This window comes from Salminus brasiliensis, chromosome 19 (genome assembly GCF_030463535.1).
Source record: "Salminus brasiliensis chromosome 19, fSalBra1.hap2, whole genome shotgun sequence".
NCBI lineage: Eukaryota > Metazoa > Chordata > Actinopteri > Characiformes > Bryconidae > Salminus > Salminus brasiliensis.
The window spans coordinates 11,668,427-11,796,896 of NC_132896.1; the positions used below are offsets into that span (position 1 = coordinate 11,668,427).

The following is a 128,470-nucleotide window of genomic DNA, read 5'->3' on the forward strand; positions in this document are numbered from 1 at the left end:
ATTTGTATCCAGTGCTTTGGAATACAGTAGTGATCTACTAAATCTAATAAATGTTGCAGCTGCAGTGTGTTTATGTCCCATGGCAAGTATGCATATGCGTGTGTGTTGATGTGCTGTGCGTGCATAGTTCCTCCTGTTCGAGAACACTGTGGCGGGTGTGGGTGAGGGGATGTGGGTATGACTGCTTCTTTCATAGTGAACATGCAGAATGGCGGTGTACTGTTCAGCCCTCTCAAATAAGGCCCAACGGGGCCAATATACAGAACGCTGTGTTAGTGTTCTGTTATGAGGCTGATTCCACAAAGGCTAGATGCAAATGGACTGATAAGGTGGAGATACGTGACCATGCAGGTCTCCCTGTAGCCGCGCTGCAGAAGCTGTGACGCTCTGCTTCTGTCTGCCTTCTAACCACAAGTAAACAAAAGGCCATGTCCAACAGGCCTACTGCTGATCAGGCAAATGTTTATACAACCACATTCTGTTCATAGGCCTCCCTAAACCTATAGTGGGCTGCTTATCGACCTGAAAACTGAGCTTCAGATTGGTCCTGTAGTTAGTCTTTAACATTTTCTGTGAAGGTGCTGACCACACTGCACCACACTCGTAAGAGATGCTTTAACTGATGGAACTAAAATTGGTTCTTGGCATCTGAAGCACCTTTATTTTAGTACCTGCACCGTAGCCTTCTCATAGGTCACTCACTGAACAACCTGCCTTATTATACCAATCAAAATAAACATGTTAATAAGTTAATCTATTTAAATGATCATGGCTTCGAGCCTGTTCAGGTACCATTTGGCATTGCTTCTGAATCTGGTCACTTGCCGTCCACTCAGTAGTTATAAAACATCAGTTAATTCCAACAATGTAGTTGTGGCCCACACTGATAATCCTGCATCTAGGCCTGCCAGCCAACCTGCCTTACTCACATACATATATATCTGTAAAACAGTCACTGTCCCCTCACTGGCCAACCTGCTCACCTCACCTCAAAAAAACTGGTCACTCACTGGTCAGACTGATATGATCGATTTACAAAATCCAGGGACAATGAGCAACTACAGGCAAAATGTAGCTGTTTGCTAACTGGACAGTCTTTGTGGCAGTGATCAGTGCTCTTTTTACAGCTATGGTAATGTATGCGTCCTCAATATCAACATGTTAATGAGCTAATGGGTAGTAATTAAGAGCTCGGAGCCTGTTTGGGTGGCAAATGGACCAAAAATATATAATTAACTAATACTAAAGCAGATGTACGGTAAAATACAGCAAAAGTAACAAATAAACAATGGACTTTAATTCTTCTTTCTTTATTTTTTTTGTTTTTAAATGTGCTCTTTCTCAAAGCCAATCAAAGTACTCAAAATTAATGAGCTAATGCATATATTATTGGTCAATGCTCAGAGTGTGTTTGGGTGCCAGAATGGTCCAACAAACCAAAAAGGAGCAGTCTTTTCTATATAAATCTTTGGAATAATTCTATTAATCTGACTTGCTGAGCTTCATTTGAAGCCATCATTCAATAATTATTATTAATTTCTGTTTGAATGTGCTGTAATATCATGATCAAGAAAGAATAAGCTTATTTTGAGTGATAGAAATGTTTGCCATTATGCTCAATTTAACCCTGTCAAAATCTACATTTTATATACATAATTTAATCAACTTAGCGAGTGTGTACCAATGCTTCGTAACTTGCTTTATGCTTTAATTTCTAAAACCTGTGAATTTCATCAGCCTTGTTTTCTAGTTTCCTCACTTTTTCTATTCAGTACACGGTTGTACACAAGAGGCCTTGTGGACTGTGAAGGTCCCAGCAGGCAGCCTGGTCTCTAAACAGAAACTTCAAAACACAAAAAGCAATTAGCTACTCAGAAAACTGTTAGTTAGCAGCATTTGGTGTTGATACTTATCAATAGAGGAAAACTGGCAAGGAAAGCACAGACGCTCAGAACAGTTTGACTGCATGCTGTCTCCAGCCCATGTGTCTGTAGCGCGCGCTGCTTGACAGGAAGCAGTGTTTCATTCTCCAGCATCTGCGCTCGCCAATTTGCATGTGTGCCTTTGAAACGCAAGCACTGATGTTCAGTACACTGTGTCTCTGCTACACCATAGGGAGGGAAGTAGCTCACCACTATCATCAAAATAAACCCACGTGGCGTAATCGAGACCTGTTTGGAGTTATTTTGAAGGGTACAAATCTTAGGCAATTTCACATGCAGCTACAGTCGTGATTGCAAAAGCATGTTATTACTTTATGATACAATAAGACATTTAAAGAGCCCCCATAAAAATTCCATGTAAAATCTGTGGGTGAAAAGTTACCTATGCTTTGTTGCTTTGTTACATATGCTTTGTCAAGCCTGCAGAACAGATTGTGGAACTGATTTAATTTCAGTTGGCTCAGTTTGCATCCACTCCACCAATGTATGATGTTGACCTCAGTCACATTCTGCTAATTCATTGTTTCTTCCTAAGCCAATCAAACCTAAGGTATCAAATTGCTCTTGTTAGACTAACTGTTGGATGATCACCACCCCACCTCATCCCCTCATCCTCAACTCTTCCCAAAAGTATCGGAGTACCATCATTTCAGAGAACACAGTAGAGCTGGAGGGCTTTATACCCCTCTGCCAATAGATTAATGCTGATCTACTCCAGAGAGTTCTATTCTATTGGCCAGATGTCTCTACATGGACTAGACAAGCTAAGTGTGTGCGTTTGCACATCTGTGTTAGCAATAGATGCAACTTAAAGGAGCTGAATGCAAGGATAACCACAAACATTTGTTGACATTTGTTCCTTTTTTATGCATTTTCTACATTTTGTGCAAAAATATTTTACACATTTTATAACTGACTTCATAGAATTTGTGGAAATACTACCGTACACATTACTTAAAAAAAGGGCAAAGAGAGTTCATACATTGGACAGAAACCCAGTGACACGTTCCTTTCATAACAGTGACTGTTGTGGTCACATTGAACGGTCACAGCAAAACATCATCTGCTCTGTACATTTCTGAGGAAGTACAATCACATGAGCACTAACGGATTCCTGGTGTGGGATTTAATGAGTGTGGCCAAGTCTAACTGAAGCCTTGAAGGTCTTATAAGATGGAAGGTGTACAAGAGAGGGTATTTTAGGACTAGACATGCAGATGGTTTTCCTAAAGAGCAGGCAAAATCATTTCAATGAGAGCAGTAGCCTTCCCATCAAAGGTAGCTTGGATGGAGAAGAAATTCCCTTTATGGTTATGGGCCAGATTGATTCCTTCATCCTTGTTCTTGAGTCAATAACCTGTCTGCTCTGAACTCTGCAGAAATGAGGAGTGTTTTCATCACATGACACAATATCTCAATCGGTGACTACCTGCAGTGGCTACATGTTTTTAGAAAATGCCATGACTCTGAGCCAGTCTTGCCTACTACACCTGTCATGGCTTAAAGGTCTGGTAAAAAATCAGTATGTTGCTCTGAAGCATGTTTATTTATGATTGTGAGGCTATCTTAAAGCTGCAACCAATCCCAGTCTATATTTCAAGCTTTTTGAAAGGTGGGAAAATGCAAGGACATAGAGAAAGACACTTAGGCAGTAATGTCCATCAGTGAGCACTGAAGACACTAAAGACACTGAATCAAATTTTGCATACTGCAACCATGCCTGGTCACATCAGAGCTCATCAGCACACAACCCGGGTGTTAATGTTCTCAGACAGTTTGGGTTTAATTCCGAGCCCAAACAAACATGACCATGACTGCGTTCTGCCCCACACAACACAGTCTGTTTACGAGACTACAAATGTCCGAGCTTTGGCGGGCAGCCTCGATCCAAGGCCTTTGATATCAAAGACAACACAGACACACCACATAACACACACATTAGGAAACGTTAGCAAAGCACCTCAATGCAATGCAAACTTCACCTGAAGGAATTATGGGATTAGGATTTTGGGCCTGGTCCACAATCTGCTGCTGTAGATCATGCTGAAGGGAGGCTATGAATAGTCACAACAACATGCAAATATGTAGGGCCTTATCAAAGCACTGCTGACTATTTATCCAGCAAACCCTCAAGGAATGTTCCTAAATAAGAACTAGGCCTCTTGTTTATGTCCAGCCGCTTTTCATGTATCCACAGAACCCCCACTATGAGACTTATATAACCCAGATCTAAAAGCGTCCCATGACTGATCTCATGATGGCTACTATATTTTGTTTGCGCTTGGAAATCCCTTCAAAAATCTTTGCTCTTTAGGTCACTTGGTGCAGGGCTGTCAGCTGCAGTTACATTCAAAAAGAAATGCTGGCTAGCAGTCACAACATCCCTGTGCAAAAAAAAAAAGAAAGTCCAAAAACAAACACCTGGTCCTTGAAGGACTTTTCAACAGGGCAATTTTCACAGTTTGTACTGTTGACTTTAATGAGTGGAACATACTTTGAAATGCAAGCCAAGATAACGTGTTTTCATATCCTGTAATTATACACTAAAAATACATGCATAGCCAGCTACATGTGGGGATACTATAACCCACCAGACAGCTCCAGTGTTTACTATGTGTTTTTGACTTGAGCTGGGACCCAGACACGTCCTCAAGTCACCTCCAGCCTAGTGTGCCAAACTGCAGTCAAGACGTTGGTGTCTGCATTGTTTTGTGTGAACAGACGAGTGTTCTGCAATGAGATCTTGAGATCCCTTTTTTTTCAGTACAGAACAACATGGCCACAAACATAATGTCAAGGGATCAGAACAGGACAAAAAACTGTGTACTTTGTAAAAAGCCTTGCCCATATTGGGACAAACCCTAGAGTGGGAAATGTGCAGGAAAAAAAGTAGATTTTCTGCTTCAAGTAGAAAAAAAAAATTGCACTGTCAAAAATGTATGGTACACCTGATAAAGAGCTCTGTGACGCTTTTAAAGTCTGTTATCTAGGCCCACGTCAATATTTTTGTTACGGTTCTTTGGCAGGGAACATACAACACCTTATGTTCTCGATATGACTGGTCTGTTCAGGTGACAGGCCATGATAGCAGTGCATAACAGTGCAGAACCGTGTGCGTGCAACAAAACGCACAATCACCGTGAACTGCCTCCAACTGAGGTGCGCAGCCTGAAAAGCTTATGCATTAGGAGTCATGCATGCTTGGACAGTGGTGGCACAACCGTATAGGTTCAATTTCCTAAAGCCTCCAGGTGTTTTTCAGCCCCAGAATGTAGAAGTGTGCTATGGTTCAGCAGTGCTATATGCTCTGCTGTCACTTGAGAGGCTATCTTAAAGCTGCAACCAATCCCAGTCTATATTTCAAGCTTCTTGAAAGGTGGGAAAATGCAAGGACATAGAGAAAGACACTTAGGCAGTAATGTCCATCAGTGAGCACTGAAGACACTAAAGACACTGAATCAAATTTTGCGTACTGCAACCATGCCTGGTCACATCAGAGCTCATCAGCACACAACCCGGGTGTTAATGTTCTCAGACAGTTTGGGTTTAATTCCGAGCCTAAACAAACATGACCATGACTGCGTTCTGCCCCACACAACACCGTCTGTTTACGAGACTACAAATGTCCGAGCTTTGGCGGGCAGCCTCGATCCAAGGCCTTTGATATCAAAGACAACACAGACACACCACATAACACACACATTAGGAAACACTAGCAAAGCACCTTAATGCAATGCAAACTTCACCTAAAGGAATTATGGGATTAGGATTTTGGGCCTGGTCCACAATCTGCTGCTATGCTATCTGCTAACATGTTCTCGATATGACTGGTCTGTTCAGGTGACAGGCCATGATAGCAGTGCATAACAGTGCAGAACCGTGTGCGTGCAACAAAACGCACAATCACCGTGAACTGCCTCCAACTGAGGTGCGCAGCCTGAAAAGCTTATGCATTAGGAGTCATGCATGCTTGGACAGTGGTGGCACAACCGTATAGGTTCAATTTCCTAAAGCCTCCAGGTGTTTTTCAGCCCCAGAATGTAGAAGTGTGCTATGGTTCAGCAGTGCTATATGCTCTGCTGTAAGCCTTATAGAGCAAATAGGTTTGAAAGAGCATGGAAATGTCATTTCTACGATGGTACACATATTTCCCAGGAGCCACCCAGTCACCTACTTTTCCTGCTGAATTTTCCATGATAGCTATGAGGCCAGAGTTAGCAGCAGACTGGTTTTTTTCCACTGCCCTCCAAATTTGCCGACAGGCGTATCCCCCATTACAAATATTGCATTACTGCCCATTTTGCTCATCCTTATTAAGGATCTGAATGTGTGAAGCTTTGTGCTTTATGAGCTGCTCATAATTAAACGGTGTCTCCATTTTTATCACTTAAAGCAGGTAGTTGTTGTGAAAGCTGGTAATATATTGTGTAGTTCTACCTTTTATGATGAGTGGACCAATAGAAATGATCCAAAAGGGCTTGGAACAGGATCTTTTTACTGTGACTTCCATTGAAAGTTAAAAACAATGGTTGCTTCATTTCAGATTCATTGAGGTGGTGTACAAAGGCAGAAACTGCACAAACTGTCCAACTACTAATAGGCTTGACTTTATGTACCAGTATAAGGTAGTGGCAGTAGCCAAAAATAATTCACTAAATAAAGAGGAAATCAGAAGAGGAACCAGTTATTCTCTGGGCAAAAGAACGCAGTGGATCCCTGATACAAGTACAAGTACTTAATTGCACTGACTTTGCAAAGTCAGTGCTAGTCAAAGATCTAGTCAGGTCGAATGTAAGAAAAAGAAACAGGATAGAAGATCATGCAGGTTTTGGGGCCTTCGAAGCCACAAATCACAACAGCTTCAAGTTGAAGAGAGATATTACTAATGCACTGGAAATAAGTAAGAAATAAGTAAGAAATCAATAAACAGAGTCGTGTATGTATCATTTAATATGTTTTAATGTTAGCATTTCATTCCAGAACCAAAGAATAGAACCTAACTCCGCTCACTGCACAGCCTGCAGAACCTTCTCCAGCTCCTTACACTGACTAACTAATTAAATTCTGTTTCCCGCTCATGTTTTTTTCACTTGTTTTCTTTTGCTCAAGGCATTTAAGTTACTTCTCGTTATTAATTTCCAGCAATGACGTTCAGCGGAGTAAAACGGTTAGGTGAATGATCATAGTACGTCATATACTCTGGCATGAATACAGCCTAAATCAAATGGGATGGCCAGAAGAACAGACAGGCCATTCAGCTCAATTACCAACAAATGTGTGAGAGTGGCTAAATGAAAGTTCCCACTCTCTATATCTATACCCCCAGAACCCCCCAGAACTTCAACTTCAAGAACATCTATAAACTAAAGACTTTTATAAAGGGATACCATATATGACAAAAGAAAATGGCTCCTGTAAGAATATATCAATGGACAGTTCTCTAGAGTAGGTATAAAGAACCTCAAAGCGTAGAGGTTCTTTCCTAGAACCTTATATCCAAGCCAAGGATAATTAAGGCTTCTGTTCCTGACCCTAACTACCCTATCTGCTTACATAATGCTGTTATCGCTTCCTGATCGGCAGAAGCTCCTGTCTTCTGTTTGTTGTCATTTCAGCTTTACCTGTAAGTGACCCAGCCAGTCAAGAGAGAGTGAGAAAGTTCAGCTCCCTTATTATCATGTTTGTGGCGTGGCTGTATGCTCCAGTCACTATTCCACCAGTACAGATGCAAATCTCAACAGGAGTGGCACGCAAACTCGTCTGGGCAACCTGCCAGGATTAAGGTCAAACACACAGGCCCAGAGCAGTTCAGGCAGGGTGAGTTCTTCAAAAGGTGAATCACTAAAATGTGCAATACTTAATAACACAACAACACTTTGGGCTCTGGCAAGTGTAGCTGAACGTGCAATTATGACAAACAGTGAGATTAATCCTACGTTGAAAATCCCTCATCAAACAGCCTGAAGTCAAATATTGCTCAACGTTTGCTACAGGTTAAGTAATTAATAGTGTTAAAAGAGCTGTAATACATGTGCTAGTCTATTGTTTTCAAGAAATGGTACATAGAGTATCATAGATCATAGACATGTTTTTCCGCAGTGCAGTTAATAGTGCCCTAGAATAGGAAACCTGTATAGGTGAATAATGAGAGTTTAGTATTTGGAGGTGGCATTCTGTAACCCTCAGACACTGCTGTGTCCTCCTTTGACAGGAAATCTCGCTTAACTAAAACTGAGCTGTAAAACAGACCAATCCCAAAACCCCAAAACTGTTAAATAACATGATCAGTATTATTACAGCCTCCAAAATGTACATTCAGCCAGCCCACTAGCAAAAGTAAAACTTCTAGGCCTAGTCAAAGCTGATGACATGTTAAAACTCACTGGTCACTGGCCACAAATAGTGTTTTTGTTCCTTGCACTTAGTTTTCTGAGGCAATCTTTCCCACAATTGTGCGTCAGTGACTCTAGAGAGCAGCACATCACTGCCAGACTCTGCTGAGATATAGAAAAGCAGGTTGCAGTGCGGACCAGGCTTTTTTTTAGGCCTGATCCTGGGAAGGGGGACTCAAAAGGAGGGCACCAGGAAGCAAACCAGTGAGCAGGTATCCATGCTAGGCTAAAAGCTAATTCTTGCATGATTGGCTTTACACCATGCCAAGAGGATAGCAGTAATTACAATCTTCTTGTTACAGTGCTAACAGCAAAGCTAAGCTATACTATGCTATGTGATGCTATGCTTTGTGAGCAGTTGCGGTGCCCTACTGTAAACCATCCAATCTGCTTGTTACATTCTAAGGCCAGAATGAGATTAAAGGTTCTTCAACTTCATTCTTGGAGAGCCAGTGTCCAATGTCTAGTTTAATAGCATGGCTGCAACGCACCCTGATTCCACTAATCTGTGAATTTGCCAGGTGTGTTAGGTGTTTTCAAGCTAGTTAGACAAACCTCACGACTAGTTCTGGACTCTGCACTACACTTACATGTTCATACAGGATGCTGGGGTCAAGCGAGGATGTGTGGTCAGAGCCGCAGTACTGGTGAGTGACCCATAGATGGCTCAGTTGGCAAGCTTTGTCGTCATAGGCAGGCCCTTTTCCTGAAGACTCATTGACATGCAGGCCTGCTCTCTGGAGCCCTATTTGCATGTTTGGAGAATCACCATCTCGAAAATGTACTGCTTGTATTTAATTTAACACAAGACAACACAACCAATTGAGTGCGGATGGCAAACATTTTTAATAACGCAGAGCCTGAGAAGCTGCCAGTGACTCAGAGAAAAACTCAGCCACATATTCACACTCAATATCAATGCAGAACAGATGATGCTTAACAGTCCTTCAAGTGCTCTTGAGAGTCAGGAGCAGTCAATCTTGTAATCTTGTTATATTCCCAGATTGCATTCTCCTCTCAATGGATTGATTTCATACTCCAGACCAATTGCACAGCGATTAAGCAAAGCCGTACAACAGAACTGCTGCACACATTGGCCAGAGCTATATATCTCTATTCCTAAGTCATTTTATCAGATAAACGTGCCATATTTGTTCACATTGTAAGTATACAGCTATTGACCATGTGTTGCATTGCACAGTTGGGTCACTAGTTGATAACTGTATGTGATAAAATTGCCAGTTTGAATTGAGCTGACGCTCTTATCCAGAGCGACATACAAGGTTACTGGTATTACAGAGGTGGGCCAATGTAGTGTTAAGAGTCTTGCCCAATGACTCTTATTGGTGTAGGGCCAGCATGGTCACCCAGACCGGGAATCGAACCCCAGTGTCCCACAGGGTGTGAAAACTTGTCGGTAGTAGTGTTATCTGTTGCGCCACACCAACGGTGTATAGTATAGGTAAGAGGTAAGTGCTTATTAACAAATTATGGTTTATCAGGAGTAAATACAAATAAGACCAAAATGACACGAAGATACATGGAGATTCTGATTGATTGATTCAAATAAGTAGAAACACTGATGTTATCTGCAGAAAAAGTTTGAAGAAAAATGAGAACATGATAAAGAAAGTAAAATATGGAGATAAGTGTAGGTATTTCTAATGTATTGCTGGTGAGTTTTCTAGAAAAATGGTTTAGTCTGCTTTGATACGTCCTAATAAAATCCTGTAAAACATATTTGTTTTGAGTCAGTTGGTTGGTTTTAGAAAACAACCCACACCCAGTGGTTGGGTACAAACAGTATCATAGCTTCCATCAGAGTGATGTGGTTACCTTCCACCCAGTGAGTTAGCAGATAGCTTTCTTGATATTGCTGACACTTACAATCACACCAGTCAAAGAGCAAAGCCAATCTCACTTCTTCTGTGGAAGTAGATGCTTTGGGTCTTTATTTTTGAATATATTTTTTATAATAAAATAAAATCAGCAATAAAAATATGACTATGTACATGCTAATTCACTCTACCGTGATAGTGATACAACCTATTGAGTCATTGGCCCTATTTATGAAGTCTAATGATGCCAGCACCTACAACATGTTTAAAACTGGGCAGAAATGTATTCTAACAGGAAATGCTGTCACCCAGTAGTTTCACGTACATTTCAACAGTTGCAATCAGAGATAGGGGAAGCTGTGGTTAAGAACAGTGACTTCAATGCTTTCAGCTACTTCGGTCACGTATTGGGTGGGATGGGAAAGCCTTAGAACAACAGTCATGTGATGTACTTCTGCAATTTGCTGAGTATAAAAGCGAGTGAGTTATTATTAAACCAACTAGTCGCAGCTGAAGCAGCTCGTGATGCTAGCTCGTTCGGTTGTTCTTGATACTGCAGTCGACATTTTTGGTTTCTTTACTGATGGCACTCACAATTACATGTTTAAAATGTACATGGTTAAAAGGACTACACTCTTTGTTCTTCTAGACGTTTGGATTATGTCTAAGCTAAGAACTGTGTTTTGAACTGTATGTAAAAAGAGAGAGATCTTCCAGACAGAGATCTTCCAGTATACAATATGCCATCACCACTGTCTTATTGAAGAGAAGCGATGACAGCTGGGAGTAGTCATAAGCATTTTGTATGCATAAGGAGGTTAACGCTAGAATCATTTAGGTTTTCAAAAACCATTCTGGAGTTTGCTTCAACTTGGTGGTTCTTGAGATGACAAGTCCAGTCATTTGAATACCAAAGAAAATGACACGTCTCACTGAATTTACATTTTATTTTGGAACAGACTGTTCCTTGAACTCACAGAGCAAAACAAGTGTTGACTTCCGACAGTAATTTCAGAGCACTCGGGCTAAGCCAGAGTCAAAAAGCAGAGCAATAAACTTTTAACTGTTTGACATTCAAGACAGCAGCTTCAACAAACAGAAATGCTGAACATTCCTCCATTCTTTACAATATAAAGATGGGTTGGTTTAATGCTCAGCAACATTCATGTTCTTCATGTCTGGAATACTTTTAACCACATGTAAAAGAATGAGGCCCAAGGCATCCTGTGGAGGACAAAGGGATTTGTGAGCTATTTTAGTGTCTTCACACAACACAGAGATGCCATGCTGTGTTTACTAATTAGTGCCAGTGACCAGGGGTCAAAAACCAGAGCAAATCAGAGAAGCTTCCAGGTGTATAGGCGGTCCTGTAGTTCCTCGGCAGATAAATGCTTTAAATTTAGCCTGTTCTTCAAAAGGGATCCATTTAAGTAAACATTTGTAAAAGCAGAGATGCGTAGCAGTATATTAATGACAGAATTGGGGGCAGATATTCAGCATCAGAAATGCACTCTCCTTACCCACATTATGGACCGTCTGTGGTCATTCATAACTTGTCAGACACTATTCTTCTGAATTTTACAGGTATCTAATCACAGGTTCTCATGTCTTATGCCAGGTGCTGCTATATATGTGTGTCAGGCCCAACACATGTAAGCTTTCAAGGTTCATACCTGCATTGTGAGAACAGTTTCTATGTGTCACACACCATTAAAAAGGCCAAAACAGTGGCTAATAATCATGGCATAAATGACTTTTCTCTTGTTTTGTAAATTTCTCCACATCCTCCTCCAGCAGGAGTGTAGCACGACATGCCTGTTGAGACACAACAACTCATTGTGCTTTGGTTTCACCTCGACTTCACCTGGGCGGCAATGCCCGCAGGAGTGGGGGAAGGGCATACTTTCAGAAAAGAAACTGATGCATCATTTGCCTTGTTTGCCACCTGTCTGTACACTTATGTAACAGGCAGCACTAAGCTATGTCAAAAGCATTAATTACAAACTTTTATTGCCGAAGAATAGCCCTGTAGTTACTGAGTAATATTACTTATTACACAGCCTTGAAGTGTTAATGGATTAACTGTAGCCTTCTTTTTTGGCTTTAATCTATTGTAAGATGTGTTTTCAGTTCTGAAAGTTCATACATAAATTATAAGTTATATTCATTTTTGTAACTCCACAAGACGTTAGCAGCAGATCCTTTAAGTTCGGTAAATTGTGAGGAGGGGCCTCCATGGATCACATCAATAAGTCTTAGAAGCCCATAACCCTGTTGCCGGTTCACTGTTTTTACTTCCTTGGAACACTTTTGGTAAGTACTGCCCACTGCATACTGGGTACAGTGGCTCAGATCCTTATGCTTGCCCATTTTTCCAGCTTTTAACACATCACTTCCTGTTTACTTACTGCCTAATATGGACTGTATATCCCACCTCTTGACAGGTGTCTTTGTAATGATAATCAATGTTGTTTTGATTATACTGTGATGAATGGACCAGTAGAAATGCTCCAAAATGATGATCTCTTTACATTGACGTCCATTGAAGCTAGCAATTCTTCTTTCCTCCTCCTGTAAATTTTTGGAGATACGCATATTTTGCAGCAATCATACAAATACTATATCTATCTACAGTACATGTTGTGTATAGTGAAGCATGTTAAATGAAGTAGGTCACCCACAGCAAAACCAGCTTACGTAAAACCTCTAATTATATATTCGGGTTCCTTGCATGCTTCATTCATGTGTGCAGTCCCATGCTTCTCTACACGTGAGAGCAAGTACAGTCTGGCCATTGCTTGCTACTTTCTCCAGTTAAGCGCTTGTTTTGTAAATGTTCTCATCGGGGGTGACTTGAGACCCCGCGCGGCCCTCCATCACAAAGCATTGTGAATGGTTGACCAGTTTGTTCCAGACATGCTGGACTTGCTGTCTGGCCACCAGACTTAATCCTATTGGTTGGAGTCAATTAAGGCCCAGGCCTAGCTCCCTCCGTGGCACTGTTGTAAATTTGGCTGGAGGGACACACTCAGCTTGGCGGGGGAGCGGCACATCAGAGCGGTGCGTGTGAGTGATCCGGAGAGAGAGGAGGTGACCCCACCTCACAGGTGCACATGCAGAGAGGCTTTCCCCTGCTTGCGTTTCCTGGCCATGCCCTGCGTTTGCTGTCCGGAGGGGCAGGAAAGGCCACGCCATCGCCAACAAGAGGGTGCCGTCAGCAGATGAGGTTTGTGGTCAGCAGCACGGAAAAGCTCCTTCCTGCCCCCTTCTCCTGTCTGCCGTGCCAGCGTGATGTCGCTAATCTTGTCAGCGGTGCTCACTGCTCTGGGATTAATGTGTCCTGCTAGTCTGGCCGCCTCACATGCAGGGGCACCTGCTTTGGGTACAGTGGGCAGTGCAAACACTGCAGGCCAGCACATGTGCCCAGTCTGTTTAGCACTGCTTCAGAGAGGCATAGCATTGCTCATTGACTAGCTTGGTCGCTTTTACACCAGCTGTAAATAAAAAAAATCAGGTAAATAAATAAATAAAACAACTTCTGGAAGTAATAGAATGACGTGAGTGACTCCTCGTGTGCCATTTCTTATTTTTAGTATCACACGTTTCTAGCCATATGGACCTACGCTGGACTGGTTTAAGCCTGGCCAATTCAAAGCTTAGTAGTGAATGAAGTTCACAGTCATTAAGCAGGTAGTAAGTAGGCCAATACAGTGTGACCATCTGTAAGGGTTGTGCCCCGTTCCAGGAAGTGGAAGGGCTGGGTGTCAGCTAGGGCTTCCTTTTCAAAAGTACACCGCCTTTTTTTTTTTCCAGATTTCTCTGTAGCTTCCCATCTGTGTTATATAACAACTTGGCTATAAGTGAATTTAGAGTAAATACACATACATTATCATATTCTAATGAATATGCTGATATCATGTGAAACACTGCATTACTCTTTACTGAGGTACACTGTATGGACAAAACGTCTGGAGGAGTTAGTGAGGTCAGAGTGTTGGATGACCACCTCACCTCAGTCCCAATTCCATAACTCATGCCAAAAGTGCTGGATGGAGCACCATCATTCCAGAGAACACTGTTCCACTGCTCCACAGCTCAATGCCAGGGGACTTCGTTATACCCCTCTAGTCCACACCAGGCATTAGGTATGGTGCCAGTATCAGCTCCTAAAATATCTAAGGGCAGTACTCCTCTACAGGTACTAGACAAGTTGCACATCTGTGTTTGCAACTTAAGGTGTCCACAAACATTTGGACATATATTGCATGTTTACTGTCGCTGCAGTTCATACTTGCACACAAGGGCTTCAGGCAATTGTATCATAAATGGACGTCAATTGAAAGTAAAGGAGGTATTTCCCTTCTTCTGTAAAGTTGCCATTTTGACAATACAAGGGTTTTGCAAGGTTTGCATAAAATAATGAGCTTTGATTGACAAACAAACCTGTAGGCACAGCCTAAGCACCAATGGTTTAATAAACTGCGGCCTTGGCTAAAGATAAGGTGAAGCTTTTTCATTTGTTCTGCTTTCAATGAGCTAAAGCAATACTAACTTCATTTGAACAAAACAAATGAGTTGTAAATCTTTATTGGGTTTTAGCAGTGTCAATGCCAATAACGCATGCCAATAATCTGCATGGACGCCTCACTGTTATTTGCAATGTCCCTAAACAACCACCAGGGGGGCTCTAGTCTGTCCCCATGTCCTTTTGGATCAAGGAGGCCTCTTATCTCAGTTGGAATATCCTGTCTGAAGACCCATGTGGCAAGGTGTGTGGATTTAAGGATGTCACGTAACAAATGAAATCTTCACCCACTTGCAGAACAGGTAAAAGAAACTTATAGGACCACTACTACAGATCTTTATACTCCAAGCAGGTCCATATTTCATAGAGAGTAAATACACACACACACTTTTTGGCTTAGAGGCTTTGTTACACAACATGAACAATATTGCATGGTCTTTAGAGTCTTCTGAAGTCATGCTACCACAGCTAAACAAGTTTCTTAGATATTAAAACTTCTCTTCCACTCAATTAATGAGTGTAATGTAAATTACAGACAGTGTTGGATAATATACTGAGTCACCCTTAAGCTATATTTTAATTATGTGGTTTATAAAACACAGACCATGACTTTCTGGAAAATTTCAGCTAAAAAACAAGCCCATCATCCGTCAGCAATCTTAACCCCTTAACACAAAGCTTGTTACACATTAAGGTGTATTACTCAGTAACCACAGGGACTTCTGTACAAACTGGTGGGGCTATTCTTTGGTAACAGAAGTTCGTAATAACACTTTCGGCCTGACGGCGAGCCCTAGGCTTTTTAGGTGATTAATAAATGATTGGGAAATCTTTTAGTATTACATTCCCAGTAATAAGTATTTTGTATAAAAGGACCATTCAGTCTCCTTCACACTCACATATTAATTATAACGAATTCTTTATCTGAGTATAATTTCTTCCAAACCCTCAAACTGCCAATGGGTCTTTACCCAGTCTTTGATAGACAGGTGTAAACCTGGCACATAATTAATAACACCCAGGGTCAAAGTAAGGCAGAAGTAAAGCGTTTCATCGAGCACTGAAAGGTAATTGCTGTTTCCCATACAAGTGCCAACTATAATATGAACAGTATACCTTTTAATCCAAATTTCAGACCCTAAATAAACACTTAGTTAGATATAATGACTGTACTTCACCTTTTCGTCTGGAACGTAGCATACTGTCCACATCAGCATATTTTTCTTCGACTGTATTTGTTCACACATGAGAGGTTGCTCAGCAACTTAATATTTACACTTCTCTCCAAACCCAGATAGGGAATAGAGATAGCCGAAAGAGAACAGTACCTTTATCAGCCCCAGATAGTGCTTGATCAGTATGACTAGCCATGTAAGATATCTCTCTGTTGACATCACACTCTCCCCTGTAAACATGATCAGCTTTGTGTCTGCTCGGCTCTCACGCTCGGAATTCCCTGCTCTCAGAATTGTAGAGTGTATTTTCTTTTTTTTCCCCCAATTCAACTCTGTTTTGATCTGAGACGGGTGGTTCTTTTTTTTCAGCTAGAAACTTTTGGCCGCTGATGTTGTTTGTCTGTGGCGGTGCTCCTGCAATGCACATGACTGGAGGTTCACCTGCAGTGGCAGCTTTTTTCCTCAGTCGACAGAAAGCTCAGCTGCCACTTTGGTGGACGCCTCAACGCTGGGAACCCTCAAAAGTCTGGGCCTGAAGCCAGCAAACAAATGAAAAGTGCCAGACTGTTCTACTCAGTCACCCACTGCATTAAATATTGATGACCAAATGGTAATTAATGTTGCTTTTCTGCAGCATCATAGCATCTAAATGTCAGCAGAACTTGGAAATGTGGAAACTATTCAGCTATTAGTGCAAAAAATGGCCTGTTCTGTTCTGTCCTTGTAAGTTAGAATGTCTCGAGCTGTTTCACACCAAAACAAGACTATAAAGATATGTGAACATCTTCTACCAGTTACAAGTTCACGTGTAACCCAGCATAGTTTCAGTTTTTGGCCTGAACCTTTTCCCATTGTAGAGCTTGCTGCTAGACCTTGTATGCCAAGCAGAGGATATCATGCCCATTAGATTAGATTGATTCTTGGCAGGCAGCTTGATTACAAATGGATTCTTCGTGAGGTGGATAATAAGAGACTTCAGGTCCTCGTTAGCTGGGTTGCCAGACAATGCTACCCCACCCTGCAGCTGACTGCGGGGCTTCCTTATAGACTCCATGCCGGTTTGAACCAGTTACCTGACCATCTAATTAAGTCTCATGACTAGCCTTTAGCTATGCTGCACCAAATGAATGCTAAATCCTGGATGGGACCCCACATTAACATACAGATCAAAGCTGAGGTGGTTACTTATTAAACCTCCCATGTTTAGGGTAGCATTAAGCTACTTCTTAATCAATGTTGTAGGTTTGGTATTGTTAAATAGCTTCACACTGTAAACTGTTTCAAAGCCTTGTTGATTTAGTGCATTGGCAGTCCCAAATCTCAGACAGAAACTGCCCAGTGGCTTCTGATCAGTTCTTTGCTATACAGAAACATACATCAGAATTACTGCCCATAGTAACAATGCAGATGTATCAGATATGTAGTATATTAGGGTCCTGAATATAGGTAGATATCCTGGAATATCCTTTTAAAGAACTGACCATAAATTATGTTAATCAATATTGTCTCAATTGTAAACTGATATTAACTTGATTAACTTAATATTAATATTTGACAAGCATGTGTTGCAAGATTTTGTGGGTAATAACTATTTTATCAGCCTGGCGTGAGGAGAAATGTGTATGTGACTAAAAGACTATTTTGTACAATGTGTAGTAATGTGTACGGTAGTTTGACCATTGTGCATATATACAAATTGTTGATGCAACCCAAACATGCAGAATCAAATAAAATCATCTAGGTTACTACTTCAGCCTACTTGTAACCTAGATGTAGGCTAAACTTAACCTAACTAACTCTAACCCTAACCTTAATTCTAACCCTAACCCTTGACCTAACCTTAACCCTAACCTTAGCCTTAACTCTAACCCTAACCTTAACCCTAACCTTAACTCTAACCTTAACCCTTAGCCTAACCTTAACTGTAACCCTAACTCTAACCTTAACCCTTAACCTAACCCTTGACCTAACCTTAACCCTTGACCTAACCTTAACCCTAACCATAACTCTAACTCTAACCTTAACCCTAACTCTAACCCTAACCTAACCCTAACCTAACCCTTAACCCAACCCCAACTCTAACCCTAACCATAACCATAACCTTAACCCTAACTCTAACCCTAACCTAACCCTAACTCTAACCTTACCCCTAACTCTAACCTTAACCCTAACTCTAACCTTAACCTAACCCTTAACCCAACCCTAACTCTAACCCTAACCTAACCCTAACCTAACCCTAACTCTAACCTTAACCCTAACTCTAACCTTAACCTAACCCTTAACCCAACCCTAACTCTAACCCTAACCTAACCCTAACCTAACCCTAACTCTAACCTTAACCCTAACCTAACCCTAATCTTAACCCTAACTCTAACCCTAACCCTAACCTAACCCTAACCATAACCATAACCATAACCTAATCCTAACTCTAACCCTAACCTAACCCTAACCTTAACCCTAACTCTAACCCTAACCCTAACCCTAACCTTAACCTTAACCCTAACCCTACCCTTAACTCTAACCCTAAACCTTACCCTGCTAAAAATTTATGAGATCTACAATTGTAAAGTAGAAAAAAAGTATATATATATATATAAAGAAAGTGCACTTAAAAAAGTTTCTTGGCATGAACATGTGGCTCTAATACAACATTTAACTTTTGTAGAACTTTTATATTATGGAGGTTCCTTCGGTTCCCAAAAGGTGCTTTGGTCATCCTTTTTAAGGTTCTAACAAATACACCTAGCACTATTTTAACAGTGTAGGTAGGATATGGTGTGTAATTCAGTGTGTTCTTTTACACTGCATGTTTTGTTACTATATACGCTTTAAGTGATCAGTTTTGGGCTTTGTTCTGGGCAGTCCTGGCCTACAGTCTTAGAAGTTAACACCCATTAAAAGTGCAAAGTCTGCAGATCTCTACACTCTTCATTCTTCAGTTTGGTTCAGTGCCAGCAGGATTGTGAGCCATCAGCAGTAATAAGGGAGAAGGGAAAGCTGTCCCGGACGGAAAGGGGTGGAAAGCGACGCCCTTTCAGGATGCTGGGATAAGCTCATCTCTCAAACACAGGAAAGAGACGCAAGAGATAGACAGAGTTGGCCTTTTCCTTTCGTTTTCGCTCACTTTCGTGCAGCGTTAAATCACAGTCCTAAGAGACAGGACAGAGAAGCTTTGAGGAGATTTGAAAATTACATCACAGTTTTCTTTAACGAATCACATTCTCGCAGCATTCTCCAATCTGTTGAATTGCCTGGATAATCTGATGACGTGTCTCTGGTGTAATCACAGCCACTCGTTCAGGCAGCTGATGTCAGATTTTGTAACAAGTTCTCCTGGGCCTTCATATGCCAGGACCTGTATGTCTCTCATTAGGCCTGTGTTAAAACTAAGTAACTAACTGTAACCCACATTATCAAGTTACTTCAGGAGCACAGCAGTGTCCCCTCTCCTCTCCTCACAATGATGCAGTCTGTGGGCAGCTTCTTGTTTTGTGTCTCAAGATACAAATTTGAGGCATAATGTTGACAATTACAGTCAGGATCCACTAAATCTTACAAATCACACAAATCATACAAATCCAGATGAATGGGCTGTAAACGTTGGTGCACCCTTCTTAAGTCATAATGGTTCAGATACACTAGTAACACAGCAACCACTTGCCAACATGCTAGCAAACACCTGAGCAGCCATTAAGTACATTTATAGAAACCACATAGTAACACCTTAGCAACCACCCAGCAACATCATAGCAACCACCTAGCGACTACTTCTTAACCACATATCAACAACCACCCAGGATGCTATAGCAAGCATGTAGCAACCACCTAATAACACACTAACAATCATTAAGCAACTCCATTGCAGCATCCCAGCAACATCATAGTAACCACTTGGCAACATGCTAGCAAACACCTGAGGCACCATAGCAGTCATTAAGCACCTCTATAGAAACCACCTAGCACCACCACAGCAACTACTTAGCAACATCATAGCAACCACCTAGCAACTACTTCTCAAAAGCAGCCATGTAGCAACCACACTAATAACACCCTAAAAATCATTAAGCAGCTCCACTTAGCAACATTATAGCAATCACCTAGCAAATACTTCCCAACCCCATAGCAACCACCTGAGATGGCAAAGCGGCCATGTAGCAACCACCTAATAACGCACTAGCAATCATTAAGCGACTCCATTGCAACATCATAGCACTTGCCCACATGCTAGTAAACACCTCAGGCACCATGGCATCCATTAAGCACCTCTATAGAAACCGCTTAGGAATACCACAGTCACCACTTAGCATCATCATAGCAACCACCTAGCAACTACTTCTAAACCCCATAGCAACCACCTAAGATGCCATAGCAACCATGTAGCGACCACCTAATAACACAATAGCAATCATTAAGCAACTTCCTAGCAACATCATAGGAATGATCTAGTAACATCATAGCAAACAATTGACACCATAGCAACCACATGGGATACAAAAGCAACCATCTAGCAGCCACATGGCAACCACCTTTTTATATTAGCTTTAAAACGTGACGAAAAACTCATTGCACTTAGTTTGATGACTTCACAGATGCCTTTTGTGCCTCATGGGATCTAATGATTTTGCTCCTTATAGTATGAACATATTTTTTTTCTGTCACTAATATAAACATTCAAAATAGCCATTGTTTTAATACATTGGCTTTTAAGAGCCCCACTGCTTCCTTTTCCAGCAAAAAAAAAGAGCTGTTTTATTTTTCACAGCCGTTCGCCTGGGTTTGGGCCAGTGACCGTCCTCTGAACTTGCATCTGGAGCAAAAGACAAGCCAAAGATAGCTGAAATGTTTTTTGGACTATATTTGCCAGGTTTTTGACCTTCTGCAAGCTATGCCGAGCGTCTGTGCAGTTCCTCTAGCCAAGCAGTGTTCCGTCCTAAGTAGCTGTAATATTCATTTAATCACAGAGGGACTAATCTACTTTTTTCTGCTTTTTTTGCAACACTTGCAGCAGTTCTCACACCCTGCTGAGGATAACCATTTCTTAATCTCGTTCACAGATTACACTAGGCAAATGAAATGCCTCAGCAGATACTCAGCAGACACCTCCCGCACTCAATAAAATAAATAAATAAATAAATATCTACATACAGCTGACGAACTGCTTTCTAACGAACCCTAATCATTGTTCATGCATGCTTGACAATAATTAAGCCTTTGAAATAGATATGCAGTAAATTTAAGTGCCATTAATTTTTTTATTGGACCATTAGATCCTACAACAACATGAGATAAAAACCAAGCAGGTAAATGTAAAACGCTGGTTTGAGAATAAAACTTTTATTTGCTCGCTGTCGAAAAAACAATGAAATTGTATTGCCTTCTGTGCCACCCAAATCCTAAGCTACATTTATAGGTCATTATAATGCCTGAAATGCGGCCTTGATTTGGCCGTGCAGTTGGTAGTTCTTACTGGCTAGTGTTTTAGCGCTAAATATAGAGCTTCTTTTCCCATAGGGAGAGAACTGCAAATAGGACACAGATTGGCTTTTTCCACATCTTGAACCTCTTGCATTGCCAGCCCGTCACGTCATCACTTGGAGAGTGGAGGGGAAAAGGCAGCCACCAAGAAACTGCCTTGTGGTCTTTTAGGTGGGAAAAACACTGATGCATCAGCAGAACTGGTTTAGAGCTGTTGTTTTTTGTTTTTTGTATTTTTAAACTAAGATGGAGAAATGAGATGAGATGGGACAATGCATCAGAGTCAAATGCATCAGAGCCACTGTAGATGAAGATAATTAAAGGGGGGATCATCAGTGATGCTAATGTTATGTGCTGATAGTGCTGAATGATTCATACTAGGGATGCACTGATACCACTTTTTCTTTTCCGATACCAATATTGATACCAGATTTTCAAGCACCTGCCGATACTGAGTAACAATACCAACTCTGACTGAAATACTCGAAGATGTCTACATTTTTATGGGTTATACTTTTTTATATCTTATCCCAAATAAGGTAGAATAAGCTTGGAAGAACAGCATTTACTGTTTGAGTAATTGCACATTTAAAAGGTGTTATAGCAATGAAAAATAAAACTTTTCACAATGTAGAAACACGTGCAAGTAGTAAAATTCATATTTCAGAGCAGTGAAAAAAATGAAAGTTTAGAAAGAGTAAGTGCTTTTGCAGCAGTTTTACATTCAGGGATATTTACATTTATAGCATTTAGCTGATGCTCTTATCCAGAGCAACTTACAAGGTTACTCATATTACAGAGGAGGGCCAATGTAGTGTTAGGAGTCTTGCCCAGGGACTCTTATTGGTGTAGCGCAGCATACAGTCACCCAGACTGGGAATCGAACCCCAGTCTCCCACATGGTGTGGCAGCTCACTGGTAGGTAGTGTTGTTATCTGTTGCACCACACCAACCACCAGGTACATGTCTCTAGGTACATGTCACCAGGTACATGTTTCAGAACCAAAAAAACTCCACATGGAAACAGAACTGTTTCTGTTTACATGCTGTAAATGTAAAAGCAAGACTAGTTTATACCATCAACAGTTACAATGTTTACAACTCTGAAGACATAAAACCATGTATATGTAAGTATGTAATATAGGCCTGTCCTTTGTCCACCAGTATAAGCAGAACTGTCATTAAAGCACACATTTCTAATACATATCAACACTGAAAGGAGCCCTGACTAAATTAGATAGATAAATACAATCTGGACGTCACTGAGTTAATGTTTTTATCCCATCCCATTTGCAACGACCCTCACTTAGACTAAATGTTCCCCCTGCTAGTGTTGTTTTTGAGTTGCATAACAGTAATGTCTCACAGACTGTGTTCTTCTTGCCAGAATCCCATAAACTCAATAGCATTCATTGTTTAAGTGACTGTAAATTATTAACAAGCTGGTAAACATCAGCCAATCGATAAATCCATATCATTCCAATGTCGGCAATCAAGATGTTCTAGTTCTACAAAGATTAGGGTTTCTTATATAAAACTGCACCCAAAGGTCTCCTTGGTAAACACTTGTTTTGCTGGAGATATGACAAACTTCTTCAGTAATCAAACCAGAATGTCAAAGCGTCATTTAAAAAACATTCATTCGGGATGAAAATGAAAGACAGTCATTTGGGATGGCTTGTTGTTGGGTATTCAGGAACGTATTCCTGAAGCAGCTGCAGTGTTGGCAAACTGCTCTAGACTTTGCCCGTGTATCTAGGGTGTGCTTCAGTTATACACTTACATAAGCTTCTGTGAACTTGTATCAAGTTTCAGGAAGAGGTTCTGGGTTAACAAAGCCAGAGCTGAATGTCTGAAATGTGATAATGGCCGTACGTGTTTTGGCTTTGCAGAACAGTATCTCAATGTTATGATCAAAAGCAGGGGGTGATCCTCCAACATTTTCGACCCTGTTTACATGCACTTTGTTTTCAACAAGCGTGTAAAACCTCAGCCAGCCTCTTCTGAACCCAAACACTCGGTGGAGGTTCACAGCTATGAAGCGATTAAAACCATATGTGGACCACGGCTGAAGATGAAAACCCTCTGGCACGAAAAACGAACACTACTACTTTTGACTTCCGAAGTGTTTTGGCTTAAGGGTCTAATTTTAGAAGGCGCTCCAGTTGCTGTTTTGGAAGCACTGACTTTGAAACTGAAAAACAAAATGTTCATTCATGCAGGCATGGGTGTGTCGTCTGGTCAACTATTCCATAGAAGATGTGGGTCATGAGAATTCTGTGTAGGTGTATATGTATGTGTGTGGGTGTATGTGTGTGTGTGTGTATGTTTACACAAGAGCAAAATCCTAAATCCACAGAACAGAGTGCTACTGGAGACCTGGGGACTGAGGTGGAGCTGATGATGCTGTTTGTGGCAATAGCTAATTGATTAATCTGTCTGCAAGATGTCAGAAGTCTAGCCCTGTGTTGTTACTAAATAAAGTCCGGTACACCTTAAGCTTCTGACGACCTTATTCTCCTTAAGATCTTTGTTTAGCCTTCTGCTGTTATCACATTCAGGTCAGGAGGCATTTTCTAGCATTTTGCTGTACTGTTCAAAGATAAACATGCAAGTATGTTTATTTACAAAGTACTTTTTGCAAATGAGTTACATTTCCATTGGATTTCGTTAGATCTGTGATTTCTATTCCATTCAATTTGATGCGAAGAGAAACAAAACAAGTGACAAATGCAGCAAAAATGCAAGGAGTGTTTTTTTTTTTCCCTTTGCCACAGAAGACTCAATGCTCAACACTCAATTACCTTCTGTCAAATTCAAATCATGATAAATTATACTTATATATCTTCTACTTTTTAACTCAAATGTGGGATTAAATAAGAACTTTAGTTGGTTTAGATGGTCTGTAACTTAAGGTTAAAGGTGCACTCCAGTTCAAAACTACCTGCCTTTACCATGTTGGTTGTCCTGTCATGTATAATATCCCATCGCATTAAATACTGTTTTAAAAACAACAGTTAGTTTTAACCGTGCGATCTGATTGGTTGAGAAGCGTTCTAACCGTGCTAAATCCATGGCATATTCACTACTCTGCTGATGCATTGACAATGACTGAAAAGAGTCCTTACAGCCAAATCTGTTTAGTCGTAACCTCGACGGGTCTTTATTTCCAGCCACACAAAACCAGGCTCCCACCTCTGTGAGCTGAAGGTTTTCTTGTATTGACTACTGTGCTTGAGTGAATCTTCACTTTGAGAGTGGCTTTTCCAACTTGTACATCGACCCTCCACTGCTTAGTGCGTAACCCTAAGCTGATTGGCTGTAAGGGTGTGACTTTATCCATAAACAAACATCTGTATCTGTACCACAAAAGGTGAGCCTTATAGTATTTTGGTCTGCGTACAGGGCTCAACAGGTATCTTAATAGACCTCTACTTAGTAGGTTTTAGAGTTGTAACTGTTGAATAGCTATAACTCATTTGTTGTGGAACTACTTTTTGGCTGAAGGAACTTAGGTATTATTTAGTATAAAATTCAGGGCTTCTTTTGTTTGTTTCTTTATTTTGTCAAAGCTGTTTTATGAAAGCAGACTCGAGGACATGCGTTGTTGCAAATAACATCACAGCTGTGAAGATCAAATGATGATCACAGCCGAGACGTTATTCCTTCTCATATTCTAGTGCTTAGTTGTAGAATACGAACAACTGTCAATTTTGTGTGGGAAGCATCCCAGAGGTTGTTGATTGTGTTGCAGTGAGATAACATTGATGCACTAAAACACAAAAGTTTTTGTGTTACTTTTGTGTTTTAGTGCATCAATGCAATCTCACTGCAACACGACCAACAACCTCTGGGATGCTTCCCACATCAATACATAAACTCTGACTGCTATGTATTATGTATAGTTCTATAGCACTGACTTTAACAATCTGGCTTCTTTCCACATTAGCCAGCTTGCACATCCTGCCACCAATTTACTATTAAAAGTAGCATTGGTTTTCAACAAACGTACCTCCCACCTTAAAGATACATCAGCAGATTGGATTTTGGTAGTCTTTTAATGAGAAAATTATGAAATACACAAAACCAACATACATGTAGGAAATCACTACACAGCAGATAGCTTTTTTATTTTGGCCAGAGCCCTGTAATGGTATTTCCCTTTTCTAGTTTAAATGCACTTGGTATACACATAGTGGCAGTCAAGATTGATCAAGACGCATGAAAACATATATAGTACTTGCATTACATTCCTTTTTAAGAAGTTATTCAGACACACATGATAAAACCGCTCTGTTAAAGTCACACATTAACTGAATACCAGGTAGCTGGCTAGAGCAATAAGGTTTGAATTCCTCTGTGCGCAATTTGATCCCTAACCCCCAGGCGTGTGGCTTTTAATATGTCCCAAGCATGTCAATAGGTTCTGCCAGTAAGCTCAGCCACAGTGCCTCAAAGAAAGTATCATTCCAGTCTGTCTACATCTTTATGAATCTTCACTCCCTTATTGTCCCATGAGTTCATCTTTGAATAACAAACATCACTGGGGACTTCCTGGAGCTGTTATCTCAAAGGCCCAGTCCATCTCATGTCCGGTTATAACTTTAACTTTGTTTTCAGAGAAGTTTCTAATCTTGGACGTATTTCATGCTGTGTGTAGGTCTAGGTGGTATAGTTATACATTAACTTCCTACCTCAGTTTTTCTTTTCCAAAATAGACCTTCTTTTTTAAGCACCTCTGATCTGTAAAGGTTTGCAGTTTCTATAAGGCAAAATGATTTTATTAGCACCAACTGAAATCTGGCCTCCATCCATCCTACATTCTAAATCTTGCTTGCGTCCCACAGAAGATACCCCAGAAGCAGACGTACGTTTCAAGTATAGGCGGAGCTGGAGCCGGAGCATTAAGAACTAGTGGGAGAAGAGCCAAGTTCCCACTGAAGACGTGACGCGAGCTTTTCCATGATGAGGGGTTCCCTCTGAGTGAGCCTCAGATACAAACACAGACAGCACTCTGGTCTCGGCCATGTGTGTTTTTCTCATTGAGAAACAAAGGCCTTGGCAACAGCACTGAGTCATCGACAGACAGTTAACTGATTTCAGTTTCGCTCGGCAGAGTCAGGAGGGAACGAGGAAAAACTAGATCTAGCTGGTTTCGGATTGTTTTTGGGCTGCTCGTGCAGACATAAAGAGCTGCAGCAAACACATTACTGACCAGCAGTCAGTAATTAAAACTAGCACAGGCTTATGTTACTCACACAACTTTAGGGATTTCCTTGTGAGATCTGGTTTCTTGTAGTATTGTAATTTTTCTCATAGTAAAGATTAACATTCTTGAAACACAGCATGGAAGGATGGATTTAAGGTGTTTTTGTGCTTGTGTTAGTTCAGGGGAAGAGGGACGTATTGGTCGATTTAAACAACTGCCACTGTGGGATGAGCAAACAGGGCCAATAGATATTGTGGCAATGCGGCAAGGGTGTAGATGACAATGCCGTGTGTGCGGTAATAACTGAATGAAAAACCAAAGTGAATAAATAAAATAACTGAATCTATAATGCTCAAAAACTCTAAACACTGCTAACCAACAAAATAAAAAATATATAATTAAAATGTACAATGTAATATGCATTTATTTTTCATTTATTAAAAATAAACAAAATAATAAAACAAAATATAGCACTACCAATAATACCTATATAAAGTTGACCTATTGCTTGGTAAAGTAGATTATTATTATTTAATTTTTTTCCTAGTCTTTAGTAGATTTGTCTGTATCTCCCTGAAGTCTGACGCCTCTTTTTTGGTGATGATGTCACCATCAGCTACCATCTACAGAAAAAAAAAAAAACCTTCTCTGTTTTAGTTGACAAACATCTTGGGCCAAGCGTTCTTTATACATTATCGTCCTACATGAATTGGGTGGGCTAAAGTTGTAAAGTGACTCATGGGTGAAGAAAAGGAAAATGGGTTTATAGAATGGTCAAATTTAGAACCCCTGCAATCCTGCCTGTTTATTTAGCCTCACTGTTAAGGCCCTGCCCAGCGTAGCTATGAAATGAGCCATTGTAAGTAGGTGTGAAAATGAGCAATTTTGCACCAACTGTAATGATACCCAAAATACCAGAGAGGCATGACATAATACTTTTTTTAAGTCTGGTTTTGACACATAGAGGGGGTGTGGGGAGCAGTCGGAAGACATACAGGGCAGCCAATCAGCATCGCCAGCGTATGACTGCTGCTGTTGCTATTGACTGCCCAGCGGTTGCTAGAGTGAATGCTTGCTTCACTCTGATGTTTTCAGGGTGTAGCACTGTGCTTTTGACAGACAGTGGAAACTGGGCCTTGGAATGAGAGCCCCAGTTTAAAGAGGTTGCGAGTGTGTTTATCATGGGCAGTTTCCATGAATGCATTTTCCATTTTGGACAACTGTGCTGCTATAGTTTGGAAGTAAAGTCCAGAGCAGAAAAGTGTTCCTAAAAAAGTGTATTTTAAACAAGTCAGCTTTGGTAGATGTTCACTAAAAGTGACTGTATCTCATCGTCTGTTTTATGCCCAAACAAATGAGCTGTTTGCCTTTTTTGGTTCAGATGCTGTAGCACATGGAAGAAATGTGCAGAGAGGCAGCATGCAGGCCCACGTGAGTACCCCTGCTGACTGCGTCATTCAGGCTGAGCCACTTCCTGCGCTACTTCCTCTTGTCTCTGTTTACAGCCACAGCCCATCGCTATGGAAACTGTGTCCCAATCCAAAGAGATAGAGCATTGTTCTGACTTGACCAGCACAGTGAGGAAGCTCTCAGCCTGTAGATGCTTGGCAAGGCGGGGTTCCTAATCACAACAAGGGTCTCTCTTTTAAGGAAAATGGCATTTTTTTTACTAACTCCTGAAGCGAATCGATACTCTCTGCCACGTCAACCCGCAGTGGGCAGTAGCCGTTTTTAAGAGAATGAGGTCAGCCATGATGTGGGTCTGGCATTCTTCCTGCAGTGACTCAGGGGCTTCCCCGCAGTGCAACATTCACCCAAACTCTAGAATATTCTTTACACCCTCTACCTTCCCTTATGCAACATAAGTACTGTATGTCGTCGCAAAGCCCATTTCCAAAATGGCAGCTTTACAGGAGAAGGGAAAAACCTTAACCCTCAATAAAAGTCAAGGTAAAAGGATTTCATTTCAAGCATTTCTATTGGTCAATTCTTCATGAATTGATATAATGTTTTTATTATTAATATTTTAAACAATACATCTCAATATATGCACATTTTCCTGTGTGTAAACATATTTTACAACTTTTGTTTTCATTTATTGGATTATATGGAGAGTACATACACTGTATATTATATAATATAATATTATATTATATTATATTATATTATGCATATATATATATATATATATATATATATATATATATATATATATAGTATATTACATTATATTTCAAATATATTTTGGTTTATATAGATAACAAATGCACATATTTATATAGAGCATAATTCACACAAACACACAAAGGGAAATTAGCATGTATTGAAATATGTAAATGAGAAAATATTGGTAAATATGTTGCACAGTATTTCCCAATATCCCCCAATATATTGTTGCTGTCATGCAAATCTTGCATTTTTTAATCTGGAGTAAAATGATTATATTATAGTTATTAAAATTATTATATAAAAAGTTTTTTTTGACAACAACAACATGAAACAATTCAGTGACATAATAGTTAATAATACTGGGTCAGAATGTGTTGTCATATATGTTTTATATTCTGTTTTATTTTTATATTTTATTTTATGTTTGTTTGTTTGTTTGATTAAGGGTCCACATCATGCATTTCCTCTTCGAAACAGCCCTAAAAGATTACATGGAAGCATTAAGGAAGGACTTGAAAGTATCCTACGCAGCCTGTTGTGTGTAACGCTGACGCCATAGGCCTCTCATGCAAAAGACTGTTTACAATAGCTTGTCAGTGAAGCACTCCCACAGCATTCACTGTATATAGCAGCGGCTGAATACACCACCCACTCTCAGAGAGCTGGGTAGGACAATGATGTCTCACTCATTACACTGCATGTTGTATTTGAATTTTGCAATCCACCCCAGCACTAAGCTGGATTGATCCAGCTGAACACACCTTTCGAACCAAACCTGATGGAATGTTAGTCATGCCACAGATATGATGCAATGTTTCTCCATGCTCTCATCAGACAAAGGAAAAAACAAACAGAGCTTAGTGGAAGAGTTAGAAGTAAAAGTAGTTGAAGTCTGAAGCTCAGTTTTGTGATTCAAGAGCTTGTATCAGTTTCTTTGAATGTAACAGTATTATGTTCACTGAACTGAAAATGAAAGCCGTGTCTGTCCTTGTAATTCCCCTCTTTCACTACTGTGTCGCAAAAGTCCCCATTTTTTTAAGCCTCACATGATCTTCAAAACCTTGATGGTTTTCGTGATATGTACTGAATGAGTATATCGTAATGTACTCTAGTTATGATCTTGAACTCCTTAAACCCTGTAAGTAGGCATAACTGCAGTACTGCAATCAGTTATATAGACCCTAAAATAGACCCCTGTGGGCCTCCACAAAATATGCTAATCTATAACTACATCATTCATAGTAGTTTCTGCATTAGTAGCAGGATTTATAAAAGAACAATAAACATAGTTTCATAGGTTAAAGCCTTGAAATTTTATTTTCACATGAAAGATAAGCACTGCTTAAGATATGGTTAGTTTTGAGATAAGCCTTTGGCCAAAAAACAATACATTCAAGTTGAGCAGGTTCAAGCATATGTTTATTGGTCATTTAGATCAGTAACAAAATATGCTAATCTATTACTAAATAATTCTTAGTAGTTGTAGGAGTAATAGAAGGATATTTAGTAGAATAATAAACATATGGTTCAAAAATGTTAAAGCATGGGCCTTTCTGGTCTGATTAATGTGGCCAGACCAAATCTCAGCCACCACAGCCACCAGGTGACTTTGTAACATTAGCTCTTGAAGTCGTGTTGATGTCCGTGTTAACAGTTTGACTGAGGGTACACTTGTACAACACTGTCCTTCTGACCTGAAATGAATCCCACACACCTCGCTTAGCACATGGTAAGGGTCAATAACTCCATTGATCTTCATTGCGCATCCTGACAGCTGCCGGATTTGGTTCACACTTGGCAAACAATCAAGACCGCCTCACGTGCAGCAAGCCGGTCAGCCGATACAGAGATGAAGAACACAAATTTAAAACATTTTTCACATCACATCAAAAACACTACAGTTCAGTACAGCTTTTACAGCTTTTACACTTTTATACCTGTTCTGTACATTTGAATAAGATTCTCATAGCCAAAACAACTTGATTATCAAAGGCATTATTGGTTATATACAAAAATATAAGCCATACTTAGGTCTAATACATTTCCAATTTGCCAACATATCAAGCACTATCCAGAACTATCCTTTCTGCTACCTATTGACTTGTACATGTCTGTGCAAGCAAGTGAAAATAAAAAAATGCAGAGACATATCTTCTTTCTTATCAGCTATATACATGGCAACAGCTCTGCCGCTCTCAGATGCACCTTCTATATCTTGCGCAAACCCAGGAAAAAGGGGTTTGTCACAGGAATAGTGATGGTGCGTGATTATGGCCTGTGTGCAGAGTTGAGTCATGTGTGAAACACGAGTATTTTAATCCAGGCTATTGATTTTCAGTTCCACACTTCAGGCAAGCTAAACAATTCAGCTTCACACTCACTGCCTTTAGAAGGGCTTCTGTGGTGATGGGGTTTCATTTCTGTCCACTTTCCTGTTTAGGGTTATTGCCCAATAACTGCCCAATGAGGGCAGGGTTCTTTGGAGCAATGCTGTAGAGGAACCACAAAAGAAGCTTTTTATGGATGCTAATGTAAAATTGTAAAATTATAACTTTTATTAAAAACATATTCCAGCACTTTACAATACTGTGTGAATTAATCATTGAGTTTATTGAGTGTTTTGATGTGTAATTGTGTATTGCAGAGATATTGTCAGTAGTGGTGATCTCAGGTGACCAGGTGAAGCTGCTTAACCTTATTATGACCCGTCTGTACTTCCCCACCACAAATGTGTTTCAATTCAATTGTAAGGTAGCTTTAACCTATTAAACCCTATGTGTATTATTTCATGATAAGTGCTGCTATTAATTCAGAAACTTCTAGGAATTCAGTAGCCGTTTAGCATATTCTATGGAGTCCCACAAGGTTCAATTATAGGGTTTATAAAATTGATGTTAATTATAAGAGTAATGCCGTTATGAGGCTAAATGGCAGAAGTGTAGGCCTACATACAGTGTTTACAGAGTTTAAGGCATTCAACTCATACAGCGTCTGGTTCCTATCACCACCACTGTGAATAATGCTGACTCTGTAAGATTTTCTAGATCAGAGCATTTCACATGAAGCCAATTTGAATTACTTACTAAATAACATTTAAATATTGAAAAATCATAGGAATTCCCCCTAAAACGCTTTACATAAATCAAAGTTCTTTCTAAAACTACTAAGAACCACATTAGACCCTTTATTTTTAGAAGTATTTTCCTGGTCATGGTGCTCTTTGTAATACCACATGATATTTGGGGAAATGACAAAAAAATGTCTCTCACAGAATGAGATCATGCCCACTCCAGACATCATTTCCATACTAGTTAGAAGTTTGACTTTAAATGCAGAAATACTGTATGTCCTAGTCACTGGTGTTGGTAAACATGTGATGGATTTCAGGTGACTTGAAGGTGGACTTGTGAAATGTCACTGAGGTTGATCTTGATTGTCAAGTTCATTTCCTTTGGAATGAGAGTGACTGAGTATCAAAGCATGAACTATATACTTAAATCCTCTTATTTTATCATGTTACACTGCATGGATGTTCAGGTTAAGCTGGAAGATCCAGTATGTAAGCTGAGACAGGAACAAATATGCTGAAGTTGCATTTGTCCTTCTCTGATGTTACAAATGACCTACGTAAGGGGGCCTCGATCAAACAGAGCAACAGCTGATCCGACTGACCTTCACACCTAAGGATTATCCAACTCTTTGCTTGAAAAACAGGGTTAATACTTTACTAGTGTATAAATCTGATGAGACTCTGGTCTCATTTAAACCTGGTTTGTCTTTTTGGCCTATATTTGAGTGTTTATGCTGAGGTTGATTAGAGTCGCTTTGGCAAATACATTTAAATACATTAAACCCTTGTCTGCCACAGGAAAGGCAGTGTTGTTACCCACTACACCAACCAACATACAGAACACTATTATCGCTACTCTTATAGATCCTTCTTTAAAAAAAGACTCTCTTGTTTTTTTTGTGATAATTGCTCTATATAGAACCTCAGTAGTTGGCTCTTTTTATTACAAACCAAATAATAGATGTTTCTTTAAAAGAACCTTTTATAAATGGTTCTACATTGTAACAGAAAGGGTTCCACTTAGGTCACCAGGAAAAGGATCCCTTTTGTAAGCAGTGTTCAGGGAATTTCCAGCTATTACAGCAGCCGAAGTCCACTCAGCACCACTGGTCATACAGTTTGTGCAAACTGAAGTCCCATTCTTCCAAAGTGGTGCATTTTTAAGAAACAGGAAGTTCTCCACACCAGCCAAACAACATTGTCTTTTCGGCATACCTATATATTTTGGCACTATTACACAAGATACTCTGTTGTGTTACACTCCAGTTAGTGTTGTCACTGGTTTCCATGGACGGCATGGGTGAGATTAGCTTTATGACTCAGAACACTCTTTCAAATCAGTCAAAACAGGCGTGCATGCAGTGGGTTGCTGATGTCACTCAGTTTGAACCAGTTCTGGTCATAAGCAAACACTTATTTTGTTTACCACAACCATTTTCTAAGCTGGTGATGAATCCTAAAGTAGTTTTGTAGCCTCTTCATCCGTCTCTGTAGAGTGAGGCAGCCTGTAGAGAGGGCTGCTAGCATAAATACTGAAAGTAGAATCAGACAAGATGTGTAAAAGACCTCTTACAACAGGTGAGCGAACACGCCATAGCCTATTAGTCCCAACAGCCTGCACATGTGTTTATGTGTCTGAGCTCTGTCCAGTCACCCAAGGGGCCCCTACTGACACAGATAGCAGTTAGCAGTAGTTTAAGACTTGCAGCCAGGAGCATTGGCCCATATGGCACTGCTCTGCCTGGAGTTGCTCTGTGACCCTGCTGCAATTAAGCGCAAATCTCAGGAGGTCACTTAACCATTTCCTTTTACTCTGTTGGCTTGTTAAAGTAGTAGCAAAAGCACTGGCTTGCTTTTTTATCTCAATTTGGATCTATCACAGTTAAGGTCATTTGCAGTAAACCAACAGCCATAACTGGTAAGATCAGATAAAGAACCATGCCTGTTGTAGGATAGGTATTACCTCAAAAAGTCTCCTGAAAAGGCTGTTTATGACCCTTTATGACCTAGTCTCCCTTCCTAAATAAGTCTCCTCCTGTCTGGGTGATACATCCCTAACCTCAGAAACACCCTGTTTGGAGGTTATGCAAGTCAAAGTATGCAGCTTCATGAATTCAGTCATGAGTGTTCAAGAGAGAAAGAATGTATGACAGGTGAAAGTGTAATCCCAAGCTTTAGCCTTCATCCCACAAGAAAGAAAGGCATGTTCGGATGAGCTTTAAAGGTGTAAACCTCACTCCACCCTCCAAGTCTTACAGGGCAGTGACTGTTATTATATGCTCAATGCACACATATTTGCATAGATGTATGCAAACCTTACTAAATACTGTGCAGTATCTGAGCACGGATGTACATAGGCCTATCTATGTCTGCTGCTATTATCTTCACCTGTGTATGCCCTTCTTGTGCTTTCTGAGCTTATGTTTTGCGTGACTGGGCAGATCTGATATGCGAATCACTGCAGTATACAGTATTTAAACTGTTTGTTGTTTTGTCTACTCCCATCTGTAATCAGAGGTTAGATGCAGGAAGTAGATCTATGCCACAATCAGCCTGGGTCCAAATATATATATATAGAATTTTTAAATCCAAGTAAAATCAAAAAGAGAAGGTATTATTTAAGTGGTGGGTCATTCACAGCACTGCCGTGACACTGACGTGTTGGTGACGTAGTAGTGTGTGTTGCGCTGGTACGAGTTATTAAACACCTTGGCGTCACTTCCAGAATATCCAGCCAACAGCGTCCTGTGGGCAGCATCCTGTGACCTCTGATGAAGGACTAGAGGATGACCAACACAAACTGTGCAGCAAGACGGACCAATTATGTGGAGGTGTCTAATGGAGTGGACAGTGAGTGGACAGTGTTTTTAAAAAACAGTGTTTAAAAAAAACACTGCTCTTTCTGATCCACTCAAACCAGAACATACACACACACACTAACACACCACCACCATGTCAGTGTCACTGCAGTGCTGAGAAAGAACCACCACCCAAATAATACCTGATCTGTGGTGGTCCTATGGTCTCCTGATCATTGAAGAACAGGGTAAAAGGAGGCATGATAACCAAGTATGCAGAGAAACAGATGGACTACAGCCTGGAATTACAGTGTGTGCAGAATTAGTTAAGTTGTATTTGAGAGGATTCTTTTTATTATTGAACAACAAATATGTTCTCAATCAACCCAAAAAACTTAATATTTTTGGAAGTTGGAGTGGGTTTTTTTTTAGATTTGGCTATCTTAGGAGGATATCTGTTTGTGCAGGTAACTATTACTGTGTAGAATTATTAGGCAACTTAATAAAAACAAATATATACTCATCTCACTTGTTTATTTTCACCAGGTAAACCAATATAACACAAATTTTAGAAATAAACATTTCTGACATTCAAAAACAAAACCACAAACAAATCAGTGACCAATATAGCCACCTTTCTTTGCGATGACACTCAAAAGCCTTCCATCCGTAGATTCTGTCAGTTGCTTGATCTGTTTATGATTACATTTGATCTGTTTACAATTACAATTTACAACATTACGTGCAGCAGACACCACAGCCTCCCATACACTGTTCAGAGAGGTGTACTCTCTGTAGATCTCACATTTTATTTCACAGGTTCTCTATGGGGTTCAGATCAGGTGAACAAGGGGGCCATGTCATCATTTTTTCTTCTTTTAGACCCTTACTGGCCAGCCACGCTGTGGAGTATTTGGATGCATGTGATGGAGCATTGTCCTGCATGAAAATCATGTTTTTCTTGAACGACTTCTTGCTGTACCACTGCCTGAAGAAGGTGTCTTCCAGAAACTGGCAGTAGGTCTGGGAGTTGAGCTTCACTCCATCCTCAACCCGAAAAGGTCCCACAAGTTCTTCTTTGATGATACCAGTCCATACCAGTACCCTACCTCCACCTTGCTGGCGTCTGAGTCGGAGTGGAGCTCTCTGCCCTTTACTGATCCAGCCTTAGGCCCATCCATCTGGCCCATCAAGACATTTCATCAGTCCATAAAACCTTAGAAAAATCAGTCTTAAGATATTTCTTGGCCCAGTCTTGACGTTTTATCTTATGTTTCTTGTTCAAAGGTGGTCATTTTTCAGCCTTCCTTACCTTGGCCATGTCCCTGAGTATCGCACACCTTGTGCTTTTTGATACTCCAGTAACGTTGCAGCTCTGAAATATGGCAAAACTGGTGGCAAATGGCATCTTGGCAGCTTCACGCTTGATTTTCCTCAATTCATGGGCAGTTTTTTGCACCTTTTTTTTCAACACGTTTCTTGCGACCCTGTTGGCTATTTGCCATGAAACGCTTGATTGTTCTGTGATCACGCTTCAGAAGTTTGGCAATTTCAAGACTGCTGCATCCCTCTGCAAGACATCTCACAATTTTTGACTTTTCAGAGTCCGTCAAATCTTTCTTCTGACCCAAGCTCACCTTATATAGGGTGTTGATGTCATTAGACCACACCCCTTCTCATTACAGAGATGCACATCACCTGATTTACTTGATTGGTATAAAAAGGATGATGTGATCAAAATACTAATTTGCCTAATAATTCTGCACACAGTGTATATAACTACAAAGTGGAGTTGATATGATGCGCCAGGTTTATTTCAAACCAGGGGTGACTGTGTATAAGAGATAGCAGTGCCCTATCTAAGCTTCCTATTCTATGTAGTTACACTCCAGTGGTCTAGTGCTTCCTTGCCCTTTAGGTTTATGCATTGTCTTTCATTTGAGCTTCTCTGAGGTGGTTCCACATCAACAAAAACTACTCAAGTGCATCTGATGTCTCTTTGTATAATGTTGACAGGAAACATGGGTGTGGGGCTGTATGTTCCATAATTAACAAGATGAATAATGTCAGGGCAACCCAAAGAACTTTAGGCCCCATCAGTGTTATCTCACACTGCTGTCAGTGTTTTAATCCACTTTTTGGGGAATCTAATAATTGCATTTAACTCATGGAAAGTGCACAGCAAAACAAACTAAGCCGCATGCATTTTTTCCTTTGAGATAATTCCTGCTATTCTTCATCCAAGACAATGGTCCGCAGCCACTTTTTCAGCCGGGGGGCCGTTGGCATAGTCGAGCGTATTAATAGCTGCGCAAACAGGAGGAAAAGGCATTAGAAACTCCCCTAATGATGTGGTAATCAAATGCTCCCACACTGCTGGCATCTTAAAAATGACTCTCTGCACAGTCCTTGGATCACCCCATTAGCACTCCACCATAAAAGTACTCTCAGTTCCTCCAGACTCCGGAGGGAATCGTGTGTTTACTCTCTGCCTAAAGAGCTGTGGGGCTTGGCTGCCCAAAAGGAATTAGGATCATCTATCAGCAGCCTTTCCTCATGCATTAAGCCCCCCCCCCCGTCCCTGGCACAGGCCTGTACTCTGTCCTGGCCCTAGGTCTAGTGCTAAAGAGCAAGTGGCTGCGTTTAGCTTCTGACTCAGCCTTATATTCAGCAGTCGTGCAAGGGAAGAGACACTCCCTGGGGCAGAGGATAGGAAGACAGTACCTTGTTTATGCCAGTATGGAAAAATAGCCCCCCAAAAATTGAAATGTTAGATTACTTAACATTCAGACGCCAACAAGCCTTATGTTTTATTAGCATGCATCTCTATGTGTATTCTAATTTTACCAGCAAAACGTTACCCAACAAATGTTTCCCAAGAAACTTGCTTACAACACCAGAGATCACAATCACGTTTGAGTTAGTAAATGTATGACAGTAAGCGTTTGCACATCTACACCCCATGGGCATCAGACAGATCCATTTATAGCAAAGCTTGATCAGAGCAGGACAGAATGAGTCAGTAAGTGTTGACTTAATTTCCCTCCATTTCCATCTCGCTGCCTTGCTTTCTATTTACATAATGACTTCTGGTCGCTATCGCCATGGTGACAGTGGTCACAGGAAAATAAACAGAGCGGGGAAGGCGAGAGGAGGCTGATGAAAGCATCAAGGCCTGATGGGAGCCTGAGGGAGAAGGTGCTAGGCAGGCTGCAAGGGCACTAACTCCAGCCAGGCAGAGGGAGCTTTTCCCAGCCTCATACCCGGGGCGAAGTGGGTCAGCCCCTGGCCGCAAAGGCCACCACAGCTAAGCACAGATGTGTGTCACAGGAGGGATCTGACCTTGGAGTTTAACACCAAACCGCAGGCTGCCTTCTGGAGTCCTGGGAAAAGATGGCAAGTGGTTAGGAATAGATGGCAGCATCTTCAGGATGTACCTTTCTAAGAAAACCTAAAACCCAATAAAATTAAACAGATGTGGGTTATGCAAAGAAGTGAATTAAGCAACTCTAATATAAACTGACTGTAGGGTTTATAGACAGCTGAGAAAACAGACAATGGGCCTTGCAGCAGTCCAGGACAATCACTTTCTTCTGTGGTTTGCCTGAGGCGAAGTTTTGCTAACACCCACATCACTCCACTCCAGATGTAATAGAGTTTTCTGCTTCTCTCCATAAGATCTAAGACCTTGGAGTGCTTCCAAGCCTCCCTCTGAAAGTCTTATGAGATTTTTCGGTACCAAGCCACCAAGGCCTGATGTTATGTCAGAGGCTTAGTGCCCCCAAGACAGGCACGGCGTGAGGGCCCACCATTAGAAAGCCCCCCCTGTTGCATCACACAGATAACCATGGCATCGTCTGCGCAACATCTTGGACAAACACTCCAAAAACACTCTCTGTTGCAGGGCCATGTCTTTTTGGCTGTCAGCATTAAAACAGAGCCGGTCAATTCACCTCTCCCATGAACTTTGAGCGAGAAAATCGATGGTCAGAAAGCACAAACAGATAATGCAAACAAATCAAAGCATCCCCCTGCTGTCAGGTGCACATCTGTTGCTTTCCGAAAGTGTGAGAAAAACGCTCTGCCTTGATGCCTCGTTGCACTGTAAAAAATGAGAAAGGGCGGAGGTTAATGTGAAGTGTTTGTGAGGTTTGACTTGCCTTAGAAAGTGGCAGTTGTCACTGGCAAGAGGAAAAGCCTGGTGTAAACTTTTTTTGAATGATCCCTCACTCATTGCCAGAGGTGGAAAATACTTGAGTAAATGTGGATATTGCATAAGAGAGTCAATATTAGGGCTAGAGTTAGGTTTTGGGTTGAGGTAAGGGTTAAGGTTAAGGATATGGTTAGGCTTTAGGTTGAGGTAAGGGTTAAGGTTATGATTAAGGTTAGCTTTAGGATTAGGATTAGGATTAGGATTAGCAAAAGGGATAGGATTAGGGTTAGGTTTTAGGTTGAGGTTAGTAAGGTTAAGGATAGGGTTAGAGTTTAGTTTGAGGTTAGGATTAAGGTTATGATTAAGGTTAGATTTAAGATTAGGATTGGGATTAGGATTAGCGATAGGGATAGGATTAGGGTTAGGTTTTAGTTTGAGGTTAGGATTAAGGTTATGATTAAGGTTAGATTTAGGATTAGGATTAGAGATAGGGATTGGGGATAGGGTTAGAGTTAGGTTTTAGGTTGAGGTTAGCAAGGGTAAAGATTGGATTAGAGTTTAGGTTGAGGTTAGGGTTAAGGTTAAGAATAGGGTTAGGTTTTAGGTTGAGGTTAAGGGTTAAGGTTATGATTAGGGTTAAATTTAGGATTAGGGACAGGGTTTGGGTTAGGATTAGGTTTTAGCTTGAGGTTAGGGTTTGGGTTAGGTTTTAGGTTGAGGCTGTGGTTGATTGGAGTTAAGGATAGGGATAGGGTTTGGGGTTAGGATTAGGTTTTATCTTGAGGTTAGGGCTTGGGTTAGGTTTTAGGTTGAGGCTGAGGCTGATTGAGGTTAAGGATAGGGATAGGGTTTGGGGTTAGGATTAGTGAAATTTAAGGTGAATCTGCTATAGGAAAAAAACATACTAAGTCTACTTAGTATAATGTAACACATCGACAATACATTTACTTAATTTAAGTAATGTGCACTATATGGACAGAAGTATTGGGACACACCTCAATCACTGAAATCTTTCCCATTGCCACAGATGTAAAAGATTAAGCGCCTAGTCATGTAGTCTGCCTTTACAAACATTAATGAAAGAATGGGTGGTTCTAAAGAGCTCACTGAATTCCAGCGTGGTATTGTAATAGGACGCCACCATTGCAACAAGTCAGTTCGTGAAATTTCCTCCCTCCTAGATATTCCATCATCAACTGTGAGAGGTATTATTGAAAAGAGTAAACAGTAAACCGCAGCAGACTCAGTCACAAAGTGGCAGACCATGTAAAGTTGTATTAATGCCTATGGATTTAGAGGGGGATGATCTGTAGGTGTAATATGTAGGTGTCACAATACCTTTGCCCATATAATGAATCAGCAGTAAATCTTCAAGAAATATACTCCACTGTATTCAGAACACAAACAGTGCAGTTGTTTTACTGTGTGGACTAAAGGCTCTGAGGTTGGTCTGTCAGTTGGTCTGATGGTGCCACACAAATGTCCCGGGTTGATATAAAGCACAGAGAAATATGTTCTCTGGAAGTGTCCAAGTACACATTATGCCACCATGGCGTAAAGGCTTAGGCACAGTGGTTCTGTTGTGTGCCAGTGCGTAACAGAACAGTGACTAAGCTGGCTGCCATTACTCCCTGGTCATCATAGGTCAAAGCTCAGCACCGCCTCACGCCACCAGTCTCCACTAAGCTCTCCTCGCAGCCTCTGACCCACTTTATCCCGCTCAGCAATTAAGCTTCTACTCCATTATCCCCAAACCAGAGCGCATGCCTCACCAGTGCTTCTGTGGAACTGCCTGGGTGTGATCACGCTGCACAGGTGCAGCCTCCATGTTTTGGGCCACCCTAACCTGACTCAGAGCAGGTCCAGTGTTGACAAATAAATGAAATTTCTTGTCGTTTGATAAACTCCCTATGAATTGTCAGTGCCTACGCAAAAGGAGCCATCAGAGTGACGCTATCGCTGCATCTAGAGAGTGTATCAGCCAGGCAACAGCTGCCAATACAAACAGCAGGACATGGCAGAAAACTGGCATAGAGCACATAGGGCAGAGTCCAAAAGGAGTTTGTCCTTTTCCGGACTTAGCGCTAGCACACACACATTGGTGTTCTTTGCACGTATCCCTGAAGTCGAAGAGCCTCCAAATATGGACCAAATGTTGTAAATAATAACCTCAAAAATCCTTTTTAGGACAAAGTCTTGCCCGAACCAAAGAAAACTAAATGTTTTGATTTTGTTTATATTATATAACATCGCCCAAGTGCTCAAAATTATATTTAACTAAATGCAGTGCTGTGTTATGATCTGAAGCATCATGAAGACAAACAGGATAAACCATAATGGCATTTTTGTTTATAGCATGACATGGTTTTTATCGTGTATGAACATTTGATAAAAAGCATAATCTTGCAAATTTCCAACTACTTAGATGAACATGCCTGATAGGATGAGGAGAGTCTCAAAGAACAGTCGAAGATCTTTTGGGGTGGTGGACATTCCAGCCTTTGTTTCTCTGGAAGTCTTCAGTTTGTGACCATGAGTTGCCTCCAGGTGTGATAGCTAACTGAGATTTCTGGAACAGTGTTTCAGAAATTTATTAAATCTGCTTAATACTTAATACTTAATCTGCTTAATACTTAATGCTTAAATCTGCTTATTATTATTATTATTATTATTATTATTATTATATATATATTAATGTGTCAGGTGAGCATCTATGGGGCATTGTGTCACAATTTTATGATGAATGAACCAATAGAAATGTTTAATAAAACATTTAAACATTACAGATTATTTGGAATAAAATAATTTTATATAGACCTCCAATGAAAATTAAGAAGTTTTTTTCCCTCCACTGTAAAGCTGCCATTTTGGAAATACAAGGTTTTGGCATGACTGCGACAATATATACTTATACATATAGGAAGAAGGTGCCATGCTACAGCTACCAGAGAGCAGAAAAAGTTAAGGGCCCAGCAGTGGCAACTTCACAAGCCCGTGTATTGAACCCACAACCCTGTAATCAATAATGTTATGTATTCATTGATACGTTATATAGTTATGAGAGTAAGGTGAGGAATTGACAAGTGGGCCCACATACATGTTCTTATGGCTGAAAAATCAAAATGATTAATTTGACCATATTTCATTCTGCACATCAGTGAGTGCACAGTTACTGGGCAGCTTAGAATCAGCTGTGTTATGTGAGGTGTATCTCTCTATAGCCTACAGTAATTCCCTCAGACACTCTTGGCCCTGCTGAGGCCTCCCTCTTTCACTTCTGTTGCTTTTGAGAGCTGTGCAGACCTACATCAGCAGGGGTGGGTCCTGAGAGACTGTACAGGATCCAGCTGGAGCACAGCACTTATGAAACGCTGACCCACATGCATATTACACTATAAACCACACATATGCAAAAGAACTAGAGCCCGCTGATACAATTAGAGATTTTCCATAAGGCATAAATGGTGTACAAAAACAATATTTATATTTCTATTCTTTGGCAAAACAAAGGCATTCCGCTTGTCGGACAATTGCCACAGACACGGTGTGATTCCCAGCAGTGAACTGGGTCATTTAATGTGGTCAGTGTGTCATTGAGCAGACATATTAAAGGATGTGACAGTAAAAAGGCCCAGGCAAAAGCCGGGTGTGCTTTGAACTTCTCTCCTGCAGATTCCCTGCTGGCCAGTTGCCGTTCTGCTTTACTGTAACTTTGTGGCTTGGAACTGACCTGCCTTTCTTAAAATTTACCAGCATGTTGCCATTTGGAGGGAAAACGAATGACAAAGTCTTTCCAGCAAACCCACCGGTAGATGGGAGGTGGCGGTAAGTTCATGTGCAGCAAGCTGTAAATTGTGGACGGGCATAGGTGTTTATGGTTGTGGCATTATAGCACCTTTAGTTGATTCCATACACAAATTGGTATCACATCAGAACCTGTGGTTATCTCCGACAATAATAAATGAGGTACCGGCCGGCACTATCATTATATAAATATGTAATTAATAAAAAGAATAATACAAACTCAACCCTGTTACTTTTTAATTGGTTAACAAATGCATGTTGTCTGGGATGTTGTCTTGAAACAACATAACAATGTTTCACTTTTACTGGCCACTCAATAATGGGATCACTCATGCAATCATATTTAAGCAGTGCAAAACCACAATAATAACCCAATAATAAACTTGTATGGATTAATCTGGAAGTTTTCCTGGAAACTCCCCTTACTCAACTACCAGGATAATGAGTCTTATACAAAACAGAAAACAACAATCTGTACACAGTGTGGGAAGGTTACACATTGTGGTACGGAGAAGGAATTTCTAAATGGACGTATGAATTCACATTATCAAAGCCAAATGTCAGAAAACAAAAAGTTATGCAATTTCTAGTTACCAAACGTCAACGTGACTGTAAAAATGCTCTTTTGGGTTTCATGGCATGCAGAAAAAAAAAAACGCCTTCGGGAGCTTTCAACTGCGCAGACCCGGCACCAGAAATGCAATGGAAAAGTTCTAAACAATGCTTGACCTTGTTGTTTGCTTGACCACACAGAGAAGTCGTACGGAAAGAAATCGATTGAACAGCCAGGTCTTTATTGCCTCCCACGTTCTGGCTTCCATCTGACGTTTAACTTCTGTTTAGATACCAAAGTGGTTGTTATTGACATTGGCATTTTTCCAAACCCTGACAACAGGCTCAGAAAGACAAAAGGTGAAGTCTGAATGTATATAAGCGCTTTGCTAAATAAGCCCATTCCCATTTCCTCTATTCTCTATAATCCTCCAAAGTCCCCCCAAGGCACCTAGGCCTTGAAACACCTCTTCTTATTTCTTCATGATACTCGCTCAGAGCTTATTAATACAGGCCAAGAAAAACTGCTAAAACATATGTTTGGTGGAGGAAGAAGGGATATTGTATTGCAATTTGAATTTTGTTAAATTATTATCATAATATATACTATATATATTTCCAATGAAGAAAATAAGACTTTGCAAATTTGGCCACAATTTTAACATTTCTGAAAAAAAGGGGGAAAATAGAAGTACTTGAATCTGTACTTGAATCTCGAACCCGTGAACACGCATTTTAAATGGAATGTAAATTAATGTAAGCATGTAATTAACCATGTAATTACATAATTACATATCAGTAATTGCATAATAGGTCGGTGGCACAGCAGCTAGTGTGTGTGCCGCACAGCTCCAGGGGCCTTGTGTTGTGGGTTCGATTCCTGTTCCGGTAACTGTCTGTAAGGGGTTTTCTGGTTTCCGGTTTCCTCCCACCTCCCAAAAACACATGGTAGGGGAATTGGCCGTGCGTAATTGCCCCCTATATGTGAGTAAGTTGAGTGAGTGGGTGTTGTGCGGTACCCTGCAACAACGCCTTGTCCAGGGGGTATTCCTGCTTTGTGCCCAGTAATTCCGGGTGGCCTCCAAACCCACCAAGACCCTGACCAAGAAGAATTAGATAGGAAGACAGAAAGATGATAATTGTGAAATATGAATCCAAATGGCCGCGATACATAAGGTCAAAATTATCCATATATTCTAGTCTAGATTTATCTTCTTGCTAAAATTTTTAATTAAATATGTTGGTTTCCTGGCACAGATCCAACTTATAAACACAATCCATATATATATTTTGGGAAAGTCATTGCGGAAGCTTTATGCTAGCCAGCCGTATTCATCCAGAGACACCCTTTGATGTGTTGGGGGTCATTGTCTTGTTGGAACTTCCAGCTGTGTCCAAGTTTCAACCGTCTGGCTGATGCTCTCAAAAACACATGGTAGGTGAATTGTTCATGCTAAATTGCCCCCTGTGTGTGAGAGAGTGAGTGGGTGTGTGTGTGGTACCCTGCAATGGACTGGCACCCTGTCCAGGGGGTATTCCTGCCTTGCGCCCAGTGATTCTGGGAAGGCTCTGGACCTATGGCGACCCTGACCAGGAATCGATTTGACAGTGATAACTCTGGACCCCTAATGGTTTATCATGAGTAGAGATTTGCAGATTTAGTGGGACAGGTTAATGTGCAACAGGTTAGGCTTTGAAGTGCTGGTGTGCAGTATGTGTGTGTTTTTTTTCCCACTGGGAGCGGAAGCCTGTGGTGCGAGCGTCTGCAGCCCCAGACAACACCCTTTCTCGTGTCTGCTCCGGCTGTTATGTAAGCCTGTGCACTCTTCTGCTCTATGATTGGCTCACAGGGGCCCGAAGATTTGCATGCCCTGTCCAGAAAAGCTGAGCGATTGAGAGAGAGCTTGAGCAGAGCACTGGCAGAGTTGCAGCTGTGTCTTCCTTTCATAACCCCCAGGCTTTCTGCACTTCAAGTTGTAGTGCTTCGCCTGTCTTAGACAAGAGCTCAGTGAGCCATCACCACAGCTTTCAAGCAGGAATAAGCACAGTTTGTTTGCTTAGACAATGCTCCCATGAAATCAAGTCAATAAACACAAGAGCACTGGAGTTTCTGTTTCGGAGGCTCATATTCGGTTTTCCTGCTGGCTTATGTGGTTTCAACAGTAAAATTGCCCTGTTATGTAAGTTATAAAGTTCCAGATCTGTCTAATCAAATCATGGGAAAGGTATTTTCCCTTTTCTATAAAAGCCAAATATAGAGCACTTTAAGCCAAGTTGCTGCAGCCATCCCAGCATCCAGAGTTTATACTGATATTAAACACAACAGTATTCTAGTAAATACTATGGACCACCAAAGTAGCCTGGATAATGTTTTAAATGTATGTTTTTTTGTTTGTTTATTACATTAATAGGCTTTAAAGCCAAATTGGAAGCATATAGATGCCCTCCTGTTGTTCCACAGTATATGCTCCTAGCTGTAAAATTGCCCTTCTCAAACACTCAGCAAATCTTTCTGAAGGTGCTAAAGTGCTTAATGTTTCTCAGGCCCTTGAAATATAGTGGTGTATTCTGACTCTTTGCAATTTATAGCATCTTTTGAAAATAAGACATAAAAAAACTAATGGCAGAAAAGATTTCCTTAAAACAATATTTTTGGGTAAATTGTATCCATATATAAATAAATCATCGCTGTCCAATTGCAAAACATGCAACTCTAAAATGGTGATCTTACAGCAGAAGTCAAAAATGCTCTAAATGAAAGTCAATGTAAAAAATCTAATAATAATAATAATAATAATAGAGCCTTTCTATTGGTCTATTCATCAACTTAGTAAAGGCTTGTGTTATTGGTGGTATTACTGCAAGGCTTTTCTCTGTGAAATATATATATATATATATATATATATATATATATATATATATATATATATATATATATATAGAAAGCTGCTTTAACTAGGAAGATTTCAGAGAACAAACATCCTAACCTCAAAGAATGCATCTCTTTAGTATTTAAACTTGATCTGATATTTAAGGAATAAGAGTGTGACTCGGATGGGAATATATACAGCCCTGTTATTTTACCTTAGCATGAAAAGTTTATACTGGTTGGTTTGTGCTGCTGAGACTGAGACCAATGCATAGTATAACCTCTAGAGAAAGTTTTTTTTTGTATTACTCCTTACCGGATAGTGTAGCTGTCTTCTCTAGGTCCTCTCAGTGTACAGGAGGCCTGATATGTGGTTAGCTAGCTGAAGAGATTGTAGAAGATTCTGCTAGGGTGTTGCACGCGGATACCCAACGCAGTATTTCCTCTGGTCGACCCTGCTTCAATCGGTGCTTCCCCAGTCTGGCTAACATCAGCAATAAACTGGGACAACTATATCCGTTATTGATAATGATTTTATATTATTATATTATTTTTATATCTGCTTGATTCACTTGTCTCACCTTCAAAGTATCAGCACCATTCGAATGTTTAAAATAGACTATTGAATAAAACACTCTCCTAGTGGTATAAAATTACAAAAAAAAAAATGAATCTGAAGTTTTTCCAAAACTCAAATGTAACACAGTGTTTTTAAATCCAGTCCAGGGAATGTCCTCAGTGGCCCTGCTTCCCAGCTCCGTGCCTGCTTTGGATCAAGAGCAATTTTGAAATATAACGATGAGCTCAAGATGCAGCATACTTTCCCACCCAGGCCTTTGGGGGAGTGCGCACTGAATGCTGACTGAGTCTGAGTCAAGTGGTCTGACCTACGCAAGCACAATTGTTGGCTGTCCATGGTTAAAATGATGTCAGAATGAGTAAAGGGTCACCGTTAGAGAAAAGGCCTGGTCAGCTGGCTAAACTCACACGGGATTCAGGCATTTCAGGCTTTGGTCTTCAGAACTGAACACAATGGTCCTCCATTAGCCCAGCCTGCATGGTTATCCCAAAGGGATTTTGTGAAGACATCTGTAGAAATGAAATAGATAATTAAACGCTAATAGACATTTAGATACAAATAAATAAGCAAAGCTGTATTAGAGGGGTTAGCCGGCTTGGGGATTAATCTTCTTTTGTGTAAACGTTAGCGAGCTTTATTCACCCACTGCTGTTTTTTTTTGTTTTTGCGATGCTGTCGGCCAAGTAAACTAAGCTGCTTTAATCGCTCCTTCATTCTGATGCGATTCAGTCTAGTAAGGTCAAATTTATGTAATTACTTGCTCTTTGTAATCCAAGCCAGGAACTGGTCCATAGATATGGTAGCCAAAGCGTGGATTACCTACAGAATCCAAAGCAATAATTCATCTCTTAAAACTATAAATATATATATATGCACAATAATCATAGGCATTTGTATAGTGTGTAGCAATGGATACACACAACAAATGCAGACCAGGGAGCTGCTCATAATGAGACCATAGTAGAGCGCAGTCAATCCAGTAGTTGTGTCAGTCGTTCTCGTATAATAAGGGCAGGGCTTCAGTCTGCTGCTCTGTCTAGTCGCTATTCTTTGGAAGCTCTTTGCCCTGGAGTGTTTTTCCTCAGTCGTGCAGTGAGGCTTTGGTTTTCCTTTTCTGCCCCATTACCCAGGTCCTTACATAAGCCATGTCTGTTCTACTTTCTGTAGCAGGCTTATTTTGTTGCAGTATCTTCCATGCATTACAAATGACTCACTTAAAATTGATATGCTTAAGCAATCAACATGACCCAGTGGAACATGCGACATGTAGAACATGTAGATTCTCCATCCATCACCTGCAAACTCCTTTAAGTCATCTAGTGCTACCCCAGTGGAGAGCCACCTGCTGCCAAACCAAAGTGAACAACCCCCTGTACAAAGCCAGTACACATATCTTACGCACTCTCCAGCCTGATATGCAGTCGCTTTAATGGGCAAACACGCGAATGATCAAACAGCCCATGGCTGTTCGTGCCAAGAGTCCTTGAAGCTGTGTTTAGACAGAGATGGTCTGATAGGCTTCTTGCTGAGTCCTTCCAATGATTATACTGCCAGGCAAAGGTTTGGGGACACCACAATCACCTCATATTGTGATTTCTAGATTTGAACCATACTGGAACTGTATTGGCAGGAACCTTTCTGCAACTTTTGGCAAATGTAGACAAATTCATATCCAGAACACCACACTCCATGTCAAAGATTTATAGCAATTCATCGGTTGGTGTGGCGCAGCAGATAAAACCACTACCTGCCACTGCGCTACCACATCATTTTGGAGACTGGGGTTCGGTTCCTGGTCTGGGTGACTATGCTGCGCTACACTAATAAGAGTTATTGGACAAGACTCCTAACACTACATTGGCTCACCTCTGTAATACCAGTTACCTTGTAAGTCGCTCTGGATAAAAGTGTCAGCTAAATGCAGTAAATGTAATTAAGCTTGTATGTATTTGTATTCATTTTAAGGAACAGTGAAAATCTAACATTTCAAAAGAGGCCAAGGTGTCTGCAAACTTTTACTGATTTCTAGACCCTCAAAGAAAAGGACTTTCTGAGCTACACAACCTAGAGTTTCTGAGCTACACAACCTAGTTCCCAAGATGCTCGGAGAGTCGGAATTGGTTGGTGCATGGAGCAGATCAGTGTTTCTTAGGAGGGAAGCATATGAAGGAACTGTTTAGAGGCAAAGCAGATCTTCTCTGAGTATGCAGGGACACCCATCCAACTAGGACAAAATGTACTGCCTAGACTGAATGCTCAACCTCTCACATGCACAAATCTGCACGCAGCTGTCACTTAACACTGGTGGCCGATCAATGCTGCATTTAAGGCCTGCTTGTTTACTCTAAAATTTGGTTTGTTATGGTGAGGACAGACTCTGGCCTCTATCTCTAGAGTGCTACTGGAGTTTGGACTGTCAAGAGATTAGAACTTGCTGTCCTAATAAACTTGCTGCATTGCCCTTCCAGAAACACATCCATGAAGCATGGCTTGTTTGACAAGCCAATACATTTGTCATGGACTTGGTACATTAGTAAATATGAAATCCACACAGTCTCATAATAAACCGCTAGTTCTAACAGGATGTAGATTTGACCACAATGAATGTGCATGTCCCAGCTAGTTCTGTGATTAGGACTGTGATAAGGAAGATGTTAAGGTTAGAAGTCATTCCAAATGCTTTCTGAAACCAAAATAACAATTAAGGCAAGAGAAGAGGTGTTAAAACTTGAGTTGTCATTAAATGAGTTGTCACACAAATTATTTACAGCCACTTGTCATTTCAGGCCCTGCAACATATCTCTAATGTGACTGTAGCAGGTAGAAGACAATTTCACACACGTACTCTTTCTCATAGCTTCTAGACTCCCAGAGTTATGCAACAAGGTGGGAGGCTTTTCTTCAGGAGCTTGCTGAATCCTCCTAGATTTGAGTGAGCAAGCAAGCTTTCTGTGTGTCTTTCCCAAAGTGTATTATACAATGCGATTCAGAGGTCAGCTTGGTTTACTAGTGCATGCCATTCTTTGTTCAGCAAAATTCTTTAGTTCAGATTTGCTGTCAAAGAGCTAGCTTGATGCGAGATAGTAAATATGTTATATATTATAATATATTTCACATATTTTAGGAACAACAGATAAGATAAAAAAAAAACGTACACCAAAATAGCTCAGAAGGACCTTAGCAAACAATGAAAAAAGCAAGGCTAGTGGCTAGCGAGTTAGCTAGTTCACATGCAAAGGTTAGGCCATAGCTAGTAAACTGCACGTCAACATGTGTAGCAAAAGGCAGTTGTCACAGTTCCGTTTACAGAGCTTTATCGCTAATTCTTAAATCACTTGTGCCTTTTACTAAGCTACAGCTGTCATAAACATACATAGACAATTTCAACAAGTGTCAGTCATCATAACACTCTCTGAGGTGGAGTTACATTAAAGTTGACAAGGTTAGCCTTTATGACAACTGGCTCTTGAAAAAGGCTTTGTAAAACTCTCTGTTGGTATATGTCAATTATCAATAAAGGTATAATAATGTATAATATACAAAAACATAAACATAAACATAATAATGTAATCTCAGAATTGCTACCCTTCAGTCAAGTTTTACCATATTGGTGATATTAGTGTTCACTATTGCGTTTGACAAGTATCTATAATTTAACAGTTTGTGTTTGCAGGTAAACCTCCGGCAAAGCCTTAAAACCTCCGGCAAAGAATAGCCAGTTTGTACAGAACGTCTGTGTTACGGGGTTAAAGCCTTACACAGCTAACACATTGATGTCCTTGTGAGATTCTCAGAATGGCTTGGAAAGCTGTTACTTTGTAGGGGCCTACAGATTGTATGAAGAACATGTTTTGGTATAAAAAAGTCTTGTGCAAGAATTTCAAGAATGTCTCAATGCTGTTACAATTTTTGATGCTTAAATGTTTTACTCCTCTGCCCCAAGCCAAATTCTACTTTAGAAGATCTAAATCCCAAAAACGTTTCAAGCACTGGATGTAAGTATATAATACATTATGCTGTTATACAATTCTTTTAATTTTGAAAGTCCTCTGAGTGTCAGAAATGTGGGTACTTGTTTATAATTAGCAAAGAATTCCCAGTTTCTGGGGGTCTTCTCCATCTGCAACCTAGCCATAGTAATGTAGACTTATTGGCACAGTGCTTTCAGCATCAAGCCTACTCATACCTGATACTGGGCCTCCTAACTACAGGCTTTTGATCTCCATGGCAACTTCCTTTCTCTGGTTGATCGGTCATATCGAATGGTCTCTCACACACTCTCAAGCTACTACTCTCTGATCATACTGTGTTATAGAAGGTGCCTCAAAGCACAACGCTGCAGACTCCCTCCTGCCTGTCTCGCATAGTTACAATAACTACATTGTAGCACTGGCTCTACCAGAGGAGGCCGAGGAGTTCTCATAAATCTACAACAGGTTTTCGTGCTAATCTTATCAGTCTGCATTACCACAGTACTGTAGCTGATTTACAGCTAGAACTCTCAAGAGCACACATGTCTTAGTCAAATAAAACGGCATGCTGCACAGTTTAAATGTGCTCCAAACCTCTGGCACTGGTGTGAAACGTGCAGTAAGATTAATGCCAGCCACTTTTAGACACCACAGCGGCAATAAAAGCCATCTCATTTCAACTTTACCATAGGCTAAATAGGTTGGGGTGTAAATAATGGTGCTTACGTAGGTCTTTTGGTTTCTTCTAATATCATGGGAGCTCAATCTGAACTGGAGGTGAAAAGCTATTCTAACATTACCATTAAAAAACACAGCTTTGTGTCATTTCGCAATCTTAGGCTGGGAGTTTACTATTTTTCACATTTCAAAACTGCGAATTTATGACTTGTCAAATGGGCAAAAATAACAAAAATATGACCAGTGCTCCAACAAACTGTCCAGGCATGTAAATGTCATGTCATTCACACTTATTTTTTTCCTTAAGATTTTCCCAGTATAGTTTAGAGTCTTGCCAGAGCCAGCTTTACCGTCAGCTACTAAACTCTGCAAAAGTGGACATGTTGCTGCAATTAGAACACTAAATCCATCAGACGCTAAAGGAGCTTGTGAGAGAGTGACTAACATATTTGGAATGGTCCTTTCCTGTCAGATTCCAGTAGAAGGAAGGTAAAATCCCTGGCAGTGCTGTTTATTTTGAGAGTATTCACTGAAATTCATGGCAACGCAAACATTTATGCCTGTGTTATGTTTGTAAAATAGCTTTACATAATTTCATATTTAATTTATTATGAAATTCACTAGTTTTCTAGTTCACATCAGCAAGTGCGACAATACAACACTTGCCGAATATGTACTTATATATAACATAATATAACATAAGCTCTATGTTCCAACAGCTGTCCAGCCTGTAAAAGGTTATGCAAGTTTTCTCCAAGCTCCAGCCTGCAAGCTCTGTCTTCCCTGTCTTGGATATTTATAATAGCCACACTGTAGCACCAGCTCTACCAGTGGAGGCCAAGTATCAAGTCTTCAGTATTTTTGCATGCTAATCTTATCAGTCTGCATTACCCTGGCCTTACCAACGTGCCCCATCAAATTAGAACACAGTGTTCAGCGTCTCTCATGTGTGAGCACTGCAGCCCCTCTAGCCACAGTTAAAGTGACTGATGAGCGTGTCACAGCAGAAATAGACCCGCTTAACGATTCAGCATTGTCGGGGTGTCGGGGCCTCTGCTATAGAGGACGTGCAGATATGAACTGTGATTGTAAAAAAATCAAAACTACTTTGCTAAAGGCTAGGCACACTGTCTGGCTGCACCGGTGGATGAGATAGAGTCAGACAGGTCAAACAGGCTGCACAGTGCTAGAGAAACGTGAAAGTGCTATATGGAGGGTCAACACTCCGATTCACAGTATTTGTTTGAACCTTGGTTCAGTGTTTTTGTTTCAAGTCGACGTGGACCTTGGGATATGTGTGTGTGTGAGTGAGTGTGTGGCTGTGTTCACAGCAAGTGCAGGATTGTATTTTGAGCAGTACTGGCTTGAACTATTAGTAGCACAGGGGTGTAAATAAGGGTGCTCACTTGTGTGATTGTACTTAAATCGGCACTGTGTACACTGTGGGTAAAACAACCAGCAGTATCCATTTAAAAGGCCATTTCAGAATGTTAAAGCTGTTGTCTTCAAATGCCTTCATATACTTTTATTAGACATAAGTACTTGCTTTTATGCATTTGTATGCATAATTTCATGTTAAGTATATATAAGTAATATATATATGTATGTATGTATGTATGTGTTTTATATAGGTACTTCTTTTATTAACTTTTAATATATGTAGGAACTTTTATTTTATATGTTGATTTGCTTTTATGCACATTTAATTTATATAGGTGCTAACTTTTATGATATGTATGCACTTGGTTTAATGTACTTTTATTATATATAGCTACTTGCTTTTATGTATTATATATATATATATATATATATATATATATATATATATATATATATATATATATACTTGCATTTATTTATATGTATTTATTTATGAAATATAGATTTGTATATTATATATAGGTACTTGCTTTATAGTTTTGTATAATATTCCTATTGTATATATATTCACTTTTTGTACTTTTGTTATATATAATGACTTTGCATATGAATAACACATCTAATCCAACATTTTGACAAAGTCTAAAAACAAACTTGGGAAAACAAACGGGTACATGTTTGTTTGTCTGTCTGTCTTTCTGTCTGTACATGAGAAGCCCTAGTGTTCCTGTGTAATGTCTTACGTGTCAGCTTGCTTGCCAGCCTGGGTCTTAGCAACAGCTGGGAATTTTACACCCCCTTCTCCAATCACCCCCCCCCCACACACACACACACACACACACACACACATACTCTTAAAGTCTGTACACATCAACCACAAGCTTTAAGATTCTATAGAAATTGAACACGTTGCTGTTTGTTGGGCTTTAAAGCACGTATGCGCCTTAATCAACTTAGAACTGCATATCTGACACTTTAAAGGTGCTTTAAAACTCAAGCACTAGTGTCAAACACGCAATGGGGTAAAGCCAAGCCACAGTGAGGCACCACAGTGGTAATAAAATCCAATTCATTAAAGTTTTAAATGTGTAGAAGAGGTTGGTGGTCTTTAATATACACATTTGTGTTAATTGTTCAGCTTAAATTTGAAAACAACACTAACTGGAAGTGAACCTTTATTCCTTTAGTAGAACATTGTACGCTCATTTTAAGCTCATTATTCAATATTAGTTCCTTAATGAACATTATTCTCACATTATTAAAATAAAAAGTCAAAACATATTAATGTATACCTAATTGCTTACTCTCAGTCCACACTTTGCTGTTTTCCTATTTAGTTTTCTTGCAAATGTGCTGTCAGTTTGCCACAGCCAGGTGCACTGCCAGTAACGTCCTAAATTCTGCGAAAGTCGACATGTTGTAGCAATTAAGGCAACAAATCAATTACACAGTACACGAGCAAGTGCGAGAGTGACTAAAATGTTTGAACTTTCTCTTTCCTGTCAGAAGCCAGCAGGAGAGATGTAAATTAGACATGCAGTCACCGGCAATCCTTTCAAGAGTGTTCAGTAAACCTTAGGGTGATTTGAGCTTGTTTGTTTGTGTTATGTGACTACTTTATCCATTACACCTTTAAATAGAGTCCTGCCTACAACATCTGGAACATTCTGTCTTCCTGAAACTTCAACAGGCTGTTGTTTGTCCTAAGCATGTCAGGTTGTCAGGTTGGAGTAGGGTGCTGCTTCGTTCACAGGAACACCACATAATGTTCAGATGATGTATTCTGCAACATTAAAAGTGAAACACAGAATTGCGCTGTAGCTAAACTGCTCTTATGGTGCAAAACTACAAAATACAGATGCATAAAGCGTTGCATAATATGTAAATTGTGGATAGGCTCAGCCATTATTTATTATTTTTATCATTTTAATATTTAACAATATTTTATCATGTCAAACTGGATATTGTCAATGTCAAACTTTATGTTTAAATATTTTTAAATATTTATATTTTGCATAATGTTAATCAGATAGTTGCTCCTCACATTGTAGCAACATTTCATGATGAATAATTTGGCATTAAATCTTCCTTTTCTTGCTTTAATGAACTTTATATATATATATATATAAATATATATATATATATATATATATATATATATATATATATATATATATATATATATTATTTTTTATTTTTTTATATTTATGTACTTTTTTCAATTATTAAATATTTTTTTAATATTTTGCATAATGTGAATCTGGCAGTTGCTCTTCCTTCTCCTGTAAAGTTATCATTTTTGAGATACGAGGTTTTTGCATGACAGCAATGCTAATATATTATGCATACAGGAAATGGGGTGTGAGTAACCTTGGTAAACATGAACATCTCCCTATCTACAGCCAGACTCTACAATAAGGGTTGCGTAAAATGTAAACAAACAGAGGTGGGATGCAATTTTGCTGTGTCCAGCCCTGACAGATGCTCGCAGAGGCCTGCACATTATCTAATGCATGTGTGGCTCATAATGCACAGTGCAGCAGAGCAACGTGCAGCCACCTCAAAACCGCAGGAAAGCTGTAAAATCTGTGAAGAACGGCGTGTACTCCCTGCCGCCGACAGCTCAGGGGCGCTGCTCTTCCAAACTGGAAGCAATAATTATAATTCTAAATTATATGATGCTACGAACGATGATAAAGACAGGCAGTCATACCTGCTCAGCTCTCGCCTCCACTCCCATGACACTACCCAGTGTTCTTAGCACCACAGGATTAGCCTCTTAACATTTCTGATTACAGTCTGATGTGACCTTAATGACAGGCTGTAATTCTTCTTAAAGAACACCTCAGGCTTCAGTTGAGGCAAGAACATTTCGGGGCGGGGCCTCGTGCTGAAACTTTATTACCCAGGGTGTTGTTGTAGCATTAAGCAGCGTGTTTTGTTGTTTGTGTGTTTTGAAACATGGCCTTAATAAGCCGAGAGTCCGTGAGACCCAGTTTCCAGAAGGGTGCAGGCGCGTAAGCAGCAAGCGCTTTGGAAAGTCCATTCAGATTACTGGTTTGCCGACAGGGCTTTAGTTGAGGCAATGGAATTCTCGAATCCTTGGGAATTCCATGCATCTTCCACTGCTTTGACTTACACGGTTCTTTTTCCAAGTACGGTACAACAGCATGATCCTGAGATGAGAAGTAGAAAGTTGGTGGATTGTGCCTAAAGGTCTTTAAATGGTTCTTTAAGTGACGCCATATAACAACGTTTTGAAAATTTTGACGTTCACCAGTGTTTTCTTATTTGGGATTTGTTCAATTTATTAGGGCATCCATCATTATAAGAAAAGAGCTATGAACCACTATGGCTATGGCTGGTCGCTGGTTGGTACGCCCCACCCCTGGGACTGGGGTTCGACATAGAACCTTCAGCTTCGAATGTGACGCAACGATCAGCTTTAGTTTCACTAGTTCATCTAACCTGCTTCACCCAGCACACAGCATGCCTCTGCAACACTGCTGAAACACAGCAACACCTGAGTGAATCAAGTTTGCCAGTCATACATACCAGCCACATACACACTGCTCATTTTAAGCTCTGTGTGCTGATTTAAAAGAAAGTGTTTGTGAAATGCTAGGTGCTCAACCTCTTCTCATGTGATGCATTTCCTTCGTTATATGCTAAAACAGCACGGAAATGGTTTGCTCTGATAATTTTACCACTCTGTCACATAACCTCAGTAGAAGATTCCAGACATAAAATTCACCGCCAGTTAATGAGACACTGTTGCCCTCACGAGGTTGGAGTTATTCTCTAGATTCCTACTGGAATTTTCTGTTCCACCTTAGGGGTGCAGAAGCTACGGGCAGCAGAATGTAACTGCAGCCTTTTTTAAGGTGAAAAATAAGACAACGCAGCAATGTTTGTGTCATTTCAAACATTTTACATCAGTGAGATCCAGTGAATACACAAATCAAAGCTATGAAGTATTACAACTTTATGAAAATGGGCTATAATATAAAACAAATACCATAGTATTCATGATCTGATCTGGTCTGAACAGTTACTGCCTGCTGATCCCTCACGTTGTTCTACAGATGATGTTCAGCGGAGTTGCTGAGTAATGGTCATAATGCAGAACTCCCCATTCTGCTCGTGCCACAGAACTCAACTCTGTGCAGACCGTCACAGGCAGCCAGGACACTTCTGCGAAAGGATTAAGAAATTTAAGAACCTTTAAATCAGTAAACAACCTTTACATCAACTGTTTCTTTAGATCTTTAAAAGGTTCCTCACACTCACACGTCTCAATTATAAATAAAGGGCCTCATTTACCAGGACTTCCTAAAGGAACCAAGTGGGTCTTCTATAGCATTGCTCAGAGAACCTTTTGAAGGTTTTATTTTAGCGTAATGTTGCATTTTCTTGTACAGTACCTGAAATACGATACATGTTTATACAGTATCCTATCATTAAATGTGTAAAACTGTGTTTTGTTTGTAAGCACATTGCATCACATTCTCAGCATTGTGTAATATGAGGGCATCCTGACTGCCAGGTGTGGTCCAGACCGCAATTGATGCATAAACGTAGCTTGCTTTTCCAAGGTAAGCTGTGACCTTAATGGATACGCCAACATTACCGGCATAGCCGTGTGCCAAACATTGTGTTACATAACTGTCTGACAACTAATCATCACTTGATTTATGTGTTCTCACCTTGTTGTCTTGTTGAGCCATACGTCTCTACATTTCAGGCATGCCTTGTAAGACACGCCAATTAGACGTCATATCTCCACTAACATTTACAAATGTTCAGTCCACAATGCTGGATCTGTATTATATTGGATAACCTTCACAGCTGCATCTCCAGGGAGAAACACTCCTAGATTTCTCAACTACAATTACTGTTCATGCCTATTTCAGCAAATTTCACAAGCCGCCCATGGTACATAACAGGATCTGTTGTAACACAGCTGATTCGTGGGAACCAGAGACCCACTCCGAATCATTGGGTCCAAAAAAGTAGGTGGTGTCCACTGCAGTTATTCTTATCTGCGGATTTAGGCCATTTTAAGGAAAAGGCAGAGTGCCTGTTTCGAGTTTCCGGGTTTTAAAATAGTCTTTGGAAGGTAGATAATAGAGATAACTTGATAACCAGTTTGAGTCATGTGATTTTTTTATATTATTCATAAGCTGTCGTTGTGTCTCAGCCCCCCTCCTCCCAAGTTAACAGAACATATTTCCCTTAAATGGTCTCAGGCCAGACAGCCCAGAGCTGGGTTCCTGTCAGGAAGGGGAACTCAGTAGTCTGGCTGATTATAAATAGCCATGGAATAAGTCTATAGTCGTTAGGTTCTTCCCAGAGGTGGCTGGAAAATGATGATTAAGACAGCCACACTTGACTATGTTCAAACGCCATTGATACCCAGCAGCTGGGCTTAAACAATCCATACCACACCCTGAGTTAAAAGCGTTCTGTTTAGTTATGAAAAAGTTATGTCTAAAGTATCTAGAGTGCTTGTTTGTTTTCTATGAAAGGTTTTCCACCAATACAAAGACCATTTTAGGATCTAAGGGGTTCTTTGGGTTGTAGTGATTCTGTACGAAATCAATTCCTTCAGTAAACAACCCTGGAAAAAACTTTTTTTTTAAGAGTGCCGCACCCACAAAACTTGACAAAAGTCATACGCTCTCAAAAATGAAGGTTCCTAAATGGTCCATGATGCATAGTTTCAGGAAGAAAGTTAACCAGAGCAGTTAACCATCTTTAATTATAACCTCAAAAAGGTTCTTCACATTAACATATCTCAAGTACAAAAATGAGATTATTCAGTAAATTGCAAGGTTCTCCAAGAAATAGAGTGTAATATTCCGTGGTATTAGTCCATGGAATTCTTTTTGGCACCTGTATCTTTTAGGAAACATGCATCTATAAAGTACTGAAAAAGGTTCAGAACTAGCAGAGCTTAGATGATGAAAGCAGAGAAGAAGCTTCACGTCTCAAAGAACAATTTGAATGGCTAAAGGTTCTTTGCATAGTCAAATGGTTCTTTGGGTTGTTTTGTTTGTGTAACAACCCAAATGTACAACCCACTGTAGAGCAATGGCCATGGGCCTCTTAAAAAGGCCCCTTTTCAAGAGTTGTGCCAAATGATATTATGCCATTAGATTGAAAATCCTGACAAAAAGACAAGACAAGGTGACCTCCTTTGTTAGAGCAGAAATTGTCCCAGTTAAGTCCCACTTTCTGCTGTGACTGCATTAACACAGTATATATATATATGTATATATATATATATATATATATATATATATCAACTGGCTGTGGAGGGATTTGTCTATTGTATTGTCTATCACACTTTACTAGTTGTGCCTTAAGACTCCCGATAGTAGACAACGTAAAACAACAAACAATGTCCAGCCAAAGCAAGCATCCGGACCGGTGTTTTGAAAACATTTGCTATTAACAGTGCCTGTCCTCGAGGTCATTTCCTGGTCTGTTTACAGCCATACGTTTCCTGAGGGGCATTGGAAGCAATGGGAAAGTGACAACTGCAGCAAACCTCGAGATAACCTAGGGGAATTGTTTATGACACAGTGGCAAAAGAACCACAAACAGTGCACAAAAACAGTAATAAACATCAATTACATAATCATGCAAATTGGAGTAAAGGGCTCCAAACCGAGGTCCAGACGTTCTTCTTAAGAATGGGTGGTCTTAATATAAGGACTCCTGTGCAGCAAAACACCCCAGCAGCCGTGCCTTTACCGTGGCATGTGAATGTTGTGATTGAGGAGCCGAGATGATTTTACGAACTGATCTTTTAAGCCAGCACACCACCCAAGACAAACCGAACCTCCTAGGGTTGTTATTAAATTTCCCATCATCATCTCCGCTGGCGTCAGAGACTTGTAAAAATAGGTTTCAGATGATTCCTGCGAAAGCAGTCCATGCTGCTATTATCACGAAATGTTATGAAACCTGTCGACTCCTCAGACTCATGGTGAGACATATTGCCTTCATTCATTCTGAAAGCAGTGGAGATCCCTCAGGCACTTGTGATGAAAGCTAGAGACTGAAACTTTTAGCTTTTAGCAAAGCAGCAACAAACACAGCAATGATACATACAGTCTTCATGTCACTGTATAAGTTACAACACCAGTACAATTACATAAGATACACAGGTCAGCAATAACACTAACACCACCTGTCCAATATTTTGCATAGGCCCCACTTGTGCTGTACACAACAGATCTGCCCATTCGAGGCATAGACTCCACAAAAGATCCAGTGGTATCTGGCACCAAGATGTTAGCAGTCCTGTAAGTTGGAAAGTGGGGCCTCCATGATAGCATTAATGAGCCTTAGGTGCCCAAGACCCTGTCACCGGTTGTCCTTTCTTGGACCACTTTTGGTAGGTACAGACCACTACATACCAGAAACCCCACAAGATCTGCTTGAGGTTTAGGAGATGTTTTGACCCAGTCCTCTAGCCATCACAATAATGCCTAATATTGCCTAATATATCCACCCCTTGACAGATGCCACTGTAGATGAAGATAATCAACGTTTTTCACTTCACCTGTCAGTGGTACCAATGTTATGGCTGATCTGTGTATTCTTAATCACAAAAGAAGCCCCTTTGATTCTGTGAATAATTGCAGTTTTTGTTGGTGTGAGATACTCTCCAGCACATATGGGGATAACTGAGTCAGGAACATGTCAATTAGGGTTCAATGTCTAGGAAAAACAGGCCTTTTATGCACACTCGTTTCACAAGACTTAAGGTAATTGGACAAATTAACCTAATCTTAAATAAAATGGTCATGTTTCGTACCGATTAAACATTTTTCCCAGGTGATGCTCTGCCAGGTCTATAAAGCATCTATTTTCAGTTCCCGCTTGTTCTGTTCAGTTTAGTCTTCAGTAAGTGGAATGAAGGCTCAGCGGGGGTCAGGTAATTGACTTGGCCAGCTGAGAACATTGTACTTTTTTACTCTGTAAAACTCCATAGTAACATTTCCATTAGGTTTTTAGGTCAATGTCTTGGTGCAAGTTCAGACACCAGCCACTGTGGTTTGAGGCATTAGGTTAGATCATTAAATGTGATCTTTTGAGATGTTCTGTCCCGGAAGCAGTACTCTGACCTTTCTTGAGACTTATCATTGCATTTAATTGTTAGCTTTGTACACTATTCAAGAGGTCTTCAGTATACGCCATGGTTCTGTATGGAATAAGGAAAACTGATAGAACAATTTTGGAGAGCTTAAATGGTTTGTTGCCTAAAGGGTTCATTGAACAGGTGGAAAATCATTTGTAGATGGTTCTACTATATATTGAACCTTTTACAAATGGCCGGGTAAAGCCCCAAATAAGAGTTCCACTACTTTTAGAGGTTAAAGAACCCCTTTTCAATGGTACATATATTATTCTTCTCAGAATGGAGGGTATATTTTAATATTTAGTGAAGGTTACTGGCTATTACACTAATAGTGAGTTCTGGGCATGAATTGAATCCTTCTGAGTAACCTGTAAGAAAATCCAGGACATAAGGATTAGCTGCCACCGCGATGGCCCTCATTTCCGAACTCTCTGCTTTGAAAATAGACCAAAGGCAGGGAAGAAATACAGACAGGTACTCCTTTGTGTTATGCTGGCAAGGCTTTTGTTTTTTCCGCTGAACGCTAAGATACAGTAAAGTGCTACAGCCCATTACCAGAACATGTCATGTGATGCTAAACTTTAGAGTGTGGTTGGAGGTGCCCACAGATTGCGCCATCCCATAACACTGTGTCACTGCAATTTAAAAGAATGAGTCAGTTACAAATGTGTGATCAATGTCACAAATGAAACGACAGAAAGCTTTAATTATATATTTTTAAATTACATTGCTAATTCAACAGTTAATAAACCTGTTTCTGAGACACAAGGGGTTTTTTTTATAACAGAAAACACATGAATACTTTCAGTGTATCAGATAAAATCATTCTTTTGCCCTTATGTTATATCCTTTTATTTGATACAACCCTGCCTCAAATCCTCATGCATCTGATTTAGGACTAAGGTCATTTTCTATGTTATATAAGTGTTTGTTGACTGATCTTGCTGTTAGGCTATCCATCTGTTTTGCACACCCTTTGCGTGACACACACTGTAACCTCTCTGCCTACGTGACTTGTTTGACCTGTGTGTCATTTGAACTTGCCCTATCCCCTAAGGGGGGAGTGTAAGAGGTTAAAAGATGAAGGGCAAGTGGTTGTGTAACTGCTATGCCCAGGTGAGACACTTGATCACCCAGCCCTGGAGTGTCCAACTCCAGTCTTAGAGAGCCACACCACTGGTCAGGCAAACTGTCTTTTTTTGGCTTTTTGAAAAGTAATTGTAATTAGTAAAAAGCTGATGACTTGAATTGAGACATTTTTGGTTCCATAAAGAACTTTATGCCTACGCCTCAACCTAACCCTAAATTAACTTACCTTAACCTTACCTAACCTGACATAACCTAACCTAACCCTTAACCTATTCCCAACCCTAACCTTAAACATAACTGTAGTTGAATGTGAACTTCTTACTTTTCTGCAAAAGTTTCAGTCCATTATTACCTTTTTTAGGAGTTTCATAACTGAGAAAAGCAGCATGAATGTATTTGTAGCGACACTGGTTTCTTAATTCTTCTTCGAGTACATGGCAGACAGGTTGTGTTTTGCAAAACAGTTCCATTAGTGAATGGCAACAGTAGTCTGGGTCCTAAAATATGTACGAAACTTACAAATTACAGCTTTTCTTCTTGGTTTTCCCAGGAGCACTGAAAAAAGCTGCTGATATTTGTCTATGAAAAGATGTTTTTAATTTTAAAGGTTTCTCAAAGATTCTAAACTTTAAATCAATAAACCATAAATCAATAACCGATTTTTTATGAAATCCTAGATGCTTTCCTGTAGAATATTTTTAACTAACATTTACCTAAATATCTTCTAAATGCAACTAACTCTGAAATGAAATTAAACCCAAATTTAATCTTAACTTTAACCTAAAACCTAAGCCTAATCTTACATTTCCATGTACATTTATAGCATTTAACAGATTCTCTTATCTGGAGTGACTTACGAAAGTGCTTCGCTATCCATGTTTAGACAATATACCTAGCTAGTATGTGTAGGCTAGAGTCCTCCAAGATACCTCCAAACTTAAATATCCAAATGGAAAAGTCAGTATGGACACCTAGATACAAAGTGTTCAATACTCAACGGCTTATGCACTACATACACTATCTAAACCTTAACCCTGTTAAGAATCAACAGATAGTTTGTTAACTATGTGGGCATCTGTGTGGATAATCTATAAGGGACCATAAGTGTGACCAAGATGGGCTTTTTGTGGTTTATTAAAATGTTCTTGTTGTGTTTACAGTTTTGTTTAGCAGACTTCTGAGACCTAATATCAGTACAGAACATGTGCAGCTAACAATGCCAGTGCATATACATTACATGGGAAGTGTATCTATATGTGGCTACAGGCTCCTATTTCACATACAAAGCAGTTATAGCAGTCTCAGGAAGACACATAATCTATGCTTCATTCAGAAAGCACACCGGTTTATCTCAGCATGATGTGTGTTATGTAATGGGAACTCTCCCCCTCCCCCTTTGACCTCTCTGACACACATGTCCCCTTTGCTGGGTGGGTGAAATCTCATGGTGGAACTGTAAGTCCCATGGCTTTACCTTAAATCCTGCTCCTCATGCTGCTCCCCTTTGTTCTGCCCCACTTGTTAGGAATACGATGTTCTGGGCAGACCACATTCTTTACATGGCTGGTACCATTGAGAACGAGAAAGTATGGGAGAAGGAGAGACAGCACCAAAACAAGGGCTCCCTTGGACATTACAGGTCACAGACTGTGCAGACCACATTCCAAAGCAATGATTTGTGCCTTTTCCAGCACTCTAAGAATTGCTTTGATATCAGTCTGAAGCAAAGCTGGGAACAAACCGCTCAGCAAATTCTATGGTATGCTTTGTGAATGTTAAAGGGCAAAATCTTTTCCATGCCGCTACATCCAGTCAAACTTGTAGAACAGACTGAACCAGAGGTTGAACCTGTTCAAGTTCATGGAAGTCCATACTGTGAAGCTTTTTATCATCTGTTCTCTCATTATTATAGTAATAATGTAAAGTGGTATATTTGTTATTATCAAGATCAATCAAGAATTGTTGATCATGACTTGTGATCATGTCTGAAATATGTATTTTTAATATGATTGATGTCAAGTAACAGCAAAAACATGGCAAAAATGCAAGGAATGGATTTTCTTTCCACAAATCTAAGACTATGTGCACAGCAGTATCAAATACAAATTATAATAAAATATCTCTCAAATATAGCTAGCTTTCCATCTCCTTCTACTTACCAACTTACATTCCACACTTTTGACTGGTTTGCCAATGAGATATACACTCTAAAGTACTGGATTGTCTTACTAGCTGTTCTTACACTATATGGACAACCCGTTGGGACACCTACTCTACTTCCAAAGTCAAGGGTATTAAATTTGATTGAAGTCAGTGGGGTTTGGATGTTGCATGATCACCAACCCACCTCATCCCCAACTCCTCACCTCATCCCAAAAGTACTGGATGGAGCACCATCATTCTGAGTTCTGTTCTACTGGCAGTACAGAATCTCTACAGAATTGAGATAAGCTGTTTTTGTGAATCTGCACATCTGTGTCAGCAATGGGTGCAACTTAAAGCAGCTGAATGCATTCATTAAAAGGGGTGTCCACAAACATTTGGACATGTAGCATACTAGCTGGACAGGCTTTTTAGGCTGGTCAACTAGTGTAGTCATGCTGGTCATCATGTTCAACCAGCTTGATCATGCTGATTGACTCGCGTGGTAAGGCTGATCATGCTTGTTTACCCGTAAACCACCAAACTCAAACCAACACACACCCTATGCTCAATGCCCTATGGTCAAACACCTTGACCAGCTTGACCAGCTAGAGTTGGCTGTTTTTTTTTAGTAGGGTAGTGTCTGTTGTTGGGTTATTTTGGGTTATTTTGGGTTATTTCCAAGAAAAGACCATGTTTCTTGTGCTGAAGTGCTGAATAGTTTTGCATAGTTTAGTCACAGGGTTAGTGTCTGAATCATAGTAGCAACCCAGCCAGGGAGTGAAGTTTCCCGATCGCAGCATTTAAAAAAAAACAAGATCTGCTTTAGTTCACAAAAAATATAATAATAATTATAAAAATAATTAAGACATCAAATAAAGGCATCAGTGATTGATTGTTTTGGCCTTTGGCTTACCCAGCTGAAAATCCAGCTTAAGACCAGCTCAAGACCAGTCGCTGATTTCAGATGGTCTAAGATGGCAATCTTTCATGGCCAAGGTACTTCAAAAGCTGGTCATCTTGCTGAAATTAGTTTTCATTTGAGTTTGATGGACTGGTTTGTCAGCTGGTCTTACACTATATAGACAAAAGTATTGGGACAGCTGCTCATTCAACGTTTTGTCCAAAATCAAGGGAATTAAAAGAGCTTATCCTGCTTTTGTTGGAGTAACTGTTTCTACTGTCCAGGGAAGGCTTTCTACTAGATTTTGGAGCATTGCTATGAGGATTTGATTTCATTCAGTGTCAAGAGCATTAGTGGTGTTGGGATGTTGGATTATCACCACCCTCCTCATCCCAAAAGTATAAAACATTTTACACAATTTCCCAACAAACTTTCCCAGATTAATTTTCACATCCCTAAAAGAGGATATGTTCAGGAAAAAGAGCAGAACCCTAGTTTACATTGTCTAAGCAGATGTTTACTGGTGGTTACAGCATATTATATAGCAATTTGTTCAAATTTAGAGCTGAATATTGGACATTTTAAGTATACACTAATTTTAGCAGGTAATACCAGTAAACTTGGTTACATTGTATAACGTATGTCAAATCTAAGGGTTTTTATAGTCTATACATATGCACAAAACATCTATAAAACATTTATGAGACATCAGTTCAATTTTATCAGAAAATGAACAAATTCATAAAAATAAGATCCATTCTGTTAGCATTACTTAAACAATGTGCATTCTTTACAAACAGGCTTCTAAATCTTAAGCAACATGGAGATTGGTACATTGTTTGACCCTCAAATATACATGTTTGGAAACATCCCCAGGGTGGTGTAACTTAACTAATGTCACTTTCAAAATCTTTTCTCCATAGATACTATGCAATAAGCTGCAAACACACTTCCACGCCCATGCAAACCAGGGGTGAGAACAAGAAGTGTGCAAGTATCTAAGCAAGATCTATAGACTGAACTGAGGAGCAGACTGTGTGAAGTCTCAAGAAGCTTCTGTCTAGAGACAGTAGTGGATGTTTTGGGAAGATGAAAAGGCTTTCTTGTTCCAGACAATACTACTTATGAGCTGGATAAAGTAGACAACACTACTTATGAGCTCTGCTAACCTGCAAATAGTCACTCTCCATTCCCTCCAGTCCATTTGTCTTCTTTTTAGATCTCGGTGTTGAACAGGTTCTGAAATCTGATCTGAGTTACAAAAAATGATGCTGTTCAGGGATTAATCTTTGATAAGTATGTTGCTCAGCAACCACTGTCTACTGTTAAAGGGGAATTTGACAAATATTGCAAATTTCTGCAGAATTAAATGGTTGTAATGGTGGTGTGAAATGCTCTGATCTAGAGAGACATCAGAAGAGACTGGGTCAGAATTGTGTTTCTGAACAGTGGTGATAGGAACCTGGTAACAGATGAAGAGTGTAATGCCTCTAAAAGCTAAGAATCACTAAGAAGCACTGGATTAAAAGGTTACAAATGCATTGTCTACACATTGTTTAATAACAGTAAATAAATAAATAATGTCCATGTATCTGTATTTTAGCATTATGCTATAGTATAAGTATAAGAATACTAATGGATTTTTTGCCCTGCTACTTATAATTTTATACTTTTATTTATAAACAAATAGATATGAACTATTCATGTATTTTCCTGCCTAACATCATCCATTAATTGTGGAAATCAGTAAATTATTATCACTGTAACAGATGGTCTTTTGTGGTTTATTGTTTTTCAGGAACAAGAAACATGGACTTTTCTTGATGAAATTATTAGCAAAACACATATATTTACAAAATCATATCAAATCATTCAACTGCAGTGGATTTTGTAATGTCTTGAGGATACATGAGCTCAGAAACGAAGCGTAAAATAGGATTGCAATGAAACACCCAACACAACCTAACTGTCTCTAATGACACCAGTCATGTAAAATGTCTGTGTAAAGGAGTATGGAAGTCATGCAGAAGGAGAAATGAGGGCCCATAGCTTAGGGTAATACAAGGCCATATGTTTGTAGTTATGACTAAGGTGCCACTTAGCTAGGAACGGGCCATGCTTTGTTGACTGCTCAATATAGAAGAACTGACTGTGGGTTTGCCCAGGACAGCACTTGCAACCTCACACGTTCATTCTTCGACCCTGCTGGGTAGGAAATTTACTTGATGCCTTTCCAGGATTCTTCAAGAACATTAACCTTTAGCTTTAAACCAGAGTGAAATAAGGAGAACTTGATAGATTATATGAAGGTTCTTTTGGTAGATACAGAACCCTTTAGGGAACCAAAGGTCATTTTTTCCTAGCATCCCTCCGAACAATCCTTCAAGGTACTTTTTTAGTGTGTGTAGAACCATTTGCTGCTCGTTTAAGTCCCTTAACACCTCCAGAAGCATTTCATAAACACGGTGGCTCAAGCCCAAAAACCTGCATATGTTTATGCGCTTAGTGCATCTATGATCTTAGACCTTGGTGTAAACACCTTTCCCATTTCATGCTGCCACCACAGGATGCACCTGGGAGCCAGAGAAAGGCTGTTTGTGCCAAGCACGAACCTTCTAACCATCTAACATAGTGCAAACATCATATAACACTTATGATTTTTCCACAATGTGTTAGAAGAGGCTAAGGAAGTTATGTCAGCCCTATGCAGCAATGGCGTCCAGCGCAAACAGCCCTCTGTGAGGCTATATTTACACAAAGGGACAAACATGCGCTATGGGTATGCAGAAGGCCCAGCGCAATCTAACTATCCACTTGCATGCAAGCCTGACCACATTCATTCAGGGCTCCGAAATCCACAGCCGCCCACCGCACCGCACTAAAACCAGATGTTGGAGAGTTGCATAACAGTGTAGATCTCCCAGCTGTTGCCTTTTTTTTCTTTCTTTCTTTCTTTCTCTTTCTGGCTTGAGTTTGAGCTGTAGATCCCAGCCAGCAAACCATCAGCCATCCCAATCAGAACATGCATTCCAGAACAATCAAAGCCATTTCCGTTCCTCTAAACTTTATGTGGCCAGAGGAACGAAGTATCCATTTGCTATTTTCTTCCATCGCAATCGAGGATTTGCATCATTCGCTTTGACTCTCGCTTCAGAAGTGCCAATCCGAAACGCTCGTCAAAGCAGGCCTTTTATTCTTTCACAGTTTTAGACGCGAACAGAGACTTTTATGGGCCTGGGATTTTTTTTTTGCACAACAGGCAATCGAGGCCTGTTTTTATTTTTTATGTTCTCTCAGTGCTTAACAGCATTCGGCACATTTGCCAGTGTTATAACACTCGTCACCCCACCCCAAACAATTCAATAGGGCTCATTGTATCTCTGGGCAGAGTGTATCCAGAACCTTTGAAGTCTGCATCCATGTGAAATATGACCTAATGAATTCCTAGAGTGATAGCTGAACAGCATAACCTTTGGAAAATACTCTGGATGATGAACCCTATAAGGAGAGCTGTTGAAAAGGGGTGCTCTTGTTCTTACATGGAAAGCTGCCACTAGGGAACCCTAGACAGCTCTAGTTTCATCCAGCACGCCAGTGCATGGAGATCTCCTCTGCCATGAACATAGAGAGACTCACACGCAATGGGTCATCTCACACTCTCACTAGGGGTTGTCACACGATGCCAGCATTTTGATGTCGGTAATGATACCAAGCGTAGTACCACAATGCTCGATACCAAAATAACACTGCACTCTTTACAAAAAACGGGTGCATAGAAGAATCACTTTTGTAATTTTTGCTTTCCTTGGTTAAAAAAAAAAAAAAAAAAAAAAGTATATAAAACCATTAAATTTGTTCAGAAACTGCTGTATAGCCTCACACATTTCATTTTCAAAGATGGTTCTCCACAGAGGCATCCAGTGAAAGTTTTTTAAGGAGTGTTGAATCAGGTCAACATTCAAGCATGGATATCCCCCCACTGTCCAGGTCCAGGATTGAAGAAAGACCTAATCTAATGATTAACGGACTGAACATTAGTCCACTGACATTTAGTGGCCCCCAACCTTCCTCTTGGAGAGCTACCTTCCCATAGGTTTGCCTCAAACACCTCATTCAGCTAACCAAGAACTTGATGATAGAAAGATGAAAGATGATAATTACATGAATCAGGGCTGGAGCTAAAGTTCAGTAGATAGGAGCTGGTCAAGAGATGAACATCTGGGACTTTTCCTCAATGTCAAATGAATGACTAATATTAACCATCGTACAGAGGCAGGCAAACATAGCCGTAGGTGTCTCTTTGGAGTGGTATAGAGTGGTATGTGATCTCAAGCATGCCACGTGGAAGGAAGTAGTGTTACCCACCATGCTGAACCCAAACTGAACCATGGCATAATTCATGCTCTGGATGCTAAAATATCTTTTTTAGAAGAGTAAACACACCTTAAAAGTAATACAAGAGAGTTCAAAGGCACCTAAAAGTTAAACTCTTCCAAGACCCAGTCTGCTGGTTTACAAATGAAAAAGAACAGATGCACTTGACCTAAAGGGTCCTCTAGCCTGGGTTTAGGATATTTAGCGGAGTATAAAAATGCGACGTATCAAGGCCATAGACGTTCTGCATAACGTCAACAAAATATAAGGGTCTAGAACCATCTATGACCAGGGTGTGTTGAATAAGGCCATTCAAAAAATAAATAAATAAATAAATAAAAAATAATTTTAAAAAAAAAAAATCCAATGCAAGCAGACCAGAAAGGTTTGTACATACCATGTGTCATCTAAAACTAAAGACATGGTGCCCTTGCCAGATTTCCCTTAAGACTCTGGTTAAGTTATATAACTAAAGGGTGGAGGACAAGGGAAAGTATCCTTGTGAAATAGGGACTCAAGATTTACTTCTTATGAAAACTGAAGTCCCCCTATGGTCCAAAATCCTCTACAGAGTACATCAGAAGGCCATGTTTTTGATTATATGAGCAAAGCTGCCAGCCATGAATTATTCTACTGGTAAAATCCACTGCATTAATGAATGCAAAAATCAAAACAGTAAATGGACTGGAAGCAATAAGGATTTAGTGTAAACATGAGGTTTATTGCAGTGTGCATTTTGTATCCAAACATTGAAGAAAAAAAATAAAAATAATCTTTCCATGGACACAGTAAAGCAACAAAACCTATGTTTTTAAAGTCCTTGGACTAAAAAAATAATAATAATAAAAATAACCAAAAAACCTTTGCCCTGTGTACAAACACATGGTCCTGGTTGGCTTGTAAGTATGAGGCAAGTCTTTGGTAGTTAGAAAAAGTTAATTCAAGGAGCATGTAGTCCTTCTCCTCAGACAACTCGCATACACACAAGTCCTGCCAGCGGGTAAGTTGGCATGTGGCATCAAAAGAACACAAACATCAGGTCTATCAGGAGTGCATGTGCAGCAAGAGCAAAGTCTTCTTCTCCATCATTCTGAAGCATTTCACTTTACATCGTCCACTAATTTACAGAACTAAGCAAAATGTATACATACTTTTACTCCATCGAAACAATCAGTTTATACATAGCTCATATAAACAAGTTGATTTTTGTTCAGTTACCAAAAAAAAAAAAAAAAAATTAAATCCCCATAAGCAGCAAGCCCCAACTGTAGAGAATACAAGCAACTGTTATGAATCATGGTTAAAAATCACCACTGAGGACCATGGTCTTGCAAAGAAGTCCAGTTCATCAGTCATGAAGCTACTTGAGCTTTCAGTGGTCTTGTGTATGAGGGACCACTAACGTGAGACTATAAGCTAGGTACAGGCAGCCAAGGACGGAGCCTTGTGTGACCCAGGTAGCTTGCAGCAGTGAGAACTCCACATGGGGCTCTTGTGAGACTGGAAGAGAGTCTCTTAGGGAATGCGTCCTTGGTGCCGCGCGGACAAGCCAAGGGTGCGCGGGCCGTGGCGCTGCACGGCTTTCGGCTGCTGGGACAGCCCCGTCACACGAATGCCTTCTCCTCCTCCTCCACGTTAAGAGGGAGCGAGAGAAAGGCTAGGCCGGGCCCCCTACGGCATGGCTGGTGGTCCTGTCGTACGGACGTCTACGGCTCTCTTTTCCGCGCAAGTCCGAAGAGATTGTCGGATATTACAGAACACGCAAGGCCACTGGAACATCGTAATCTTTCGTTATTTTAGGTCAAGTTCGTTTTCGTCTGTAAAGCCAGCTTCGGGTGGAAGTTGCGCGATCAACAACGACAGCGACGACTCGGGAGGTCCATTTCAGGTGAGAGCTGTGGCTCTGCCCGCCCCATGGCAGAGCCACTTACACAGCGGAGCCCATGGCGCTGTAGTGGCCTCCTTGCTGAGATGACTCCAGCTCCTGGGCCTCCATGGGCAGCATGGCCTCCGAGGGAAGGCGCGACTGGAACTTCTCCAGCTGCTCAGGGCTGGCAAGGTTCTTCAGGAGGCTGTTCTCGCGCTCCAGCTGGTTGTTCTTCTCCGCCAGCTCCTTGATCTGCTCCTTCAGGATCTCCACTTCCTCCCTGACTGCATACATCAGGTGGTTCTTTACAAGATCCTAGACAAGAACGAGGAGATATAGGTTTAGCTTTACCATCCTCACATCCAACACTCCACAGCCATTCACTACGGTTAGGCCACAGCACCATGTTTGGAGCTGATCGTTTGAGACGTATAAGAGAGCCAAGCATTTTAACAAAACACACAAGCTGACTGCATGCCTCTTGTGAAGAGAGCAGAACGTAGTTCCACTTTCGTTAAGACTGCTTCGCACGCAAACCCACATGTGCAATGGATGCGAGGAGCTACACAGTAGGAGCTCGAAAGCACTTCACAGCTATAGTAGCTCTGAACTCAACCCCCATCCCAAGCATTACCATCCCTAGTTATGGACAGGACTAGTTCTTTGGATACAAGCAAGCTATTTAACCACTTTTTCTTTTTAAAGGGTTTAGATTAGACACTTGCAGATTTTTAGAGCCTTGCAGATAGTTTTTAGAGAATGTCGTCTTACCATTGCTTGTTCGATCTTGTTGTCAATGGCCACAACGCTTGCACCAGAGGCACTGGAAAGGAAAGAGAAGAAACCTTGAGTTCTCAGAAGCAACAAATGACACAGTGAAGACCACATGGATAAAGGGGGCAGTGCACAGCCAGTGCAAGATGCCAGTGCTCCAAAGATGCCAAAATGAGAGACTAAATAAACAGAAGACTACACAAAGACTGCAAATAACTAGTTCTGAGTGCCTTCAAAATAACAACGTAGGAGCAGCAGACAGACTTCATGGTAAAGCCTATTCTACACGGGTGCAGGCTAATCCACAGCACGAGCGGAGCGGAGAGAAGAGGGGAGGGAAGGGGGGGCTGCAAAACAAAAGGTCTGTCACGACTCCTCGCCTGGGTGGCTCTCCTCAGACAGAACTAGCAAGACACACGCTACTCTTTTAACAACACAGCGGAGTTACAGCTCAATAACAGCTCCAGATATTAATCAAATGGACCATTTGGCTTCAAAACTGCTTCGAGCTAACACTAACACACACGAGCTCCTCTTCAGTAAACAGGCCAGTGCTGTGTGCTAAGACCCAGCCACTAATCCAACCCGCCGCCTCCCCCCCAAACACAAAACCAGCCGAGAGCGATGGGATAGCATGGGATATTTACCTGTTGTCAAGTTTGACAGACACAACATCTCCCCCCAGGAACGACGAGAAGAAGGAGATTGAGAAGTTGTGCAGCTGATAGACGGCGAGCTCCATTGGTGTTTTGAACATCTCCGTGCTCATGTTGAGGACTAAAGCCGTCTGGATAATGTTTCTCGCCACGTTTGCGACTTGTTAGCACACTACGAGCAGGTACGACGCTTGGTTGCAGTGCTTGTGAAAGGCCGAGCTCTAGCACTCTACTACTGTGGTTTCCCTGAAACTCTGTCGGCGACTGATACTATTTCTGCCGCAGCGCCGCTTTTATATGAGCTGCGCGGTGACGTCACATGACGCGGGGAATAAATTATGCAAATGAGCTCGGCGGCGTTGACCCCTCCCTGAACTCGCTGAAGGAACACCGCAGAGCAGTAAAGGACCCACAGGTCAGTAAAGGACCCACAGGTCAGGAGCGAGAACATGAAAACAGCAACAATAAAACACGCACTGCACAGATAAGTGACCCGGCAGGCACTCACCACTGGCCAAGTGCACCAAGACTGTCCTACAACGACTATAATGTAAAGTATAATGTAGAGAAATCCTGCAGCAGCACGTTATTTCCACAATGATCACCCTCCACATGACACAGCACCGACACAGAAATAAACAGCACGGTTAATACTAGTCTTAAAGTCTTAAAAACACAATTAAAAAAATAAAAGTCCTACAGCGCTGAATTAAATATACTTCAAACTGCATTATATCCAAATTACAAATGTTCAACGTGCACAGAAATAAGACACACAGTGCATACTAGTCTTAAAGTATATATATATAAATAGTATATTTAAAAACGTATATTAAAAATAAAATAAAATGCATTAAAATAAAAGTCCTGCACCCCTTATTTAAAGTAGTTTTTCGAATAACTCATAACGTAGTATTTTGCAAAAACTATTAAATAATAATAAAATATATTAAATAATAAAAACTATTTAAGTTGGTTTATGTCATATAAATGATATAAATGATATTGACTGAAACTATTCAAAATAAATGTTAGCTTAGATGAACAGAATTATGCATAAAATACATTTAACGGTATTAAAAAATGATATCAAACTACATTAAATACTGTTTATCATCAGTTTGTGTTCCAGTAAAGCTGAGAGTTGAGTTTATTATTTTAAAAAGAGTTTTTAATATAATGTACTTATTTATTTTGGCATTTAATTCAAGGAATAAATTGGCATGCATGTATGTTTATAAAAGCATGAACAAGAAGTCTGAATAATTAATATAAGTAAATATTTTGGGAACGTTTTGAACATAGTTGACAGATTAAGTGTGATCTGTTAATCTTCCCAAAGGTGTTTTTTTAGTCCTTGTTTAATGTTCCTCACCTCTCTCTACCAGCTCACACTCGGCCTCTAGTGGCTAAACTGTGTATTACAGTCAGTTTTGACTATGGCAGCAGGCAGGAATAGGGAGTAGTCAAAACACAGCCCAGAACGCTCATAGGAACACAATGTTACCACCGCATCAGACCGTTCACGATGTGCTTACTCTGCATCCATTGCTGAACCCCTTTTTGCTGTGGTTGAAGTATTACTTCATGCAGCAAGCGCCGCTGCAGAAAGGTCATGTCACAAAGCTAAAACAGTGTCTCATTAGCTCAGAAACCAAACTATATATAGAACAGAAATCACACTAGTTAAGGCGATGTGCTGTAGACATTTGTGGTGTAGACAGGGTCGTACTTTCTGATTGTACTTTTTGCTAACAGCATACAGTTCACACTGCTTGATAGTAGCTAATCATGTTAGGCCCTGTCAGGACGAACCCAGTTTTCTTCACTCTTGGTGAGAGGGGAGGGGGGGGGTAGAGAATGGGAGGACGTGTCCAGACATTAGACCACACATTAGATTTCACACCGACCATTAGCTTAGGGTTAGTACTTACTTCTCATTCAATCCACCGTCACCCACAAGTAGTTAATGAACATGCCAGGGCAAATACCATGCGCTAGGACCTGAATACATTTCATTTCTATGATATTTAGTGCAATGTGTAATTATGTCAGTATAGAGTGTGCAGAGGCTTTTCACAACAGCAGGGATTGAAATGGCCTGTCTTGCATGACCAAAATCAACCACATAGAAAGCAAAGCCAGTCTGGGATGGTTATTCATTACATGACTTGTTGAGGAAGTGTTACATTTAAAGTATTAAGGTAAAAGACGTTACTCCAGGGGAATTGTTCAACCAGGATAAGGCTCACAACAGCCCACTTTAGATGATAATGTCTATACCCTAAAGCTAGAAAATGCAACAAACGGTCCAAATAGATACACTATATGGACAAAAGTACTGGGACACAGGTTCTTTTACTGTTTGTTTCAATATAAAGGGCAGTAAAAGAGTTTATCCTGCTTGTCTCTACTGCCTATGGGTGGTTTGTACTCAATTTTGGAGCTTGCTGTGAGAATTTGATTACATTCAGCAATAAGAGCCTTAGTGAAGCAGGATGTTGGATTATCACCACCCACCTCTAGCCCTTACTTCTCTATGTGTGTATGCGTACACCTGCGTCAGCAGTGGGTGCAACTTAAAGTAGCTGAATGCATTTGTTACAAGGGGTGTCCACGAACATTTGGACAGTAGTGTAACATAGGGCCTCATTCATAATTGAACTGAATGAGTCAACATTTCCTGAACACCCACATACTCCACTGTTTTCTTTTTTGGGATTTGTTCAAGTTATGCTGACAATGGGATCCATCAGTATAAGAGCATAGCTGTGGACAATTCTGCGCCTTACAAACGCATCAAACGACTTTTCTCAACAGCTAATTTATTGATTTGTTTAATGTCTATTTTTTTTTTTTTATTAAAATCAGGAAGATATTGGTGAATGAGGCACTGTAGCTGGATGCCTAAAGGGGGCTCCACTTATTCAAGCACAGCACTGTGCAGCACTTTTACACAGTGACCCCATACAGAGAACCAGGAGCTGTGCAGTGTCTCCAGCAAAGGTGAATGGTTTAAAATCAGAAAGTAGCCTCATTTACATCTAAAAAAAATCAAGAGCTTTCCCTGGCAAGTTAGCGTTTGGTGAAGGTGTTTCAAAATTTCCCCTGAGAAACAATGTAATTGATTAATGAGTGACCCCCGGCCTATGATGAAGGGAATACCTGAGTCCCCTTAAATCAATCACATTCTATTAGAGAAATCGTTGGCACTTGAAAATGAATGGGCATGCCTTTTAACAGCTGTAGCAGCTGAGCGTCTGTGAATTTGGCCGATTAGGTTTACTGATGTATTGACAACAGCTCTGTCCCTGTGTGTTAATCAGATCGGGTTGTGGCAGTTTTTGTAAGCTATAGTCATTACTATGTCAGTAATTCAAACCACTTTATGGCCCAAGAGACACTTCTCTTTGGCTGTTTCTTTTCCAGACTCTATTAAGGAAATCAATATCCCTCTATACGAACATATCTAACCAAATTAACACCAGAGCTCTGTGCAGTTTCATCTGCAGAGGTATGATCAGCAGCTTACTCAAGGGACAAGGACTTATTGACCCTTATGGAAAATAAAAAGGGTTCCTTGGATTAACACTATAGGAACCACTTTTGCCAAAGAACCTATAAGAATCTTGCAATGTGTAGGTTCTAATGATTTCAGGCGAGCCAGGAACCACTGAGAAACCTCTACTGTTAAAAGTGCAGAAAAGCTAAACACGCAAACATGATCCCATTTAAAGAGTTTTAACAGTCGAGACGTGAGCTCACATTAGTGTCAGTAGTTCCTGTCACATTTTGTTTCATGCAGGCTTTCTGAAGCTGCCAGGTTGGATTTCATAGTGCCTGCACCGAGAGGTAAGCCTTTACATGTTCTCTCCTGGACCACGGCCCTCCTACCGAGCTGTGGTCAGGCTAATTGGCGAGGGCTGATCACTGAGTACTGTATGAAACAATCATGGCGGCTCGGAGGCAGAGGACAGAGGAGAAATCCCCTCTTAATCTGAAGGGTTGAGCACCATGGTGAGATCCCTGCAGGTGGCGAGGTACAGTTAGCAGCGTAGCTCGCTGTTATGTAACCATCATCAAGGGAATGGTGTTCTTTTTAGTTCAGCTTGCTGCGAACGTGGAAAAGCAGAGCGCACCAATGTGACAGCGTAATGTTATTCCATAATTACAGGACTCCCTCTGCTGCGGCCGTGTGCTGAAGCAGCAGCCTGACAGCCTCTGATTACACATAGGAGGACAGCCGGGTTCCTAGCTCAGTGTTGTTGAAAGAGTATGATGTACCTAAACGGAAAGCGACTCAAGTGAAAGTTAAAGGGCCCGTACTGCGGAAAAGTGATTTCCTTGATGGAAAAACAAAAATTATAATAACAGAAAAGTGTGAAGTATCATTTGAATATTGTTCATTTTTATACACTATATGGACTAAAATATTGGGAGCACTGGGTGGAGCATCATCATTCCAGAGAACACAGTTCCACTGTTCCACAGCTCAAATGCTGGGGGGCTTTATACTCCATTTGAATCTGCTCCAGAATATCTGTGTCAGCAAGTGTAGTTGAGTAGTGTAGGTGAGTGGGGTGGTGCCTTTGGGGTACATGTAGAGTACGTTTGTAAATTTGTTGTTTTCTGCAGTTTGAGCACTATCCAAAGTGGCGGCAGAGTTTGGATGAATGTTAGGAAGAAAGAGTATACAGTCCTGTGAAAAAGTTTGGGCACCCTTGATCAAATTACATGTGTTTTATTCTTTGAGTGTAAATGCACACCTCTGCACACTCATTATTACTGTATATGCATAATTACTGTTATTATTTGTATAATTGTACATATTGCAATGTGCAAAATGAATGTGTAAAATTGCCTGAGCAAAAGTAATGGCACGAAATGTTCAAAATGTGAAACTTTGTTTTCTGTACTTTAAAAACAACAAGATGTGTCACTGAACAAGGATACCCAAACCATTTGCATAAGACTGTACATATAATTTTTTCAATATCTAAAAATAATAGTGAAAGTCACCTGAAATGGTCACACTCGATTAAAATATCCCGATGCTTAAATGCAGCAAGAAAACATTTGTTAATTACTGTTACTAAAAATAGCTCTTTTAGCTCCCTTAAGAACCTCTTAACAGACAATCAGGAATGAGATATGTGAGTCTCAAGAACCTTTTTGGACATTGAACACATTCAGTAAGAAAATAAATGTGTTTCTAGAAGCAACTAGTCCAAGTTAAGACCTGTTTAGGAAACTTAATTTAGCATCCATTATTTATATGTCTCCCTTAGTCTCATCTCAAAGCCACAACGGTATGGAGAGAAAATAGCTGGCAGCTGTAACAAAGCCTTGTACTTCATGGTACTTTAGCGGAAGTGGGGCATTGTACTGTGTGCCCTGTCACCATGTGAGAGTGGAGATGTCTCCAGCTCCCTCTGGTAAACAACTGCTCTGCACTGCTGCTGCACGCTCAAATTGACAGGCTTTCAGAGAGCTTTTACGGCCGAAATCAAACACTGATGTGGTGTCAACTAGAAAATGCTTGGATGGATTTTGCTTTGCAGCTCCAAAAACTTATATTTCACTTTTCTGATGTTTTTCACTTTTTAAAAACACAATCTGAAGCTGAATTGTTCTTTTCGTTGTCTCAACATTTTATGATGAATGAACCAATAGAAATGCCCCAAATGACTTTACTTTAGTTTTACATTTTAGTTTATTATTCATTGACTTTCACTGAAAGTTAAGAAGGATTTCATACCCCCTTCTCCTGTAAAGTTGTCTTTTTGGAGTTACAAGGTTTTTGCGTTGTTACATTTTATGTAGCTACCATATTAAAAATCACCTCTGGACAAAAATGAACTGTCTTTGTAAACAGCAGTGTTAGAAAACTCTATGCTACACTGTAGAAAGTGTGACTAGTAGTAACAGTAATGAGCATTTGCGGTTCAATTACAATTAAATTAGCTCTCGATTTAACAGATTGCAAAACAGCACACTTCATAGCATAAGTGATGATGAACTCTTGCTGTCAAACGGTCCATGCAAACTGTTTCCTTTAGTTTTTTAAAGTACCTTGAACACTTTACCACATTCTCCACTGTGTACTTTTTTTTTTACATTAGCAGGTGTGAAATGACTGTAACTGCACAGTTCAGAAGTACGGTGTAGAACACGAGACCAGTCCATCTGTCGCTGATTACAGTAATGAGGTTAGGCAGGTAATGAGCCTGTTCATGACAGTCATACTTGAACCTTACAATTTTCACACCTTGTAGAACAAGCCCTGCAAGCCTAACCTTGGGATTGTGGCAGCAGTTAGATGAGCACTCCGGTTTTTCTTTTTTAATTTTTTGGTCTTTCACACTCACCGCGCACCCACGCAACTAATCCATCAGCTGTCAGCGCTAATGATACTTACACAACCTGGCCTGTGCAGCACTTACCGCCTGCTGTCTCTCCTCTTGAATAGGCTAGGTGAGTAGGGGGGCTGGTAGCTCATGGCCGAAGCTGTATGCGGATAGCGGGATGCAGCGGATGGGTTATCTTGGTGCCAGGCGGAGGCAGAAGCTGGGTATTGTGCAGGCTGTTTGGAGTGGTCAGGACGTGGGTGAAAGTGTCCCATTCTCTAAGCTGAATGGGAGGAGAGTGGACAGACAGGGACGCTTTTTCTTTTTTTTTTCACCTCAGCACTGCCTCTGTCTCTCAGTACAATGAGACGAATACCCAGAAGGCCTCTGGTCAGGACTGCCAGGCAACTCTGATATGGTGACGAGTTGAACGGGGCATAACGTCACATACATTTTCAGGTTCTATAGGTCAACCCTAAGGTCAGGATTACATTTTTTTAGTGAGTAATTTTTTCTTTTACTTTATTTTACACAATGTCGGGTTTTCGGAAGGCGTCTTAGTGCAAAGTAGGTCAAGCATCACCTCAAACACTCTCTATCAGATTTTTGGGGCTTTGGGGCAACTGCGCCCAGATTAGTTTGGCTTTCCTGGCCATCTTTGAGCCACAAAGTGAAACCAAGCTATAAAAAATACAAAAACCTGAACTGCATCATGTGAAAATAAATGATTTATGGTTTCCATAAGTGAGCAGTCAGTTGAATAGACTGGGGGTCAGAGCATTCAGGGTTTTTTTTCAGTACTATATTGAATTAATTACACCTTTAATATTTACAGAACAGTTAATGATAGTTTAGCACACGCACTGTAAGTGGCACTGACTCGGAAGGTCACAAGGTTCAAGTGTGTGTGTGTTCTCTTTGTCTGCCTCAATATCCCTTTACTAATGACACTAAACCACTCTGATTAAATCCTTTGTCTTGTTTTCTTTCCCTTGATATTCCGCTGAAAGAAGCTATCATCATACCTATCTTTGAGACCCTATAAATCTTGTGTGTTTATTCGTTTGTGTCGGAAAATTACGCTTTTGTTCAAAGGCATCGGACGGCATGTTTCAACTGCTACGGCTGCACTGTTCAACCAGCAGACAGTGTTGTCATGAGTGAATAGGAAGCCGCTGAGAGGGAGGAGGGAGGGGGGGGCAAAAAAAACATTCAATCATATTCCAGAGAAGACAATTTCGTAGTCCAGCGTTATTCTATATGTGCGGAATGTCTGAAGGGTGTTTGTGCAAAAAAACATGTCTTAGCAGGAGCTGCCTATTCAAACCAGGGAGATTAAACTGTTTCTTTTAATCCATTGAATTTGTTTAATTGTCTGATTGGGTTGGGTCAAAAGAGCTAGGCTTTACCTGGATAAGGTATGATTTAAGAAATCGGTTCAGCCCATAATGTTTTTAGGTTATGGCTTTCATTGCCTGCTCTGTGTCCCAAATAGATTACAGAGTCTATATCCTACATTTTTTGTGGTCGTGGAACAGTAAACAACAATTTCACACAATTTGCATGGTTTAAAGCACATTATTTTATTTTTTTTCTATTCCAAACATCAAATGGGCGGGGCTAAACTGCCATAGGCCAAATAGATTAAGAGAGAAGGAAACAACCTACTTAACTTTCAATGAAAGCCAATGTAAGATTTTGGAGCATTTCTATTAGTCCCTTCGTTATGACACTTTAAACTCAAGGCAAACAACAGCTGCCAAATTCACATCATGTCAAAAAGTGCAAAACAAGAAAAATGGAGATACAAAGTTTTTGACAGTGATAAAATGTAAATATGATGGTTTTTATGACCTCACAAAACTGTGAATTTACAATTGCTTGTTTTGTCTTAGGTTTCACATCAGAATGGTATGGACTGCAGATGAAATGGTGCTAAAAATGTTTACATATTATTAAACGGTTTAATTTTGCACAAATCAATTTTCCATGATATTGCCCCTTTAAACTGTATTCAAGTTGTGTGGTAAAGTCTTTAGCAGATGCTGATTGTTTTTATCTTTTCCCGGTATAATATTTCAATATGTTTTTGTTATGTAACAGAAAAGTGTTGGACTCTACTCCACAGGGATAATCAGCATCTGAGAACATTGCACAGTGGTTGCTTGCTACAAATTGCCTGCCAAATGCAATAAGACAGGTTAATGGCAAGCTTTAAAATAGTGCTCTCGCTGCGCCCACCACCCTTTCAAACACTCGGCTTGCATCTGCTGTATATCACCAAGCAGTCACCAGTCGAAAAACTATAGAAGGTTTTCCCTGATTTTACTAAGAATAATAAAAGTCATTAAATCTATAAAATACCACACATGGAACAAGGCAATGACCAAAAAAGTATCCTACTTAGAGATAGAAGGCCAACATGTTTTCCTGGCTGCCAGTTAAAAGTTTGGAGACACATTTTATGCAGGAGAGAACAAAACTTTTTCAAACTCTTCAAACTTTTAACTGGCAGCCAGGAAAACATGTTGACCTTCTTTCTGTCGTTGGGGCCTGCATTTGTCTTCTGAAGATTACCACTGTGACAGCATTATGGGAAAGAACACAAGCAGAATTGTACAAACTGTCCCCGTCCTGTTCTGTTTATGTGTGCATTATAAACAGACTTTGCATTGTTCTGAGAACATCTTCATGTGGACGCCTGGGCTCGGCACGTCCACCACATTCGCACGGCTCATGTCTTTTGTGCTCCCATCAACACGCACTGATGGGATGCTACTCCAGCCATAATTTCACTTTCACGCCCACACCAGTAATTCTGTATGGCAGTCATGTGATCTACTGAGTCATTATGATTGGTAAGGCCGTGCGTGGTGCCGTTATCTGATGACACGGGGGGAACACTTATGTAAGGCCTTATTTGAATAGTTACCGAACAACCTCTGAGTATATGTATAAGCAGGTTTATATGGCTGTTTGAAGCAGGTGTGAGCCTGCCGCTGACATCTGCCGATATCTTTCCTATCTGTACACTTGGCTGCAGTCTCTCATCAAATGTGAGGCCCAGTGTGGGTGATGCAACTTCAGACTTCAGGAATGCCCAGTTTTTAATGGATAAAAAAAAATAATTTTACTAATTCATGCATATTTTAATTGTTGACAAACAAAAAAAGTCAGTTTTTCTAAAGAAGCTTTTAGTGGAAGGTTGGAGTGATGTGTGTAAAGTTAAAGATCCTGCACACAAAGCTTAGGTTCTAATGGTTTCCCCTTGAACTGTACATTCAAGCCAAATACATTTTGCTAATGCACTATATTTGGAGCTACACTCACAGGCACACTGATTGTGAATGAGAGGAGCTTACTGTAGCCACTCAAGGCAGCTGGGGAGGGTTTGGGTCATTTCACAGCCAAGGGGCCACTGGATTTTCACACTTTATTCCGAGCTGCGCGCTGTTCCAGCATACACACCCGTCTGTGTGTCGGCTCCTTGGCTCTTAGCGCTGGTTGTTGTAGCGCTGAAGCCTTTCAAGGTTTGAAGGGTGTGGAAGTGGGACCCAGCTGGGGATTTGTCCTGGATCAGTGAAGGTCTGAACAATGTACTGCAAACCTCCAGGGTTGGGCGACTGGGAAATCCAATTTACAACTGCTATCTGATCTCACCCTTCCACAGAAGGGCCAGACAGTTTTACTGCAGAAGGAAACAAGCTCCAAGAAGAGTTGTATTATGTCTGATGGAAGGCGGTCAGCTAAGTTCAACTCAGTTAAGTGAATTTCAAAATGCCTAAAATACTTTGCATACTCAGTCGACAGCAGCAATGCAATGAACTAGGTGTGAACATATCCATTATCCTGTTACTGCAGTGTGTCATGCATTAACATCTGTCTGCATATAAATATGGACTGTAGCTTGCAGAGTTCTTTAAACATGTTAAAGCATGAGCTATTTGCACTGTTCCCTCAAGGAAGCATCTTTCTGAGGCTTCGAAAGTGTGCCTATGGAGCAACTTAATGTTGCGTTCACCCCAGAACAAAAGGTCACTGAAGTCAAAGGCATAGATCTGCATGTTGTGTAAGCTCAGTTGTGCTCTATGCTGAAAGGGCGCTTTTCAGCACAGAACTGCTGAGCAGTCCATCAGGGTTCGCTGAATCAAAAGCACACACCCAGGGATCTGCCTGCTACATGACCAAAAATATTCCGGCGGACTAATGTGCTGCCATCCAAGTTTTGCTGGTTCAAATCCTAGGTCATGCAGCCGGAGCCTGAGAGAGCACAATTCTTCTACAAATAGCAAGGCCATTTGTAGATGACTCTCTCTCTCTCTCCCACACATCACTTCAATGCAATGCTGGCTAGCATTAGAGTTGGCTACCCGGTGTTTTCCTCAGAGCACATTGGTTGCCTGGTGATGTTGCTTTCGCAGCAATTCGAAAAGAGGCGGTGGCAGGTTGTGCATATTTTGGAGTATTCGGAGTGCTGCCATTCTTACCCGAGTATCGCTGGTTCGAATCCCGGGTTATGCTGCCTGCCATCAGCAGCCAGGGCTTGAGAGAGTACAATTCTTCTACAGTGTAATGCTGGCTGGCATAGACTCATCTACAACTCCAGGCATTATTCTGGACACATCTCATACTGACTAGATTCTCAGTTTTCTATTTTTATTCTTTTAGTTTATTTGAAACAACGCAAGAAGTATGTTTGCAGAAAACAAAAATGAATACCAACAAATTCTGGAAACAAACATCTCTAAACAAAAAAGCTGAAGATAAAAAGAGACTGGCTTGAACAGCAGGATATTGATCCCAAACACACTCAAATGCTCACACTGTGTCTGCAATGTGAAGGTGCACAGAACAGGCACATTAGAATCATTTTATTAACTTATCCGCAATCAAATGTGGAAATTTCCCATGTTTTCTGCAGCTGAAGACCAGCAACATGCAGGAGCCCAACCACAAATTACTCCAGTCAGCTTCTCCAATCTGATTAGTTTCTGTCTATCTTATCACAGTCTCTCTAGTGTTCCCAGAGTGAATTATGTTCCACTATGCAGCTTGACTGCACTCAGATAAACAAGGAACATCCCTGTTGAAAGACTTCTTTTGTAAGGTGCCTGTAAATGTCTTATAATGACCTTCTTGAGTTCTTCAATTGGCATGCATGAGCGTAGGCACTCCTGAGCTGAACTGTAATGTTGTGCTTTTCTATCAGCTACGCCTTTAACTCTTAGAGGTCTACTGTTGCTACTGTCTGTTTGCTACATATTTACAATGTTCAATTATTATGATTATAATTCCATAGGAACATAATGATGTACGATGATTTTCGATTAACTTTCAAATCCGTTTGTCAAATCCAACTTTTTGTTCAGATCATAATAAAACCACGTCTTGTTATAAATATTTCTTACAAATAAGAATTCCAAGAAAAATAAATTGTCACCTTGCTTGTTTAAGGTGGTAGTAACTTCTAGCTCCTGCAGATGAGCCTGTAAATAACTGTGGGGTGTGCAAAAGGATTCATAGATTGGGAAGAGGTGCTAGAGTGCAGTGAATGTCTCTTTCGATGTGTGTAAAATGGCTTGGAAAGCAGATGTTAATGATTGGTTAAAAGGAGTGATTGCATTTGGGCGTGCCAAAGGCTATAGTGTGAAGAAAGTGGCTGAATTTGCAGTGGCAGGAATCCCAGTCTACAGGAAATCTTTGTCAGAATTGTGGCCAAAGACAAAACTGATGGACAGGGACCGCCTGCATCTTTCACGACTTGTGAATAAAAATCACTTCGCTTCCAGGAAAGAATTGCCTCCAGAAGTCAACTTAGGTCCTTCACAACCAATTTCTGAATGAACACTCCACAGGGAACTGCATACCATGAACATATGGAAGCAGAGTGGCACGCAAGAGGCCTTTGCTCACTTCTGCTCAAGAATCATAAGAATGACGAGAACTTCCTGTAGACTGGGATTTCTGCCACTGCTGGTAGACTTGTATGACGGTACGCTTTCATACACCTGCAAATTCAGCTACTTCCTTAACAATTATGGCCTTTGACACACCCAAATCCAATCACTCCTTTTCACCAATCATTAACATCTCCTTTGCGACCCATTTCCTTGCTAGTATATGTGGTCCATGTGCAAACATGCCCCCTGCTTGGGCATGAAAATGAATTGCTCCAGATGTGATCGCAGGAAAATGCAGCAGTGGCTGTGCTGCTGCAAATAGGCCCAATTAATAATGCATTGCATTCTGTGGAGGCCCAGAAACATCCGAGCAGGTTACTCACGCGCGAGTGCTCACAGGCCACACTAATCGATGCTGCTTGTTACACAACGCCCTCCTATGGGCTCAGCTGTAGCGAGAGAGCTGCTTCTGGAGAAAGTAGGACCTCTGTCACAGCAGCCTTATATAACCGACCCCATCTGCATGCAGCTTGGCTTGAGGAAGCCATGAGGCTGATGACTGCTTTTACCTGATTGTTTGCCTACTGAAAGCATGCATGGATATATATCAGTGCATGACCACCATCCCCTACAGCGACTGGATGGGTCCAAATGAAGGAGAATTGATTGCTTTTCATAGTGGCTAATTTTCAGCTGTTTTTCATTTATTTACACCGGGTCTTGCCACTCTTACAGATTTACTCTTTGACAGATCTAAGTTCCAAACCCAGTTTAACACTCCTAACTATATTGTTCACTTGTTCCTTGCCTCTTTAACCCACTGGAGCCATGGGTCATTGTTCAGTTATTAATCCTAATGCAGAAACTCTGATTATTATTTGATAACTGTTTAGTTTGGCATAACTTGTGGAGTCCCACAAGGTTCTATTTTAGGGCCTATAAAACTGATATTAAATATGCCAGCAATGTAGGTATGTAAGTGAAGACATGTGGGATTACATTTAGGGTCTAATGGTTAACAAAATAGATTAAGTGTGTTAGAATATTGTTGGAGCTAAACTCTGCCCCCAATTTGGAAATGCAAGGTTTCCATTACAACAGTTACTTTGCCGCCCTGGAGTGGGTAACGTCATTGAGGACAGGAGGTGCGGAACACGCCACAGGGACTTTGTTTGGGTGGTCAAGGAGCCCTTGCCTTTCCTGCCATCAAAGCGGCAGTGCTGAGGGCTTGGCCCCTGTGTTTTTTGGCCTGCACATTGGGCGAACGTGCCAGGAGGAAGGTGGTGGGTTGGCGCAGTTTCGATGGCATCAGCACGGAGGGCAGAGCAAGGCTTCCTGGGGCTCAAAGCCTGTTCCCAGATTCGCTCATTAGAGCCCATCTCCCCTCCAGATAAACCCAAGCACATATATTCACTTGGGTTCGTGCAGTGCATCTAATTTATCTCCTCAGGTACCTCTCAGCATCTCTGGCCTAGTGATGGACTTGTTTGTTCACTGCAGGCAATGAGGCCTGAAAATGAATGCAAATGTATTGAAATTCAATATTTCTCTTCCGCTGTGTCTCTTGACAACCACATTTTAATGAGTTCATTACCTCATGTGCGCAAAGTATAATTAGCATAACCAGAGAGGACGGGAGGGAAAAAAGCAAAGCCGCGAGACGACAAGGTGTTTTCTGGGAATATGAGCGACCGCAACTGACGTTGATATATTGCTCCTCGGATTGAAAGGGTTCTTCGTTTACTGTGAGGACACTTTTGTGATCAGGGAAATGGCTTAGTCATGCTCCAATTAGTTACATCAAAGCTTTCATTACTATCTCTGAACACAGTTCAGTGAATAATGCAGGCAGAGGAGGAAGTGAACAAAGCATGTTGGGCTTCTGTTCCATTTGCTAATGTCCTTTGTGTCAGTTACCTTATAAACCACAGCAAAGCCTTATTCATGTCGTTAATGTCTGGGGACAATTATGGTCTTTTAAAAAAAATGGCATATATATGTTCATATATGCAAGCTACGCTATTGCTGAATTGTTTATGAGGTCATAAAACCAACACATTTGCATATATGCACTTGTTGTTATATCCCCACCCATTCAAACTGAGGTTATAGGAAGTGCTACAGCCCAGACTAATTCTTCTTGAATGAGCCACTATACAGGGCAGCCCATCAGAATCAATCAGGGGGTTCATTTGGGTACATCTTTAGGATGGGTGAATAATACGTTTTCATGATTCACAACATGTCATCATACATTAAATGTTCAAATGTTTGTGAACATACTTCTAATGCATTCAGCTATATTAAGTTGAACAAACAGTAAATGAGCAGGTGTCCCAATAGTTTTGTTCATATACTGTCATTTATTATATTATATATATTTTTATGTTAGACGTTATAATGGACAAAGAAGAATCAGTGGTGGCACACTTAAAAATGTCATCAAAATCTATAAACATACATTGCCAGTCAAAAGTTTGGACGCATCTATTTGAATGAGTGCTGATTATCAACTTAAAAACATTCACTGATATAAATGCTAGGATGACCATATTTTTTGTTTTAATAAAAGGGACACTGGGGATACATGGGCATCCATCATTAAGATGATGCTGCTAGGGGGTTTCAGGTAGGTCTAAGTTGTAGAACCGCGGCAATGTGTATGCGGAACGGCAGAAATACCTCTCAAACAATACATTCAAATTTACTAATGTATCAAGACCAACATATAGCCATAATAGTCTATATACTCAGCTGCTTTCAGTTCAACTGTGCTGTGAATAGTTTTTATTCAGTGTGTCACACACACAAACCATATCCATGATATGCTCAGAAAAGTATAAGCTGATTGTGATGAAATAAATCCCAATACAGATAAATACCCTCATACTGCCCCAGCCGGCTCTGGGCTTGACGAGAACTTGAACCGTCAGTCATTATTTAGGCAGGACTTGCTCTTCATACCAACGTAGACCTGATGACCCTGATGAACATGAAGCTGAGTGTTGCAAGAAAGGATTTTAAAAGATCCATGTATTGTGCACAGGGACTTCAGCATACACAGACACAAAAGGCCACATAAGCGTTGTGTAAGCTGCCCATTCTGGTCTAGCTTCATCATTTCAGTGAGCACGCTATAAAAGCAGAGGCACGCGCTCAGGCTCAGTGTTTGCTGTCAAGGCTGCAGGCAGGGCAGATTGAGTGCACCTGGCCCAGGCTGCCTCCCCTTACCTCCCTCTCACTTTCCACCCCGCTGCCCCGCACACGCATTCCCGGGCCTGCTCCTGGCCATGAATGGAGCTTAGCATCGAGAGAAATTCCAATGAAAGCAGCCAATTTTTTGCAGCTTTCTGATCTGACTGAAAACCAGCCTTTCACTGTGTGCATGTGTGCTTGCATGAGCTGTGTGCATGAGCTGTGTGCATGCCTAGGTAGGCTAGTGCATTTGCGTATTCGCATGTCGTTGTATGGCGAGAAAAGCACTGAATTTACCAAACTGTGCTGATGTGAAATGATGGACAGTCAGTGCGTCCCTTTCTGCAGTGAGAGGCGTCATGCATTCTTAGAACAAGCAAAAGGAGGATTTAACGGTTAAAAGGCATGAGCGGAAAGAACCGATACAGGCCCAGGTAGCAGAGGCAGTGACGTAAAAGCTCAGATCGGAGTTAACCGGCCAGAGAGAGGCACGCAGGCGAAAAGGACAGTGCAAAGATGAAGGTAGCTGATGTGTAGGATTTGCACACGTAGGCATAGCTCAGAGCCAGCGAGCTGTCAAGCTATCTCCAGAACAATCTCAAAGCGTAGACATGCAGGAGGTGGTTCCCACAAAGGCGGAGAGATGCTGGCATGCTGCCAGCACTCCAGAAACACGCTACATACAGATAGGTCAGGAGGGGTGAAGAGCAGACGTTAGCCCACGGTGATCATGAGCGCTATATTGCTTAACTCTGTTGCCTTTGGGGTGAAAGCAAACAAAGCTACCTATGTTATGTATTACAGTGTCCAAATACTATGTATATATATTTATTTAGCATTTTATTCATTAGTTCATTATCATAGGAGCTGTAGGATGTAACTGTAGGCTGTTTCTGATAGTGTTCCTTGTCTTTAACTGCAGTAACTTCCATTTTTCCCTCTTTTGGTGTGACACAATGTCCTATGGTGTGACACACAGAAGAACCAAAGAGTTGGTATTATATCAAAATCTTAATAATTCAATATGAAATAATAATGAAATGAATGGGAAATAAAATAATAATAATAATAATCACTCATTTTTAACTGGCTGGTATTAAAGGTATTAAAGTCATGGATAAAAATAGTATTTACAATGTCATATTAAATAAATAACACGACATTAAAATATGTAAAGAGATTTACATTTAAGGTTTATTTTTCAGATTTATTTGCGTTGCACCATAGAACACGTTGGTGCCGTGCAGTTAAAAAAAAAAAAGTGAGTGGCCGCTTATACTGACTCAGATGTCAGATTTCATTTTGAAATGCTGCCTGTTTTTAAGACGCTGGGATTTATTATGACCCTCAACTCTGACAAAACGTCAAAACATTGCAAGTAGTGACTGACACAAGCTCGTCTGGTGTATTTACACTCAGATTCTTTGCCCCTTCACACTCTTTGCCAGTAACTGTTACATAACGAGTCCTGAGTCATTTTTAGCCTTTTTTGTCCCATACGGAAAGCCTGATCCCAGTTTAGACAGGATAGGGGCAGTCCGATCCATTATATGGTGAAATGGAAAAAGTTGACCAGCTCTGAGGGGAAAAAACTGGCAGTTCGTGTCACCAGTATAGCACAGTATGTCCTCTATCCAGGCCTTGACCACAAATATGAAACAAACAAAAAACACCCATTTTATAAGGAGGACTGACTTGCCTATTATAGAACCCTATTATCCAGTGTTTGTGTTGTTTAAACCTATTTAAGCTCGATGAGAGGGCACTTACATACATAAAAAACAATGTAAAAAGGCAAGCCACACCCAAAAGCTTATTTACATTAGTGAAAAGTAAAGTAAAAAGTAAAACTGCTGGCCACGCCCCAAAATCTTCTATTATCTGTCTTGAAAACAACTGCAGATGTTTCACTTCGGTTTTGTTCTTTTAATTTATTTATGAATTTATAACAAACACAACAGAGAATTAAGATCCTCAAAGTCATATCTGACTACTCAACATATGCTGTAGGTTGTGTGGTTTGATTATCTGTCTCATCAAAGCTGGGTAAGACATGTTAAAGCACTGCATAGCTTACCCATTTGCAACAATTTGGTTATTGATTATTACGCATAACTTGCATTAAAAACCATACTTCTCTTTCTCTAATAATGGCAAAATGAGTGATCATATACAGCACCAGTCAAAAGTTTGTTTGAATGTGTGCAGATTGGCATTTTAAAAACATTTGATCCCAATGCTAGAGTGACCATATTTTAGTTTTCAACTAAAAGAGGACACTGGAGATACACAGGTGTCCACCGTAGGTAGGATGTTGTGTTGGGGGGTGGTTTGGTGAAGGACTAAGATGAAGGACCATGGCAATGTGTATGTGTGAGGGTGGAATAACCTCAGTATGTTAATGTACATTAAAACATAATAATTTACAAATTTAATAAAAGCAATGAATAGCCCTAGCAGCCTCTATGACCAAATCATCTCCAGGCCTACTTGACCCCCCCCCCCCTTCCTAAAAGCCACAACATTATAACTACGGTGGATACCCAGTGTCCTATTTTTTGAAAACTAAAATATTGTCACCCTAGCACTTTTGTTCAGGTGTTTTTATAATAATTACCAGCAGACATTCAACCAGGTGTGTTCAACTGTTTGACAGGTACTATATAACTAATATATAAAATATATAAAAACCTTTCTCAGCACTTTATTATACTGAAACACGAATACAATTGAAAAAGATCAAAACGTTTTATATAGTATAACCTCTTTAACTTCATAGACGTCTACATCCTAATAGCATGACCTTTTAACTCATTTTTTCCAATATTTAAAAACACCAACTGCAATTTACACTGTGTTTACATTTCTTGGCAAACTGACCAAAATAAATGGTCCAACATTGCACAGAATAAAATCTCGACACTTCATATTACGTGCATCTAATAGCTGTGCAGTTACAGATGATTAGGCCATGCAATAACAATGTAATTACTGGTGATGTATTTACTGTTACGGATAAAATACAGTAGTACAGCTTGTGTAAATCCACATGTATAACCTTCGGTTTTGATTCCTGTATTTACACAAATGTATCTCAGTAGCTGTGACAACAGATTCTCTCATATGTGATTATACATGTGTTATAAGATGCACTTTAGTAATTAAATGAGTCAAAGCCAAAATTTTACAAATATGTAATTACACTGTAATTACAAGCTGTACTACTCTAATTACAGTACATACATTGTTATTGCATGACTGTGAACTTGTACGTAAACTGCGTAAATATAAAGCGGATCCCAATCCTGTTATGGTTCCTTCGTTCTGTGATAGTTACCATCTCAGGGATTGTTTTATCACTCTATTCCACATCATCACAAACCGCTACAGAAAACATGGCCACCTGTGCGTCCCCACACATTTAACAGGCACTGAAACTCCGCTAGCTCACCCTGAGATGCCACCCTCTTGCTAACGTTGTGTAACTACCAGTCACCCCTCCGCCCTCACTGATTGTCATGATCTTCATACTGTGTCAACATGCTAAGCTTCTGCAGCCTAAAGCATGCGAGCGTGCCGTCAGCTGGCCTACCCCCCCGTAATTAGTGCGTCTCTGACATGTCTGCGACTGGCTTGGCTGCTGTCTGGTTCGCAGCTATTTCTGGCATGGCTGAAGGTGTCAGGCATTGTGCGTTGACATCAGGAATGCCCTCGGGCGTGCATCAAGGTGAGGCCTTCTGCAGAACTTGCCATGATCTGCCTGTTTGCTCAGCGCTAAAGCCCTGTTTGCACTGTCTCGCAGGCATCTGCCCTTGCCCTTTGTGCTTCTGCATGCTCCGCTGATACACACTGTTGACTGTCCTCAACCCCTTTGAGAGCATCTGTCAACCTTCATGGGACTGCACATAAAAGGTGTGTGCTGAAAATACTGAAACAGCAGTGTATCAAAATTCTCTTTTCTCTCTCTTTTCACTGCTTATCAAATACTGTGGTCGTATTTATGGAAGGCATTGCACTCATTATTTGGAAAGGTAGGAGCTGAGAGTACATATGTGTGCCTATATGGATTAGAATATGGATTTTCTAGGCCTCAATGCACTGTTGTCTGTCAGGGGCTAAAAAATGAATACGCTGCTGACAGTGAGATGAGCCAGCAGGTGTAGCACCTAGCTTGGCCTTGCCTCTGTGTTTGTCTCTGTTCCTTTGTTTACATCGCCCCTGTGCTTGTCTATGTGCTCTCTGTTTGTTTTTGTTGTTGTCTCCGCCCTGGCTCCGCCTGGTCGCCAGTGCTCCTCCCTGTGTAACTTCTGTAACCCTGCCATCTTCATTAGCCCCAGGTGTTTCTTGTCCTTGTTTAGTGTGTACATATCTCTTGTCTGCCTTTGTTTTCAGTCATGCATTGTTTGATGTTCCTTGTCCTACATTAGACACTGTGTTGTTGACTTCACAGCACTCCACACTCCACAGGACATGTGCTGTCTCCATGCATCTTGTTACTATTTCTATTATATTTTCTAGCTCTCTCACTGACCATCTCACACTAGAGAACTTGTGAACCATAGAGTGTGGAAACGACCAAGCAGGATGAATGCTGGCTAAAAATCACGGAAAGGCTAGGACTGACACTGACCATATAAATAAGCAGCATATTAAAAGGTACACACACAAGTTGCTCAGATTAAGAAGACTGTGAATGACACACATGGACCACATCTTTTCCATATACTTGTGTATTTGGAGGCTTTATTCATTAAATGAGCTTGGATCCATTTTTCTGAAGTTTGTTCCTCATCAGTTACCATTACAAGGCTGATTTTGTCTCATACTGAATTATCTAGCTGCCTTAACCACTGTGAAAAAGTGGAACATGAACAGTCTGCCAAGGCCCAGCCTAAGTCTACATGTACAGTGAGATTACTCAGTCTTCTTGACTGATGCGCCTTGAACTGTAATGTATACAAACTTGGTAACCATGAGTTTCCTGGCAACGCAGTGTGTAAACAGACCAGCAGGACGAGCCTGTACATGACCCTTACATAAGGACAGCGAGGAGAGCGGCCACAGAAAGGCCCTATTATTAGATAGCTCCCCAGTGACATGAGCATGGAAGCAGTGGTTAAGCCCCTGTGCTTTCAAGATGCTGCTTAGCATCCGCTGCTGATGCATTTCCTGAGGAAGAACAACGGCGAGTGAACTGTATCCAAAACACACAGTATATATGGATTCGCCTCAACACAATGCTATGGAGCCTTGGGCGAGTCCTGATAGCTTGTTTGAGGTGTACAGTTAATTTCACCACTCAGAGATTTGGATGTGGTCTCAACTGAGATTATTATTATTAAGACTGTTTGTGTATTTTAAGGACTTTTACAGCTAGTTACTCTATTTTATCACTACATCACACTTCTTTTTTAATGTTTGTATTCCTGATTTCAGACAAGACTGCCAATAGTAGTAGCCTGTGTGAGCATTGTAAGACATTTTACTGCTAATTGCTTGTTTTATTACTAATATACTATTTATCTTTCTAAACCTGGCTAATAATTGTAATGTGAGATCACCAATATGGTATAGCAAAGCCATTAATTCACAGTCTGATTATTTTGGAAGCATGCAGGGTTGAGTTCTGTGTAGTTCCAGATAACAGAAAGGTGGTCCTAAAGGCGGTACATTGTAGTCTGAAGATTTTCTCTGGAACTGGCCACAGCAATGACTCAAACTGTTTTTATAGTTGCCATTAAAACACATCCGTCAAGCTCCAGACACTCACGTGATGTGACCCTGACTATCATTCGTGCGAAGGGTGTCCCGTGTCGCTGTCTGAAAATGGTTGACTGGTGCGTGTGGTGGTGGGGGAGGGAGCTTTGTGTGTGTGTGTGTGTGAGCAAGAGAACACTGAAAGAGGGAAATTAAAAAAATGAGGAAGAGAAAGAAGCGGGAGCCAGGGCTCACAGCTGTTGTTCTGCTGTGCTTCCTCTGATAGTGGACTTGGCTGTACTCCCAGTTCTTTAGGTAAACTGTAGAAAACACAATCACCTTGGAAGCGTTTTTATGAAGAAAGTATGATGCCAATGTGCAAGACGAGGCAGCGGCGCTAAGAAAATATCGGGTGTGACGTGAACCCTTATTTTCAATGTAACTTAACTTCCAGTGTTTTTAATAGAGGTTTCTCCCATTGATGTTTCATTGTTAATGAACTTGGATCTTGTTTTCTGAACAATTGGGAACAAATTGGCCTTCTGAAAGGGTACACATCAGCACACGTATGACCAAAAGTGAAGCTGAGGGACAAATTTGTGCTAAAGAGGAACATTTTACTGACACATCAATTCAATGCTTTTTCATTCTTGTCTGTTTGGATTCCACAGACATCACTGACATATATTCCAGCTACGACTGACCATTTTATGGATAACGCACATGCATTTCATCCTTTTCACATGCACACATAAGGCCAACGTTGATCCCCTGTTAAAGCTGTCACCCATCACTTGAATGAACATGCTGACATATGGAAAACCATTAGCCTCTTATCACTGGATCAGCTTATGGAGCAGACTTTAATTCTTTAATCTGTTCCTCACACATTGCCCTTCGCAAGAAGTCGTGCTTGCACAGGTCAGCCACATGGAGGAATTTTACTCTGGAATACAGCTCCAGAGGAACACAGTGCTCGTGGCTCGCCCCATAGCCCTGGCAACAGCCATTCAAGATAACTTCTTAAATTTCACTGCACTTCCAGAGACACCTCTAAAGATGTTTGTCTGGACTTGTAAGGAGCCAGTACAGGTACAGGGTATTTAATGGCCTAGATATGATGTGCATATCAATTGCCCACCATGTAAAACACTTAACACAAGCATTGTCTAGAAAACGGTGCACCAGGCTTGATTGAGATGAAAGCCAGAGATTGGAGGAGGTCTCCAGAGAGCAGGCCAGTAAACATGAGCTTGAAGGCCTTTAACAAACCCACACAGTGTTTTTTTGTTTTAAGCAAAGAATAAGACATCTGTTAAGGCAAACAGAAACACAAAGTGTGAAATCCATTTCACTCAGTGTCATGTCAAGCACTGTCCTTACAACATGGTTGTTGTTACAGCTGTGTTCTCAACACTGGCTCTTATCATCATCATCATCATTATCATCATCTTTTTCTAATGTAACGTGTGAACCAGGGCCCCTATTCTGGTCACTGGTACATAGAAATACAAAAAAACACACCAACCTCCCTTTGTTTTGCATTATATCCCATTTACCCATTGGCACATTTCTATTATATGCACTCTTTCTTTCAGATTTAGGTATGATTAAAGGCTTGAATGGGCAAGCAAAACATAAGTAAGATGATACTATTAAAACCTAATCCCAGACAGATCCTATGACACACAAGTTAGTTTTTATTTTCCTTATAGTCCAACTGTAATCAATCAGGGTCACAACGCACTAGACATAATACATGAAAACCAGTTCAAATATATTAGTCCCTGCTGTTCTGCAGAATGTCTTGGATTTTCCATGCCGCTGGCAAAAGCTGAGGATTTAGCCTTAAAATAGAGAATGCATAATTTCTTTTGTACCGCAGTCTATTGTGTGTGAATTGGCTCGGTGGCGGTTTAAAGTAAATGTTAGTTCTTACGAAATGTTCTCATCTGTATCTGAACATCACACTAATCCAAACATGATCATGAACTTGAGGGCACTGTATTCACCTTAGTGTTCAGAATCCGAAAGTGAAAACCACGGGTTTTGGTGTTGTCATGGTTGCCTTAAGGTAATTCTGAGAATGAGCTTTTATTTCTCTGAATGCTTTCTTCTTCTGGGATACGCACTGTTTGGAGTAATTCTGTGAAGCGCAGTGGGATTACAAAGAGCATTGAATTCCTAGAGTGTTAAAACAGGAACATCTCAAACCATACTATGTATGGAGTGCAGCCATTCGTTAATCACAAGAACAAAGACTTCCTCAATTAGATATTTTCATGACCTTATTTGACTCAATTCTGATACCCAAAAGAGCAGGCAGCTTCCTTCCACTCTCCGGGGGTTTTTTGTTTTTCTATAGGCCACACTGCCTTAGATGGACATTGGCCATTTAAATTGCAAGGGCTTGTTTTCTTTCATTCTTCATTCTCATGGTCACAGAAACCTACCCTACATGTTAGTTTCATAGTAGTTACTAATAAATAAAACTTTACTCAGCCATTTCTAGTTAGAATATAGGCTACAAATATTGCATCTATTAGAAATTATCAGAATTTTCCTAGAATTAGTAAATTATTGTAGTTGAATCTGCATCCTCAGATCAGTGCAGTGAAGTTGCTCGTTTCTCAAACAAGCAAAATGTGACTTATGTGTAATGGGCCCCAAAAGAGCCCAGAATAGGGACACAGCTTAGCAGTGCTGGCCTAACAAGAACCCAGTCCTTTGGACACAGCAGAAAGCAGCATATTTCACATTCCAGTCCTGAGACTTTTGGGTTTCTTGGCAGAGCTTTGGCCGGACTTTTAAGCAGGGTTCTGTGTAGCAGACTGAGCTGCTCTGTTGACTAACCATTAGCATTTGTCTGCCACGTTAGCCGGCAGGCCGTCCCTCATTGATGCTTCGCTCTATGACTTTTTAATGGAATGGATGTTTCCACAAACTGATTAAATGGCATTAGCAATTAGTGTCCCTGTAAGTTAGCTAAGGTGCTAGTGTCCTATGCTAATGCTAGCCAGAATTGCAAAGAAGCTGAGACTATACAGGGCACATCTTGCTTTTATTTTTTTGGCATGTTCAGTCTGCTTTCCACCTGGGCCAGCGCCAAAGACAATCACGGCATCCTAGGACTTGGCAGAGGGCGCTCTTTCTGTAGTTGCCTGCACCCAGAATGACCCTAAGTGAGGAGGCTGAAAGTGTACATGAGTTTTTTAATGCTGGCTTTCATTGTACAAATAACCCCACAGATGCGTTTTTAAAAGGATGAATGTCGAGTGGTAATCTAACACGGAAACGCAGAGAAAATGAGATGTAAATGGAAAATAATAATAATAAATCATTGTATTGTAATATGTGAAAGCGGAGAAGGCATTTGGCACAGGCATGAAACAGGGTGTTTCCAGGACAGGCTGATAGTTTCCTGTAAAGCCATAGGAAGGTTGCCTAACTGTTGCCTTCAGTTTCTCCCTGCCCTTACACTCGATCTCCCACAGCTGCAGTAAACACAAAAAGAGAACAGACTGTGAAGGGAAGGACAAATTGTTTAAGAAGAAAAAAAGTGCATGCATTATTGAAAAGGGCAAATCAACTAAAGAAAGCCATTCTTAATCACATGGATTGGGATGGGGATTAAGCAGTAACCGCCTGTCCTCTTTTGGAAAGGCTTTACACTTGGTTGGCACATTGCTGTGACCATTTGATTGCACTTAACCACAAAAATATTAGTGAAGCCAGGTGCTGATGCTGGATGATTAGTCCTGGATCTCAAAAGGACTTAGATGGAGTGACATCACACCATCCACACCATCCACACCTCAATTCTGGGGAGCTTTATACTCTTACATGTGTTTTTCTATGGAGATTACACAGGCCATTTGTGCAACGGTGAAACCTGGGTCACCAATGGGTGCACTTTAATGTAGATGAACTTACTGATTAGAAGGTCTGTCTGCATACAGACATGTGTCTGGATGCCGAGGCAGCAAATCCTACCCATTCAGAAATATGAAATATTTGATATGCATGATTATTTGTCACATATTGAAATTGACCATATATTTCAGCCGTAAATCAACACATACAAACATACATGTGCAACACATCTTTTTTGAACCTCAAATCCCCAAAATAGCAACTTAACAGGGGATAGAAAAAAACCTTCTTACGTTACAGTGAAAGTTGATGTAAAAAAGATTCTATTCCAAGCCATTTTGGAACATTTCTATTGGTAAATAAATCATGACACAGTGTAAAAAACAACAGCCAGACTGAAATTATGTCATAAAATGAAAATCAGCAAAAATACAAGGAAATACAAGGTTTTTGCATGGCAGTGATAATATGTATCATATATGTATTACATGCGCTAAATTTTTATGTGCTAAAATTGATAGTTCCTGAAGAGGTGTGTACCAATACTTTTGTCCATATAGTCTATGTATGCAGTTTATATGCACATACATTGTAAAGTATGTCTTATCCTTTAGGATATATGTGCATATATGGCTGTTTATTAGGTGACTTTGCTCTTTTTGCATGTGGTATAATGTAATTGCAATGCAATGCAAGAGTTCATTCAGTCCCTCCATTAGCAAAAGCTCTTCTTCTTGCTTTGTGTGTTTCTGAAGGGTGGCAACATCAATCAAGGAATTACTTAATAAGACCTGTGTCACTGCAACACTACTCAGCAGTTGCTCAACCAAACGTGTCCTCCAAACTGAGCTGAAGACATAGACTTTCTGTCTCCATCTCATCATGTGACGCCTTGAGAAACCTTGCTCAGTCGTTTTGCACCCATAGTAAAGGTGTTTTTCTGCAACAGGGTCGATTTCTGCTATCGAAATGTGCGTGTTGTGTAAGCCAAGGAGGGTGGCGCTTATGGCGTTTCTCAACTCGATGATTAAAATCAGAACATAAAGTTAAGGACTGCATGCCAGCGTTATTGCCTCATGTTCTGTTTGTACACACACAAAAGGTGGATAAAGTTCACTCGCTCCAACCTTGGCGCATTAAACCAACCGGGGTGCTTTTATTAGACCAGCCTCAGATAAACAGCAGTCTGGAACAGCAGACAAACGATCACTGATAGTGGACAGGGACTAAACTATACACCTCAGAAAATAACAGTCTATTCACGGCTTGTCATACATTCGGAACCGTTGCGTGAGAGTGCCGTTTTAAGACACTCCTGTAATTAACCATCTGAGGCCAAGCAACCAAAACAGAGAGTTTGGAGTTGTTTACCAAAAGAAGGGATTGTTTTGGAGAGAGAGAAAAATCCACTGCATACTTGCAAGCTGTTCTCAATTTACAGCAGACGGTGCACGCACAATGACCTGCACAGCACCGTAAGGTAACGTAACCCAGTAGGAGCCTACTGTTTCAATGGTATGCAGTGGGAATACAAACTGTTGGGCAAGTGCTTGTGTAGGGGCATGGTCCTTCAGCTGCCAAAGGACAAGCCTGTGGAGAAGCATTATTTGGAGCTCTCCAGCATAACAAAGGATGAGCTGTGATGGCCGGGTGATTCACTTTTTCCCGTGGGATACGAAGGCAGGACGCAATGTACTGGGCCATTCAAGCCAAGCCCATGAGCAGCCAGGACTTGTCGGGGTTAATCTTATATAGTGGTGTAAACATGCCACCAGTAATCCTTTGACTGCGGCCCGACTACCCTGGGTGCCGTAGAAAGGTACGTCTAACGTAAATGGGTGAATTCATTTTTACAGCTTTTGGGAGTGCCCAACTGGACTTAAGAAAAAGCTAGCTGGCTTTCGTAGTATGAAGTACATGTGTTGGACAGTTGGACAGTTCAGTGATGCATTAGCCATATTTACAAAGTTCCAACGTCTAGGTCATGCTGAACAGACCCTGATTGCCAGGGTCAGCCTGGGCTTGCAGACTGCAAAAGTGCGATATGGCACTGATGGAGGATAACTGCTGCTGACAGGCCCTCGCATTATCTTAATTGATGCCATAGCTAAAGTGTGAGCAGATAAGACTAATGTGGGCCAGCTCCTCACCACAGCTCAGCACTCGGCCACCTCTTATGCAACCCACTTGGTTGCCAGCCACTCCAAATGGTGTTGTGGCTACAAACAATGAAGGCAAACATCCGAGGAAAAAGTGATAATGAATACGTGACATTATATAAAGAGGGACGTGTCTTTAAAACTTCATTAAAAACTCATTTGTCTGCCTGTTTGATCTGATTCTATCAGAGGTTTCAGTTACTATAGTGATTTATATTAAAAGTGAGAGCAGAAATTGTTTGCTGAGCATTTCTTTTTCTAATGTGCCAGGTCTGAAAGCATAGGTGAGCTATTTCAAGCCATGGCTGATGCCGCAGTCAGTGGCCTTTGAGGTCATAAGAAAGAATGCCTTGGATAAAGCTGAACTCCCTCTGGCCTACAAATCTTCTGAGTCAGGTTTGAGACCAGCACTTGCACTTGTTGACTTTCTTGCTTTGCAGCTTCATAACTGCAGCACAAATGCTGAGGTTAGGACAGCAGTTTCAGGGTAGAAGATTACATGAGGCTGTCAATTTCTTCTCAGTGTTCTTACAAAGCTAATTACGTTAGCTGTGGCATATGATCAGAGATGTTTTGGCAATCACTTGAACATAGAGCTGGGCAATATGACAATATTTTATCGTGTCATTACAAATTTTGTTATTGTGATAACAGTATGCTTTTCTAAGCATATCGAGGATGCTGTTAGTACCTAATTAACACAGATCAGCTGCAAGTTTCATTACTAACAGTGGTTTAATTAAATGAAGAGCAGCAGATGTTGAACAAAAATCACTGTACTCAGTACGGGAGAGTATCTGAATAGTAGTTTATAAGTGTTTGGTCTGTGATTACATGCATTGTGATAAATATTGTGAATCGCAAAAAAAGTACTTAAGTATTGTGATACCAGCCCTACTTGAACATGTATAGGCTTCCACTGTCCGTGTGGTAACTATCATTGAAACCGTCAAAGAGGGAATCTCTGTTTAATCTAGCCAGAAAACCATGACCCCTCTGAGTTTTACAAGCTGCTAGAGCTATTTACACTGGACAACATTGCTCTGGCCTCCACACTGATCTTGTAGCTTTGGACGAGCTTTGTGGTTCTGTTTTGATCCTTGCCCCACAACATCATTTTTCTCTCAGAGAACATTTTGTGCTACCAAGAAAAATGGCTTTTTGTCCTTTTAGTAATTTCTCCCCATACTGGCCCTGAAGCAACATGTTTTAAATGTCTGGCATGGCATGATTCATAAGTGCTTCTCAAAGAATTATGCGGTTATTAGTCAGTGCCTACACTTTACCAAAGGTTGGGTCCACCAATCCAACCATGTATGGCTTGACTCTACATTCAGTCAGGTGTTTTGGGTGTTTCTGTGAATACCACTGCTGGGTGTGCCCTGCAGACAGTGGCTTTTAGTGCTTGGAGCCCTGCCTCTGTGAACAGGAGTACCTTATACCAGTCGACAAAAGCCTTGGTTGGCCCCATGCCCCTGGCTCCCTGTCAGCCCTCCACTGGCCCAGTCATAACAATGCAGCCATTCATCTACTCAATTAAAACGATATCATACACCTCTGTTCATGATTGTCTGATTGTGACAGCTAAACTGAGGCTATTTTACATCCAAACCCATTGACCTCTTAGCCCACTGTGATCATGACATTGTTTGCCTGCTGCGTCGTATCACAATCACTAGAATGGAGGTAAATTACACCTATTCAGTAATCATCGTTATTCAAAGCAAATTAAATCCTGCCATTTAACTCAGCTGCTCTCTCAGCACGCAACTGATAGATGCCACGGGTGTACACCAAGGGTGTAACTACAACCACCTACGTAACTAATTAGCTAGGTCTCATTGGCATGGCATTCTTCATGAGATCACACCATGGGCATCCTCAAGTTGTAAGGGACTTGCCTCAATCATATTTCCTTAAAGTCAGCCTGAGTAAGCACTTCTGTTCATACTGTTTAGACCTTTTTGCTTCTATTGACACAGATGCAAGCAGCCTCCGTGACTTGTGAAATGCATTCAGCTGATCTTCTTCCAAGAAGTGTCCATGTCATACAAGTAGGCCAAAGAACCCATGGAGAGTCTGAGGTGGGAGGGAATTTATCCTCAAAGGATCCAGGCATGGGATCCTCAAAGCCCCTGATTTCCTCCACCCTATCCTGCAGAATCAGGCCGGCTTTCTCAAAACAACTTTCAAAGGGAAGTTCCTCAGCCAAAACCTCAACTGCCTTCCATGACCCCAGAAGCATTTACGTAACCAGTCTGGCCCAATGTTCCTTTCAAGAAATACCCTGCTGACTCCAAAAGAATCCATGAAAATGTGTCTCATCCTCCAGTAATTTCTGCTCTTTCAAACGAGGTATTGTCGCATTGTTGCTGGTATACACAAATCTTTAATATAAGAGCAGTGTTTTGTCTAGGAAACTGGAAAAAAGAGGGCACTGGTTGAATAGAATTGCACAAGCCCTTGCTTCAACCCTTGGTACTGGAAGCTGTGAGAAGAAAACAGGGAGCCGTCTCATGTGGCAGACATTAGCCTATTACACCCTCATCCACAGTGTTCTCCTCTTTCTGCATGTGATGTCTGGGATGTCTTTTATTACCACACACCACTCCCTCTCTCACACACTGGAGACAAAGTCTACGTCCCGAGTGTGCCACTGGGCTGCTGTTGTTTTTGCACCGTTTGTGTAGCAGACACGACTGAGCGTGTGCTGTTTTTGTTCAGTTGGCGTTCTAGACGCGACACCGTCAAAGCCGTTTATCTTTGCCTGCCAGTGGCTGTGTGTTTCTTTTCACAGCTGCCGCTGCTTAACATTTGCTGTTGCCTTGCTAAACTGCTGTAATAAGCCTCCGATATTCTGAGCAAGAGTGACGCTGTGAAAATAACAGCCAAGAAATTCACACTGGAAGCTAAGGCCGGAGAACTGAATGTTCTGCCCAGCGGTTGGGCCTGGGTTTGTTTGCCAGGCAAATAGCTTGGTCAGTATAGGGAGAGTGCCTGGAAGGCTGAAGGGCAGCTTTTTCAACAGTTCAGTGCCACACGTTTTTATCTCAAGCTGACCTCAGTTCACAAAGGTGGCAGCGTTGCTATCTGCAGACGGCTGTTCGCTTGCCATGTGACAGACATGACAAATACAGCATATTAGCATGTTATATCAGCAGAGAGATTACATATGGGGTCAAGTGTAGTGCCAACCAACCCCAGGGTTTGACCACCTGCATAGCTTTTCCTGCTTTAGCTGTAAGTCCGTCCTACATATGAACATGCAGAGCAATGTGGGTCCACAAAGTCCAGTGACAAGTCAATATCTGCACCCAGAGCTAATCCTCTAGAAGGCTGGCAGCCCAATGGAGGCAGCACAAAAGCTGCATTTCATGCAGGTTGCTGAATCACGCTCCACCCCGCAGGGTGCTGAAAGTGCAATGGCGGCGGTGTGCACGGCCAGTCAGAACCTCCTCTGAGCTGAAACCCTTGGAGTGCATTTCAACACATTAAATAAACTCATGAGGGTTTCTTGTTTTCCAGAAAAAAAAGGTCACCGAGTTCCTCTTTGCTCAACATAGCAGAAAGGAGGTGCTCCTGCCAAAGGCCCAGCTACTCCCTGTCCTAAACCCTATTAAAGACACGCCTCTTTTATCTCTGTCATATCAACAACACTGTGTTCCTTGCACAAAATATCAAGGGTTTCTCTCCTGGAAAGAAATATGGGACCTATTAGGTCTGTTAGGAGTGGACCTTTCTGCTCTGGAGTCAATGACGTCCGACAAAATATAAAAATGTTATGTAAGAAGGCTGAGGAGGAAAAAACATATCATTCCTCATAAAGCGGAGAATAGCCGTGTTTGAAAAGTGCTGCACTGTGGAGCACAATTGCCTTTCCGTTCATAGAGGGACGAGAAGGGTTGGGGTATTTATTAACAGCGTTTGATAGTTTTTCTAGGAAAGACTACTGAGGCATGAGGAGTGGGATAGAAATGCAGCGGTTTATATTGAGAAGTGAGACTGTGAACTCCCTGTTCATGATCTAAGTGCCATTGTTTTTTGTACACACTGTACATGCTGCTGCTGCTGCCGCTGCTGCCGCTGCTGCCGCTGCTGCTGCCGCTGCTGTGCAACTGAACTTCAATATTCTGCTCATAAATTGATAATCTAATCTGATTGTGACCTTTCAATGCCACGTTTAAAAAGGCAGGGTGCTGTGATAAGATGGATTAATGATTAACTCTACCAGAATGTGATGGTCCTAATACAATTTTGAAGGAAAGTGTCATCTTCTAATGCTATAAAGGATGAGAGCCCCTGAGACGGACAATGGCCTTTTATCATTGATCTACTTATCACCAGAAACAAATTCCAGCCATAAAAGAATTCCAGTCAAGAAGGTATTAATGATGTGTTGATAACACTGATTGTGCGTGCTGAGCTGTGGTTTATTACAGGGAGCTAATTTTGCATGTAATTGCCTATTCGCACCACCAGGCTAAAGGAAGGAACATGGGTGGGATAAATCACTACCAATACCTTTTACCAAAATTGCCAATGGTCAAGTCACAAAGAATGAGACACATGACTGAGTTAACTGAGCCTGTTTACTCAACCATCGACAAATTTAGGCTTGCTTTGGTTCTGCACGTCTTGTTGCAAAGGGAATAATCAGCTAAAGCTCCTGGATTACTATGATTTTTCATGTGTTTAGTCATCTAGTGATTTAAAACCTTCAATTGTTTCACAATATGTCCATTCACTCGTCTTTCTGTTTCCATTACATTCATAAACAGCTAATCACAATCATTGACAGATCTGACTCTTATTATAGGTTCAATGCTGATGCCCAGCTAGTTATCAGATCCCGATTTGCCACAGCCAGAGACTGACGAACAAAGGTGTCTAGTGACGTCAACTCAGAGTCAGCAGGGAGTCTGAGAGCAAATGTGCTTTTTATGGTTTTATGACCTGTCATATGTTAGTTATGATAAGGCTGTATATGGCATAAATTTTCGCTTATGTCTGTGCCAGACTGACATAAAAGCACGAATTGGCAGAGATCTAGAATTTGAAGGGTAATGTGTAATGAGAGCACCATTATCTTCATTGTCACCCATTTTCTCCCCAATTTGGACCGCCAATTACCCAACACGTACAAACTCTCTCCCCCCATCACACATAAGGCCCCGAAACGAGTGAGGGCGGACCAACACATGCCCCCTCTGACACGTGCGCAGTCAAGCTGCTTATTTTTTGAGCTGCCAGACACACCTGTCGGCATCACCAACACGCCTTGAGGGAAGCGCTACATACCCGGGTTTGATACTGCACCGCAGTAAAGCGATGTGGGGAGAGAGCACCACCTACCAACCCTTGAGAGAGCAAGGCCAATTGGTGCCAATGGCTAGCAGGCCCAGGATTCACATGACCGGGATGCGAACTAGCAATCCTCTGATCATAGTTACAGTGCATTAGTCCGCTGGACCACTCAGGGCACTAGCAGTGCTCCTGACAATAGAAATGTGAGGACTTCTCCTCCGATACAGGCACCAGCCGGCCACCGCCTCTTTTTAAACTGCGGCATAGTATGAAAAGAGGCAGTTCCTCAGCTCCACCGGACCTGGGTCCACCTGTGCCAGCCAACATCACTGTAAAAGAGTGCTACCCTCCAGCTACCCTCCCAGAGAGGCCAATTGTGCTCTCTCGGACTCAGCATGTCTTGGGATTTTAACTCGCGACCATAGTGGCAGCACATTAGACTGCTGAGCACCTTGTGGACGTTTAAACCTTCAGAAAGTTCCCTAAAAATGGTTCTTTGATGAAGGATTTTTTAAGTAATTAGAAAGTGTGTCTGCGTTGCTCCAAACAAATCTTTAGGCCGCTGAATCTATATATGTGTACTTGGCTTCATTTGACTTATTTTCTTCTTCACCCCTCCAGACAAGACATGTCAACCTGTATCAGATCTAGCAATCTGTTAAATCTGTCTACGTGGCAAGAAGGATTTGAGTTTCTGCCTTTGAGAGCATGGATGTTTTCATAGAAAAAACTGCAAACAGGTGCCAAAACCTTGTAGGCAACTGTGTGTAATCTGTTGTCAACAATATAATGTGTAACAACATGCCAGCGTGCCCTCGCCTGTCAGCAGCCATGTATACAGGCTGTCAATTATCAGATGTAGGTTTACAAGGTTCTCCGAACAACCTTTTGGTACCATGGCTGTGGCCAATAAAGCTTGTGAACGTGCACATGTCAAAGGTTGGGATTTGCTTGCTTCATCATGCAGTCATTGAGTAGCAGCACATGGTATTTATAGTAAACAGTACATAAAGGTAAATGTCATTTCTTAAGTGAGACATGTTTTGCTTTGCTCACCCTTCCAGCATGCCTTTAGAGCATGGCCTTGCTTTCTGAGAACCAATGTGTTTATTTAGTGTAAGCACACTTGCTCTCTGAAAATGAGAAGTAATTAAACTCCCCCCCAAGGAATATTGCCTCAAGAGCCGGGTGTTAAACTTTATATTAAGGTCTTGAGATTAGTGTTGTCAAAATATTGATAATAAATCTCAGCTGCTATCAGTACTATCAGTGCTTTCAATATCACACCATAAACCTGAGATAATTAAAATATTTCCATGGTAATTGTTGCTGTAGCATAGAGCAGATAGTGTGTGGCTGGCAGTAATAATTAGAATTAGTGCGATTAATATATGTCTGGTGGCCTAAAAGGCATTTTAAAGATCAAAGCTAACCTGAACCTGTGAGCAACATATTACTAGCAGTTGTCTCAAATAATTAGTAATTACTGCAGCTAGCTAAGCAGTTAAACTTGGAATTATACTGGTGGGATTAAAAGCAATATATTGAATATTGATTTAAGTTATGAAACTGGAAAGTTGGAAAATTGTGTTTTTGACCTAGAGTTATCTTCTGCTTGCTATTAGTACATTGGTTCTTAAGTACTTTTGGACGAATGCTGTTGAAACCTCTTGACTGTCTTGATTGCACCAGAGCTTGGTGCAATCAGGTACCAGGTTTCAGAGTCTTGTATCTGTCAGGTTCTTAGCTAAAGGGTGTCTTTGATTTCTAGTACCATACCAGCTAGGATTCACACTAGCTAGGGACATTTTATGAGCGGACAAGTAAGCACCTTTGTAAGTTGCTCTGGATAAGAGCCATAAACATGAATGCAGTTTCTTGCAGTATCCATGAATGCAGTATTGTGACAAAAGTACTTGGGATCCAGTCAGTTGATCAGTTATATCATTGTTATTGCTGCACTGTTCATGGGATTCCACAGTGAAGGAGTAGATAGAGAGTGTGTTAAGTAAAATACCACCTATCAGACTGTAGTGTAAAGCTGTGTTTTCTGAATAGTGGTGTTCTCTGCCTGGTACATCCTCACACTGAAACAGGTAATACACTGAATTTACTTGATTTAGGTGCTAACACCCCCCCCCCCACACACACACATACACACACACACACACACACACAGTGCTGACAGTTCTCTTCAGTTGAGATTCTCTCGTAAGGTGTGGAGATTCTCCAGTAAGGTGTTGAGATGCTCTTGTAAGGTGTTGAGATTCTCTTGTAAGGTGTGTTTGTGTGTGTTTGTGTAGATGTTCTTCAACAGCTTGTCAAGTATGTGCATCATTTCCACAGAATTATTTTGCATTAATTCAGTTCTTACAAATTCCATGAAAAAATGAACCTGGACAGTGAATGCAGACTGATAGCACTGTCTGGAGGCCCACATTAGAACCGAGTGAATTACTTTATTCAGTGTCCTGACACTTTAACCCTCACATACTTTTAAACCAGCAGGAAAGCAAATCCTTGGGAGCATTCCAGCCATGGACTGAGAAAACTGTGCTTTGAGTTGGTTAGGAGGCCTAATTACTGAATTACAGCATAAGCTTGTGCTTATGACTCTTTTGATATACGATTATGGATTGACTTGAAGGAAAGCTGTGTTGCAATAGAAACACTGAAGTAAAGTAATTCCTAGCACAATGCTTCCCTTATATGCCGCGAATGGAATTTACTCACTAATAATTCATAAGAGTCGTTAGATAATAAGCTTTTATAACTGAACTAGAAGCAGTTATAACAGCAATAGCTTTTGCAATGGGGTCAGGAGTTGCATACCTGTGGAAGAAGAGGAGAATGGACAGCATGGTCTGGTCAATGTTGCTGTTGCAGATGCCCTCGTTCAGCAGGTAGCAGGGGTCCCGGACCACTGACTCCAGGGAGTCCTGCCTCATGATTGTGTTGAGCTTGTCTGTGTTGAGGTTGTGGAACAGCAGCTGGTCGCGGAGCTGCCTGAAGTGGTTGACAGAGGTGGGGCTGCCCAGGCTGGGCAGGCCGGGACGTCCCGGCTCGGGTTCGCAGCCATTGGCCAGGTCCAGACAGCAGCTGCAGCAGTCCAGGCCGATGGGTGAACGGCACTCCTCGTCTGACATTGGGACGGCCCGGGCAGGTATAGCCCTCTTCCACACGCTCAGACACACACGCAGCACACCACACCACACACGCCCAGCAGGCAGTGCTGACAGTTCCCTATTCTTCAGTTGAGATTCTCCAGTAAGGCTTGTGTGCGTGTGTGTGTGCGTTTAGAGTGTGGACCTCCTCAAACGGCTGCCTTGCAGGTGCTCTTGTTGGAAGTCCCAGGTGGTGAAGCGAAAGCTGTGTGTAAGTGCATGTGTATGCGCGTGATCCAGCACAGCCTGGTGTGTGTGTGTGTGTGTGTGTGTGTGCAAGTAAGAGTGCTCGAGTGTGTGTGAGCCACGCTGCTTTTGTGTGCAGGGGGGCAGGCAATTCAGCAGGAACGAGCTTGAAAGCAAAACCAGAAGCTGCTTTAGCTTTTTTTCTGCCTCCTCCTCCTCCTCCTTCTCTTCCTCCTCCTCCCCTCCTCACCCTGCACTTTTCCCTGCCCCTGTGCGTGAGTACAGCAGTGGGAGGGAGAGAGAGAGAGAGAGAGAGAGAGAGAGAGAGAGAGAGAGAGAGGGTGGGGAAACCCCTGTGATTGGTAAGAGATTTTGCTCAGCACACAAACAGCCCCTCCCATCTCCACTCACACACACTAACTCCTGAGCTCCACATCACAACTAGAGGAGGACCTCAGGCAGACAGAGGGGAAAGCATGCTTGTCTGCATGTGCCTGACTGGGAGAGAGAAAGAGAGAGAAATACAGAGACTGAGAAAGTCTTTTTTCATTAATAATAACAATAATCATAATAATATTCATAATATTATTATATATAATAATAATACTTATTGTTATTATTATTATTATTATTATTATACAAACATATACAAATGTTATGTTTTGTATTCTCTCCTATTAATAATATTCTCTCCTATTAGTAATATTAGTAGCAGATGTATCAATAATAATAATAATAACAATAATAATAATAATAATAATAATAATAACAGGCAACAGATAAATACAAATGCATGTATATGGAATTTATATTTTTATATTTTTATTAATATTGTTATCATTGTTATTAGTATTAATATTGGTGGTAAAAGCATGAATAATTATATTATTATTATTAATAATAATAATAATAGACAAACATATTTATTTCTAATTTTCTTATATATTTTTATTATTTAAAAAAAATATTATTTATTATATAAATAATAAAATAAATAAATATTTTATTATTAAAAAACAAAAACACTGAGAGAGAGAGAGAGAGAGAGAGAGAGAGAAAGGGATAAATAGAATAAATGAGAAAGAGAGGAAGACTGACAGAAAGACTGACACATAGACAGACAGAGACAGGGAGAGACAGACAGACAGACAGACAGACTGACAGTAATACAGAGAAAGAGAACAAACCCGCCCACACTCACAAACACAGGCACGCACATGCACACACTCAGACAGGCGAGGATGCTACTTCCCCTCTGTTTATTGCACTCCATTAAACATGAATGCATGTATCTGTCTCTCTTTCTCTCTCTGGTTTGTTTACAGCTGCTTATGAAAGCCTCTTGGTGATGTCTTTCCATTCCTACCCCGACTGTTGACTTGTACGGCAACGTGTACGCAATGTTCCATGACCACCGCTTCAGCCCAACTACTACAGCCAATGTGTAATTACAGGCCGAGCCGTTTTGTCTCTTTGTGCATGTGTGTGTTTGTGTGCATGTGTGTGCATGTGTGTGCATGTGTGTGCCTGCACGCTCACTCCCCAGACTGACAGCAATGAAATGTCTATGGAAAGAATGCTTGAAGAACACCTGCATGGAGAACACCTGTATTGCTCTGCACTAAACCGGTCTGCTCAGTGTTGTTTTCTGAGTAGAAAACCCAGTAAAATGGCAATATTGTGAAGTGGCTATGTAGGCCATCCCACATATCAGACCAGCTGGAGCACACTGGTTGTGCAAACAGGGCCGCTGGTATTTGGCAGAAGAAACGAAAGTCTAGAAGCCACCACTAAAACCCCTGTGACCACAAACAACATCCTTCAATTCATCTTCCACGCCCAATCCACCAAGAAAAGTTCAAAATCGAGGTGAATAAACTGAGCTTTAGCTTGAAGCTTTGTGTCTGCTGCTGTCTTGAACATTCAGGGCCGTCGTGAGTCAGACATAACGCTGACCTGCTCTGTTGTGACACTGACCACCAAGTTGGATCAATATCAGTATCTCCAAAGCTGTTGCGACACATGACACTTGTCATATCAGTGGAATGTGACTCTTTGGCCAGACAGAATTTGCACATAGTGTTATGTGAAGGATGTTATATAAGATGTTTGTTTGTCTGAATTGACACACTTTGCATCTAAACTCAATGAAACCCAACATGAAATGGCAGGTCAAAAGTTTGGGCACACTAAGGCCTTTCAAAAAACTACTAAATGTCCATTATTTGCAGTTTCACCTTTTTGACAAAATTTTAATCTAAGGGCTCGAGTGGTCCAGCGGACTAAGGCCCTGTCACTATGATCTGAGGAGCACTGGTTCAAATCCCAGTCATGCTAATAGCCATTGGTCAAGGCCCCAAGAGAGCACAATTGGCCTCACTTTGCTGCGGTGGTGCGTCGAAGCCAGGTATGTGGCATCTCCCTCCAGGTGCGTTGGTTGCCCGGTGATGTTGCATGTTAGGCTTGTCTGCTCATGCATCGGTGTTGGTCCACCCTCATTACTGTGGGGGGTATTGTGTGCAATGGGGGGGGGGGGGGGAGTATGTGTTATTAATGGTCCAAATTGGGAAGAAAAATATTATTTAAAATTAATATTTAAATATGTCGTTTACATTTGAATCTGGTGGTTGCCCTTTACATTGAGAAACGCTCCAAAATGACTTGAAATAAAATCTTCTTAAATTGACTTTCATTGACAGTTACGATCCTTTTTTCCTTCTGCTGTAAAGTTGGCACTTTATACAAACCAAGTTTTTCACACCAGTGATGATATGCTTCTAAAACCAGTTGAAATTAGACAAAACAATCATCTCTTCACACCAAAGAAGATGCTTTGATGAGCATGAAGCTGAGCATATTCAAGGTATTAGTTATAAGTAATAGTTGTTGTGCTGCATTAGCGATAATCTGATACTGAATATATAAACAGAAATAGTTCAAACACTGTAACACTGACCTCTGAGGTACAAAGGGGAACTCAGGTGAATGCTGTGAAATTAACACTGCCCTCTACTGGTGTAGAGCAGGAATGTCAGGGAGTTCCTGGGGAGAGCAACAACAACACCATGTTGCAACAGAAAGGCAAGTGTCATCATCTCAACTGTACCCTGACCACAGGTGGGAAAAGCACATAGAAACTGTACTGTAGTGAAAGTATGGATACTGTGGTTTTACTCTATTAAAGTGAAAGTCGTTTTTCTTTTTTTGCAGTTTCACCTTTTTGACAAAAGTTGAATCTGAGGGCCTGAGTGGTCCAGCGGACTAAGGCACTGTCACTATTATCAAAGGATTGCTTGTTCGAATTCCATTAGCAGCCGAGACCCTGAGAGAGCACAATTGGCCTTGCTCTCTCCAGGGTGGGTAGATGGCGCTCTGTCCCCACATCGCTTCACTGCAGTGCTGGCCGCCAATGGCGTCTACAAGGCGTCTGCGCCAGAGCCGGGTATGCAGCACTTTTCTCCATATATACACATAATCTTATCAAAGTATTATGACCACTAGACAAGTGGGAATAACCACACTATGACACTTGGATGACACTAGCGACTACTAGACTGCATTAGGTGCCGGAAGATGTTTATTACTGAGGCTTACTGCTGGGAGCCATCGTAGTGAGGGTGTACCAGGAATAGACCTATCACACATTAATGTGGGTCATTGTTGCCAGAGGAGAACAATGAGAGAACACCACTGTGGAGTAGTTAATCTCTATAATAAAAAACACCTTCCGTCACCTAATACAGTCCATGCCACGCTGGTGTCATCTGAGGCAAGGGTGGTTATTCCTAGTGTTAGGTTGGTGGTCATAATATTTGAATATGACAGTGTATATTCTAATTCTGTATGTGGTTTAATTGAAATATAAATAATGAAATATAAATAATTCATTTAAATGTTCTAAATGAATGATTTTAAAATGAAGTAACTATATGGGCCCTATCTTACACCCTGCACAAGACATGTCTCTATGCTCACTGCTATCTTACACCCAGCCAACAGTCTATTTCCACACCTTCCACCTGCATTGATTAAATACCAGTGGTACTTGTGAATACATCTACGCTGATGGCCGTGGTGGTCTTGAAATGAGGTGTGTTCAGGTACATTTTTGGCGTATTGCTATCTTGCCAATGGAAAACACAGGTGAGTCAACACAGGCGCGTGCCCAACTCGTATACACCCCTCTGCTTGTTACACACACATGCACAAACCCATAGCGTGTAGCTGTTGGCAGCTATGCAAACTTTTACATCAACAATAAACAGAAACAAAATCAAATCAAATGTCTCTAAAGGGACGAGCCGCTGCACTGCTTCAGCACGCCTTCCCAGACCGTGTGCAATGCGTCATTGAAATAGCAATCTGCACCTGGCTCTTAAAGGGAACAGCAAGTGTTTATTGCACGTTACGCCCAAAACACACCCATGATTAATTAAGAGACTTAGTACATGCCTTTTGCGCATTTCGAGACGCTCCAGAGTAATTTTCCCGCCATTATAATAGAAAAGACACACTGACACGCCCTAAATCAAGCTGCGTAGTGCGCAGAATATTGTGACAAAAATTGCAATGGTATTGCAATTGGAGAGTTACTGCAAACATGGAGATATCAGAACAGCAAACTCAGCATGCTCATTCACTCACTGTCAACCCAAAGAAACGTAGACGAGAGCTGGCAAGCCAAAAGTGAGCGCGTCCTCGCCGAGTCCTCGCTAAAACCAGGATGAACACTGGCTTGACTTTTGAAGGGAGGCCAGAACTCTGTGAACTGAAAGGATACAAAAGTGATGCTAAATTGAATTTGTTATGACCAGCTACTAAAACTGGTGGCCAAGCTATCAATGCTGGGGATTATGTGTGTACCTGCATTACAGTGCAGTACAATACTATTGTATTACCTGACTAGCAACTTAGCCAGTTAGCTTGCTTACACAGTTGTTTTTGCCTCTGTTGTTAAAACCTTTATTCTTGTACATATACAGTGGTCTCTAGATACCCTGAAACCAAGCCACTGCCCAGAGTCACTGCTGATACATGAATAGAATTTGCTGTTTGATATTATTGATTTATTTGTGATTTCTAATAACTAGTATGTAATAGAAGTCAGTGATATCTGTATGATTCATGTTTAAACCTTTTTATTGTTGTTATTGGCAAATACATATCAGACAGTATGCAAATCGATTCCCTTGAACTGACGCAAATGTTTGTGTGCATAATTGACAGTCTCCAGGCCATAAGGTTATTTATCCAATAAAGCCACCTCCCTTCTCACAGCGTTGCTTCAGCCAGCAATTAAAGAAACATAACTCTGACTGTCTGACAGCAACCTGCCTGTTTGTTAAACAAGCACCTTGTAGACGGGAACAAGGTGTTGCGTTACGTTCCATCCCTCACGCATGCCATTTCATTCAAGGTCAGCATTATCTCTCTCTCTCTCTCTCTCTCTCTCCCACATTGGAGAATTGGAAGTATCAAACAGGTAAATAACCATAATTATGTAATTATGTTACACAATGTTCTATGTATAATACCTGTTATATGTTTGGGACACCGTCTTAGCAAATGATGCTAGATGCCAGATTTTTTTCATGTATTTGTTATTATTATTTATTATTTATTTTATTTTAAAAAGCTTAGTTTGAGACGTTTCTGCCATGCTAGAGCTGCCCCAGTCAACAGGTAAGTGCTGCTATTGTAAAGTTGTAAAATCACTGGAACAACAGCTCATTGAATCGGACCAAGTTCTGAAACATGCTGAAAACCATCCGTCCTGTTGCAGAACTGTCACCGGAAACAACTGATCATTAGAAGCTTCAGAGATTTGGTTATCACGGTTGAGCAGCTGCTCACATCCCCAAGATCACAGACTCGACACTTAGAGAGCTACAGTCCTGCGTGTCCAACACCTCGTTCAGCTCATCAGGCTCTTATGAAGGCAGATTTAGATGGATCACAGGGGGTTGATGAGGGCTTGGAGGTAAAGTCTGCAGGAAGGCATACCTCTGGGTATAGAACTGGTGAGTACTGGTATAGAGCAGAACTGCTACTGAGAACTGATTAAGCACATTAGCACTTTGTCCAAAAAACATTTTGAAAAGCTGTGGCTAAACTTTTTAACGGCCAACCTTTAACCTGAATAAAGCTTTTAAAATTTATAAAAAATGAAAGCAAAGAAAAGTCCTGATAAGTCCAACGAATAAGAAGTATTCAGGATTCTGCACTATTTCTTGGTTAGTTTTTAATTGTAAGCAAACCAATGGCACTGGCCATTGACACATTTCTACAAAAAGGTCAGTTTCTCAAATGTGTGTTAAAAAAATCTGTGATTCTGCCTTTACCTCAAATTGTAAGCTGAGAGTATGAATTTGAATAAATTAGGCACTGCTGCTCTCAGGCGTCTGGACCTCACTATTCACTATACATATAGTCATTAAACGGTGGTGTGACCTCTTTGGGGACCCTTGTATGTGTGTGTGATGGCAAAAGTGGGTCATCTGGATTGGACATGGTGTTGTCTCATGTCTATCTACTGAGAAATCAACCTCTGGGGTCAGCTGACCAAGACTGATAGAGGTGTTCTGAGAAAACCAGGCCAGTCCAGGGCCTGCACACAGAAACTGCTTTGTCTTTCCCTCACTCTCCATCCCTCTCTGTTCTTTGGCCAATGTCCAGTCGGGTCACTCAGGAAAACTGTGAGTTCTGTGCTGATGTTGTCATCCTTCGATCAATGAATCAATCTAGCACAAGCCAGACCAAAGCAGTTGCTGCTACTGCGAACCCCTGTGTGAGTCAACACTGGGGCTTGGACTGTACTGCAGTAAAGTGATGCATTCAGTTTGCATGGTTTGGTTTTACCCAAATCTTTCTTTTACAGTATAGACAGGCTGACAATTGACCTCTGTTCATATGTTGCTTTGATGCCCATTCAGATACGTTATATGGACAAAAGTATTGGGACACCTACACATTACCTGAACAGGAGCTTTTATTACATCCAATTCTAAATCCACAGGCATTTACAGTGGGGGGATTTTTAGTCAGTCCCCAATTGTGCAAGTTCTCCCACTTAAAAAAAATGAGAGAGGCCTGTAATTAACATCATAGGTAGACCTCAACTATGAGATACAAAATGAGAAAAACATTGGATCATGGAACATGGATCACATTGTCTGATTTTTAAAGAATTTATTTGCAAATAATGGTGGAAAATAAGTATTTGGTCACCTACAAACAAGCAAGATTTCTGGCTGTCACAGACCTGTAACTTCTTCTTTAAGAGGCTTCTCTGTCCTCCACTCATTACCTGTATTAATGGCAGCTGTTTGAACTCGTTAACAGTATAAAAGACACCTGCCCACAACCTCAAGAAGAAATCTACTGTGGGAGCAATAATCAGAAAATGGGATACCTACAAGACCTCTGCTAATCTCCCTCGATCAGGGTCTCCACACAAGATCTCAGCCCGTGGGGTCAAAATGATCACAATGACCTGCAGAAAGCTGGGACCAACGTTAAAAAGGCTACCGTCAGTAACACACTGCGCCACCAGGGACTCAGATCTTGCAGTGCCAGACGTGTTCCCCTGCTGAAGCCAGTACATATCCGGGCGCGTCTGAAGTTTGCTAGAGAGCATTTGGATGTTCTGAAGGAGTATTGGGAGAATGTCTTATGGTCAGATGAAACCAAAGTAGAACTGTTTGGTACAAACACAACTCGTTGTGTTTGGAGGAGAGTGAATGCTGAGTTGCATCCAAAGAACACCATACCAACTGTGAAGCATGGGGGTGGCAACATCATGCTTTGGGGCTGTTTCTCTGCAAGGGGGCTAGGACAACTGGTCAGTGTACATGAAAGAATGAATGGGGTCATGTATTGTGAGATTTTGAGTGCAAACCTCCTTCCATCAGCAAGGGCATTGAAGATGAAACGTGACTGGGTCTTTCAGCATGACAATGATCCCACACTGCCAGGGCAACAAAGAAGTGGCTTTGTAAGAAGCATTTCAAGGTCCTGGAGTGGCCTAGCCAGTCTCCAGATCTCAACTCCATAAAAAACCTTTGGAGGGAATTGAAAGTCTGTGTTGCCCGCCGACAGCCCCAAAACATCACTGCTCTAGAGGAGATCTGCATGGAGGGATGGGCCAACATACCAGCAACGGTGTGTGCCAACCTTGTTTGACCTCTGTCATTGCCAACAAAGGATATATAACAAAGTAATGAGATAAACTTTTGTTATTGACCAAATACTTATTTTCCACCATTATATGTAAATAAATTCTTTAAAAATCAGACAATGTGATTTTCAGTTTTTTTTTTCTCATTTTGTCTCTCATAGTTGAGGTCTACCTATGATGTCAATTACAGACCTCTCTCATCTTTTTTAAGTGTGAGAACTTGCACAATTGGTGACTGACTAAATACTTTTTCCCCACTGTACTTGGAGTTGGTCCCCCTTTGCAGCTACAACAGCTGGAGCTCTCAGCAGAGCATTGGAGACTTTTATGCACTATGCTCTGAGCTTAGCACTTAGCGAATCCGCTTTGTCACTTTACAGGGTTTGTCACATTGTGGCTGAGTTGCTGTGGTTCCTAAAGGCTTCCACTTTTCAATAATACCACTCATGGAAGTGTCTGGAAGTGGGGGGAAATTTAATGACCTGTCTTGTTGCAAAAGTAGCATCCTGTCACAGTACCACGCTGGAATTCATGGAGCTCTTTAAAACCACCCATTCATTCACTAATGTTTGTAAAGACAGACTGCATAGTTAGCTGCGTGTATATACCTGTGGCAGTATGACTGAATGAAACATGTGCTGGTGTGTGTAGGCCTGAAAACCACCTAAGGATTAATAATCGGTAACTACATGCAAAGAAAGTCAAACTGTTTCTATGTTTTAACAGTTGGGAAAAAGAGTTAAACAGTCTATGGCCCACCACCAGGCTGAAAGTGTGGCACAAACTTCTATTACCAAAGCATAGCCCCACCAGTCTGTTCAGAAGTCCCTAAATAAGCCTTTCTGCGATACAGGGTTAGGAGGTGAAAAAAAGACGACTTGACTTGACCCGACTGTAATCTAGTCAATTCCATGTGTCTTGTTTTTCAGAGCTCTTCAGAGTGAAACTCTGCTCCATTTTCAAAAGAACATCTTTCGCAATTTAAGTCAAAACCGCAGTTTTGAATAAACTGAATGTTTTCTGAAAGCAAAAACAGACCTCCAGCATTAACCCTCACAGGAGCAGTGGCTCAGTGGACAGAAAACTGGGTTACTGACATAGTGTTGTGGGTTTGATACCCCGGTTTGCTAAGCTGCCTCTGTCGGGCCTTAAGCAAGGTCTTTAACCCTCTCTGCTTCCCTTTGCCCTCTGCTCCAAGGCACATGTGCTCACTGTCTCACTGTGTGTGTGTGTGTGTGTGCTCACTAGTGTGCATGAGTGTGTTCACTGTATAAATAGAAAGTTGAAGGTGGAAGTTAAAATCCAATTGTATCCAACACGAATGGCAATTGTCATTGTAAAAAAGAAATAAATAAATAAAAATAATGATGATTATTATAAAATTATAAGATAAATATGATAGAAATTAGTGATTCTTTTGGTTCCATAAAAATATTTTTTTGTAATAGAGATCATTTTGTATGGAACCAAATATGGTTCTTTTATGGCGTCGCTCAAAGAACCCTTCGTAGCATCTGACAGTAAATGACAATATAGCCTCCTCTGTACGTGCGGCTGTTTTGCGCTGTTCAGGGACTATCTGGTTGGATCTCAGCAGCCTTCATACACTGCAGCTTTATCAGATTTTACTTAAGACAAATGTTCCACCCCCATCACTTAAGATTTATGTGCCTAAACCAAGCATCTGGCCCGGAGGACAACTCTCACATCAAGTGAAGATGGTTCTAAAGGTTTACGTAATGAGTGTTTTTGTGCTTTCTCCTGCACGCAGAAAATGTCACATCAGGTCAGTAATCTGCCTGCGGACACTTCTCAGTTCTTCTCAGTTGTTAGATTGATAGGTTTGATCCACAACGTCTGCAAGCTGCTGTCTGAGGGTGAAATGGGGCAGAACGTATTAATAAAGAAAACTGAGTGTAATTTTAATGGTCTTAGTATAGCCTTGATAATAAAGGGTCTGCCTTTGAGTAAAACACATCTGTTGAAATATGAAACACTCCTTAATTTCACTACAATTATCACCATCTTGCCTCAATTATAGATTTCATTTGAAGTCATGTTAATCTGCTAGTAAGTTATGATAAAATAATCTACCAATAAAACTTTGAAGAACCAAATATGTGTGTTCCAAGAAGAAAAGACAAGAAAAAATAAAGCACTGCTGCCCCCTTTAGGGAAGGTCTAGTTTTGCAAAACTGGTGCAATGACTTACTCTAAGCATAATGAAAGATCTTCTTCACGATAGCTAAGCTTTTCTGGTGTTTGTTTTTCTTCACGATCATTTAAAGTAGCAATAGACATAAAATGGACCAAAATATGCATATTTGTTGAAGTGGGCACAGATCTGTAGATCTGGCTCATCATTGTTAGCATTAGGCAGAGATGTAAGATGACCTAAAAGCTCCATTAACGCAAGACCATACCAAACCCAGACTTAGTGCTGGGCAGTATGATGGGTCATTCTGTATGCCATTTAAAATTTGTCCTATGGTCCACATTTCTTACATACCATAACACCATAATGCAACATAAAAAGGGCAGAATGGAATTTAGCTGCATAATGTACACGCATAACTTAACCTGCTCAAACATTTAACACTGTGTTGTAGCGGCAGTAGGCTATTTTACAAACGCTCCTGAGGGCCACCCAGGCTTTTTTCGTGTCTCCGCCTGATTTAAAGTAAAGACAGGCCTACTGTTTCTAATAGGATTCTAGTTTAAAAAGAAGTGCAATTTTACTGGCAACGACTATATGAAAAAAAATATAAATAAATAAAAATTAAACCTCTTGAGACCTTGCGTCCTCATATGGGGACATTACGTTTCTGCTTCTCTGCACCATGATACTTCATTTTTTAAAACTTTGACCTTTTGGCCTCATATTAGGACATTTTTTTATTTATTTGCAAAAATGACCTGCTGTACGAAGACTAAACTTTATACTTTATATTTTCATACTTGTTAGGTCCTACTAATCCCAAATAGGAGAAATTAAACATTCACACCAAGCGAAAGTCCTGATCTCAGGAGGTTAATAAAGTTTGGTCATGCTGCCCAGCTCTACCCAGACTGCCAGATACAGAAGCGTGATTCATCTCTCCACAGAACATGTTTCCACCACTCCAGAGTCCAGTGGCGATGGGCTTTACATCTCTCCCTGCGATGCTCACCATTATACATAGTGATATAAGACTTGCTTGCAGCTGCTTGGCTATGGAAACCCATGCCATGAAGCTCGCGGCGCACAGTGCTTATCTAATAATGCCAGAGGAGGTTTGGGCTCTGCAGTTCTTGAGTCAGCAGAGCGTTGGAGACTTTTCTGCACTATGCTACGAGCCTCAGCACTCTGTGACCCTGTTCTATAACTTTACGTTGTCTGCCACTTTGTGGCTGAGCTGCTGCGGCCCCTAAACTCTTCCACAGTTCTTTAATACCACTCACAGTTGATAGTGGAATATCTAGGAGGGAAGAAATTTTACAAACGGACTTTTTGGAACAGTTGCTTCCTATTACAATTCTTGCAAATCTCTTTGCAAAGGCAGACTGCATGGCTAGGTCCTTGGTTTGTCCTGAGACCAAAGTGGAAGGACAGAGTCACTTACTGTCTTCAAACGCAGACTGAAGACCCACCTCTTCTGCGTAGTGTGTGTTGAGTATTGTGTTCTCCATACTGACTTTTGTATGTAGTAGTATCTAAGCTTAGAGGTATCTTTTGGATTCTAGCCAATACAAACAAGCTAAGGGTATTTACTGAGTAAACAGTGAAGCACTTTTGTAAGTCGCTCTGGATAAGAGCGTCTGCTAAACGCCTTAAATGTAAATGTAAATTTTATACACTTAAGAGGTGTGTCCCAATACTTTTGTCCATTTAGTGTACTTCAAATTGTTAAAGATTGCAGTTGTCATATCAGTCAAGTGAAATTGGAATCAATATTTTTTACAAAATGTCGTGGCCTGATCTTATTCACGATCCAAGGCATGTCTTATTTCTGACCTGTGCCTCTTTAGTTTACAACAGGAGATGTTAAGCTGGCCACCTTTCTCATCTTTGTAAACACATGTCAAAATCTTTATTAACATGCAGAGAAATCTGGCCTCTGGCCAGATACCCACCTTACATTTACATTAAAGGCATTTAGCAGACGCTCTTATCCAGAGCAACTTACAACAGTGCTTTGCTATTTAATCACCTCAGCTAGTTTGAATAGACCGATAATTCAAAGATACCTTTAATTTTAGACATTACTAAACACAAGTCAATATGGTGTCCATTCTACTATTCGCCCAAGTATTCTCTGAAGAGGTGGATCTTCAGTCTGCGTTTAAAGACAGCAAGCGACTCTGCCGTTCAGACACCCAGGGAACGCTCATTCCACCACTTTGGTACAGGACAGAAAAAAGCCTAGACACTTGTCTTCCGTGGATTTTGAGGGATGGTGGGTCGAGCCAAGCCGTACTTGAAGCTGGGAGGGCTCTAGGTGCAGATCGGCTTTTGACCATTGCCATCAAGTACGGAGGGGCTGGTCCGGTCTTGGCTTTGTAGGCCAGGGTCAGGGTTTTGAATCTGATGCGGGCAGCAGCTATAGGAAGCCAGTGAAGAGAACGCAGCAGTGGAGAGACATGGCTGAATTTAGGAACATTAAAGAGACGACCCGTTCCGCTGCATTCTGGATGAGTTGCAGGGGCCTGGTGGTGCACAGAAGGAGACCAGCTAGAAGAGAGTGTCAGTAGTCAAGTCTTAAACGAGCACCTGGGCGGCCTCTCTAGAGAGGAAGGGTCGAATTCTCTGGATGTTGTACAGGAGAAATCTGCAGGGCCGAGTTACATTTGCAACATGACTTAAAAATTATAACTTATCATCCATGACTACATCAAGGCTTCGAGCTTCTGTGGATGGAGTGACCAGTGAGTTCTCAAAGGAGATGGCAAGATTGTTTTGAAGTCCAGCAGTTCACCTTGCACACCTTGCACATGTACTTTTTTTAAGGGTTTTTAAAAGATTGAAGTAAGTCAGACGATATGAGGATGAGACTGGTGATGGTCTAAGTCCAGTGTTTTTAGCAGTATTAGCCTAGTTGTAAGCTAGTCAAGCACACATCAGATTCCATGCATGTCTTGTCTGATCGACTGCATCTGAATAAAATGATACATTGTTAAAATGGCCTACTGTTTTGTGGTAACTGCTGTATCTCGAACAAGAAGCTGAAAACTAAGAATATGACTTCTGCCTCATGATCAAGGTTCATTCTAAAACTCATGTCTTAGACCCTAAATTGAGGAAAATGAGATGATTGGTTGGGTTTAGCACGGTCTCAAAAGCTCAAAAAATCCTTTTCTCCCTATCCTTAAATTTGATATTTTTTATATCTGGTGGTTTTATCTGGACTTTGAAGACAGAGAGGGAGGAGCAGAGTGTTGGTGATTGGAGCAGATTGGTCCATCATGCAGGACAGTGGTTTCCAACTACAGTGCCGGGAACCCATTGCTCTGCACTGCTTCAGGTATAAAAAGCAATCAAAGCACCTGATCCAGGTTTTGAGAGGCTCGGTCATTAGCTGATGAGCTGGATCAAGTGTGTTGGGGCAGGGAATTCCTGAAACCATGCAGGGTAATGGGTCTCCAGGGCTGCATTTGCAAAACCACTGATTTAGGGTCCGTGATACTGAGAGATCGGCTAAAAGAAAATTAAGCCAAGTTGTCGCAAAGCCAAAATGATGTAAGCAGATTTTTTGGAAGGCACAAGAATACTTGTGGCGGAATTTTGAGCACTCATCCTTTTCCCAAAGATAAATGAAAAAAAGTAAGAACCAATCTCATGGAAACATAAGGATGAAATCTGAAATGTGTATATTTGTACACCAAGCATTCTGCAGAACAAGCAGGTCCTGGGCAAGGGTCCAGAGAGTGATGGATGGCTTCACTATTCCCACTCAGACACAGAACCAGGCCCTGCTGATCTCATCTGCTCTTATCTGGTTGTTCTGCTAGATCCCGGGCCGAGATTAGATGATATTAAGATTCAGAGGGAAAAAAGCTGAGGCTCCTGAGGTTTAGGCCAGGCTGAGTTAAGATGCAATCAATCAAAATCTGTTTTTCATCTATTTGTGCCTTACAGCCCCTTTGATCACCCCCTACGCTCCCATCCCACCTACACAGTGAGAAATATAAAGATATGAATAAAAGGCTCATCAGTGTTGGTCTTGATTGCTTCTGCTTTTCTTTCTGCACCACTTTTATAGACTGCAGCTTTCCATAGGTCAAAAAGCCCAAAGGATTAGCTACCATCAATTAATTTAACATTCTCTTGCATTTAAAAAAAACAGCACACTATCATTCCTTTTCTGAGATCCAGACTCTGTGGGTCTAAAGTACAAAGAAAAAATAATGCTGCTTTGCAAATTATGGCTGTGATTGTTGATCATACAACAGCAGAGGTCACTATCGCCCCATAAAGCAAGCTCAGTGCAGGGGCCCTTTCAGGAAACGTCATACCCATGTGTTGTGCAGCTGATAGAAGAGGAATCTTAACTCTTAACTTCAAAATCCAAAATCATGAACTACTGTTTTATGGCTGCTAGATGACATTAACAAATATCTGTAAATCTCTAAATGCTGCAGCAGCAATGCAGCAAAGAAATCCATACAACTTCCAGGTATATTATTGGATCCTCTACTGTAGGTACTCATCTGTTGGGGAAACCATGTGCTGTTCATGTACGTTTTGCAAGCATCTGTACTTGAATAATTTTTAATATGTTTACAACTTATTTTAAAATGTTTAATGTTTTTTCCATTTTTTGATAGATTTACTATCACTAAAATATCCTATTTTTAATTCCACAAATTTCTCTGAAGCAAGAGGGAAATGGAGGGCCTGAAGGAATAAGCAGTGCAGTTATAAACTGAAGCAAACTGATCATTCAGATTGAAACTATGTCTAAATGTTTGCGGACACCCCTTCTAATAAATGCATGCAGCTACATTAGGTTGCACCCATTGCTGACACTGATGTGCAAATGCACAAACACACACAGCAAACACAGACGTACTGCCATAAAATAGGACGCTCTGGAGCAGACAAACATGAAGCTTTTGGCATCATGCCTAATGCCTGGCTAATGAGGGGCTGTTGGTTGCACATAAAGAAAAAATTGAAAATATCAATTATGCTTTGCATTTGAACATGACTGCTTCTAATGGTTTGGGGCTTGAGAATGAATTTCAAGGCTTGGTGATGAACTTATGTATGCCGTATGTTTGGGCAGTGCCGTGCAAACACATTTCCCATTGGCTCCTGGCATCACTATTTGCATATTGGGTGTGTCTTTCCCCCTCCCCCCTCTCACTCACCATCAACATGTAGTCATTCCCCCCGGGCTACCTTCTCTTAGGCATGACCTGGTTTTTAAATGTAATGGCTGACTGCTTGACAACAGTGTTGACTGTTGTAACTGCAAATTGTTGTGTTTGCTGAATTTGTATGGGCTATATACAACAGTGTGTGCTTATGAAGTTATGTCATTTGTTTTTGGGAAGGCAGTGTATGTTAATGACTGTTGCTAAAAGTCTTGGGTTTTAACTTGATAAGCCTAAGATTAGTTCAACGAGGTAGGTGTATATGTTTAAAGAGTCTAATTTTGTTTTGATCACTATGGTTTCATCAATTTAGGTGAACATTACTATGTTGGATTTGTGGTGTTCTAAAAAGGACATTTTCATATTGAAACGCACAATTCTGTTGTGTTGAACCAATGACCATGAATAAATTAAGTGAGTTATTTTTTGAGGCTAGAGGAGTATAAAGGCCCCAGCATTGAGCTGTGGAGCTGTGGAACTGTGTTCTCTGGAATGATGACACAGCAATGCTCCAAAGTCTAGTAGAAAGCCTTCTATTGATAGTAGAAACAGTTACTCCAACAAACCCAGGATAAGCTCTTTTAATACCCTTGATTTTAGAAGAAACAGTAAACGAGCAGGAGTCATGTGTGATGTACACTGTTTGTTACTCCAAAGAAGGCTGTTCCACTGCTTCACAGTCCAGTGCTGTGGGACTATATACCCCTCGTCCAGATGCTCAGTGTTGGGCATGGTGACTTTAGGCTTAAGATTATACAAGCTGTGTGTGAAAAATAGAATTGAATCTGCAATGATTGCACCTTAAAGTAGCAGTAGAGTTCACTAATCAAAGTAATCTGTCTAGATACTTTTGGACATATCATGTAATCGCCTTTATAGTGCCTCTAATATGGCACTGCCGATGCTTCTTGGTCTCTCAGTTCTTTCCTGAAACCTAAGTCAAGTATCTTGGGGGTCTGTAGGCTCTTTTCTAAACCCAAAGGAAACTGACAAATGAAAAATCCATAAGGCTTTTGAAGTTATTCCAAGAAGGAAATGTGAATATCGAATGTCTTTGAGGAAATATTTACTCCAAAAAATGTGTTTATGTCCGTACAGCTTTTCACTCGTCTCAAATTAAAGGACTTGAGCATTTCATTTGGCCTGACTCAACACTGGCTCTCTTATCATAACACATTCTGACATAACAGCTTCAATCACATGGCGGCAGAGCTTGTGGCAAAGGATGCTAATTTGCAGAGTAATTAATTCATCGCCTCCCTTTAAACTAACTTCCAGCACTGCACTGGATTCTAAAGGAAGCCAAATCGATGAGTTAGGCAAGCGGAGAGAGCATTGTTCACTCCAGCCTGAGAAGAAAAAGACCTTGAGCAAAGCTTTATCCCCTCATGTGGGCCAAATACAGTCTTGGGAAAGGGAGGCTGCATGTTGCTGGAGTTCACACTGAGCTTATTGATGCCGTCCGCTGCTCTGAATCCAGAGAACTGGACCTTATCCCCCTTTCCCCAGCACCTGAAGCTCAAGCTTTGAAGTCTGGCCTCCAGAGGTAATAAGGATGACTGATTTAGCTCAGTCAGAGCAAATTCTTAAGGGAAGCCAGCAATGTCATGTCAAAGCCAAGGAGCTGTGGAGCTTTCACTGCAACACTTGACTCAGATGTCAGAGTTGATGTCACATTCGAGATTCTATCAAATCGGAGCTGGGCTCGGAAGCCCAGGGTGGTTTAATTTAGCCGGGCCACGCGGGCAGGTTCTGGGAGACGTACTCGTGATGCCTCATGACAGCTCTAAATCTAGAGCACAGCCAACATGTGCTTGTCAAGCTGAACAGCCTCAAAGGATCACGGCTTCGGCAACAAACCCCAACGCATCTTGGTGGGAGCCGATATTTTTGAGAAAAGTCAATTTTTTTTACTGCAACAGAATTCAGCTAACTTTTCAAGTGATGCTTTTATAGATGTTTGGAGAATGTGTATCACCTAGAAGATGAAGCATGTAAAGCACAATTCATTACAGAAGCCTTGTTCTTAAGGAATGTAATTGCCTCCCCTAAAAAGGAGGTCAGTAGGTTCTTTGATTTAGAAAAACAACAATATTTTTTTTTTCCCACAGTGCCAGTGCTTCATACTTCCCTGGCTTTATAAAGTGCTCTTGGGAAGGTAATAGAGAATTCTTTTGGTAGCTGAAACACTTTGAAGCATGCGCCTCGTGCCTTTTATTCAGCCGGAGAAAAATTCCCTGCGGGCTTCATTATTTATCCAGCTAACATTAATCAAGCAGCGGAAGACTGAGCCCATCTGAATGGAGTTTAATACACTGATGTCAGTGCTGCATGGCGGGATACAGGATCATCCAGACCGGCCTGCATTTTGATAAGGCCATTTTTCTAGCCATCTCTTCCATCTGTTCCCGGGCTCTGGGAGCCGTTTGTGTGTTTCCTTGCAGGAAATATGCTTAGCATTCTTCACATTGTGCTGTATTTCAAGAGCATTGGGCACAGCTCTGTCTCTGGCTCTGGTATTCTCTCGGAGGATGCGTAAAAGAGAAACTGTGTCTAATGCAACAGCAAATGGTGAAGCCGAAGAGAGCAATTCTTAGTATTCTGATACCATAATTTGATGAATGGATTTTGGCGTGGACTGCAATACTATGCTAAGCCTATTGTTGGTCCAGGCTAAGTGGAACCTGACAGAAAAGTCCCAGAAGTGCTCTAGGCTTTAGGAGTTTGATTAAATAATTACTCTTTGAAGACCTCCGTACCACTCCCTACCGACACATTTTTGGAACATGCAAAAATGTGAGAGTAAAGAGCATTGCTAAATTGTTCAAGAATCAATTAAACATTGATTAGCCTTAATGGGGTTGCAAGAGGGTCGTAAGCGTGAAGCATTAACATCCATATAGTTTGTCATGTTGATGACACATTTTGCTCTTCTACTCTAAAAGATTTCATTAATATTTTATTCCAGGGTACTTCTCATTTTTGACAATTTCAGCATATATATATAAATATCCATCAGCCATAAGATTCAAACCACTGCTCAAGACTGTGTAGCCCCCCTTTAAGTCACTGAAACAGCTCTGAAATCCTCTTAAGATGGTATCTGCCACCAAGGCAGTAGCAACAGATAGTCCTGTAAGTTGTGAGGTAGGGCCTCCATGGATAGCATCAATGAGCCTCAGCCGCCTATGACCCTATGCTATGAATTCACCGGCTGTCTTTTTCTTGGACCACTTTTGGCATACTGAGACCTGCTTGATGTTTTGGAGAAGCTCTGACCCAGTCGGCTAGACGTCAAATTTGTGGCTCAGATTCTAATGCATGACCATTTTTATTAGTTTCAACACATTATTCACAATCACTGCCACAATACATACACACATATATACACAAGACATACCGTAATGCTATAACGGTATCCAAAGGACATTGAAATACTCGTCATAAAAACACATTAACACAAGACACTAGTAAGTTGTGGGTGTGTTTGTGGGTGGAGATGAATGTGAGCAGGAAATTCACTTAAAAATGGAAGCTCGTAAAAAGACATGTGGGGTTTTAGCTAAACCGGTTGCTTTCCCATATACCTTTAAAGTCTTAAGTGACCTGCTATAGATGTTAGCTGACAGCGGTTTGCAGGCAACTTGGAGATTAGATTCTCCTTCATTTTATTCCTAAGTGCATTTGCTCTAAAATAAATTCAGCATTTGATCCTTATAGGGTTAAGATTGGTAAAGTGGGACAGTTCTCTGTCCAAAGCTTAGGTTGTCTGTAACACACTTTAAATTGAACAATGACAAAAAAGTAAGAAAAGTAAGATCATGTCATTGTTCAATTACTTACAGGCCAAACTATAAACATTTCAGTACTTTCAGTACTCAGGCTTCACTTTTGTAATTATAGTGCAGTTATTCTTCAGGCAGTTAGACAAAGACAAATGGTCATGCTCCAAATCACAACCCAGTATAGAGAGTTCCCAGCTTTGTTCTGTTCTGTGTGATTTCACCTCATTCAGCTCTAAATCTCACTCAATGTTAAGCCCTACGTTTTTCCATCTTTCTCTAAATTATAGGCCTGCATTGTCCAACCTGTAACTGTCCATTACTCAAAAATCTGTTTAAAAAGTCAGAGCAGAACATGCTGTAATTATTCTATGAAGCTCTCTCTTGGTATGTTGTAGCTTTGTCTTTTGAGTCTTACAGTATGAATGGTGTTGTAACTGGCAGCAAGACACATTCTAATCTTTTCAGTTTGCTATAAAAGAGAATATCAGCATTGTGCTGCTTTTCTGCTTCCTTTGCCAGGAAATAATAAATATAGAAATAGCCTTAGGAGAGTATTTGAGGGGTTTGGGGGGAGGTGTTTGTAGCCCTCATTTTATTCTCTTTTTCCTGTTGTAGCTTCCTCACAGCAGGCAATGAAAAGTGCCTGAGCTGCTTCCTTGATTGGAAGTGTCCAGAGTTATCCCACCCATTTAAGAGAAGCCTCCTGCTATTATTCTTACAGCCAATGGCAATTGATTGTCCATTTGCCTTTTAAGGCCTGCTTGCTATTAATAGTCAGTCTAAGGCAGT

The 128,470-nt window shown here is 40.9% G+C and overlaps 1 protein-coding gene across 2 annotated transcripts; it reads right to left on the minus strand.

The window, feature by feature from the left end:
- Positions 1-69,942: 69,942 nt before the first annotated feature.
- tsc22d3 (TSC22 domain family, member 3) lies at positions 69,943-108,579 on the minus strand. 2 transcript variants are annotated; one of them, XM_072663929.1, is made up of 3 exons: positions 107,847-108,579; positions 71,881-71,932; positions 69,943-71,424 (listed from the first exon to the last, which is right to left on the minus strand). In XM_072663929.1, the coding sequence occupies exons 1-3, from the start codon at positions 108,158-108,160 to the stop codon at positions 71,170-71,172; spliced, it is 621 nt and encodes a 206-aa protein (XP_072520030.1). In that variant the 5' UTR covers positions 108,161-108,579; the 3' UTR covers positions 69,943-71,169. The 2 variants fall into 2 exon arrangements, with proteins under 2 accessions (XP_072520030.1, XP_072520031.1); XM_072663930.1 differs by lacking the exon at positions 107,847-108,579 and adding an exon at positions 72,531-72,818.
- Positions 108,580-128,470: the final 19,891 nt, after the last annotated feature.

What these genes read in the sequence shown, in the direction of transcription:
- tsc22d3 (XM_072663929.1), bottom strand. Translation starts at nt 108,160, where the DNA reads ATGTCAGACGAGGAGTGCCGTTCACCCATCGGCCTGGACTGCTGCAGC. An exon ending in ATTCTCCTCTTCTTCCACAG is followed by an intron (nt 71,933 to 107,846) that starts GTATGCAACTCC and finishes TTTCCTTTCCAG; the next exon opens with TGCCTCTGGTGCAAGCGTTG. An exon ending in ACAAGATCGAACAAGCAATG is followed by an intron (nt 71,425 to 71,880) that starts GTAAGACGACAT and finishes GTTCTTGTCTAG; the next exon opens with GATCTTGTAAAGAACCACCT.